Below are 142,627 nucleotides of genomic sequence, written 5' to 3'. Positions count from 1 at the left end.
GATCACTTATCAGAGGCTTGATAATGAAAAATATTCTCTTGTTCAGTGACTTCTCTGATGAATAAAACTTGTACCCACTTCCCATAAATTCATTGTGTGTGTGTATGTGTGTGTGTGTGTGTGCAAGCCATTACATCCAAACTGTTAAACAAAGGATTTCCTAAGAACAAGCAGCAGATTAACTCACCTGCAGCTCTGACATTCATTAATTCAGGGTCAGCGCTGCACTAATGGAGAGGCCTTTGTTTAAAGGCTGCGAGTTTATCTTCATTTATTTTCTTAAGAAACACACAATGGGTTCTCAAACTTTTATCCGGCCATTAGAAAATGTAGTCTCTCACCCTGAGACCCGTATTTATCAATATTGTAACTCGTGTGTTGTGGAGGCCAGAAATTAAATGACATCCAGACAACATAACATTAAAGCCCTGTTAACAGAGAGAAGCTTTTGAAATTAGGTATAATGTTTTTTCCATTAATTGTCATACAGTTTTCATGCATGGATAATAGTTGGATAATGGATCATTGATATGGATAATGAAAAGTTAGTTTACAAAAAAATAAGATCTTTGTTTCTAATGTCAGAAAATAAATATTAACACAAAAAATCAAAAAGCATCGGGACCTGACCAATAATATCAGTTAAATTGAAAATGGGGGTGAAAATGAAGCACGTCAAATAAATAAATAAATAAATTAATAAATGAATGAATGAATGAATGAATGAATGAATGAGATAAGAAAATACAGAAAAACAAAAAATACAATACAACACAATGAAATATTTAGCAATATGTAAATGACCTAAAAGAATGATCTTCACACTGGAAAGAAATAGCTTTTTGTTATAAAACACTACAAAAAAAGGGTCTAATCCACACAAACTACATTTGATTGATTGATTGATTGATTAACTTGTCTTTCTTTATCTTATATACAATATTTATAAAGCAATAATCATATAAACCATATAAATCATATAAAGTTGCATCTGGGGGTAATTCTGTTCTGCAGAATAATTGGACTGAACGCCTTATTTAACAGCTACAAAACAGGTTTTATTGTTATAACTGTGAATTAAACATCAGTATCACACAAATGTTGCTAAACCCACCATTTGCAGCCATGTGTTCCTCTCCCTGCACTTGAACAAGGCAGAGCAATTAGCTCAGGAGGCTCGAGAGGTTTTGATATCACAGCTGCTGGGAAATGAACCATGAACATGCCAGCAATTTGGTATTTAGTCTCAGCATTTTGACAGCGTTAGCTCCGTGGGGTTTGTCCCAAAGGTTCACGGTTCAACATCTCAACATTTTGCACAGCAGCTAAAAAGCACTACTTCTTTTGGACGTCGTGCCAAATCTTTTTGATTCCTCTTTAAAGTTTAAAGTGTGCGGCCTCTTGCAGCTGCATCATAGTCCGCAGCTTCGGGGACTGGCAGCTTTTAATGTCCCGGAGTGGAAACAATTCCACCCACTTAGTGAAGTAATCCACTACAACCAGTAGGTACCCGTGTCCTTTCTTGCTCCTGGGAAATGGCCCTGTGAAGTCTAGGCCCACCATGAATCCTGGTTCCTCCACCACCATAGACTGTAGTTGTCCTGCAGACTTTGTGTTGCTTGGTTTGTACTGTTGGCAAATGCTGCTTTGACATGGGCTTTCAAGTCCCCCAAAACCACCTCCAGGTTAACTCAATGGACTCTAACACTGCCAGTCCCTAGGGTTCATATATGGTCATGTCTGTGTTGACTGGTGATGCCACAAACACATTTATGCAGATGTGTGATGATGATAACTCGGTGGACATTGTGCATGAATTTGTGGGCATGGCCTTTAAGGTGTGGTGCAAGTGCACATTTGAGCTGCTGGGGAATGTAAATTTTTCTATTTTAAGAGTATTCTGTTCATACTGAGGGGTGTAGCTGTTGCTCAAAATAACACCCTGATTCTTGTTGTTTTGTGTGTTTTACATGTCAGATAAAACAGAAGGAGGACAAATGGATGCACAGATTAAGGTTTATTAATTTAAATGAGCAAATGCTTCACTTAATTTCATTTGAACCCAGTCATAAATCAGAAGAGCATTTTCCAGGATCTGTTTTCTCATATTCATACACCACTGACACACCATAGGAACTATTTACACCAGTGTCATGGACATTTGTACATTAACCTGAGTCTTGGTGATACCAAGGCTTTTATTTGTAGTTATTCATCCGATGCTCCAGTCCAGTTAAAGATAAGTCAGGTATAAACAGATCAATGGCATAACACATGTCCACATTAATCCGGTGTCAGAACTGGGGGCTATATACAGAAAATGTTTGAGGATGTGTTGTGGTCAGAAAAAATAAAAAAGCATTATATTGGTCACTTGGCCTCGTCTCACTGACCCTCCTGTCCGTCTCATCTCACCTGGAAGAGAAAACAATAATTGTAGTTTGAATTAAGCATCAGCAAAATTTTAATTTCTTGCACAAACAAAAAATCCAATGTAACGTTAATGCAGTCCATAAAGCTGACTGTATGCTGTGCTACAAAGTGACCGGGCAGGTGTCTATCTTAACATAAAGTGTGGGTGTACCGTGGGAGTTTTCCTGATGCCAGGTGCTCCAACAAAAGGCCAGCTGGTCCCAGTCTGTTTGCTCTGATAAGGGGCGACCTGCAGGGCAGCGGGTTTAGGGACACCGGGCTGCAAAAGACAAAATGAGAGTATATATAAGCATTATTCCACATGAGTTCCACAGTGTGGTCAGATTGTGCGTACACCTACTCAAACACAGTGGCGTGCATTTATTCCAAAGGATTTTGAAAAAGGCATTTTGTGAACTTGTGACTCCTGGGAAAAAAAAAAAAAAGTTTCTGGCTGTTTCCTCCTGTTATCTGGTCTGTCCATCCCTTCCTGCTGCTGCCCTCAGATTCCTCTTTTCTGCTGACTCCACGTGCAGTTCCTTATTTCTGTCGATGCAATCAATTGGGGTAAATCTCTTTTCCATGTCACGTTAGGCTCGCTGCAAACTGACAGTCAGTCTCATAAGCGCAGAGATAACCTGTAGATAAGACAGGTGAGCTCTCTGTGGATCCACACTGGCTTGGAAAGTAACAGTGGAGGGAATGAGTCTCATCTCCCTCAACAAGAATCATCGAAACCAGCGAATGAAACGCTTTCACAAACATTTAGTAAACACAAGAAATCTGATGTCCATCCCACATCACTGATCTCAAGAGTATAGCATTTTCATAATTACAAATACAGCTTTCATGTCATTTTTAAAAATAGTTTTGCAATTTTTTGCTATTTTTGGGGTAATATTCTTATAAATGTTTTTTTTTTTTTTTTTTTTTTTAAATAATGTTATGGGATTATTTTGGTTTTGTTTTGTTAATTTTGTTAATCACATTTTCCCCATGTTTCTGCTCAGGATTCAAAAGGTTAATTTGAATGTAATTTAATTCAGCACTTTAAATCTATTTGTCAGTGTTCAATACAACATTAGAACAATTTAATATTAAACACAAACCAAAGCATCTTTTTTTATTTCAAATGGGGCTCCGAGGCTTCATAAAAATTTTTTTTTTTTTAAACTAGCCTACTGGTAGGATTAAAGACATGCTTCAAAACTGTCCACAAACCAAAATGACAATCTGCCCCCAACTGACTGAGGTTCAAAGCCACTGAGAGACAGCCTCCTTTCCCCTCCTTTTGTGCAAAATAATAAACCAGCCATCACCTTACAGCTGGCCTGAGCAGTGAGCGTTTGGATCTTGGCCTTGAGGTTCTGAAGTTCACTCTCTCTCACAGCCAGACGGTCTGACTGCAGCTTCTTCTCCTCCCTTAGTCGGTTCTGCACCCTCAACAAATCCTCCATCTGAACAGACGATGAGAATATCTCATTTTAAGGGAAAACCATGTTAAATAAAATCAGTAAAAGGTCTGTGTTGAATCAGAGGACGCCTTCTGGAATAATGCAGGCTGGAGTCAAAACAAGTAGTAATAATGTTTTTGGCTGCAGTCACACCCAGGTAGATGCATTTAATTACATCCATCCACCCACAAACACAACAAAAACTTATCTACCTGGTTGTCATGTTTCTGTTGTTTCAGCTGTAGCTGCCTGCTGGCCTCGGCGACTGTCAGGCTGCTGTTGAGGCGACACTGCTTCAGGTCGGCGGTCAGGTGCGAGGTCTGCACCTCCAGGCGACTGGACTGGGCTTGGATGTCGGCCACCTGGAGGATAGAAGGAATATATATATATATATATGTGTGTGTGTGTATATATATATATATATATATATATATATGTATATATATATATTTTTTTTTACTTGATGCTTGGACAAAACAGAAGATACAGCCCACAGTGGAAAGTTAGAGGCATGATGGGATATATGGAGAGAGATTTATATATACAGAGTGAGATATATATAGAGCGGAAAGAGACCAACACTTGACATGACTGACAGGGTTGAAAGCACGCAACATCACTGAACCAAAATGTGTTTCCAGATGGTGCGTTTTATACCATAGTTCCTGTTTGTTGTTTACTAGGTGTCTATTTATGTCTACCTGAATGTTTACTGTAAGAACAATGTTCCGAGTTTGTTCACTTTCCTCAGCGTCACTGAATGAAGGGTGTGCTGCAGGCCTGATATAAAGATGATTTATAGAATAAGGGCTCCCTGAGGGACAGTAGCGACCCATGATGCTGAATGATTGCTAATTATGTTTTACGATGTATGATGCTAAATCGGTGGGCTATAGCCAGATAAGTGACAGGACAGAGAGACAGGAAAGGCAGGAGAGAGAGGCAGGCAGTAAAGGGTTTTTGACTGAAACTGAACCCGGGCCGCTGCAGCGAGGACTCAGCCTTGATAAGTGGAACACGCTTTATCATGTGAGCCACCGGGGCGCCCCCGAGCTATGCAAGCTTTTTTGGTGCTATTTGCAATTTCCAGGTGATTTCCCTGCATGTTAATTACTGATAAATAAAGTTAGAAAAGAAAAGGGTGAGCACCCATGGTGAATACACACTCCAGAGGCAGCGAAAGTTAGCGCTTACTTAATGGAGCCTGTTCATGTCAAGGTGAGTGTTGTATAAAAATTAAAAATAAAAAAACGTGCTGAGGATTTGTGGCCGAGCTGTCCTGCACTGTGCTGTATCAGCAGTGCCACACACACATTTTGCCCCTGCTCTGACCCTGCCTTTGCCTCAGGGGTCATCTGTCTCTTTAGCAAGATTTATCACCAACAATGAGGAGCGCCGGTTTCTGCCCCTAAAAAAAAGGGTTTCCCGCCCCGTCTGTTTTCTGGCATATTTCATCAACTCTGAAAGTGGGCTTGGCTAGATAGGAACCTCATACACTGAGCTTTGGGGGATCCAGGGACCCTCAGGTGTCCTTGGAGAAATCCAGAGGGTTCCCCAAAAAAATTGAGCAACAATTTAATTTCATTATAATTTTTGCTCTGGGAAAATAAGTATAGTAAGAGCATGTATCAGGATGACATTTTGCTCAGAGCTTTCAACCCTCACTCTGTTGTTATCCGCTAACCCAGCAGTTTTCAAAGTTGGCTCTGGGGACCCCCAGGAGACCTTGAGGGGCTTCTAAGGGTCCTACAGCAAAATGAGAAATAGTTTAAGTTTGCCATAATTTAGTTAAGCAGGCATTTTTACAACACAAAAAAACGGATAAGAGCCTATTTTAATATTATGTTTAATCCCACCACTTAAAATATATTTGTCCATGTGACAAAATATGACAAATAAACTTTTTAATGTATACACAAAATACCAAATTATCTTTTCATATCAGGGTCCTAAAGGCAAAATCGCTCTGAATGGGGATTCGCGGCTTATTGAAAATCAACTTCAGGAGTCTGAAACATTTGAAACACTTGAAAACCGTTCTAATCTACAGTAGACACATTTAAAATTCTGTACTATATCTTACAACAAAAATGTTTTCAGATAAGGTTTTACAGGGCAAAATATTAATTTTTAATAAGCGAGGTCTGTAATTTAATGCAGAACTAATTTGGTGGATCCTTGATAGAATAAAGTCTAGTCTAGTCTATTCTAGTTCTATCTACACAAGCTGCTCAGCCAAGCTATTTCATTCACTTATAGACTTTATCTATCACTTCATCCTTTGCGGGATATTGTGCGGCTAGCATGCACTGGATGGAAGGATCACACACACACACACACACACACACACACACACATACCTACAAACAAAAAGCAGAAAACACACCATGTGCACGCTCACCTTGTTGCCCACATTGTCTAAGTACTTCTGGAACTTATCCTCCACGTCTTTGGACAGGTTGGTGCAGCTGGTCCTTATCTTGTCCATTTGCTCCTGCTGTTTCTCACAGGTGAGGTGAAAGGTCAGCTGGTGGGGAAACAGGCTGTTGATCCTCGTCAGGAAACTGCTCGTCACCGTCTGGATGCCCTCCAGAGAGCGGGCAAAGTCCTCCTTGCACTTTCTGGTCAGGAATCGAACAAAGATTTTCTATCTTCTTCCATCTATTTGTCATTTCCCCCGCCCAAAATTCACAGAGATAAACAGACAGAGGCTGTACAGACCTGGTGTAGGTGGTCAGCTGCTCGTTCAGGACGCTGTTGTCCCTGCGCAGCGTGATGGCGTCCTGGTGGTGCGCGTCTCGGTCCTTGAGGGCGTTGTCCCTCTCCTGGCTCAGATAATGAACCGTCTGGGTGAAGTTCGCTTCAATGAGGCTGATCATGGCTCTTTGCTGGGCGTTGAGGCTCTGCAAAGTCTTTATTTCACCTGGAGAAAACGGTGTCATCACAGGAAAATTTAAATAGACAACTGCACTATTATTAAGACCCTTATTCTATTTTGTATTAATAGTCTTCTCATTTTGCTGTGTCCTGTTGCTGCAACAACGCCCATTTCTCATCCGCCTAGAAACTGTAATCTCTGTATGCAAATTTATTTTCTCTAAATGTAAAATTAATTACATAATGAAACATGTCCATCATAAAAACAAAAATCCAATTCTCTTGTAGTAGTAACACAGCATTAGGTCTAAAGTCTGCCCAGAAAATGTACGTACTGCCAGTGGTGACAACAACAGGGGGCTGGATGGGAGTGGTGGGACAGTGGACCACTGGTGTGGAGCGTGTCAGTGCCAACCTTTTATCTGCCTCACACTGGATCTGAGAAGGGAGGAAAACATCCACATTTACAAGTGAAATTAACTGCCTGTTACTGCAAGTTGGTGGATCATTTCACTCATTAGCAGTTGAAAACAACAGACTGTCTGATTAACGATTTCTGGGTTTTACTTAAATAATATAATAATCAAGGCAACATAATCTTGTATAATTTACACAATTTCCCCTAATTAATTAAGCATTTCTGATTCTGATTCTGATCAAAACTCTAAATATAGTACATTTAACTTACATTAATTTTATTGTAGCAAAAAAACAATTTTACAAAGATAATGAAGAGTCGGGGTAAACTGCATGAGAGCTCCTCTTTCCAAACATCTTGGCAAATACCTGCTGCTCACTTTTCCAAAACAGACCATTCAATAATCCATAATGAATCAATATTCACGTCAGTTATGTAAACCCAGTAATATGCGCTCACTATTTTCTGCTGAAGCTGAGTGACTGTGGTGTTGGCTTCAGTCTTCACTTTCTCCAGCTCTTTCTCCAGAGCAGCTTTCTCTGCTGTGCGCGCTCCCAGCTGAGCTCCCAGCTCGCCTTTCTCCTTCCTCAGTTTGATGTTGTTCTCACTCAGCTTGTTGAAGTTCAGCTCCAGCTCCTTCGAAAAAAAAATACTAATTAATATTCATTCATCGTAGCCATTGTATCTGTATAGCGCTTACAGTGTTTAGAAAATGCTGTCAGAGGAAAGACAAAGAAATAACAGACTATGGCAGTAAAGCAATGTTATTTGTCATGAGGGCATCAACGAACCTCATGATGATTGATGCTGCCTTAACAAACAGACTGAGGCCAAGAGTGAGATCAAAGGCCATCGCACAAATGAGTCTCTCGATAACTGACATACCAAACAAAACACAAAGTATTTGGATCTGTGGGAAAGTCTTATCTTTTTAGGCTTTTTAAGATGGGCAAAGTCACATGGGGTACAGTTTATCACTAATGACAAGATCTGACTTTTGCAAGAAAAGGTTCAATTTGCTGTTTTTTAAGATGCTGTAAACAAGCCCAAAAGACTGACCTTGACCCTCTTCTCCTCAGCAGTCTTCTCTGGTTGGCCGTAGATCAGGAACAACACCAGGCTGATTATGATCAGAGACTGGATCAAGGAGGAGAAGAAGAAGACGATCCTCATGTAGTAGCCGCAGCTCTTCCCTTTGGGCTTGTGAAGAGGCTCCCTCGCGTCCAGGCCAAACTTGGCCCGGGAGTAGCTGGAGCTGTACATGGCTGTTGGAGGCGAAATGTTGGCAGAGGGTTTACAAAATCTGAACAAGAATCGCTTGGTGGTTTTAAATCCCTGAGGTTTCCCTCCAACGTGTTTCTCCTCTACCAAACAGGTGCTGAAGCCTCAAGACGATCACTGTCAAGCTGAAGTGGGGAAAAAAGTCTGAGATGTGTTTATTTCCCCTTCTTCTATAGACTGTCAGACTGCAGAAATATAGAGGAAAAATGTCATGTATGGATGGATGTAAACAATGACCCTTAGGTGTGCAAGGGGCCATGTTTATAAATGCTGCTGGAGGCACACTTCCACTCCATCCTGGCTCACCCCTCCCAGTCAATCCCTCTCTCCCCTCCCTCCCTGTGAATCACCGGCTCCCGCTGCAGCGCTGCTAAAGTCATCACGACCTCACCTTGTGGTTACACAGGGCATCTGGCATCACCTCCAAATCACAAGCCGCTGTGATTCCTGCTCAGCTGGAGGGTGCTGAGAGTGGAGGATTTATAACACAAACAAGGCATGCAATTTTAGGTAATGAAAAAATAGATTAAAATAGATTAATAGATTAAAAAAAAGATAGTTATAATTGCAAAATCATAGCGTATACACAGCCTATCAGCCTATTTCCCAGGTGTATTGGCATATAAAGTATGCTTGATCAAGACTTGATGTCAAAATGTTACACAGGCTGTATGTAAAATAAAAAAAATTGGGCACATTGATCCAGTGTGCGAGCATCTTTCCTCAAAAACTGGAATAACTGCACTCAAACATATTATTGCTAGAAATCTAATTACCTGTGTGGACTAGTCCTCAGTCTCACAGTGGGGAAAACCATAACATCTATCACACTTGTGTTTCATGTGCTGCACAGTAGACAAACAGGGCAAATAATCATCTATCTTTGCTTGTGAGGTGCCATTAGTTACCAGTGTCGGGTAATAAAGATCAAAGACGTGGTATGACCGAATGGAAAAACGGACTGACACACTTTTTTAACTGCATACTCTGCACGTGATATAAAAGACACCAGGAAAGATCGCTCCTCAGTGCCAGGTACAAATATAGCTGCTGCAGAATGTCACACAATTCTTGATCACATTCCACTGGCCGTGGGTGAACAATATAAACCATGTATGAAAACACAAAAACCCAAAACAAACAGAACCCCCCACACCATATCCTGTCCCAAGCAAGCACGGAAAGGAGGCATGGCAGTGGAGGAGTGAAAAAATGAAAACAATAGGGACCTGTCATTCTTTAGGCATGAGGGAATAACAAATATTCCCTGCAGTACAGGCGGCTGTGGACACATTTGACCCCCCCACGCTGTTATCTGCAGTGATGACGTGAGGAGCAGTCAGGTCGGTCTGGGAGGAGTGTGAAAGGGGAAGAGTCCTCTGAGCCTGGGGTTTTCCTGCTCCCCATTGTCTCCCTGACAACCTGTCCTCACCGGAAAACCTAATTTATGAAGGTAAGTTAGGAGTGACAGAAAATGGGTGAGTGTCAGGAGTTGGGACAGAGATCTGATAAACCTTTGAGCAAAAACAGGAAGCCTATTGCTCGAAAACCAAGATAAAAACACCTATTAAGATAACAGCAGATTAAAACCCTTGAAAAAACAGGTTTTGATTGGAGATATTGTTTACAACTATGATGGTAATACTCATTTTCATGCTATGATTTAAGGTGTATAACTTTCTGCTTTTGAGGAATTTTCAAAGGATTGACACAGGCACAACTAACATAGATCCTGAAAGTGATGACAGCTTGTGTAGTTTCTGAAGAAAGAAAGGTGAGGAAGAAAATGCCAGCATACAAATTATTCATCTACATTGTCAGTTTGGAATAAAGCTCTATATATATAAATATGAGACAGAGGATGTTCCTCTCTAACCTCAAACACCACGGTGGGTCTTTGACAAGATCTTTGAATTCAAAGTTAGACATCCAGCCGGCACACTCCATCTCAAGAAGGCATGTGCTGCCATCACCTGATGAAAACGTAGAAAGCACAAACACAACATGCATCGAGCATCGAATCCAGAAGAACATGTATGGGATTAAACATGTGTCTTTTAATCTTGAGAATCAACTTTAAAATGGACATCTGTACAGTGCGTTTCAAGTGCAGTTGGATTGGCAGGTGCCATTTTCATAGTTCAACCCATCAATGATTGGAAAAAAAAAAGACAAATGTAGTAAGGCCACACCTCACACCTACATCTCTATACATTCTTTCGTTGTGTCACTAATAAACAAGAGTAAGCAGTGAACAAATGACTAAAACGAATTTTCATAAAATAAAAAAATGATAAAACAGGCAAGGGAGGTGGAAACAAAGTACAGTGAAAAGACAAAGCCATAGAAGGTGTAGGTACAGATTATACAGCAACCTTTATGTGACAGTATATCACACGAGTCTAAAAAGGCCAAGCATGGAAAAGGTCACAGGTACTGCAGTTTTGTTTTTGGGGATTTCATCCTTTAAGACTTGTGACAAGATCAGCGTGACCAGATTTGACAGAAAACACAAATGGTTAGGGACTTAGTTAAATAAAGTCATCTTTCACCACTGTTTTTCCTTTTTCATGCTGTTCTCGCCTCTCTCCTTCTTGTTTCCCACTCCTCAGTCGTCCAGCTCTAAAGTCCCATCAACAGACACTCTGTGGTTTTACAGCTCACGACAGGAGGCCCAGAATCTTTTTCATAGCCTGGATCAACTAATCAAAAATCACTCAATCGTCCTCTTAGTTAACCACAATAGCTGTATTAAGCCACTTTTCCACCACCTGGCACGGCTCAACCTGACTTGACTCTCCTTGCTTTTGATTCCAGGTACTTCTCTGGACTTTGGTTTCCTCTGCAGAGTCGCACGAAGCAGCCGTGAGGTCATCTGCAATGCAACACACACAGGAACGATGGGGGAAATTGAAGGGCTAGCGCTCTGGATTCTTGTTATGTGGCTGTTTGTCACAGCAAGGAGACGATTTTTGTTTCAGAAGAGGCTGACGGCAGGGAGACAAGAGACCGCTGGAAAAAAAAAAAGGAGGAGAGTTTGGGAAATCCTACATCAGAGCTCAGCCGCACAATGATGACGCGGCGATAATTCTAGTTGATGATTCACTGTGACCAATCAGTGGTCTGCAGTGTTTTCACATCACCTTTTAGTGTTGGCTCAGCTACCTTGGGACCTTGATGGAGGTGATGCCAAATAAAGAACCGGGTACTATCCACAACTTTTGCCCCAATGGAAACAAACAAACAGACAAAAACGAGCAACGTTGAGTCAAGTTGAGCTGTACCACACGGTGAGAGAGCGGCTTTAGTGCTTGGCAGGAAGAAAGGCCAGGATGTAAACCCTTGCCTTTCATTTTTTAAGTTAACGGGAAACAAAAACATTCAGAAGAAAGATGTACTTGGGAAACAGTAGGATTTGCTGATGAACCAGCATGTATGTTCATTTCCCAGAGAGCCAGGGCTTTATGACGGGGCCTGTGTTAGACAGTAGCCTCAATGTCCTGGGGGTCGTCCCCCTCCAGGAGGCTGTAGGATGCGTGGCTCTGGAAAGGCCTCTGTAAGGGGTGGGACAGAAGTTTGGCCATGCAGTTGTGCAGCTCGATGGCAGGTCCGCTCAGAGAAACCTCGAAGCGGTAGCACATTCCCTTGGAGTCAAGGTTGCAGAACGAGGTGTAGTTTTCCTGGACAAAACACAAATACAGTGAACGCAGGAGAATTGGACACTGTTCACTATTTCCCCCAGATTATTTTTCAGGCCACACACACACGCACACACACGCACGCACACGCACGCACACACACAAACCTGATCTGACACAGCATACAGGAAGACATTAGTGTGACTGGCTTCAGCTGAAGGGCAAAGTGGGCACTATGCAGTTTTTAATTACATTTATTTGCAAATTGTTGTGTGCTCTATATTCAAGTTAAGTAAACAGGTTGTAACAAGTAAATAAGATAACATTTCTCTGACCTTGCACTACATGAATTTGGTGTGCATGATTTATTGCAGAACTTTATTTTCCTGAGCTTGGACTAAAATATCAGTGTGGCATCATGACTGTGAATTTTTAGGCCTATTATTTTAAATCTTCATGCAGGCTTCCAAGGGCTCTCCTATTGTAAGAGCCTGTTCCTGAGGTTTCACCTACATTATATTAAAACTTCATTTAGTAAATTCTTGCATTAAGCTGAAGAGTAGGTTTCTATTGCCATTAAAAGCAGAAAAATATTGCTATCAAAACAATTATGAATTTCTTTAGCCTGATGTGGCAGCTCATTGACCTGGTGATCCGTCAAGTAGGAGAAACGACATTTACATGTTGCGATGCAGCATTTGAACATCCCATATGCATTACATGACATTTCACTGTGCTCTGAAGAGCTGAAATATTGCACTGAAAGTGTTTTGACATGTAACCCCATGCTCACTCTGATTAGCATAAGACAGTAGTAGTACCAGCAGTAGCTAATAAAAATAAGAAATTACATCTAAATCTATGAGCGCTCTCAAGTAAACAACAGACAGTCCGCTACTGACAGCAGATGCTTATCTGATGTTTTCTGGTGCTGCTGTAGATCTCTAATAATACACCAGGGCAGACCAGAGAAACTTGTTCCAACTACAGCAGACTGTATGTTATGCAACGGTACATCATCTGAATTGCCTGTCCGCCCTTCATCCGCTTCTCCACTCACCCTCCAGCTGCTCTCATCCCCCTGCTCCTCCGCCCCGTTGTGGAGGTAGACCACATCAAAGAAGAAGTATGGAGACTGCAGCATTTTCTGTAGGAGGGCACAAGAGTGGCAAGGTCTTCAGTTCACTGCAAATATGTTATATATGGTGAGCTGTTCAAAACAGACATCTGACATCCCCTCCAACCAGTCTCACTCAAGTTGGAAACAATCCATGATATTTAATGAAAGGAAATAAAAACAAGATATTTTTGCAGTGCTGTCCTTACACTAACGGCCTCAGAGGGGTTGAACTGCAGCTGTCCTGCATGTCGACTGTAAATTAGCAAGGTCCGCACCACATATGGAGGAGGGATGGTCTGAACATTCTCCATCATTGGAAGCTCAATCTTCTGACGGCTGTGAAGGCAGCAGAGCAAGGCATCAGGTGAGCTCAAGCGCTTTCATGTTACTTGTTTTTTTTTGTTTTTTTTTTTAGCCCAAAATGGAAACTGTTTCCCAAGTGACAGCATTATAGTAGAGATTTTTAAAGACTGTAGTTGGGCAGCACTTACATTACATTAAGAAGATCTTCCAGATCTAAAAAGAAAGTTAAGGAAAAACCACAGCCGTCACAAATTTATCATCAAAAGTGGATGGAGGTCATGCTGATGAGGTCATCAAAAGCTAATGGAGGGATTTGAATCCAACTTCATGGGCAGAGTGGTAATAAGTGAAGGATAAGCTGTTTAAATTTTTCTAGGTGTCTAGGTCAAAGACCAAGGCCAAGGTCACCCAGAGGTCAAAATTCACATTTTGGGCAATATCAAAGCTTCATGGAAAGATGCAGGTGTGTTATGTTGACGTAAGGGATTATACAGCTTGGCCGAGGTTTCTGTCTCTGTGTGCTGATTTGATTTTTTTTTTTTTTAATAATGGAAAGAAATATTTTATATTCAGAAAGATGACAGGCGACAGTGTTTAAGAATCAGTTTTAAGTAAAAGGATACTGAATGACTCGCATACGTTGGTCTCCAGGTCATACAGACAACTGCACAACTCCCGTGGGTCCGAGGTAAAACCTGACAGCTGACACACACACACACACACACACACACACACACACACACACAAATGAGAGAAGAGGATAATATTAAATTGAAGTGTGAACTATACTACACAGATGGAAGAGTTTCTGCCTGACATTGTGTGCAGATTAAAAAGCTCCTGGACTCACCCAGAGAGCGTCGTCATTCACCACAACCAAAGCAAACTCGTGCCGCTTGTCAATCTTGTGTTTTGTTCTGACAAACATCTCGATCATCTTCTGAGATATGTTCAGGGCGTTGGTTTTAGATCTGGATAGAAAGACAAAGAAATTGGCCACATAACCATCAAATCAAACTCAAAACTACACAGTGGGGCTGGGGGATAAAATCAACACAATATCGTTGGCTATTTTTGAATAAAGTTATTGTAGGGATAATTACCGGTGGTGCCATGAGACAGCTACAACATTATTCATAAAGAATCATTGGTGATGCGGCTGTGATGGCCAAGCAGGCAATTAAAAGAGGAGCTACAGCGATCTAACAGGTTCAGAAAACTGCACCCCTTTATTGTAATGCAGTGTTTAAAACCAGTAAAAAACAAAAACCTGCCATATTACTATTACAATATTAGGAATCCCAGATGATGTCTAAACTTCTCTTAGATTCTTCTCTGTGATTCACAACAGGTATGACAGACTACTTAACAAAAACCAAAGTAACTGCAGCTTACCCATTAAAAGACTCCAACTTCTGTAAAGACATCTCTTCTGAGAGGTCTAAGCAGATGATCTGACGTGAGGAACATCAGAGGGTTACTGAAAACACCTGTATTTCACACCTGCAGACACAGCATGATCCATATCGGCTGCAACTGCAACTGCACAAATGAGTCTTAAATTACATGCAAGATATCAAGCATCAAAACTGTCATGCAGGTTTACCACTTTCTCCGGGCAGTTGACGCGGGGGGCTCTGAGGTGGTACTCTGGAGGGGGGATGGGAGTCGTGAGCGGGGGCTGCTGTGTGGGCTTCGGCCTCTCTTTAGCTGCAACAGCGGCAGTCGAAAGTGGCACCGAGGCATTGGCTGCAGTCCCCCCCGCCGCGGCCGGGGCAGCGGTCTGGGCTGTGGCCGCCGAGACAGTCGTGGTGGTGGAGCTAGGGGGACTGTCGCTGGTCGAGGCCTCCCCTTCGCCCTCGACGCGGCTGCCCACCGCAGGCTGAGGGGTGTTGGGGTTACTGTTGCCTCCGAGGCTGCCGGTGCTGCTGCGACGGTCCTCAGCACCTTCAGGGTTGGAGCGTGTCCGTGGTCGCAGCTCCACCATGCGCTCCTCTCCGTCTGCTGGGCCGGGCTCTGGGGTCTCCATGGATACACAGGTCGCTAGGGAAATGGAGATTGTGAATTTCATTGGCTGGCTGGGTCATCGGGTTTCTTTACATACATATAGATGTTTTAGTCCAACGCAAATAAACAGAAAAGAGTAACAACAATGAAGATGCACCATCTGGTCTCTGGTAGAGTCATTTACAACTAACCATTGAAACTGAATGGGCACAGGAGAGCAGCTCAGAAGTGTGCAGTCTACACCCCACATACAAACATACGCTGACTTTATCATTGCAAGTCTACATTTAGATCCCAACCCTAATCCTAAACGATTACAAGCTGCTTCAAAACAGCGCATAATTAAGTTTTGGCTGTACCTAACTCGAGCAGAAATCACTGTATGTAACTGAGACAGCCTGAGTTTATCATATCAGTGATGCTTTACAGCTTGGATAATTAAAGGAAAAACACTGGTTCCCTGCTGTAAACTATGTGTCGAGCAGACTAATGTAAATACAGGCTGTTCTTTGGACAATGTGATGTCTAATAGATGACAACGCAGTAGCAGTCTTAGCTTTTAGCATTAGCGACTTCCAACAAAAAACAGATTAAAACTACCAGCTCTCCAGGTGTTAAATGTTTAATGTTAAAACGAACAACCAGACTTACGTTCTTAATAAGAGCAGCGCTTCTATATTTTGAAACAGCGCATAACTCACTGAAAGTTGAAAAATATCTTATGAACGAGCTAACATTTGTTTTGAACGGGACAAACTTCCTCCCCGGAAGTAGACGAATGAGGAACGGCAATGACCCATAGCATTATGGGTAATGTAGTTCAAGTCCCATGTTCTTTCTTATAACCTTGTTACTAAACATAATAATCTCCATCAGTTACTATAATTTCTGAGCAGAAACGGAGTGAAAAATATGAAACATGCTGTGTTTAACTGAACATATAAACCCTTTATTAGTGAAGTGGTACTTTTAGTAGCACTAAAAGTAGTTAGTAGTAAAGGTAATAGTAGTATTTTTTATTAGTGATAGTAGATGAGGTGTAGTAGTGTGTAGCTTAGTATTAGTAGGAGTAGTGGTAAAAAAAAAAAAAAAAAAAGGAAACATACTGAATGATGCAGACCTCACCATTCAGTCGCAAGGGTCTCTCTGTTTCCACAGCGCCCCCTTTGGGTCAGTCAGTATAATTTTGAGATTTGTCAAATAAGTGTTTTGAGAAAATTTCCTGCACATTTAACATATTTAAAGTCCCTCATCCTGTTCCACCATCCTATACAAATGCAGATAATTTGTATAGAGCAGACTTTTCTTAACATTTGTCATTCCTCCTGTCTCTTTCTTGTGTATGTATGTAAAGGTTCAATATGGCTTCAGGTTAATGGACAATCAGCTACTGATACTGGAAATAACAAATAATAATAATAACAATATATAGCTGCATAGAGAAGAATAGAGAAGAATCAGAAATTTTATCTCATTTGTTTGGATGAAAGGACAAGGGGACATTAATATCATAATATTAATTGAATTACAGTCCAAAACATAAATACTGTATGTTATTATAGCTGAGTGGTGTGTGAGATTTCCAATGTAACTGCAAAGTTTGGTCACTCATGGTTTATCACACATTTACCATAAATATTATCAATATTAAGCCAAGCAAATTAACTGCAACTACATATATGTATATCTAAAAGTACATTTCATGTTATATATTTCAATTATTTTTAGCCTGAGGATACAGATTACACCAGTGGTGGTATGCGTGTTAGGTAACAATCCCTGGACAAAACAGGAAGGGATACAATGTGACAGGGAATGGGTGGGGATGACTATGTGAAAGTTTTCCACTTGCTTCATTCACCACACTAAACACTATCTGTCTCAGAGATATCCTGAACAGAACACAAAGCCTCCACAACACAGTAACGTGGTCAGAGAGAGACCAAGGGGAGGGAGAGAGAAAGAGACTGTGGACGGGACAGGCGAACAGGACAGTAAAGCTGCAGTCACACAACAGGACAGCAGCGACCTTACAGCTGTGCACGTTTTCACATGTTTGTGGACAGGAAACAGCAGGAACGGGCACTGAATCACTGCTGCTGACACCGAGATCTGAAATATGGAGGTAGGTTATCATCAAGTGTTATTATGATTGGCTTAGAAATGTGTGACTTCATGTGCTGAGTGTTGCATCACCTGGAAAGTAAACCTGTCAGATCCATTGAGAACAGTGGGCATACCTCATCAAGTATAAGCTGAACACACGTCTAAGACTCACAGTGTGTAAAATATATTATCTGGAAAATGTTAGAACTATAAGAAATTGTGTGATTCTTGGTGTGAGATAGTGCCGCGACAGCTGTGTGATAGCAATATCTGTCACTGAGGCAAATTCTCGTGTGTTTAATGTGATTTTTGAATTTTATCCTGATCTGACCAATCATTTGATCAGGTGGTTGTCTGCAATTTTTGTGATAAAAATATTTAAGTTAAAAACTTTTTTTTTTTTGCATATTTGCAGGCTATTGATCTAGGTTACAGCAGAATTAAAGAATGTGACATTTATTCTCAGCTCACATTGTAGATCTGGGGCACTTAGCCGACAGTTTCAGAATGCAACAAAAGACGGTTTGTGCCGCAAATGCTTTCTGAGCAGGAAGTTTAGTTTCAGGATGTTTTAGTTTCCTCAGTTTCCGCTGCTCAGAACAATAGCTGTTAAAAAGCCCAACAATAATCTCCGTTTCAAAAGCATAACAGACTTCTTGCATATGAATACACTCTGATGGATCATTCAGCTAAGTTTATCCATGACAAACGACTAAATGCTGCTAAAATAATGACTTGAATCAGTCTCATTTTGACAATTCAAGCTCTGAGGGTGCAGCAACCCCAGGATCCAAATCATCCAAGCACATCCCTGTCTCTCTGCAGGATACTGAACTTGTCAGGTGTGCAAGCCTGGACTCTGGGTCCAGCCGTGGCAGAGAGGTAACAGCCCCACTTGACCATATAACCTTTGACCCTGTGGGCTTTGACGCTGCGGCAAACCCTGAACCTTCTCCAGCGGAGGTGGCCCAGTGTGAGGCCGAAGTGGCCACTTTGCTCAGCATCATCGCTGACCTGAACAAGAAAATGGGGGCACTAAAGGCACCAAGGTAAAATCATTGAGCTGTATGAGATGTGTGGATTTATTTATATGTGGAACACACACCACTGTGGCTTCACTAAGATGCATATGACTGTGAAAGGTTCCTTCAACCAGAACAGTGCTTTGGTGGCAACTGAGAAACCTACATTGTTTGCTCTCATGTAGTCCTCCACCATAGTTCATTTTTAAAAGAATGAATAAATGATGCTGTTGTTCCTCAGTGATCCAGGGGACCTTAAACCACGAGGCCCATCCAGACCTGTGGTTCCTGACCTCCTGTCCCACAGGCTGGTCTCCTCTGGTCCAGAGAGAAAAACTGCTTCTGCTGCCACATCCAAACCTCCAGGAACAAAAAGAGGTTGGCACAGGTTTCACACTTCTGCATTCAGTCATCCCTTATGAATCTTGATACTGTGCACTTTTTTTCTTTACCAGGCAAAACCAAAAAGTACTTTATTTTACTTTCCAAAAGGGCAACTCCTGTATTATTCAACAGATTTGTTCTTGATCTGTAAAAGACAACAAGTCAAAGTATGCCTAGGCGTTGATGAACAACAAGCTGAAAACAGCAAAAGTAACTTCTCACACTTAATCTATCTCCATATCCATTTTTTAAAATTATTGTTGTGATGGTAAAACTATTTTGGTGGCTGTATACTACTGTAAATGACATCCTCCTGTATGTAAGGTCACTGAGTAAGAACTGCCTTATTGCCTAAATCAAAGACTTCCTCACAGATCTTGTAATTTTTTGTGCCGCACCATCCATGATGCATGTGCTCAGCTGTGCTGAACTGTGCTGCAGTTAAGATGAACCAAAACAAATATGATTCAACAATCACAAATTAAAAACTGTTTGCACCTCTACTTTTCTCCCTCTAGGGGGCAGTGGCGCAACATGGTCAAAACTGCAGGAGGTGCTGTCAGCAGTGGAGGACTCAATCAGCTGTAGAAGGTCCTGGGCCATTCCCATCACGGCATCTGATCGGGAAAAGCAGACGGAGCATCTCGTAGCAGCCCATGAGACCTGGGTTAAGGCCACCCAGGTCAGAAAACAGTAACACACACTTCATAATTAATTCACGTGCTGCACCATCAGCATCTTAACCCCTTGTTCCCTCACTCTGTTGAGATTTTGATATAAATCACAATTGCAGATTTTCACAGTTACCAATTATTTGCTCTCCAGTAAAGATACTATAGGCCCCGAGAATGCCGTGAATATTTCTCCTGGTACAGTTGTCAAGCAAAGTTGTGTTTGGCATAGTTTTGAAAGATTTTTGTTCCCTTTCATTAAATGTTGCACACTGGTTTCAGATACTGGAGGAGATGGAGAGAGAGTTTGGGATTTCATGCCCAAAAGACTTGCCAAATGAGGAGCGTCAGCAGAACCAGAGGGATATCCTGGATCTGGATCTGCACAGGCACCGAGATCGCAGGAGATCCTCGCAGAGCCACCGGAGGGAGCTAGATGGAGCACAAAGTGGGGGAGAAGAGAAGAGCAGACAGCAGGAGAAGGTAAGATTAACACAGGGTTAATTAATAGTGCTATCACTGATACTGCGGGATTGGGAAAACTAAAGAAGCCAGAAGGGTAAACTGATTTAAGAGGTGTAAGCTATTTAACTCCGCTGACACACTCTGGCTAGTCTTATAACAATTATGCTTTACATCTTGTCTTTGTTTATTGGTCCCTGGCAAGTGAGTCATAGTGAGTCATAGAATTGTGACTAATCAATACCAGAAAATGCTTTGGCTCATGTTGCATGGTCAACTTTGGAAGGAAATTCGCCCATAAGTTTACATACCTTCAGTTTAGCCGAAACAATTGAATTTCTAGACTGAAATACTGCAAGATTGTAGTAATGCAGCAATAACCTTAATGTGTATGAGTGTCATGATTCATGAGATCAGAGGCTTCCTTTGTGTCCCAGCCGGTGAGTCTCCATAAGGCCTGGAGATCCGGCAGTCTCTCTCCCTCCTACAGCCCCTCAGCTAGTGCCACTGGTGGGGCTCTGAGTCCAGGCTGGGCCTCTTCCCCCTTCCCTGGTTCCCCGCTGATCCTCAGAAGGGCCACCAGAGCTTTGCCTCCTCTATCTGCTGGTGGGGACCCCTTTCCATTTCCATCAGCCCCCAGCAGCTCAGGCAGTGCCTCCGGCGGCAGCCCCTGTTCGAGCCCCGTCGGCCTTGAGAGTGAGACAGAAAGACTAAACACGTGAGTTTGAGGCCCAGTTCAGGATATTAAACATCTGTGTATTCACATAACTGGATACATGTATGTGAAACACTGTAAGGTTATTTCTTTATGTCTATAAGGGGATCATTTATACCACGACACAGTTCAAATGGCAGCATGTCTGGATGATCACCAAAATACTACAGTATGTCCACAAGATTGTGAGCTATGCAAATGAGGATTTTACCTACGCAAACATTTCTTGGGGGCAGGTACCTGCAAGGAAGAAGTAATTTCATTGGGTGAGATAAACCTTGATGGGTAGGGCCTAGGTCCCACCCATCACCCATCTCTTAACTCTGCCTGAAGTGCAGTGAAGAAGACAAGGGGTATACAGGAGGTACTTCCTATTGTGAAGTCTGGCCAACCCATACTAAGTTATTTAGCTTATCTAATTAGCCTAGCTGAACCTCCAGTTTCAACTAATCATTCTTGCACATAGCCATCTAAGTAGGAGGATGTTAGTTATTAGCCTGCTGACTTTTGAACGTCACCATCATTTTTGTATTTTTTATTTTGACCAGGGTTTCATTTTGGTATTCAAGTTTCCCAGTTATCTGATTTTCATTCCATAAAGATGGGAACATAGAAATATATGGCAATGATTTCTTCATTATTTGTAGTATATTTATTGTATTATGTATTCATTCATTTAGTCACGTAGGCCCATTTAATTAAGCTTGAGGCCAGTATGGCTGGATTGAATTTGGAAGGAGACCTAGCTTACATCATATTATGTTAGTTACCTCCTCTCTTAACCTTGTAGCCACTATCAGTTTCATTGGGCTTCAGTTCAACATTACTTAGCCAAAAAAGTGGTGGTTCTTCTACTCCGTAAACTTCATTTGAGCTCAACCATTTTTTCCAGCTTCTGGAGGGGCTCTGCTTTCAGGAAACATTTGGATAATTAAAATGGCAATGTTAGTTATGAGTGCTCCCTCCAGTTCTGTCTCCTGACCCCCCATCCTCCTCGCTGTGTCCCAGGTGCATCGAGAGGCTGAAGGCTAAGAACGAACGTCTGACTGCAGCTCTAGAGCGAAGGAAGGGGGAGTCAGAGCAGATCAGTTTGGCCTTGAGCAGATATGAGGCTGATTGCTCTGCCCTGCAGATGGCCCTCAGATACTGGTACACGCAGAAAACACACGTCACACCAGCATAAAGCCATATGTCCACATACAACATGCACTGTACACACATAAACACACTCTCTGACAACAGTATTCACTTGACTTTATAAATTAAAGAACGGCAGAAAAGAATAACATACCAGCAGTCTAGCATTATCAGTTTGTATTCCTATCATGTGGTTTGTCTGAGTTTTGTGTTTTGTGGTTTTGACTGACAGTGAGGAATGTGAGGATGCCTACAGTGAGCTGCTGTCGCTTTATGAGGCTAAGAAGCAGCAGGGAGCTCCACTTCGGACAGACTCAGCAGGTGTTTAAATACCACTCATCTACAACTGTTTACATCTCAGCATATGCACACATTCACATGCAAGGATGCACACACACACACACACACACACACACACACACACACACACACACACACACACATACACACACTCCAAACATAGACTCACAGTGAGTTTTCATCTTCTCAGAGCCAGACGCCGACAGGCTGCAGCCCGGCAGTCCAGCAGCCCAGCTCAGGAACCTGGGAGCTGAGGAGCTGTCGACTTCCTTCTCAGCAGCAGGGGGCACAGAGGAGATTGAGCCACAGAGTCACACAGGGCAGAGGTAGTTTAAAATAGTGTGCATAGATAGATAATTTGGTGAAACTGCAAAAACAATAAAGGAAGGGAAAAGATTACAAAGATGACAGAGCAGCTAAACTTTGAATTCACACATTTTTCTCCACTTTTTTTGACTAGTAACTCACCCCCTACTATCATACAGGCCGTCTGAGATGGTCGAACGAGAAGCTGCTCTTCATCAGCAAATTGAGCGTCTGAAAAAGGACCGGGCAGCTATTTGCCTGCCTAAACGAGGTCCACGTGGAGAGGCCAAACTGAGTCCCGACACCGGCAATGTGCCCGGGACGAGAGGGGGTCACGGGGCTGCAGACAACGACAGCCCTCCTGACTCAAAGAAGGAGAAGGCTGCCCTGCTTTTTCAGCTCATCAGTGTCAGGGTGAGATCTTTTATATTTCATAATAAATGGGAACTGTTGCAGCTTCATGTTTAGAACCTGTGTTTTAACATCTCGGTTGGTGCAATGAAAACCTCAAAAAATCACTACTCTGCAGACAAATAAACAAAGAGAAGGCTACCCTTAGCTCACTATCCCAACACATACAGCTTTGCCTGTATATATTGCATTAGAATGAGACTGTTCTGGAAGATCCCCGCCTCATCTACTGAGATCAGTGAGCAATGACCTTTTGTGGGACAGGACTGAAACAGAGGACACTGGTAAAGCATGGTTTCAATGGGTCTTAATTAGCAGATTAATTACTGGGTCCTGTGGGCCAGAAATGAGCAAAAATATATTTCCCAAATCATTTGAAATATTTGAATTACTTTTGGGATGCTTCATTTGACATCCCATGTGTTTAAGCAGCCTCAAAAGAGGTGGTGACACTTTGGGATATGTATGTCTTGCGCCTTTTTTCACTTGTTTGAAATGTGTTCCACAAAAGTTTCGCTGACTTTGGAAGTGTGCATAACTGCCTGTGTCCAGGAGGAGATGTCAGAGCTGCGAGGTCTCATCCGCCTCATGGAGAAGGAGCGGCGGCGGCTGGAGTGGAGTTTAATGTCCCAGAAGGCGCAGGATGCAGCTGGAGCTCTCGTTTCAGAGAGCCTGAGAGAGGAGCGGGAGGACCGCAAGGCTGAGCGACGGGTGGGGCGGGTTCCTACAGAAATATAGACGTCTGTCATTTCCAAATAATACAGAATCAAGGTGAACTGAGCATGAGGGAGCAGGAGGTTGGTCTAGTGTGACAGACCAGATTCAAATCTGGCTGTCCCACATGGGAAATCAAACATCTACCAAAGCAGAATCCCTCCAGGCCAAGGGAGATATTTTGGTTCCACAAGGTCTTCTGCTGGGCTGTTCTGCTGCTGCAGCACAGATTTAGACAGCGCTTCACACCTCTGTCATTATCAAACAATGCAGATTCAGAACAAACTCAGGTAGATAAGTGAGGGCTGAGAATTGAGAAAGAGCTATTTTAGGTTAGTAAAGCCTTCTGTGAAGTGTTGAGGACCTCCTGGGCGTCCTGAGTGCACAGGCCATTACGAAACATCTTGTGCACATTTTTTTGCATAATCCGTCCCATTTGTCTCAGTGGTTGAAAATCCTGCTAAACCTGTCCTCTCCCCCTCATCAACATTTCTCCTTTGTGGCTGAAGTGGATTTAAAAGGTCAAATCAGGAAGCTTCTACCTGGATTCACTTGGTCAGACTACGAGTCTCTCATGTCTTGCACACTCAGCGGCCTCTATCAAGTTTGTCCTGTAAGCTGTTTAATCGAAATCACAGTTTCTTCCCAGGTGGCTTAATAAACGCCACTCTGTTCTCCTCAGTCCTTTCCCTTTAGATTAAAAAAAAAAAAAAAAAAACTTTGTCTGTGGAGCAGCCAAATGAATATGAAATAGATGGGGAGGTTTTCTCTCAAGCTCAAAGCTAATCCTAATTGAATGTTATGTTTCAGAGGCTCTGTGAGAATGCAGCTAAACTGGGTGCTGATGGGGATGTGCCTGGTCCACGCAGCAAGGCCACGCTGAGAGAGCTGCAGGCTGTTCTGCACAGGTAAAGAACTGCTTTGTGCTCAGGCTGACCAAAATCTCATCTTTACAAATTAGGCTGTGTCTGTGTTTGTTGACTGCTTTGTGTTAACGCTTCACAAAGAACCAAATTTCTGGTGCATCAGCTGATAAGAAACAACATGGGGCTGTAAAGTAATCCGGCCAAATCTGTGGTTTTACAGTGAATGCACCTGAAGGTAACTGATGGTTGTCAGTGTGTTCTTAATGGCATCTGTTGCCTGGTTTTGGACTGTTGCTTAGGAACGCTATCAGCAGAAATGCAGACTTTGGACATACATGGCTTCTAGTTCTCTCCTATGGCTCATTACGAGTGCGGGGGTCTATCAAATACTCTGTGACAGTCTTTCAGATCTATGTAAGGGAGGGTGAGTAATCATTTATTTCTGGCATTTTTGAGAGAGCATCCTCTCTCTTTTTCACTAATCTCAAATCCTGAGCGGGGAAAAGAAAAGATTACTGTTAATATCCACATCAGGGTCATTCAGAGGACAAGGACACACCCTGAAGACATACATCTGAGCACAAATATTTGACCCAGGCCTACATAAAAATAGACTGCTATGACAGTCTGCACTTATTGACACATCAAGGATCCTTACAGCTCCATGTGAGCAGGCTCCCTGAGTATCATTATGTTGTCTACTTGATTGTTTGTTTGTTTTTTTGCTCAGGGAACAAGCTCTGAAGAAGAGGCTGGCTCTGGTGCGTGAGTCGATGAACACGTGCCTCCCTGACAGCGCCTCCCACAGGAGGCAGAGTAAAGAGCAGATCGCTCGGCTCATGCAGGCTCACAGGTACACATTGCAAAGACAGTTTCATTCACAAAACCTGAATTGAAGTAGGATGGACTCTCCCTTTCACATCATCTCAGCAGGACGGTTGGCCATTGATTGTACCGGGCTAACTTCCATTTAAACCGAATTGTAGTGAGTTGCTGACTTGCTGAGGTTTTACAGCATCGATCCAACAAGCAGCGGAGTCTCATCTCTGCTGCCTTGCAGATGGAGGGGAATTGAGGAATTTTTAACCAATCAGTGGTTGCTTTTATCAAGTAGCCAACATGTCCTCTCAGTTTTCAAGCCAGTGTGACACACTTTATAGCTCTACAGACATGTGTTGTCTCCGTAGCAACGACCCACAATCGCTGTTTCATTCTGTTCCAGCCAAATGACCACGGCAAACCGTTCCATAACTGTTCTGCTCCATTCATCTTCTGTGCTTCTGCTTCATCTTGGTTCACCGTCATCTCACAGCACACCCAACGAAAGAGTGAAAAACTCAAAAGCATCAGTGTCTCTGCAGTGTTATCACAGTAAAGCGAATTATGTGTTTGTGGTATACTATATCTCGCGGTGTTTCGTTTCCAGTAAAGCGGTGGGGTTGTACCGGAACGCTCGCAGGAAGTACCGGGAGCAGGTGTGGAGGCTGGAGCAGAAGGTGGCGGCCGGGTCGGAGAGAGAGAGCCAGCAGAGCCAGATCGAGGCGCTGAAGGCCACGCTGGAGGCCATGGAGCCGAAGAGGGAGGAGACAGTTCTGTGAGATGCAATCACTTTAATAACCGCCTAGAGGATCCACATCAATCAATCAGCTGCAATCTGCATCTCTGTTGAATTTCAGCTGCAAAATTATGCTAATTTAAATATACTAATCACTGCTGAATACATACGGAAAATTATCTACAGTACGTGGAGTTACAGCCCGGCACCATACTGATTGCTGTTTCATCACAACCACATTCAACTGTTGCGTTGTACAAATGTCTTTAATTGTGTTTTTAATTATAATTTTCTGTTTATGAGGATTAAGTAGCTTGAAAATGATTTCTTGCTGTGTTGCTTTTTTATCTGCCGGGATAAAATAAAACATGTATATACGGTATGTATGTATACATGCATCTATCTGTCACATTTACCTCCTAATAACTGGGAGGTTAATATGTAGAGGAAATAAGAGAGAGGACTGTCAATTATGACTTTTCAGCTCTTACAACAGTGACTTACGACCTGAACCCAAACCAATAAATTCTGTAAAGAAGAGGATCCAAAGCATGGCTCGTTCAACGGGATCCACTCACCACATGCCACGTTTCTCCCCCTCGTATTTCACTCAGAGAAATAGCTGTCATGAATGTGTAGGCTGACTCAAGGACTGAGCACACTGAGGACCTCGAGGCTGACCTCCTGAGTGCACATGCCCTTTTTTCCCGCACAAGCCAACTCTATAAATCCGTTCCTGGCCACGTTGTTGTGACAATGCTCAGAGAGAAGGGGGATGGGGCCGGGACAATGGCTGATGTACGCACAAAATGGACGGCCTGCCCATTTGTCCTCTTTGCACTTTCACACTTTTCCTTGCCATCTCTCTCTCTGTACTCCAGCTTCTCTCTCTCACACATAAAACACTGATTATCTCCAATCATATCTCCCCATCTACTCTTTTTATCCTTCGCCCCTGCCTCCATCTCTCCATCGTCACCCTTTCATGTCCTCTCTTGCATCTTTCCCCCCTCTCCTCACTGATCTCTCCATCATCCCCATCCCTTCCTCCCCCTTTCAGCCTCCCCCCTCTGCCCTGACCTGCCCTAGCCGGTCAGCTGCAGCTGTGACCGGCGGTCAGGAGGTTAAGGCAAAGGTTGAGTGTCACACCCACAGGGTCACAGCGATGCCTGGCTGTTGTGTTAGCCTGTGAATGGAGGGTTCAGGAGGCCAGACGAGGTGGTGAGCCCCTGACGCCCTGACTCTTGCCTGAGCTTGCCCTTTCCCGAGCAGAGGTCATCCGAGAGGGCCTGCCTGCCTCGCCCCCCCCCCATCGCTTCAGGTCACCATCGCTATTGTTGTAATAGCTGCCATTAGAGCAGATGATACAATTATCATTCCATTTTGCTCTTTCTCTCTCTTTCTCTCTCTCTCTCTATGTGCTGTGTTTAGCCACCGAGTTCATCAAAGCTTTTTTAGACTGGAACATGATTGTTATAACCCCTGGCGGACACTCATATCCAAGAGGCTGAGAAGATATTTTGCAGTTTATCATGTAAGGCTCACTCTATAGACATCCAGATTAATATTACAGCCTTGAGCTTGTGTTCATGTGTGACTGCTCTGGCCGTGATTGCTTTAAGGTGTAATACCTCTTCGCCGTTTTTGCTGGTGTGATTGGGTCATGATGAGAAATCACTGAACCAAAGGATCTTATCTTTTATAATGGTTTTCTCTTGACGATTACACTTCAAACTTGCTTCAGAATTTTATAAGTCGCAGTTATTAAACCCTTGCTTTAACCTTGATCCAACATCTAAAGAAAAGGTCTGTGTGAAAGCTCTTATCTAATCTCAGCGGTGAAAATGTGATTGCAGATATGTTTGTTATGAAATATGCATTGAAACACATTTGCCTTGTGAAGGCACGCTGATGGAGTAATAGAAGAGCGATAAGGAAGTCAAACACGGTGTAATGCACGATTGCTTCTGGAATTTTAATAGTCACTTTTTTGGAAGTATAAAGAGCCTCTACCAATCTCTGCTGTTGACATTTTAGCATATTTTAAGACTTTGAGTATTAGTTTTCTCTTTGAGAGAGGATCAGCTAATAGCCAACAGCCAATACATACCCAAGCTTGTGGAGAGGGGAGTTTTTCAGTGCCTGGGAAAAATACCCAAACCATTATTAGACAATGACAGAGGCTGTCAATCAGTGTGGGGGTGGATGCGATGATACACACATACACACACACTCTACGCACACATACACACACAGGGGGCAGTGACCCAGGGGTTTCAGGTCAACTCATTTACTCCCTGCATCCGTTTCTCATTTGAATAAGTTGTCCCGCTCTAAGCTGTATAAAGAGATCACAGCCTGCGCCCTCGTCAACGTGCCTTTCTTTCTCAAAGCCATTAGCTCACCCGTCACAGCCACTCCATATCCCTTCTCATCCCCGGCTCTCTACATCTCTCTATTCTCTCCCTCTGTTCTGGGACGCTGCCAAGCTGACCTGACACCTCTCTCCTGAGCTTTCTGACACCAGTTGGCCTACAGAGAGGTCAGGAGGATGGGATGTTATTGGCGTAGGAGAGCAAAGAAGAGGTTTGACCTCAATCAAATGGCCTATCACATCCACTTTGTGCTCTCACCCACTCACTTAATGACGGCACAATCCACCATCACTGACTTTAGATTAGGGGTGAAGCCCTTGTTACATATTGTCATCGTTGGGTGAAAAATGGCACACCGCTGCATAATATTTTCCTCTAGGAGTTGAGAATGTTCTGCAAACTTTTGGCCTTGTGAAATCCTGTGTGACCGTTTTTTTCTGAGCTTGTGAAAAGAAGACTTCTTGGAGCTGCAAAGCTTTCACACAGCTATATTACATTAAAGGTGCACTATGCAAAATTTGAAAAGGGTCAATTTAAGCGATGACGTTAAGACTCGGCTGACAAAAGTTTGTGGAAGATGTGCAAACGCTTAGATGTGTCTCATCATGAGGCCAGCTCACATAAATGTTGTGCTTATTTATTTATTTATATATTAAATCAACCCTCATAGTACCTCATAGTGCTTTTCGGTAACTTAAGTTAAAGATTTATATGTTTCTGTGCCACTTCTTGGATTGATGAGCCCCTTCAAAACACCATTGTACACTGAAATTTTTTTTGAAGATACAAGGTGGATACAACAGAAAACGTTACTATGAAATGGCTATTGCAAGACATTTCACATAAAGTTCATTGACACAGGCTACACAAAGGTGGCTTCCTTTGAACTCAGCAGGTTGAATGCCAACCCGAAGGAAGCTTAATGCTGTCCTGTATTGTAGCTTGCATAATTACAGTAAGCCTCCCGGTCGTAGAGCAGCCATGGGTCTGGGCATCTTTTTTCAGATCATGATGGGCTGCAGGATTACAGAAACTTGGAACGCAACTCAGCTAATGAGGTCACTTAGCTTGTCAGCTTGTGGACAGTAGATTAGAGCAATAAGGTGTTTAGAGGGGAAAGATGGCAGGGGGAGTGGCCACGGTCTAATCCTGTTAGCATTTGAGAGGTCTCTATTGAGCTTATTAGGTTAATTTTCTGTCCTCCTAAGCACCTTAGTTGACCTGTAGGCAGTGTGTCTGGTCGATGGCAGAGGGCACAACTCGGGAGCAACAGCTTGGGCACAGATTTGACTGAAGATGACCGGGAAAAGAGCCAAATTGTTGTGGCTGCCAAGAGTGTTATGCTAATGCCTTGTCTGAAAATGTTGGACTTCTTGGATAGTTATACGCTAAGACAGAAGCAATAATGATAAGTCTCTCAAATCTGCTACTGTTAACATCCTTATATTGGTCAAAAACAATCATTTATGCATGTGGAACAAAAAGTGACCTTTCATCATACTAGTTGGCAGGTATTGCAAACCAAGGCTTTCTTGCAGCTCACAAATTATTTTTATTATTTTCAAAACAGTCACATGGGGAAATAGCCCCACCATAATTAAATAGCTCTATTAACTCCTCTACAAACAATTGGCTTATGCCTTGTTCTTAGTGACTGTAAGATTTGAATGACAACAGCACACACACCAAATGGGAAGTTTCCCACCACCTCCAGCAGGTCCGGGGCGGGGAGCGGGACAAATATTGATTGGAGACCGTGTGTTCCTCTGCAGTCACCCCAGCAGATGTTTTCCTTTGGCAGGTTCCACTGCCCTGTTTATTTTATATTGCTCCATCATTCGGCAGAGGTCAAAGGCCTAGGGATGGGCACACACACACACACACACACACACACACACACACATGCGTGAAGCCAGAGCAAAAACAGAGGAGAGAGTCATGAGATAGAGTGAGTGAGTGTGGGGGAGTAAGAGAGAGAGAGAATGATGGAGAGAGAGAGAGGAAGAGAGAGAGGGAGAGAGAGAGCTACTTTTCCTTTGGCCTCTGGGCCAAAGGGCAGCGGGGCTAATGAGGAAGGAACAGGGTGTCATGTGCTCCTGCGTGGTCACCCAGGGACTTCTCCTCAACACGCTTAACGTTTAACCACAGTTGTCAGATTCTTCCACTAATAAAGTTAACACAGTTTACATTGGGAGTAAGTCAGTGAGCAATTTATCATGCCAAATTATTATCCAAGCCGGTTGACTCGAGGGCAACTGGAGGAGATGAAATGAATCTAAAGTATCTACAACCAAGTCCAGTTGCCCTCCGCTCAACCCTTCTCGGATAACCAGGACCTGGACGACTGAAAATCTTCACAGACATTCCACTCAATCATCAAATGCTACAAAAAAAGGCATAACATAAACAACTCTCAGTGTGCAAGCTCTCTTAACTCTATTTCTTTTATTTTCATTTGTTATAGCAATCTAGGTTTATTATTATGTCAAAGGCACAAAGTGCACTCTTTTTTTATTTTACTGGTTTCATGGCTTTATCTCAGCAGGGTGCAGCAAAAGAGTGAAATGCTTTACCTTGTGGAACACTGTGCACTTTGGATATCATGTTGTGATACTTTGACAGTATAGCCCCTTCTGTTCAGGTGAGGGGATTATGGAAGTAGAAATCTAATTCTCCTCTAAGCAGATGGTGTCCATGCATCCAACAGGTCCTGACCGCCTGCACGGCTTCAGCTGTCAAGATTTGAACTGTATGCGCATTTCATTGAAGTATGTACAGATGTATGTGGTGCAGTGTGCCTTGTGTTTTGGTTGCCGTGTTTACAGAAGCGGCTGACAACAAAACCGACTTTTCAGGAAAGCGGCGTGGTTCATCCCTTTCCTCTGGCATTCAAATGCAAAATATTATAATGCATTTTGTGTGTCCCTCCCTGACACTGCTTACCCATATTTTTCTATAATTGAGTAGCTCAGAGATGTTTTCCTTTTAGAGATAGGAGCAATACTTTCTCAACAAAATGCTCAAACACAACTGGCTGGAGGCAGCTAGAGGCCAAGAGTGAACGTGTGGAGCAGCACTGCAAAAAAAAATAAATAAATAAATAAAAAAATAAAAAAATAAATCACCTTACCTAGTCATTTAATCTCATATTCATTGTTTACATTTTTCAAACAAGTGGAAATAAATCTGCCAGTGGGATGAGATAATCCCAATTGTTTCCACAATATTGTCAACTGTCGACTTGATATCAGTATTGATACGATATTGTACTGATGACTTATGGTGCTTTCATCAGATATTTACACACCAGAGATTTTTGATAAATAATCATTAGTAATGTGGATATGATGACCAAGCAGGTAGAAGCAATAATACACCAGCTAGAAGTAGACTGGACCAATAAGTTCAGAAAATTGCATGTTTATACTGTAATGCAGTCTTTAAAACCACGACAAGACAATATTGTGCCATATCATAATATTATTATATTAAAAATTCCAGGTATTAATATATTGCTCAGCCCCAATTTCAATGTATGTATACCTCCCTGAAAAAAAATCCTTAAGACATGGAAACTACACTGGAAATAAGTGGGATTACCTCATCTGCAAGATTTTCTCTCATGTTTTACAGAACATAAAGCGAGATTTTCACACTGCATACGAGAAATGACCCGATGAGATGGAGATTTTCTGCAGTGGGAATGTGCCAGATGGGTGAAGAGAAGAATGGAAACACCTTGCGAAGAATGGAAAAAAAAAAAAAAAAATCAGGTCCATTAGCACATAGAAAAGCTGCCAAGAGGGCAACTGACAGACAAAACCTACAAAACATGCAGCCTTTGGCCTATTCAACCCACTATGACATAGTAGTCTTCTTAAATTAGAGGTGTGTGCGTGTGTGTGTGTGTGTGTGTGTGTGTGTGTGTGTGTGTGTGTGTGTGTGTGTGTGTGGTAGTCAGTTTAGTGTTGGTGGGGAGCAGCAAGAGCACAGTGGAGTCTTCTTTGCTACACTCGGATGGCTGTGGACTCCTGACTGTGTTGAGAATGCACAGACTCCGCCACAGTTGACTTCATGCTGAGAGCAGCTGCATTCCTGACCTGCAGTTCAAAGAGCAGAGCACACACACACACACACACACACACACACACACCTACACACATGTGCATGCTCTCACACAGGCATGCAAACATGCTCACGCACACAAACAAACAGAATCCCATTTCCACAACTGTCCCAACACACACACACACACACACACACACACACACACACTCACACTCACAGAGACATTCATTCAAAGAGATGCACATGCACAACAGTATCCTGACCATGTTTTACCTCGCCTACACACACACTGGGACATCAGCTGTAAACAACAGCATTCCTGTTCCAATCTTTCACACATCAAATCTCCTGAGAAGCAGAAGAACAAAGACGGAAAGGTCATCAGCAGCCCGACCTCTTGGAAGCGAGGCAGTCTGTAAAAGTGCTTCCGTCACACTGTGCGTATCAACACACATGAACTAATGCGCCCAATTTGTTTGAAAAAATATTGTGATCACAGTAAATCACATTTATTTCTCTCTATTAGCGCACTTTTGTTTCAATGTAAATTATTTTCAGTGCAGCACTTCTCAGAGTTGCTGTGTTCTGTCTTATTCCTGGTCTTATTACAGTTTTTTTTTTTTTTTTTTCAATTGTTTACACACAATTTTGAAAACAGGGCTCCTTTTTTCTAAACACCTCATCCAATTAACCAAACACCGCACCCAATTTGCAGAACACCCCAGTTTGTTTGCAAAATGAAATATATCAGCCAAAACCATAAACAAATTGATAAAAATCTTATTTTGTTCTCATGTCACAAAAACTGTCTTTCAATGATCGTACACTGTTTCAACACTACTGTAATAAATTCAAAACACATTTGTAAAAACCCTTTTTTAAGAAATTGTGATGGAATTCATTCAGAAATATTGTTTGAGAGCATGGCTATGGGATAATTTAGATGACAAAAAATATACTGACAAACCCAATGCATTCTTCATGATTACTTTGAGGTATACGTATATGAGGTATAAGTATAAGTACACAAATACTCTAAACATTCCAAGCACTGCACAACACTGATGCTGCAGACTGAAAATATTTATTTCTTACCATATACTCAGTTATAGTAACATGTCAATCAACAAAGAAAATCAGAACAAAATAGTAGTTTTCTTATCTGTAGACAAATACAACGCTGAGGGAAGCTGAACTGAGAGTTCAGCCAAATCTCAGCAGAAATACAGCAGCGACAGTAATTCTTCTTTGTTCAGGTGCTATCACTTCTTCAGGTCCCTCTCTACCTCTTCCTCTACCTCCTTCTCCTCTTTGAGCTCCTCCTCTCATTCTCACTCTTCTTCTTCTAACTCCTTCCATTTTGTTGAAGACAGGTGAACTCACCTGCTGGCTTTTATACCTACCTGAGTGCTGTATTTTCAGTTAAGCACATGTGTGTTTCCACATCACGTCGATGTGCTTATCCAGTTTGTTCATTAGTGTGGTCACTGGCAAGCCGAGGCTTTGTAATGAGAAGGAAATAGCCTCACAATCCTTATAGGTGTGAAAATGTGTGTAGAGTTTTGCAAATCACTGTGTGTAATGTTTTGCAGTGTGTGAAGAAGTGTGAAGCTGAGTCTGTGCTTATTGTGCAACTCTGGACAGGTGTTTTGCTTCTTGCGTGTAAAGATTTGTTAATTGTGTGAAAACTGTCATTTTAGTGTGTAAACTGTAATGAAATTCAAATAATAGACAGTAATTAATTTCTACTTTCAGCATTTAATGCAAACTTGCACAGAATATAGACTTTCTAGTATTTCCAAATGACAGACAAAGATTGAATTGTGTTTTCTCATTTAGACACTAAAGCGCTCAGACAATTCACTCTTTCCCTAATTCATTTCCTTCCTTCCTTTTCTTCATCGGTTTTGTCTGTTCACTTGTCTTCCAAAAGTTGTCTCTGCCTCTGTAAGGATTCTCCTCTTGCTTCTCCAGGTTACTGTAATTCCAGTTTTGGTTGTATAGGTGCACATGGGTACCAGGACTCTCAGGAGAATTTAAAGTATAACAAACATAACAGTATTTTCTAATTATGTCTATAATATACAGGGTGTCCATAAAGTCTCTTTACAATTTAACAAATTTATTAAAAAAGCAAATGAATAGACAAATCTGTGGAAATTATTATAAAATGAGGAGTAGATATTGAAGTTTTTTTTTTTTTTTTTTTTTGCCTCATTTAATCCACCTCTATATGGGCACCATTAGTTGCACGAAGCACATCAAGACGGCACTCGATTTCTTGCCATGTTCGCTGTAGCAGAGCCTCATCAATGGTGGCAATGGCATCAGTGATCTTTTGCTGAAATACACAAAGGCAATGTGATTAAAAACTTTGATAACCACTGAGTACATAGAACAAATCTGATTAGCATATCTCATCAATTGCTTTTGTAATAGATTTTTTTAAATTATAAAGAGACTTTGTGGACACCCTGTACTTATCTACAACCACTGTAAGTGTGTAGCCCAAACAGGAGAGATGACTTTTCGTGATTTACCCTAAAGTCTTAAAGTAGATCATACATAATTTAATTCTCAGATAGCTAGATAGATAGAAAGATAGATAGATAGACAGAACTGTGAGGTTTAGCGCAAAGAAACTTTTAGTTGCCACAAACCCGAGGCTGTTATTTTTCTTCCCAGGATAATACAAATTGTGCTCATTAGCCACAATACGAATTGGAGCTACTGGAAACATAACAGATGACAATCAGGCAGACTAATAGGCCAATTATCAAAGATTCTTCAGCTCCACTTTCCTTAGAGCACATAACCGCAATGTAAAAATATCCAACATTGAATGCCTCGCAGGTTGTAGTTTGATGAGTTAGTCTCAAGCACTCTTCCACATCGCGTAACCTCTGCTAATAAACATATACAGTGGCTTAAAGGAAAGGACTAATTCAGCTTACAGCAGCTTAGCGTGGCCTCTGATAACCCCTTAGCCAAACAAAAGGGCTATCCATGCACAATGAGTCTCGCTGTGACGGATGTGGGTTAAAGTTATCTTATGCTCACATTTAAAAGGCTGAAAAAGTTTCACTTCAGTTACAAAATTGAGCTTAAAAAAAAAAAAAAAATCCCTCACTCCTTTGGCTGCCTTTTAGTCATTTTGCTCCTCCAACTTTAGCACAATTTCTGAGAGACAAAACGCTCTTTTGATTAACCAAGGCCAGGATTGTTTGTCACGGTGGGGGAATTCCTTTTAAAACCATGTGATGAGCAAACAATTTTTTGGTACATAGAAGCTCTTTGATACAGGCTTGCTGGAGGCAGCAGTGAATGCCTCCTCTGTGGGATTTTTTTTCCACTGAGTTTGGAGGCTGTTATTGGAAACCTTGCTTGCAGGCTGCGATTGTTTATTTTGTCCTCCCTTTTCGAGGAGACCTTCACATGACAATGCTGTTGGTGTGACACAGACAAAGCAGTGCAGGCATTCCACAGGACTTACAGCCTGCCACCAAGACATGCTGGAGACCGACGAGTTACACACACACGAGTCTGCTCTCACAAACACAGATCTCCAGTGCAGTTGTGTTCATTTCTGTAAACCATGTCTTGTTTCCAGATACCAGTCAATAACCATGGTAGTTGACTAATGCATAAACAATACTGGCTTTTGCAACAAATGTTAGAATTTCAGAAATCATGTTATGTGTCACATTAAATACATCAATAAGTTCCTTTTTTAAGGATTGGGATTTATGTATCTTGGCGCTTATGTAATTATACAAATAATATAATGCTATTGTTCATCGCCCATATTCTCATGAGATCCTATTACAGTTAATCCCATTTCAGCGCTGTATACAAAGCTGCAACCCATGCCACCCAAAATCCAATTTTTGAGCAGGATCCCTGGCATCTTTATGCAGACCTGCGAGTGTGTGCAGCAAGTGTGAACAGGAGGCAGCGGAGGATCATATAACCTTCTGACAAGTTGCTCAACAACAACAGGCCCTCCCTGTTATTATTGGGTCAACAAAGTCAGAGGAAGTCTTTTGGATTAGAGCGGAGTGGAGAACATGAGACCGGGGTTAGGGAGCGAGAGCGAGCCCTGCCATGCGCTCCGTTTGTCGGCCTGAGGCCCCCTCTTTGTCTTACGGCAGTGTTGGGGTTAATTCGCCTCTGGTCCCGGGCTGGCCTGGGGTCAGAGCTTACAGGGGGAGCGAGCAGGCAGCCAGGCATTCTTTCTTTCTGTGTGTGTGTGTGTGTGTGTGTGTGTGTGTGTGTGTGTGTGTGTGGCTGTAGCCCACTCTGTGCTCTTTGACTTCACTGGCCTTATAAGGCAGTCAGTGCCATGGCAACCAGAGGGCTTGAATAGCAGTGTCAAATCCCTGAGCACACAGACACACGCTCACTCTCTCTAGGCTAAAGAAGGGAGAGAGCGGCAGAGACAGAGAGAGAGAGAGGGAGAGAGAGAGAGAGAGGGAGGGAGAGAGAGAGAAAGAGAGAGAGAGAGAGAAAGAGGGAGTGAAGAGGAGCAGAAGAGGCTATCTAGGCTGCTCTCCACAGCAGCGTCTGGCTTTCACTAAGGTCTGTGACTGTGTTTTTCCTGTGCTTGTTTGCCTAATTTATTCCTGCAGGGGCCAGGAGAAAAGCGGAAAAAAGGACAGGCAGAATAGTAAAGAGTGCAATACAACACCCTGACTCGCTGACAGGGAATGCAGAGAGGCTTAGGCCTCTGGTCGTTACTGCTGGATGGACAAGCACTGACAAAACAAGAGAAGGAGAGAGAGAGACACACACACACACACTTTGTGACGCTTTCAGAGAGGTGCTGCAATTTGGGCCAAGGGGCACAGGAGTCACTTTCTCAACTCTGCTTTTGTTTTGGCTTTTTTTTTTTTTTTTTTTTTAACATTTGTGTCACAGACTCCACCAGCTCTGAGAGCGCTGCAGGAAGTACAACTAGATATCGCTTCACATCTGACAACAAGAGGACGTGTTTGATGAACTTTGATCCTGCAGAGACCTCAGAGACACCACAACACGACTGAAGGGAATGTCTTCTGCGCTCTCTGTGGCTTAAAATCAAGTCTGGAATCAGTTTTTAGCGTACTATGGAAATTCTTTTTTGTGGTTATTGACAGCGCACCGAGGCGTCCCCGGATCCAAATACTTTATTGTATGTAAAAGTTCAAGCTGTAGACGAGAGCGCGATTCATAATTTGGTGGTGGTCTCCTTGCATAACACCAAAGACAAACAGAATCTGGTGGTAAGAAGGAGCGAGGTCCCGTTTACCGCAGCCCTCCAGAGGTCTTTGCTTGTGGCACATACATATCAGAGATTCCAGAGAGAAATATTAGCTGCTTCTTCTTCACTATAACCCCTGTTGCTGTAACAGCCTCAACAAGTCAAGAGTGAGTCTGGGCTAGAACAGCCTCAGATCAGCAGATAACACTTCTGCACAGCAGGAACAGGTTGGACTAGTTTATAAGTTGGGGAAGAGGGCAGGGCAGTTTAACCCTGCCTGAAGGAGAGCTGTGAGTTTTTTTTTCTCCTCCTGCTTGTCCTTTTGGGAGAAAGTAGTGTGCTGAGAGAAGGGAGTGAGCAGGCTGAGCTTTTCATTGTGACCCTCTTCACTATGCTTAGCGTTAGATGAGGTGTTTTTTCTTCTTCCAGGGGAGAGAAGGAGAAAAAGAGAGAGAGAGAGAGAGTGAGACAGGGAGAGAGAGAGAGAGAGAGAGGGAGTCAAAGTGTAATTTATTGTTTCCTGTGAAAGGGCAGGCTGCACCCTTTTCTCCTGCCTGAACTCTGAACTGCTCGGTGTGCGTCTGAAGTTTTCTCAGACCTCAGGAGCCACTCGTTTGAGGTCACAGGAGAAAACACAAAGGTGAAAGACGAGAAAAGAGAGTTAAAGAAGAGAGCACCGGCAGAGCAAACACAGCGTTTGCAAGGACCTCCAGGACACGAGACGGCAAGGCGAGAGAGGTCAACGCAGAGTCCGGGACGACTTTTCATCACACACTCACACTTTTTTCATCTCCTTCTTGTGGACAAAACCTGCTGTGAATATCAACCTGGAGTCCTAGTATTTAGTCTGAGACTTCAAAGGGCGGTTGAAAGCGGGGCTGGACAGACTGTGTCTGCGTGTTTGTGTATGTTTCCCTCACTGGGCTGTGTGTGTCAGATAATATGGCCATGGTGAGCGGGGGATGGGGCAACCCCAACGGGGACACCAGTGGACTCGGGGAGAAGGCGTACCTGAGGAGGGAGGAAGAGGACGGCTCTCCCCAGGCTGGAAGCAGCGATGTGGACGTAGGGGACGAGGACAAGGCCTGCGTGGTGGACTGTGTGGTGTGCGGGGACAAGTCCAGCGGGAAGCACTACGGCGTGTTCACCTGTGAGGGCTGCAAGAGCTTTTTCAAAAGGAGCATCAGGCGAAACCTCAACTACTCCTGCAGGTAGGGGAAAGAGCATCCGGTTCAGACCGACCGCTTACTGCTGACTTGGCTCTCTATAATTTTGTCACAAACATTAAAACAGAGCAGACACATTCAGTTTTCTTTTTCTTATTACATTTGTCATATATGGGTTTTGTGTCTCATGAGGATGTAGAAACATGAGTGGGCTGTAGCTGTTCAACTGTATGAGGAGGAGAACAAATCACTCCATTTCTCGCTCCAGAATGACACGTGCCAACCTTAGATATGTCTCGCAAACAGCCCTGAGAAGAAAACTGAAAGCCCTGAAAGGTCAGTCATGTGAAGATGCTTTTCCTCAGAAGGTCAACATTCCTATTATTTCTGACCAGAGGAATGAAATGTTACAACTCCATTATGTGCCCTTATACAGTATAAGGACTGAGCTACTGAATGTTTTGTATTATTATAATACTATGGTAGCACTGAACAGTGTATGTGTTTTTTTTTTTTTTGTTAGGGTGTCACTTCCAGGGCTGAAAAGGGCTCTCTCTAAAATGTTAGCCAACCTCCCCTGCTGTAAAAGGCAACAAGGGCGTGTAGGGCTGATGATTTACAAAGGTCACAGCCTTGATAGCTTTTCAGCCATGCCAGCTCACACAGTTCACTCATCATAGGGGTCACAGAGAGAGAGAGAGAGAGAGAGAGAGAGAGAGAGAGAGAGAGAAAGAGAAGGGGGGAGTGATGTTGCATGAATACACTTCTTTTCTTAATAAAAACTCCTATTATGTTAAAGAAAAAGTGACTGTGAAGACTCTGTGGTCGCTCCTTTGAAGTATTTATTTTTGCACTCATCACAGACTCTTTGTTCTGTTTCTTCTTCATCTTCTTCTTCTGTGCAGATCGAATCGAGAATGCCAAATAGACCAGCATCACCGCAACCAATGCCAGTACTGCCGCCTGAAGAAATGCTTCCGCGTCGGCATGCGCAAAGAAGGTACTAAACTTATCCTACCTGAAGCTGTGTGTGTGTGTGTTTCTGGTGCACACTGCGTTAAAGGTATTTGTAGTAGAAACAAAGTGAACCCATGCACTTTTCCACACTCAGAGAAACAATTCAAGCACCTGAGGCCTTCGTCAGGTCTAAACAGCCTCGGTGACCCGAAACCTTGTTTTATAATAAATAATTGCCCTACATGTGGAAAACCGTGTGGTTTTTCCTTGTTTTTACTGCTTCTGTTTTTTTTTTTCAGCCCAGCACAACCCTGATGTGTGTGGGCAAGCTCAAAAAACTTTGAAAGGTATTTGGAGGGAGTTTACACTCCTAGACCTGGAAAAAAAAAATCCTCATACAGAAAGAGTGAACGCTGCAGTGATGTCATATGGGTGTCTTTCCTTGGCTGCTATTTCAGGTCATGGTATGAAATAATATAACTATGCAAGACACTCCTTTACATACCTGCAAACAGACTACAAACACACATGCAAACATTCTCTCTCTCTCCCTCTCTCTCTCTCTCTCTCTCACACACACACACTGAAGTAAAACAAACTCACATGTACAGACACACACAAATAGCAGAAATAGATAATTCACTGAGCGTGTTTTTTCTCCAGTCGGAGCAGCAGTGACATTTCCCACTGATCCACACAAAATATTTATACTGTCAACCAGAGCATGTTTTCACACTGCAGCTCAAACCCCTGCAGCTGCTGTGTTTTCAGGCTGGGGGCAGCTACAGGCAAACATACCGATTTGCATAACAGCAGAACAACTGCGAGTTTACAAGTTCACAGCGCTGAAACTCTGTGTGTGCTGTGTGTGTATTTATGCTATATATTTACTGTATTTATTTATTTATGTACTGATTCATTTAGTAGGCCCTACAATGGCGTCATCATTTTAATTTCTGCAATCATGCCCTGATTAGTGAGAAGAGTTTGTCTTCACCATTGTTATTTACCAGTCGTGCCATTTTATTTTATTTATTCATTTTGCAGTAGGATGTATTATTTTGTGTCGTGATGTAATGTTTACTTGCGTGGACCCCACGAAGAGTAGCTGCTGCATCGGTAGTGACTAATGGGGATCCGAATAAATACATTTATAAATGTTCAGCTTGAATTGTGGCATGGAAATTAGCTGACGAAAGCCTATCTGTTATCAGATTCCAGTGTAACTTCACCCCAGTTGCCCCCTCTTTGCCTCACGCTGGTGTACGCCTTCAGTCTGTGGCCTCTGCTCTCCCACAGTGCCCGTGGCATTTCCCTCTGTGTGTCAATGGATACCACAAGCACAAGTTCTTCCATACATAATCTACACTGAGCTGACAGCGAGCCAGGGGTTATATTGAGCTCGGTTATTAATGCAGCAAGGCTGACCATAGTGACGCAGGCTGCAGTGTTTCCACATTACCTGGAAATATCTGGGTCACCTTTAACCCAGTCTGGGAAGGAGCCTTTAAGACTTCCTAAGTTTTTGCACTCAAATTGCGTCTCTCTCGGCTTGCACGTTAACACTTATTGTAACACTTTACAATAAGAGTACAACAATTAATGTTAGTTCACGTTAGTTAATGCCATAATGGTTAATTAACTGTTAGTTAATGATTATTATGGCATTTACTAATGTTAATAATATCTACAATAACCCTTTAATACCTTAGCATGGACAGCATTAGTACATGAGTCTTAGACACATTAGTTAACGGTTAGTTAACTGTTATTTGATGTTTATTACCTGTTACTTAATGTTTATTACGGCATTAACTAACGTTAATTGTTGTACTCTTATTGTAAAGTGTTACCAAATTTTGACTAGCTAGGGAAATAATGCATTAACCATGGTCAAAAAACTAGCACCTAGATACTGGGATAAAATTATGACCACTAAGTACCGGTGGAGTATTGACCATTCTGTGCACTGAACTGTTTCTGCATTTGGTCACATCATGTAAGAGTCTCACTTTTACATGTTTCTATTTAGTGTATATAAATATTACAAATGTAAATCCACCACTTCAAATTAATAGTTACCCTCACGTCCATCTGTGAAACACTGCGAGTGTCTCCTGTTCAGTAATTCATAAAGTGGCATCATAATGCAATTATGCATTGGGATTTTGAGTGTAAGATATTATGATAGCACTTCAGCAGTCGAGTAAGCCATTGGATGTGACAAAGGCAGCAAAGAAAGCCTCTGTGCTGTAAAAATCCCTCATCCAAACGTCTGACCAGCCGAATCCTACCAGCAGCATTTTAACTATATATGACTTGTCCTCATATCCTGGGATGTTTGATTTGAAAGAAAATTAATTTTAATTGTAATTTTAAGTATTCTAATGATCTGTCAACTCCCCCTTCTGTTTCATGTGTTTCTATCTGTGGATGTCTGCTGTGTTTCTATGACTCACTCTGCATTGAGTGTTTTGTCAGAGTGATTATTTGGGGCGCTTCAACTGTGCACTGTTGGTGCATGGAGAGCTGTTTTAATAATTTAATCATTATTCAAGATTTTATACAGCTTATGCATGGTGAAAGAAAGGTATGAGTCAAGTCAAGTCAAGTCAGTCCTACTTAAACACAAAATGATCTGAAGTGATATCTAAAAGCAGCTGCAGTCAATGAGTGGAACCGCTGTGATGATTCGTTTTGAAAAAGTCAGTCAGAGATTTTGTCGTTTGTGGGGCTCTCCCCGCCGTGCGGTCCAGACAGATAGCTGGATTGTTACCATTGCTGTGTCTGTATTTCTAAACTCTGTATTCTCATCTGTGTTAGTCAGCACGTCCTCACTGTCTCTCTCTTCCCTCTTCACTTTTTCACCCCCTGTAGCAGTCCAGCGGGGCCGCATCCCTCCATCTCACTCAGGTATCAGTCCCAACTCCCTGGCCGGCGGTGGGGGTGCTGTGGGCCCCGGCCACGTTGGGGGAGACTACTTCAACGGCCAGCCGGTGTCAGAGCTCATCTCCCAGCTTCTCCGCGCTGAGCCCTATCCCAGCAGCCGCTATGGGGCCCCGTATGGCCAGGCCCAGATGCAGACCTCTGCCACCGGGGCCTCCGTTATGGGTATCGACAACATCTGCGAGCTGGCGGCCCGGCTCCTCTTCAGCACCATCGAATGGGCCAGGAACATCCCATATTTCCCAGAGCTGCCTGTGTCAGAGCAGGTCGGTCAATCAGCGATCACAGCTACATTTTTCAGTGCTGCACTTTTGACAATTCAGCCCCAGAGAGTTTAGTTCAAGCTTCACCAGTTACACCTGTCTTGCAAGGCATAATCAGTAGCCGCAGTCAAACAGAGTGTCCCGTTCCACCAACTGAGGGGTTCCAGCAGTTATCTGATGCACCCAGGTGTCCCTATTTACCCAAATTAAATCCTACTGTCACTGATACTTCTCTGCCCACAGGAAGTGATTTTATTTTTTATTCATACTTCATTTATCCAAGAAGGTCCCATTGAGCTACAGTATCCCTTCTTCCAGTCCTAGTCATGGTGATGAACCAAAACTAAACAGGAATACAGAGCAAAAATGCTTTGAAAACCAGTTGTTTTCAAACATTTCCATGTTCTGGACCCCTAGTTGATTTTTAATAAGTTTTGAAGTCCATTCAAGGGGATTTTGCCCAAGGGACCCATGTATGGCAATATATGTCGGTTTGTTTTAAATATTAATTTTCTTAGATGAAACACTGACAAAATAAATTGACAAAAGACTGTGGAATTTAAACATACTGTCAAAATAATCACTCATACATTTTTCTGTATTTCAACACCTTCTGGTGCACTAAACTACAGTGAATTTAACCTCTCATTTGACTGAGGACCCTCAGGAAGCTCTTTTACCTCTTTGGTGATTTTGGTATCCTTTGGTGTAAAAAGCTCACAGAGCAGCCAGATTGAGAAACATAAGTGTGTTGTGTGCAGTTTGCTCATGTCATGTTATTTAGGCGCATCATTTTCAACTATCTATCTATATATAAAGCTGTGGCTTTAAAAATGATCCCATGTAGCAAGGGGCACTAAATCTCTGTCTTAATGATGTGAAGATATGCTCCTGAAGGTGACCAGCTTCCTAATTTCTAACACACATTTCCATCTGTCAGGTGGCTCTGCTGCGGCTGAGCTGGAGCGAGTTGTTCATCCTCAACGCGGCTCAGTCCGCCCTGCCTCTGCACATGGCTCCCCTGCTGGCAGCAGCCGGCTTCCACTCCTCTCCCATGTCTGCGGAGCGGGTGGTGTCCTTCATGGACCAGGTCAGGGTGTTCCAGGACCAGGTGGACAAGCTGACCAGGCTGCAGGTGGACTCGGCCGAGTACAGCTGCCTCAAGGCCATCGCGCTCTTTTCACCAGGTGAGTTTGGTGGTGATACACACTTCTGTGTCTGGACTGAGTTTGGTAGTGATACCTGCCTTTCCAGGTTAGCTAAATGATAAGTCACTTTTTAGAAATGTCAGCTTGAACAGTTTTGCTGTAAATACAACCTGAGCTTCTTTGAATATGATCAAAAGAGAGACGCCTTAAAAATAGTGGTGGAAAAGTGCACAGATCCTTAACTTCAGTAAACGTAGCTATACCATTCTACACAAAAATACTTCAGTAAAAAAAGTAATATATAGAAGTAATAGGAGTAAAATGTACTTATATTTCAAAAGTAAAATTACCCAGTGTGAAAAATTGTCCCTGATGCATTATCTTGTGTATATTTTAAGACAAAGTAGGCCTACACAATATATTGTTGGCTATAGTTTAATCGTTGAACCTATTTTTATGAATTTATTTTATGTTGTGTTTATAAAACCTTATTTTGTGAAGTAACCAGTGTGATAATATAGTGGAAGAAAAAGTACAATATTTCCCTCTGAAATATAGTGAAGTAAAAGGGTAACACTTTACAATAAGAGTACAACAATTAACGTTAGTTAATGCCGTAATGGTTAATTAACTGTTAGTTAATGATTATTATGGCATTTACTAATGTTAATAATATCTACGACAACCCTTAAATAACATCTAAATTAATACCTTAGCATGAACAGCATTAGTACATGATTCTTAGACACATTAGTTAACAGTTAGTTAACTGTTACTTAATGTTTATTACAGCATTAACTAACGTTAATTGTTGTAGTCTTATTGTAAAGTGTTACCAGTAAAATTATAAAGGGAAATACTCATACTGGCACCTCAAAAGTGTACAGTATTTGAGTAAACACACTTAGATACATGCCACCTCTGCTTAAACGTATTAGACTTAGGGAGAATAAGAGGGCTAATCTGAGGACCGGAGCTCAAGACCCCCGTCAACAAGTAACTGTCCTGTGAGTGTCCTTGAGTAAAACACTAAGTCCCTATCAGCGTCAGAGCTGCTGGTTTGTGTTTGGCCCTGACCTCTGACCTCCCTGTGGAAAGTGGCAAATGATAAGAGAAGTTTCTCTTGGAGATCAATGAAGCACAACACTGAATCAGCAGCAATATTCACATATGTATGACCCAAAGATTGCACAGTGTAGAGGTAATTTACACAGGAGCATGGAGACCACAAGTGAAAAGACACACCAACAGAACAATTATCTGTGGATCACTGTGAGCATCAGTGTCCCAAGTTTCAGCTCCTGTGGTAATCCAAATTTTCTGTAACACCTTCCCTGTTCCCCTCACCTACAGATGCGTGTGGTCTGACCGACCCGGCCCATGTGGAGTCCCTGCAGGAAAAGGCCCAGGTGGCTCTGACGGAGTACGAGAGGTTGCAGTACCCTAACCAGCCTCAGCGCTTCGGCCGCCTGCTGCTCCGCCTCCCCGCCCTGCGTGCCGTTCCAGCCAACCTCATCTCGCAGCTCTTCTTCATGCGGCTGGTGGGCAAGACGCCCATCGAGACGCTGATCCGAGACATGCAACTATCAGGGAGCTCAATCAGCTGGCCCTACGCACCAGGACAGTAGACCTGAGCACCGGAGTGAGACGGAAAGAGATCAGACAGGGAGGAGGCACTGCCCACAGTAATTAGATAAAAGTCAAACTGATAGAATAAATAAGGTTTTGGTGGACGTCCCACTGAAGCCTCCTCCCAGGGAATGGAAAAGAATGAAATGTATAAAGCAATGGTGATAATTGTGTTATCTTTATATGTGTTTGCAGCACTTCTCAGTTTAGGTCTGACCTCTCTGATCTCTTTCTGTCTCATTCCGGCCAAGAAAAAACAGGGCTTTGAAAATTCAGACTCTAACATGAGGCTGTGTGCCTATACTACCTCCTCCCACTTCGCCCCTTATGTGACTCGGTTTGAGCCCAGGCTCTGCGTGTTCCCTCTCTGCTTTATTTTTTAGGGAAATGAATGCCACAGCAGCGCCACTTTTGAAGCAAAGTAGCCCTACATCCAGGCATCTTTTCAGATCATACCATTGTTGTATTATGTTTAATGTCTGATGTACCCCTTAGCAGAGTGAACTGGTACCAAGTGTATTTGTGCAGACAATTCTAGAGATAACCGTTATGTGAAATATCACCTTGCACAGTGGTAATGCAAAATAGAGGCGTGGACATTATATTGTATATTATTATGTGTAATGTTACGCCTGAAAAATTAAGTACATTACGTACTTAATGTTGTGTTGTTGATAACTGTGCAAATAATCAGAGAGGAAGTGAAGGTGAATGTATGACGCAACAACCTCTCACACACACCCTGGCTCCTCAGACAGTCACATCCCTGTCTTACATTATTACCTCATGTTTTATACATCGAAGACAAAGATTGTATAGTGAACTCTATGTGCTAAAGATGAATACAAAAGGGATCAAGGCATTGCTATCACCAAACTCATCCATAAAGAGACGTGTCTCTCCAGCAGACCTGCAGGCAGAACCCATTTGAAAACTTTAAAAAGTAAAGTTTAATTTAAAAGGACACCCAACAGCTGAGACATCATCTGCAGCACAGGGGTTGCTGCAACAAGCAAACCCTCATGCTTTATTCCCACAAACAGCTGATGCATATTCATTTATTTCTTTCCCCCCTGCTCTGCTAATCATAGACTATTTCCTTGCCTTTATTTGGGTTAGAGGTTTTTCTTCTCTTACATCTATGGTCCCTTTAAAAGCTTTGTAAACCAGTGAGTTAAAAGATAGCCTAATGGACAGAGCTCATTTTAAATTAATTGATATTATTAAGATTATGCAAGGTACTCGAGCCTTTGAGGTACAAAGGTTATGGAGGTGTAAAGGTTTTGCTGGTGCGGTTATAAAGGCTGCTAGTAAAGAGCGTAACCTTTATACCTGAAGACACAATGCTGTTTGATGGTACTGTGAGAGAGGGTACTAGGTTACTGTGTTCCTGAGTGCCATCGCCACGGACTGCAGCTCAGCGTGACAAGTGTGTGTCCTGCCAAATTACTTACTTGAAAATATAAAACTGTGTGGGGACAGACATGTTTTGGTATACATTTTTGTATTTCCTGTCATGATATTCTGTTGTAAAAAAAAAAAAAAAAAAAAAAAAGAAAGAAAGAAAGAAAGAAAAAGAAAAAGAAAAAAGAAAAAGAAAGATAAAACAAAAAATGACAATGATCAAAAGCATGTCATTATCAAAGAAGTTCATAAACAGCTCGTAATGCTGCCCTTGAATCACTTTGTTGTATTTGCTGGAATTGAAGCTATAGTGACTGGACTGTGTAGTTTTATGTTTTAAAGAACCTTGTCTTTATTACCATGCCAAACCAAAATGTAAAGACATTTCATATTGCTGACCGGTTATTTTTGCATTGCTAGAAATAAAAGTACGCACATTCCTTCTGTGGGTGACTCGAGTGTCTCAGAGCAGAAATTAAAGCCATTAGCAGACACTTTGCAGATTATTTCAACATTTCAAGCTGTAGCAGTGTGCAGATACATTTGCATTAAACATAAATATCAACTCACATTTTTATTACTTCTCAATTAAATTCCCGTGTCTTCCAAATTGCCATTGTTATGTCATGTTAGTCAGATCTCATTGACTGGAAAAAACAGATTTAGGCCAGAGGTTTTCAAAGTGGGAGGCGGGCCTCCCTGGTGGGATGGAGCGCCAAACAGTTTCAGGCGAGGCTCAGAGACAAAGGCTATTAAAAAAAAAAAAAAAAAAAAAAAAAAAAAAAAATCATGAATTACTTTGAATAATTATTTTTATTAGGTGTCAGAGGGGACCTTGCTGCACCAAAGCCTAAATACCTGTCATGTAGTTACAGTCAAGAGGTAGTTCACAGATTGCTCTGGGAAATTTGACAAACCCAGAGGCCCTTTCATGCATTTGTCTGCAGTTTGAAGTTAAATAAAACAGAAATATTAGGCTGTCGTAGCCCAGCCATCCACTGATGTAAGCTAAGGGGCATTTATTCCCTCAGTGTTGTCCGAGCTGGGGTCATAAATAAGATTTAGCACTTGTACTCAGCACAGACTGCAGTGGATATAAGGAGCTAGTGCTTGCTTGCCATGTTTAGTTCCAGTAAAAGGCTTTCACAGCATTTGACCAGCAAGGGGCAGCAGCAGCATGGATTAGGCCGACTTGCGGCTGCACTTCCTGCCCTGCAGATGAACACAGAGAACAGGACCAACAGTGTCCCGGAGAAGTCAACAAGAGGCTGATCTCAGTCCTCCTGCCCTCCCTGCTGGACACACACAGCAGCTGCATGAACAGACGCCTCCAGAACACAGCATCCACAGAGACAACACCAAACAACAACAACAGCAACAATGAGAGAGAAGTGAGAGAAAAAGAAAAAACAGGCTTAAGTCAGTGGTAACATTTTTAGAGAATTAGGAATGTTTATTACTCATTGAATATCAATACCTTTATTTTAGACATCATACCCTCTGGAAGTACTCAGTTACAAAAAAATGTTGCCTTTTACAACAGCATCAAAGAAAATAAATTCATATAAAAATAAATGGCTCGCAAAAAGGTTTGTAAAATGACAACAATGTTCTTCATAAACTCACCAGTTCTTCATAAAAAATACAAACGCATGACAAATCAACATAGGTCTAAACAATTTTCTAACTCGCTAGATAGTAACACTTTGCACATGGAGTGGGATTAATACAAATATTACCACACGTGTAATCAACAGGTGATCATTTTCAGCGGAGGGAATAATCAAAGGAAAAGAGGAGCTCGGTTTAAACGAACAGCGAGACACAGACAGGAAATGGTTCCCAGTTTGCTGAAGGTGCGTCAGACGAAAACGTTTTACGAAAATTACTCGGTTACTCTCTGATTTGCATAGGATCAGTGCATTATGAGGGATCACTGAGAAAAAAAAATAAACACCACAGGAACCACTGTAGGCCTTTAGTATTTACAAATGACGTCATTGCTAATATTCATAGACTTAAGAAAAAAAACAAAAACGGACACATATATTTTGTTCCTCTGTATCCAGTGACACATAAGGCAAAAATCAACCTCTGTCCCACCCGAAAGCATGAACAGGGCATCCAGCTCCGACACGGACTTCCTTAAAATTTCTACACAACAATACAATTCATATCTCAGTGACCAAATTGTCCCGTTTTTGGTTTCACTACAACTATGATAATCAGTATAAAACCCTTAGTTTGACAAAATGCTGGTACAGTGGAAATGATATAGGTGGTACACAGTGCCTGGATTACATAACCGATGTAAAATTTGTGTATGAACAATGATGCAAAGGTGAGAAAAGAAAAACACAGGAACACAGGAAGTTCATTTGTGGCTGAGATAATGCCGTGGGTTAAAACAAACTGCGTAATTGCATGCAAACAAACCCAGCACCCCGTCCCGCCCATCGCTGAATTCTCTGCGATACTGTTTCAGCTCTTATCAGGGGCAGATAAAACAAAGAAAAGCAGCGTATTTGGAGAGCAAACACAACCTCTCACTGCAGATCCTAGTAGTTATCACAGGTGGCTGAAGGTCAGATGACTTTCACGCAACCTTTCTTCCACCGCACCCTACGATTCTTGCAAGCGGGTGCGCGCTACAATAAGCCGGCCCTTTTAGAGAAATGGCAGTGTCGTCGTGGAGGAAAGCTACAGCCGAGGATCCACGCGTTTCCTCCGGGTTTCCGTTTTCGTCCAGGTCGTGGAAAAATAGTCAGATACAGTCGTGAACGCAGGGAAGGGAAACCCAAGTCTGAATCATTATTATCAACATGTATTTGAGTGCGGGTGTGTGTGTGTGTGTGTCCATCTGTGTCCAGTGTGTACGTGCTGCACAGATAACTTTGGTCTCAGCATTTGTTTTTGTTGCAGTTTGAAGTACAGTCTTCGGGGCATGTCGTCCAGGAGTCTTTGAGCGTCTGTGTGTGTGTTTGTGTGTGTGTGTGTGTGTGTGTGTGTGTTGCGGAGGGTGGAGTGAGTGGCGTCGGGGCTCGGCGAATTTGTTAGTGGCTCTTGTCGTAGTCCTTCACCATGCGTTTGATGTGGAACAGTTTGTGCCTCAGCCTGCGACACTCCTGCTTCTTGAACTGGTAGTCTGGCGTCTGCAGAGCGGGGAGAGCAGGGATTAGTCATCCAACACTGCAAAGCATCCCAGAGCTCATACAGGAAAAAAAAAAAAAAGATTTGATGGCTTGTGTTTTCTGCAGATTCTGAATGATAAAAGCTCTACACTGGATTAAGGTCTAGGGAAAGGTTAGAGGACACACACACACACACACATACAAAGAAATTACAGTATCTATAAGTGCAGAAGAGTACGAGGACAAATGAATTCTGATTTGACCTGTTATGGATGTTTTGCAACAAAGCCTTGAATGCAACGTGGAAATAATTAAAATGCAGTGATGATGCCACACTGTAATTATTTAGTAAAAGAAACGTCCCCTCACCCGCTTTAGGTCCTTCAGTCGATTATATTCCTCCGCCACAGCCTGAGAGAGAATGAGAAAAAAAAATGCAGTTAACATGCTGATGTTTTCTTTATCAAACGGGATGATTAAGCCTGCGTACAGTTATGCATATTAAGATGCACATTTTGGACCACTCATTGTGTGCACTGAGGATCTGGGGCATTTTCACCTTTCCTTGTACACAGATTTATTCAAAACTCTGCTTGCTATGACTTTCCCATAGGTATGATGGGAAATCAGGCCAAGGACTTTCATTTTAATTCATGAGAAAGCTGTGAAAAATGTTTGAGTGTCAAAAATAAGTTTCACATCAAAAGATACATCTATAATGTCCAAATTATGGGATGATTCTCTGTTGTATCCCCATTTTGTGATTCAGGATGATTTTCTGTAAAATAAATCCTGGCTTCAGACAGTTAAACATCTTAGGCTTTTTAATTGTCTCAATAATAATAACTGCTGGTCATTTCACATCTTGTTTCACCGCTTTTTGGGGAGGAGGATACGTGGATTTGACCTGGTATTTGGGAGAGCTGTCGTCTAGCGTGTCCAGCTGTCGGCTGAGTTTGTTCAGCTGATCGTTGATGTCGTCCATGTCGGCGCACAGGTGCTTGTACTCCCTGAGGTCAGCGTCGAACTCCCTCTTGTACTCGTGGCGCTGCTCGTCGGACGTTATCTCCGGGTAGATACTGACGGAGGAGAGGGAGGCAAAGAAGGAGAGGCGAGAGAAAGTGACAGAAACACAGAGAAACCAAAGACGAGTAGAGAGAGACAGAAGGAAATCAGGGTCAGAGACAAATGTGCATCGGTCAGACTGAAAGCATCAGCTCTGGCACAAAAACAGACTAAGATAGATGACCACAGTGGAAATAAGCCACTGACTTTACAGTGTTTTTATCCTAAATCCTTGTTATTTGATTGTAGGTATGTGCTGGGTTTCTTCCGGAGTGAAATGTGCATGTAACTATTTTGACTTTCAAATAAATCCAATCCCGTATCACATCAGGGCTGCTAATGAACCACAGGAATACAGAGCACAAATCAAGAGGATTGGTTTGCATGAGATGGACGATGGTCTTCAGACTGCGAATGTCTCCTGCTTGGTTGGAGTCTGGGTGGATCAAAACAAGGCAAACATAGTTAATTGCTCACAAACTGGAGTGACTGCAACGCTTCATACCTTTGGCCCAATTCTCTCATTAATTCAGAGTACAGACCCATGTGGAATGGCATGCCTCAGGGGATTAGTTACTCTACTGGACTGAGTGAGGCGAATACAGCCCATTACCTGCCGCTGTGGATGTCAACCCAGTTGTGTGTGTGTGTGTGTGTGTGTGTGTGTGTGTGTGTGTGAGAGAGAGAGAGATAGAGAGAGTGAATGAGTGAGCTACCTGCTTCACCGTCTGTGCAGCTACTTGTTCACGACTACTTGTATCCATGCAAGATATTCCAGACACATTTTTCTGTAAATCAAGCCACTCTCTCATGAGCGTTGAGTATTTAATCAAATCGGGCACATTAGGCAAAAGCCTGAGGGAGCTGCAGTATTTGGCCGCGATCAACATACCTTGCGCTTGGCTAATGAAATTTCCGTCCCTAATCCAGATAGTGTACAAGTAGCGTTCGCATACAGAAGTAGTGGCAGCTTAATTCTCACCTCTCCCACTCCTCTGGGTCGAGCTCGTTGCCCGTCTCTCCCCCTGTGGTGTACTCGGTCTCGTACTGAGACTCATCCAGCTCCGGGTTACGTCTGCGTCTCTTCCCCCTGTTGGCCGAGGGCTTGCGGCCCCCTCCCGTCTCCTCCGAGGGGCTGGAGCTCGTCCCCCCGCCGTGAGAGAGCACCTCTGATGGTCGACTGGTGGGCCGCTCCGAGTACCTGCCGTGCAGCAACACGAGGCCATGAGAAAATTAGAATTAAAATAAAATGTAAAATGGATCTTCTACATGGGAAAAATCTTCTATGCAAAATGCAGATTTGTTGAATTGGCAGGCTTTGTCTGTGAGGTCCTGTTGACCTTTGACCTTATAGATGAACTATTTTTACAACCATTATTATCATACTGTGGATTACATATTTAAGCACATTTTGTGTTTTGAACATTTGGTGCCATGCCTTAGCTCCACTGGCGCCACCACTCCCTTCAACTGCTGTGTATTTTTCCACCTTATGACTTTATTTTTTTATATTTATTGTATTTTATTATGGTGTTATTGCCTTACTTTTTTATATGATCTTGTATTTATACTCTATTTACTGATACTGTTTCCCCTTGAATGATAAAAGTTCATCTGAATATACTACAATGAGAAAGATTGTTTTAAATTTCTTGATTCTGGTCAAATGTAAAGCTGAACTGGAAGTTTTTCAGTGCTCAGTGGAGTGTACGTGAACTAATGTCACAGCCATCAAACAAAATCTATTTTTCTAAGCTTGTCATTTTGTTTGATTTGTCAATATAAAGACATTCACAGTGAAGTTCTACCTATAAAGTGAAGTTCTTGGAGGGCAGATTATGTGTATTTCCCTAGACAGATTATGAAACAGCGAAACAAGTTAAACAATGAAGCAGATTTACTCAAATTACATCATGACCCAAACATGGCTGGGAGCATTAGGAACGGTCTAGTACGAGACAATGACTCAACAAAACAAGGGTTTCTGAACATGGCCTAGTTACATGCCATGTTCAGGAGCCACTAATAACACTGCAGCTCCCAACCCTGCAGTTTGATAAACAAATTAAGGTCAGTGTAAGGTTATATTAAAGTACTCCGCCATGCCTAAAAAATCACCAGGGGCCAGGTTCTTTTTCTTAATGAAACATGTTCAGTTCGGTTCATTTGCAGAGATTTAAAGAGGAATCCAAACCACTGGCCCAGATATTACACGTCCTTACAAAAAGGCCACGCCATGTCAGCAACAGCGCACACTGTTAGGTCTTCGGGCCAAAATACCTCTGCTTTATGAAAAATGTTGTTTTGTTGATTTTCCGTGAGAGAACAAAAGGCCTGTGACCTCCCTGCTCCTACTACAGGGAGGCAATACACACAAAAACAATCATCTGGACTACCCTCCTCTCGGTTTAAAACCAAACTCTTATTGATAAGCACAAGCAACACAAATCTGATTTTAGAAGTACGCACGTAAACTGATTTTTCACCCAAAAAGGCAACTGTGTTCTTAGAAATTTCTTTATTTAAAGTAAAACTCTTATTGGGATAAATAAACAATGACCTGATTATAACCAGATTTTTTTTTTTTTTTTTTTTTTTTAATCTCATTGTGAGTCTCTGAACATTGCCAGGGAGCTCCTAAAAATCTCTACTTTGATATTTCTGACACAAACTGGACTTGTGCTTCAAAGGTTTTGAGATGCTGGGAATTAACAAAGGTGCAGTGACAGGGCTTTATTCATTCACACACACACACACACACACACACTGTGACCCACCACAGTGTGACGCATTGAATAAAATAAAAGCAAACAAAAACAAGGTACTTGAGGTACTTGAGAAATCCCTTCTTTCTTCACTTTACTCTAACATCCTCCCCTTTTCCTTTCTCACAGCAATTAAGAAACACGAGAAAGAGGGAGGGGAAAGTTAATCCGAGAGTACTCAAAGGTCACACTGCTCTTTTCGTAGGTAGGGCAGCATGTATTCATGGGGTTTTTAAACAGCACTGATTAGATATGCTTTGTTTGAGTCACATGTTCTCAGCATCGTATCGTCCAAGATTACGGACTGTGGCCTGGCACAGACACTTTCTTTGGCATATCTCAAGTGAAAATTTCATTATCTATGTACGTATGTATGTATTTCTTTATTGTCTTGGCAGGATTTGATTCACAAAGAAGTGTGGGACAAAAACACAAAATCATAGCATAATAACGCTGCTGGAATTCCAACATATCGCTCCAAAAACCTATCCTCACAGTGTTTTAGTTCAAATTCAGTGTTAGAAGCTTTTTCTTAACACAAGTGGGATGAGATAATCCCACTTGTTTCCAATCCAATTGCACTTGCTTCATGATTTTTTAAGGGAAGAAAATCCAGGACACAAGTTAATAAGACCTTAATCCTGAATATGAGATTAAATGATTTGTTAAGACGGAGAGTTTTTGCTGTGACTCTACAGATTGTGCTTTTCTACCTCCGGAGGTAATGTGCAGCATCTAAACTCACGAGCCACGATAACATGGTCACCCACTCGTTGTTGTTGTAGGTGTCCCCGTTGATGGAGCTGCTGTCCATCTTGGGCGGCGGGTAGGAGATGACACTGTTGGCCGAGGCGTTGAGCGGCCCGCCCCCCTTCTCGGACAGCACCAGGGTCGGGGCGTCCTGCGTACTGTGACTTTCCTCCACATTGTTCACCTACAGCAGCCAGGAAACACGGAGGGAACAGAGTCAGCAAACACAAACAAACAAGCTAAACAGTAACAATAACAAAGATAGAGACACGCTGGAGGCCAGATTTCTGACTGGCATCCTGTTCAAGAGGCTGTTTTTCTCCTCCTCCCTCCCTAACTTCTTAAGCCAAAATTTTGAAATGAGCTAACAGCTTTCCTTTTGGTTCTGTCTTTTTGAAGGTTTGGTAAAGTAGCAGCGAAAGGGAAAACTTTGCATCTTTAAATCAACAGCAAAAACAGAAATGAAAAGCATGAAATTGGTTTGTATTAGCTTTGGCAATGGCTCTTAAAAGAGAAAGGAATGTTATTTCCACACCAGAGAAGAAAATATGCCAATTACTGGCCAAAGTTTGAGGAAGCAGTGGGGCGTGTAATTGGACGGCACAGTTCAGCTCCTTAATGAAAGGTGAGTTATCTGGTTGGCTCACCATGCTGTGAAGGGTCCCACAGAGCATAAAAACATATAATAAACACACAAAAATCATAAAATAACCTTGAGCAAACCTTAACAACCCAAATCATTTGGGGCTCTACTTTCATACCTTTGACGGTTGCTTGTTTATTACATTTGGTTGTGTTTTCCCCTCTGAGCCTGTTTCCCTTGTAATCTAATAAGATTGTTTGTACTGCTGTAATAGTTCCATAAAAAGATATTTCACAATAATCTGATTTGGCTTTCACTTTTCTGTGTTGTCTTACATCTTCACACACACCTGCAGCGGATATGCTTCTCCTTCCTTTCCGTAAAACAAAAGGAAACAGTTCCTCCAATGTAAATAAGGCCCCCTTAATCCATATTTCAAAGTCTTTCCTGTGTGAACAGAACAGCTGTGTGAAGGCCTTTCCTCACAATGAGGGCCTCAGGGTGGGTCGTCGTGTCCTCCAGTAAATTTGTCACTGTATAACCACCATAAGGTCAGTGACTGGAGCAACACATGAGAAACATGCAGGAAGGGGAAAGGGTGGTAACTTTTATCTTATCTATTGTGGAAAGTTGAAGAAGCACTTTACATCAAATGAGAACCAAATGGTGGTACAATTTGTCTTGCAGATAAATCAGAAAGGGTCACCCACCACAGTGGACTAACATGAATTACATCAACCTTTGGTCTTCACCTGTTCTGACATTTTGTTGCTGACTGCCACTGTTCACACTGTCTGACTGTGAGCCAATCACATTTAAGCAGCTCTCTGTCACACAGGTGCCTGAAGCACTGGCTCTGCACAAAGCAGCAGTGTCAAAGATGCTCCATTAAAAGAAGATGATGTATTACAAGTTGTACTGGTGGTATGAAAATGGCAAACACTTTTGTCCCCTGAGTGGAAGTTTAATTTTTTTTTTTTGACATCCCTGCGGCAGGGAGCACCAACAGATAGCGATCAGCTGAACAAAAACACATTTATCCTGATTTGTTACACAAATTTTGTGTCAGAATGTTTGTGGCTTGTGAAAAAATGGCTCCAATATTTACTTCAGGGACACAAGAGTAGATCACACTGTTTACTCAGGTGCGTCTTCTTCCACTGGAATCAAGGTAATAGACTCAGGACCTGGCATTTATCTGCCACGGTGGGGGGCAGCAGTGTTGCATGTGACACAAATCCAGGAAATGACTCAAAATTTGTCTGTCTCAACCTGGGATCGCATCTAAACTTAACATTATTCCAATATGGCAACAAAAAGTAGATATGAAGCTACTAAAAAAGCAAAAACATATGAATAAATCTACTCAAAAGACTGATACTGTTCACAAAATAGCAGGTTATCAGTTTCCTCAGTTAGTCAGCCCTCGATGGGTGAGTTAAAGGTGAGAATTCACTATTACATTAATATACTAACGCTGGAATGTACCATCAGTTCTCCCGACTACTTCAGAGTTGCACTGCTGACCAATCTCCTTAAATCCCTTGCAGAGCATGAGCGGAGCTAAACAGCAGCCAGGCCCCCCAAAAACAACAATCAAAGAGGGTGGAGTGGCTGCGGTTGGGGGAGCATTTCCCTCCTTGCAGCTGCAGGAGAACCACGTTTCAAGAGCGCAAGTCATCCAAGAATTTCAACAATGCCCTCCCTGCATGCAGCACAGTGGCCGTTGGGGCCGTACGCAGACAAAGTAAGCAGCGTAAGAATGTCTGAGGCTCCTGGACCTCAAGAGGAGAGGCAGGTATGAACGAGGGCAGAGAGAGAGAGAGAGGAGGGGTGATGATGATTCAAGCAGGGGGAACAGAGGGAAGCAGAAGTGTGGAAAAGGAAGATGTGCACATGTGACCAAAGAGGAAAGGGAGGCAGAGAAGAATGGAAGGAAAGAAGCAAAGGGGGACATGATATGGAAAAAGCAGAGATCAAAGAGTGATTAATATTTAGCAAGGAAAGGGTAGGACAATAGGAAGAGTGAGGTAACGTTGGAGGAAAGTATCAGGAAAGTGAGGGCATGAAGTGTGTCAGCTACAAGATGTCTGCTGGACTAATAAAAACGACTCAGTGATGCAAATTACACTGCTGGCGTCGAGCTCACAGAGAATGCAACTTGAATGCGGAGATACAAGTGAGAAAACATAACAACTAGTTTTATTTTGGGTGGCAGATTTAAAAAGGTGCAGCAAAACTAATGGAAATAGGCCGGCACTATTCATGCTTGGGGCAATGTCATCCACACCATCCCCTTCAGAAAACCACAACAATCACAGCAACTGCCACTTAGAAGACAGAATAAAAACATTTGTGTGAAAGGCTCAGCAATATTTTTTAAACTTTATTAATGCCCAGACAATGCCACACTATATGATCTCAGGTTGCCTAGATTTATGTCTTGATTCATGTGAAACCAGCCCCAGATGCTCTAATCCTACATTTGTGCAATTCCTCAACACTTTGGGCGCCCAGTCAGCCCTGCAGAAACAGACTGTGATGACCTCATGCAGCAGACACAATGCAGCCAGCCTGGCCCAAGCTGAAAGAGACCAGTGTGTGAGGTCATCAGAGAGAGCCAGGACTCCCAGAGGTCAGCGGCAGAGCTGGGTACAATCTCAAACCAACCTCTCTGCCTCAGATTGGTACTAGCCATGTGATTAAAGAGCCGCACAAGTGCCATGACTCAATTTCTCAGCACTAAAGCCCAGCAGTGTGGCACAGACACTGCAGGTAGTGCAGCAACACGGGGACAATCAGTGTGTTTCTGTTTGAGATGGAAAACCATTACAAAGATGAAAGTGCAGATACAGACCGTCTAACAGGCAATACATGCACTCTTAAAGCACATGTTTCTAGTCAGCCTTCAGGCAGTAGGCATTTTCATCTTTTGTGATTGTTAGAAACTGGACTGACTCTCTTCTCCACATCATTCCAATATTTTCTCTCCTTGGAAAGTGTTTGCCCTTCTCCACAGCCTTTATAATGCAAAGCACATTACTTGCCCTTTTCACACCAGCAATATGTGAAGAAAAAAAGTGAAAAGTCTTCAGCACACTCTGATCACCACGCCACACTGGCAATATAAAACATTCAACATGAAAAACCCCAGATTGGTGAGAGTGCTGAACGCAGCAGCCCTGTGGGCTTCATTATCTGAGTCTGATGACATCAGTGAGCATGGCTCCATTATTACAGCCTGGTGCTAGTCATCGCATTCACTCTGGACTTGCCTCATCTTGCGTCCTCTTCTCCTCTGACTCCACATCTCTGTCTGCATGATGCCATGCAGTGAGCACTGACAATCACTTCCAAAAATAAACAGCTCAATGCAGCATGACTCTTACACTCCAAAATAACAGCACGGTTGTTTATGGCTATGTTTGGCATTTATCTCAGTCAGTACAAGACATGTATGTCGATTCACAGCAATTTTGCATCCTTGTTGATATCAAAAATATGCCAGTTCCAATCCTTTTAATGCATACTGCATGTTGTGTTACAAAAGCAGCTTTTTATTGTGGCTTCTCTTTTTTGCTGTTTGAAAACATGAACAGCATCTGCTTATTCTCATTGGTTACTCTCATGCTGTTTATGGCTGTAAATTAACTTCCCACACCTGAGGCTATAATGTTTGTGCTTGTGCTTGTGTGAAGCATTGCCAAATCGTTGCAACCCATTGCTGGTCACAGCATAACAGAGGCATCATTTGAATTGAGGTGGGTCAAATCAATAATCAACTAGGATCCCAGGTTACAGTCCCTCACAGCTGGCATGTTGTTGATGTTTAAATCCCCAGGCACCTCTCTAGAAACCACCGGCTTACTTGCTATCCTCTTAGCTGGTTAATGATTACTCAGAGTGAAACCAGGTAGTAGACAATGAACAAACAACCACTCACTGCTATCAGCCCTGACCCCGAACAAAGTGACTGAGTCGAGGGAATCACTGACTCAGAAGTGTGACTCTATGGATGCTATAAACTGCTATAAGTCTCTACAGGCCTGATGTGGGCTGATTACAGAAGGATAAGACAAACAATGGGCTTCAGGTTCAGGTTGTGTCTGAAGGATTCAGATATTCCCACAACTGATGATGCACGGGCAATAATATAGAAAATAAAACTAATGTCAAGTCAATGAAAATACAACTAGACAAACTCAAGGTGTTTATAAGTGTCTGAGTAACGCTACTGAAAAATGCTGCCCATGTATCATGTTGCATCATAAGGAAGCCGTTTCAGCAGAGGCGCCAGAAACGGTGAAGCTGTCAAGAGGGGAGATAACCGCAGGTTAATCCTCAGACCTACATGACCCAGGAAAACATCATTTGCATGGACAGTATAGTCACATGCTGCATGGGGTCTGTTATCATGCAGTAATGGATACGTGCACACAGAAACACACAGCATTACACCTTGTCCTGTGTTCCATACTGCTTCCTCAACATCCACTGTCATAAAACTATTGGCAGATGACACTCCTTTTGGACTTTGAACTCATAAAAACAAACATGGAAAACTTATGAGTGAATGAAACGGCTCAAGAACATTCCAAAGTCCATTTGTGAATGTACTAATTTGTCAAAAAATGTGTTAGATTTGTAAAGGTGGGGAAAACAACAGCCTTGGCATTGTGCCACAAGTCCCTGCTCCCATTATGAGTTGTGTATCTGTATCATCATAATCACCAAACCTATATTTATGACTGTTTAGTAAGGCTAGTACTTCTCGTTGTCAAAACAGGTGGAACCAAACACAGCCACAAGTCACAACCCTTCTGACTGCCATCAGTCTGGCTGAACCTCGTGTGCAGTAAAACCACCGTGGTAAAACATTTCATCATCTCATCAAATCAGTCAGTGGACACTGTATTCCATCTACTTCTCTTAGTCTGGATTTAAAAAAAAATTACAAAACATTTGAAATCTCTGTGACCCTGATTGTTTCAGTGCCAGCTTAGCATGGAAAAAAAAATGGGTCATCTAGGGTCAGATACTGATTTTTCTTGTTTCCATCGGATTTGTAAATCCGATGGAAATCCAGTCTTGCTTAACTGTGACCCCATCCTGCTGTCTCTTACCCATTCTTCTACATCTCTGCCTTCGGGAGCCAGCCCACCAGTGAGCGGCTCTTCCCAGTAGATGTTGGGCTTCCCATAGCGCCAGATCTTGCCTCGTGTTTTGTGTGCGAAAAAAGCGGCGACAGCCAAGGCAATGACAAGCAGGAATCCACAAACCATGGCAACACCCTAAAAAAAGGAAAAACATAGAAATTAAAGTTTTGGGACGCAGATAAGACAGGAAAACGGTGCCACAATAACCCCGGTTTATCTCGGTATAAAATTACAGTGTGTGACAACAGTGCAAAAAATAGATCACAATGTGCAGAATGGTGTAACCCAAACGTAACACATCCTCAGTACCAGATAATAGTACAGGACAATGCAAGGTCAATGATATGTGAGGATGTGCTATGCTGTGTGTGTCCAGCAGGCAAGAAGATATTACAGGATACAGATTATTAATCTATCCACATTCATGACAAGTTTCTACATGTCACTGCGAAATAACAACAGATGCATGATACATAAACAAACCCAGTATTTCCATTTCATATATTTAGCTTTAGACTCCCTAGTTTACAAAGTAACCTCACAGTTAAAACAGTATGCAAATATAGATTCTCTGTGTGCGCACAATAAATTCTCTAAATTTGCATTCTTGATAATCCCGCATCAGCACTATATTACAGTTTTCCCTTTTACAATGACTCTTTTTTACTCTGTTGATAGTCTGGAATGTCTGTCTTGTTGCACCAAGCTGCAAGCCAAATACTTTGGTGCATTTTCCCTGCTGGAAATTACCCATGTCTTTTTGTTTTTTAATTTAGTTTTATTCCGTTCATTGTTTGGTGAGTGTGGTGCGAGCCAAAGTTCCCACATGACAATAAAGAACTGAACTGAAATGAATTGGCCTCATTGCTCACCTAGTTCAAAACAACAAGTAAACAAACAGCTGCAACTTCAATTACAGCCACATCATCATTATTCTGAATGGTGACCTGGACTCGGTCTAAGAGCAAACGTGGGTTTTCAAACCAAAAAGTGTTGCCTCCTCATGATGTCTCCAAAATAAAACAACAACAACAACAACAACAACAAGAGGAAACAGTACAAACCTCTTGTGGGTCCACAAAGCAGTAGTGGTAGAGGTACTGGTTGTACATGGGGAAGCCTCCCACTCCTCCCATCTGGGAGTAGCTGGTCTGGTAGAGGCTCTGACACATCATGAGCATGGGGTTGTACATCATGCTAGAGGAGCTCTGGGCCATGGGGTTCACACCCACGATGTACACAATGTTTATGATGCCCTACGAGAGAAATGGAGTTAGTGTTGTGTTTATTATCCTACTTATAATCCCCTTTGATTTAACACTTCCTCTCTTGTTACCCTGCACAGAAACCCCCAATCCCTCTGGTGACTTAAATCATCCCAACACCATTGTCATGTTTTTCCTTCCCTCCGAACAAAGTGCAGGGGGACTCCTTAACCAAACACACAAGTGGAATGGTGTGAGCATGAGACGGCCACACAAAACGAATCAGATTTCTCTCTGTTTCATACCTGCAGGACGGCCATGATGATGCTAGTTATCAGGATGACCAGGAAGAACTTCCTGCTGCGGAACATGTTGGTTTTTGAGAAGCTGGCGATGAAAAATCCCAGTGACACGATGAAGTTAATGGCCGCCATGGCGATCATGGCAGTTTTGGCTGAATATGGTGTCGGGTAGGAGCTGTAGTAGCCACCATAGCCGCCGTAGCCCCCATATCCACCGTATCCTGACCCATAGCTGCCCCCGATGAATCCACTGCCATAGCCCATCCCGGTGCCAAAGCCTCCCATGCCCATCCCGTACTGGATGTCCCACATCAGGGTGGAGGCCACACAGGCGAATATCCCCACACACAGAACGATCACCACCGCCATCATGGCCTTGACGATCCCAGGAGGTGACAGCCACTTGTAGAAATGCTGAGGTTTGTCCTCGATGTAGTAAGAGCCGGGCGGAGGCGGGTAAGGGTCGTACTCACTCCGGGGCGCCTGGAAGCTGCCTGGTGGGCCGTAGCCATTGTTGGATGGCGCGCCGTAGGGAGGACTGTAGACAGGTGGGCTGTCATAGCGCTGCTTCTCAAACATCGCTCACTACTGTCAGGGAGCTGGGGAAGAAAAACAAAAACACCAAAACAGAGAGAGTTGTTGACAGTTTCTGGATAAAAGATCTGAGAGCAAAGCGCACAGTACAAAACGAGAGAGGAGTAGCTGTCCAGCTCTGTTTGTCAGCAGCACTGATATGAGTAATGTTATGAGGTGAGATATGGAGAAGTAAGGTGTGACTGCCTTGGGTGTAGCAATAATAGTGTAAATGTTTTACTATTCCCATGGAGGCATGATTTAAAGCATAACCCCATGATATACCAGCTAGGTCCGTGCAATCTCCTCTTTTTGTGAGATACTGAAAAATAGGTTACACAGATATGAATAACTTCAGAGCTTATCGTTTCATACAGTAGACCGGGCCTTTTTTCACATGTTGGCAGAAACCAGACCTTAACCCTGAATTCTCAAAGGAAAGTCAGAGGCTGCGTGGAGACAGCGGTACCAAGAGCCAGAGTGCAGCCAAATAACAATACTGCCATTCTTGCTGCTTCACAGGCTGCGGTGTCTCTCTCCCGCCTCCAAAACTGTCCACCCAGACTATGAACCTTTCACATCCCGCCCTCCAGCTGAACAATTAGTTTTGGTTTTGTTACAAATCTCACAGAGATATCTAAGGCTACAATGTAAACTGCTTGACAATGCCCATTCTTCTGTACGGTGCCCTACGGGGGCAGGGCTGCCAACGGGTTGGAGTGAAAAAGGCATGTAAACAGCAGGGCCAAGAGGCTGTGCTGAGAGCAGAAAAGCAGAATGAAAACATCAAACTGGATGACAAGTGGAATTACAGGCCATACCAAGCTATACCAGGGCTAGTATACCAATACCAATACTTTGTTGTATACATCAAAACATAAATCTGTGCAATTTCATCAGTGAAACCAGGTAAGTGCATGCATCAACAATGACATTTGAAAGCATTTGCATTAGTATTAAATAACTTGTTAAACACCAAATGTTGTTTTCTGTCTAATTTTGCTCAAATCAACAATTTTGGCAAATCAAACAACCCTGAATAAAATCAACAGGATCATACAACTTCTTGCAAAAATAAACAGCTTTTGGCTGCTCCGGCTTGTAGGAAAACACCAATTTAGTTTTATCTTTTACCGCACCAGGGAGTAGGCTACTGAGGTCAACACTTGTGTAGATCAAGTCATTATCATATTTAAACTCCACTGTCAGACCTTCTACGTGCCTGTGGGAATGAGGAATGAAAGAAGAGGCCAGAGGGAGAAGTAGTTCCTTTCCTAGCCAATTGCTACAGCCAACAATTTTTTTCCTTCACTTTTTCAGCATCAGATACACATTCAGTCTCATAACAAGTAAACATTATTATGTGAGGGCTGTCTCTCAGTGGGAAATTAAGTATGGATACTTTATTATCGATCTGCCAGTCACTAATGCATTACTGTGAGTTACCAAACTGGCAAGAGACTGTAACACACCTTGTGTTCATGCACTGCATAACAACAGAAGAAATAGTCCATTATCAAAGGCTCTGTGTGCTGAGCTGTGACTCCCAGTGGCACCATTGCCCGGCTTTTGATTATACTTTTCCCCACCCAATTAATAGATAAACCACTGATTTTAATAACAAAATACCTCTCTATTCTACTTCTATAATCTTGGTCGTGCCCAGGCATTTTGGTTGGATTGTGAGGGAAGTAATGACAGAGGTCCCCAGCCTTCCAGGGGCCTCCACAGACAGACAGTCCCTGGCACTGCCCGCTGTCTACAGTCTGGGGTAATAAGTCTCCTCTCTTTATGGCCCTCTTGCACACACTGCAGAAAGGGTCTCGCCTCAGAGCCTCCATCTCAGACACCTTCCCTTCATCCCCTCATATCCTTCATCCGCCCCCCTCCTAAAACAACCCCCGTCCCTAACTCTCCCCTCCCTCGATAACTTCATGCCTTTGTTTTGGGAGCAGGAGGGGCAAAAGGCAAGGCTGCTCGTCGCGGGAACACTGTTGCCATGGAATCAGGCAGCATAAAAAAAAAAAAGAAAGAAATTGGGGCACTGTCCAGAAAAGATCACACAAGAGCCCCTCTGTGTTGATCCCAAGTGGAGTGAGAGATGAAGAAAGGGAGAGAGATAGAGCGAGAAAGAGGGAGAGAGAGAGAGAGAGAGTGGGACAGGTGGAGAGGTATGTTTAGTGCGGGGGTGTCAGGTGTCTTCTGAGAGGTGAGTCCTTCATTGTTCAACAACAGCCCATCCCAGCTTAGTGGAGACAGAGCTGGGGTTGAAAACAGCTGTCCAGGTGGCTCAGCAGCCTTACGGTCCCACATCTGAGGAACTGCTCTACCTGCATTCATCCAATTAAAAGTACCAACTTAATCCAAAAAGTCCAGTGTCGATACTCAGCCTGCTTTCAGTTTGCTACGGTGTCACTACAGAGTAAGGTAAATGTCAGGTGAAACTCAATTTTGTGCTAGACTGGGGTTAAGCTGAGGTCAGAGTTGGGGTTTCTATATGTACTGAGATGCAGAAAATACGCAAGTGACACTGAACTTACACTTTTTGTCACCTGATACTTTATTGAGTATCAAGATGGAAGAATGCACATGAAGTGATACCCAAATTTCTGGTACAAAATCAAATAAAAAAAAAAAAAAAAAAAAAAAAAAAAAAATTATATATATATATATATATATATATATATATATATATATATTGATTCTGATTCTGACAGAGACCTGTGTGTGAAATTGTGGGCTCAAATGTGTCCTATGACTTTGATATTTGCCATCCCTTTTTTCTTCTCTCTCTCTCTTTTTTTTTTAAACTTTCACTTATTTATCCAAGTGAAGTGTCGCTGATATTCAGAATATCATTTTGAAGAGGTGACCTGGCCAGGACAGTGGCAAGAGACAAAATTGGGCCTGGGACAATGCATACAACACACATCTTATAGAGTAAAACCATTAAAAGGAGAGAAAGGTGTAAAAAAGAAAATGAAGGACAGAAGGTGGGGAAGCAAGGAGACAGGAGAGCTGGATGAGACAGAGACAGGCAGACAGAGAGCAGCGGTGAGAGAACAGAAAAGGTGATACTTTCCTAATGTAAAATTTCACCTCTTATTCCATTTCTATAAAATCACACCGAGGGGTTAATTTGTGGACCATTTAAGAGCAAAGTACACCCTGTGTATTTTCTTTCTTTCAACACCTGAAATCACTTGTCGCAGTAGCATCAACACCATTAATTCAAGCAATAGCAGCAGCAGTAATAGTAATGGTAGTAGCAGCAGTAATAGTAATAGTAGTAGTAGTAACTCTGGAGGCAGTGGAGAGGTTGCTTTCTGAAATCTGGCAGTGAGACCCCATTCTGGCTCTGTGGCCTCTCCCGGGTCAGATCAGACACCCACCGGTCTTCGTCTTGTCCTCCACCACAACACAGAGACTCTGTCATCTGCTGTTTGTAACTGAATTCCAGCCTCACAGTCACATGTCTTACATCTGTCAAAAACAATTAAAGCCATGCCAAATGTAGGCAGGGACTGTAGGCACAGCCCCTGCAGCCAGCCAAGAAAAACAACCCGCTGCAGACTATCCTGCACGGCAAAACAATGATTTATCTATTAAAATATCACTCTTAATAAGCAATCACACTCAGATATGCATCTATGCACAGTATATATATGTGTGTGTAGACTATATATACATGTATTCAATAGCCTATGCCAAGATTCAGCTGCACTGCAATAACAGTAATGGCACCCTGTGGAGGAAATGGAAGAAAAAAACTTTCTTATCAAAAGGGCAACCCAGCAACAGTGTAGAAGGCACTGCGGATTTTTATTATCAGTTAAATTTGTAAGCTATTTCAACCCGAAACATAAAGTTATTAATTTTGTAGCTGACAAGTGTAAGTGCAGTGCAATGTAATGCACAAGGCAATTTCTGAAATTAGTCGCATATTTTTAAACATTAATTTTCCTAAATTAAATAATTATCCACCACCTGACTCATTAAATATACACAGTCTGGTTGGAAAACAGATGAGGAGTCCCACCTGAGGATAGGCTATAGCCCATATGAGGGTTAATCAGCTAATGTTACTGCCTCTCACGCGCACGTACACACCTTACACAATAACAGGTACTTCATGAACTTTATGAAAAAACACACAGCCGCGGCCAAACTTTCTCGCAAATGTATCAGGGGAAACTCTCTACATTCTGTTTTCTAAAGTGGATTAATTCACTTAGTCGAGGAGTTGCCCGGTTCTCTTACCTGCGAGCAGACTGAAGAGGAGAAATAACAACTCCAATCCCCGTCCCGCTGTCCCGTCGACCAGGATTCAGCTCGGAGGAATTAAAAGCAACAAAATATCTCTAACTATGTCTCAGGGAATGATAATCTTTTCTCCAGTTATTTGTGATCAACTTGAAAAATGTAACTCCACTTTCAAGTCCTGTCCCACGCAGAGAGAGAGAGAGGGGGGAAGAGAGAGAGAGAGGGAGAGAGAGAGAGGGACAGCGGTGTTCACTGAGAGGCTCTGGCTGAACAAGTGCTTTGTTCCGCGGTCCAAAGTCATGGGGGCACGGCGGCCCCCACCGGCCCCCGGGGGTGTAGCACTGCTCTGTTTAACCACCAGAGGGCGTGCTCCACCCTGCTTTTAAACATGAATCCTGCCATCCACATTCAACCTATGGTTCTCACCTTCCTGTTACCTTCAGATTTACTATATATGTATTTTTTTTTTTTATCTATCAGGATCAGTTTGACCTGAGTGACTTAAACCACCAGGAAATTATTATAATAAAAATTAGGGCCCAAGTGTGTGTGTCAGGTACTTTATGTTTCTTGTTGACTATCTAAACAGCTCTTTAAAAACATAATCTCCTCCTTATACATCAAAGTTAATGTGGGAATCATGTTTTTTTTTCCCCTCCCAAATGTCACATTAACCATCACTGGCTCTCTCACTGCTACAGGTGTGGTTATGTTAGGTGAGGGCCCGAAACCAGAGGGAAGTTTTTTTGAAGATCATAAATGGCATGTTGTAGTTCCTCAGTGTCATCCAAAACAGCTAAAACAAATTTGTGTATTGATGTTTATATTGATGTTTATTATATGTTTTACACAGCAAGCAAAAAAAAAAAGAAGAGCCTAGAGTCAAACAGAACCCAAAGAAACACTGATGCGAACAAAATATATTCAGGACGTTGAAAACATATCATTATGTTGATTTCATGTTCGCCCACTTGTCCCCATTAAATTAGGAGAAGTCATTAAATATGAAGCAAAAACAAGGCACTAAGTGGGGTCAAATTGACTCCAGAGATAATAGGAGGGTCAGAGCAGCTAAGAGGCTGTAAACATGGTCATTTATTTGAAAACGGACACTCAGAGCAGGAATCATCACTCTTCTTCTTCTTGTCCTCCGCTAAGCAAAGTAGTTCCTCAACATAAACGTGTTTGCTGATGTGATGTGTGGTTACTCATTTGAGACTTAAAACAAACAAGAAAAATGTGATGCTTTTAAATTACATAAGAATATATTTAACCTTGCGTGCAACTTCCAGCATCAAGTTTTTTTTTAATTGAGACATTTGCCAGTAAATTTTATGCTCTGCTTCTCTCTCTACAGTCATTTCAGTTAATGCAAATATGTGCACTTAAAATATGATAGTGACTTTACAAATTAAAATAACTTTCATCCTCTATTTTTATTGGGTTATGTACTCTCTTAAATGCTGGTTCATGTAGTAATTGCTATGTAAATAAATAAACATTATATTCTGTAGCTAAAACGTGTAAGCTCAGTGTACAAACTTCCCCAGCTTTTGAGCTATAGCAATAATATACTGTTCCAAAATGAATGACATTTTCATTATGATCAGACTGCATTATGAATTTGAGGTCATACATTTATAAAACAAATATTGTTAATAAGTCTTAATTAGAAATACAACGTTGAAGCTACCAGTCCTGTTTGTCTACTGCTGTTGTGCCACTGTCTCAAAATTAATCTGGTAATGATTTACTGGTGTGAAAATGCCTCATAGCACCTTAAATTAACTAATTTGTGATTTTAATAAATTGGCTTGGTGGGTTGTAATTGACACAAACCCAGCTGCACAGAAATACTGGCCTTTTTTTTTGCTATGGGATTGTAAAAATCTTAATCTTAAAACCATTACTCATTAACAGCTAAACAATAACAACATCAAGAATATTATTTCATGAGGCAGTATTATTCTTGATGAGTAGCTAATGGCTGCTGGGTTGCTGGTAAATGTGTTGGTGTTTGGTTTGTGTGTTAATATTTAAATTAACTGTTACATGGTGACAGGCGTGTGTTTATTACCAGTTCCCAGCTTTTTTAAACTCATTTAAATCATCATCATGACTGGACTGCCTGTTCTGTAAATATTCACAATGACATTCCTCTTGATAAAAGACAAAGCAATAAAAATGTACACAAAGAGTAACACTAGTACATGCACATGTTGGGTTTATTTGACAATGTTTTGACATAGAGTGCCCTCAACTGGTGTGTGTCAGTCCACTCACACCAAACACCTGGAAATACACACACCATAAAGCAGAAATATTCTCTTCAGAGCCTATGATCCTTAAATAACTTAAATAACTAAAAACTGCTCTTTAAAGAGGCTGCAGAAAGCATTCAGGTCATTTCTTTCCTAAGGGTTCCCGCAACCGGAGGTCCTGGAGAGGCTTCAGCCCAGCTTCATGAGGAACTGTTTGATTTAACTTCCTAGAAATTAGTGCAGTGAGAGCAAATGTAAAGTTGGGTAAGTTTAACTGTCCGTATAACTTCCTGACGTGCAGCATAAAGTCATATCTAAAAATTAAAATGCTCTCAGGGACATTCCCAGGGTCTAAATTTTATTAAATGGGGTTTTGTGGTCCAGTTTGTACATATTTAAGGACCACTGATATTAAAAAAAAAAAAAAAAAACAAGAAAAAACAATCTGAGATCATATGGTGTACTTTTGTTAAGCTCCCAATAAATAATTTTATTCTCTTTTTTTGAAGCAATGTTTCAATCTGTAAGAAGGGCCTGAGGAAGATCTCACACATTGAAACAGTTTAAAAAAATAGGAATAGAGTAAAATGATTTATAGGGAGCTTAACAGTGTGCAGACCTCAAATCTCATGATTTGCAGAATGATCTAAAATGTGGGATAATTGTAGTAAATGGGCCAAAAGTCAGACTGCAAAAACAAATGTCCCATGTCCCTAATAACTGATTGTGATTGATTCAAATTCAAACTCCAGAAAACTAAAAATCAAATTCAGGTGACTCTGAAATGACTGCAGTGATGCATTAAAAAAAAAAAAAAAAAAATCATTCCAACTGCCCTCGCATAGACAAACTAGATCTACACTCCCAGGACAAAAAACAAAAATACATACTAATACACACAGTGAGTACAATTTATCAGACGATGGTAGATAATATTAAGACAAAAATGAAAGAGGTCAGAAATGAATAAACTAAAAATCTCTCTCGTTACTGTGCAAATCCAATTCAATATTCCCTTCAGAATAGATAGTGGTGTTTCATTTTCATGTAGTTTTCCATCTACTGGTACAATGTTTGGTTTTTTAATTTTTTTTCTTTTATTGTCCCACAGATGAAAACTTGGTCAGTGAAGTCAGGGGTGTTTTACTTCTCACTCATCTGGGTCCATTCAGAGCAGAAACGGGACGTAGAGCTGTAAAGGAATTACATTTTTAATCAATATGATCAATATGCTTTATACTTTCAAACAAACATTTTTGCACATGAGGAAAATTTCTTAACTAATTCCATCTTCTTTTTTTGTGACTAGAATTAGGACACAAGTACAGTGTGAACCCTCCAGGAGGGCAGTGCAGTTTAGTATTCACACACTAGATGGCAGTGTGGCTGCATTCTGTCCACCTCAAAAAGCTCAATAAGCTCAATCCTAAAAACTTTAAAACCCTAAAACGCTTTCTTTTCCTTTCCTTCCTTTTCCAGAGATTAGTGGGTACAGAAGGAGCCTTGTGGAGGTTAATTCTGTGAGCTGGGCTCTTCATCCTGGTGAAAACTTGGCAATTTTACACATAAAAGGGGAAAATGTGTGAAAATTTTAGTAACATTTACTGCAAATCCTATATGATGTAACTCTATATGATCTACACCACCACACACTCCTCCAACACAGTGGATGGTTGTGTGTACTTTGTGTGTGTGTGTGTGTGTGCTTGTTTTGCTATTGAGAAACCACTGTGCCTGTGAGGGCATTTGGGGTTGTGTGTGTGTGCACGTGTGAGCGTGTGCATGTGTGTGAGCATGTGTGTAATGTGCATGTGCTGTATGTGACCATGAAAAAGTCAAAAGTCAGATTTCAAACCTCGATTTTGACGAATCCTGATTGGCCAGATGAGGATTGTGACGAGGGAGACAGCTGCTGCTGCAGCCACACCCCCGGTTACCGTCACCATGACGTCACGGTAGAACCAAACACAGGATGGACAGCATGCCTCAGTGCTTTAGAGGAGGAAAACACACAAAGGAAAGAGAGAGAGAGAGCTGAGCAACTTTTATTGAACTCTAACAGAAAAAAGTACAAGAATTATGACTTTTGAGAGATGAGAGGCAAACTCAAATAAAAAGTTTTAACTTGTACAAACTTTTTCTCAAATTGTGGTGCATATTTGGGTCAGGATAATCAACTACACAAAAAGTATAAAGCCTCTGCAAACACAGGTCACCAGGGGAATCACTGAAAAATATGAATAAATAAGACGTTTCTGCCTTGCATTCTGACCAAACAGAAAAACGTCTGCAGGAAGTGAAAACAGAGAGTGTCTGCTGTTGATGTGGCTTAAGGAGCAGCGGCTGCATTTCACAGCCTCCTCTAAACTTTTGATTTAAGGGAGAAAGAAAAAGAAAGAAAGACACGAGCCCGGTGGAATGGAAGCCGGCTGTCAGTCAGTCTCACCTGCACGGTCGGAGGCTCTGGATCAGCATGACTGCCAAACCATTAGCCACTTTGTCTGTGAGGCTCATTGATCCATAGACAAAGGCTCCACTTTGCTGCCGAACAAAGGAGAATTTGAATGGCAGATAAAAGATTATTACAGTTATTACATCGATGCACAATGGGATGAAACCCGTCTGGAAAACATACAGTTTTTCACAGCACTGTTTGTGAAGAGGAGGGTCAACTTTTCAGTGTTTTTTTTTTTTTTCTCTCCAGACAGTAGGACAGGGGAGAGATGGGAACGAGAAAAGACACAGAAACAGATGCCAAAGGAACAAAGCATGAGCTGTGATTCACACACACCGCTACAAGCCCTCCTGTTTAATTAGTGTGACATCTAACATCGACGTGGACCAGGGCCAACACTTTCTGTAAAGCATCTTTAGTGATTCAGTGGCGCAAAAACACCTTACTGATGTGATGATCTTACATAAAGTACAATGAATGACAACACACACGCACACCACTACCAGACCTTTAAATATGACAAGCATGGGAGTTGCCATTGAGAGCTCACCAAAAGAAAACACTTGCAGATTTTCAAGAAGCCCTTTTACGACCAAACAGCTGATCCTGATGTGGGCCTTTAAAGTAAAATGCAGCCTTTTTCTAAATCCATATTGCATCTGATCTTTTGTCTTGACACTCATTAAAAGACTGAAACCTCACCTTAACAAACTGACTGCACTTTTTTTCTTTCATTTCCAAAATACGGCGATTTTAAGTGGCAGGTGACATCGAGGAAATGTACGGAATAAAATTTGAGTCAAATGTGTTGAAGCTGTGTATCGCCATATCTGAATGTGTGAAAGCAGTTTGTGTGAATACATTCAAATGTGTGAATGTGTGAAAAAAAAAAAAAAAAAACATAAGTTAGGCTGGAAATATTTGTCATGATGCTCATTTTCATGGCTGTTCCCGTGGAAGCTGTGGTGCCTTGCTGGAGGTTGAACACACCATATACGTCACATTGGACTGCTGTAATATATTATTTGCCCCCTCTATTAGTATCATAACAGTGGCTGCCTGCTAAGCCCTAATAGTACAGCCCTGCAGTCTAATGCGCCCAGCTGCCTGCATTAGTCTGTTTATCAGGAGTTTATCTGAGTTGACTGACTCATGATCTTTATTTGTGTATCTGGCCCACAGGCTTTGTAGTCCAGGACAAACTGCTAGAAAGGCCCGCCACGCTCGCTCTGTGATTGGATAGTCAAATATGTTAATCTCATATGTTAATCTCACTGGCTTTCCAGTCAAATGTGGAACAAAAGTACTTGTAGATTTGGTCTGCGGCTGTTAACTTGGAGTTTTGCGTGAATTTTTTTTTTCCAGCAACAAAGAGATAGATGTGCAGCTGTAAACCTTTTTGTAACTGAAATCTTTGATGTGCAGCTGCAGTCCTTTGTGCAAACCTTCTTTATGCACTCTCACATTGGAAATGATCATTTCTCATTTGTTCACACAATGTCACGCACAGCTACAGATCTCGTTACGGATTCAAAAATCGAATCTATTGATTCAGATTTTAACATCTGAATTCACTTGATCCAAACTTTTTTTTTTTTTTTTTACACATTCAGATATTTGAATGGATTCATACAAAATGTTTTCACACATTCAGATATGGTGGGACAGAGCTACAAAACATTTGACCTCAGCTTTACTCCACAGATTTGTGTGCTTGGCTTTTTTTTTTTTTCTTTTTTGCACTGGTTCCCCACTGAGCAGGTTTTTGGCAGGAGAGGAAACTTCTGTGTTGGAACCAACAACTTGGCTGTGAGATCCCCCCGTTGAGCAGACTGGACACCAACTGTCACACTCTGCAGACTCACATTCCTCCTGGCTAAATCTTTCTGTAAGGACCATCCAGAGCATTCAGTCCAGCCAATCCTCCACCTACCGTCTGCTCCCCGATCACCTGGGCCGTCATGGACAGAGACATGACCAGGATGGTTGCAGAACCTGCTCCCAGCAGCACCGTGGCTCCATAGATGCGCTCAGCACCCATGTTCACATCCAAACCCACCCAGGAGGCGAAAGCGACCACCAAGAGCAGGCCCACCAAATAGGTCATCTGACAACAGACAAATACATGTCGTCTTTGAACAGTGCAATTTATTAATCACGTGGTGCGGTCATGTGTTTAATAAGAATGGAAGAATCTTGTTGAGTGAATATATGACATTATCTCAAGGTGCTTATAGCAGTGATAATCTAATAGCATTAATCCATTAATTTGGTTTGTTTAAAGACCAGAACAGTTTACCAAAATGACTCTGGAGCTTGTTTTTTAGCCACTGCTTACGTTTAAGCTTGTGCTAGACACCAAACCAAATGGAAATTGTGAAAACTGAGAGACTCACACTGATGCCTATGAGTTTGCTGATTGGTTTCATAGCCAGCGAACACACAAAGCCACTGACATACATCACCAGCGGTATGACGGCAATGTAGTTCTGAGGAGAGAAGGAAATTAAATATTACATTGCAATAGGGCTGTTTTGAAGAGGCTGCCTAAAAACTTTATAAATTTGTGTGTGAATACAAAGTCTTACTTTTGGTAACAATAGGGAGTTGGTGAGGTACAGAGAGATGTAGGTTTGAGACATGTTGACTATCAGTCTGGTGCACATATACAGAAAAGCCACCTGCAGCAAAGAAAAGTTTAACTTGTTAGTGACAGCATCACAGTTTTACCAGACAATATAACTTCATTAACAACAGTATTCAAAGTTGCATTGCTTTGAAAGTCATTAGGGGAATGTGTCTGAATCGGTTCAGATTTAGGAGTCACCTGATAGAAGGAGGGCTCCTTCAGCCAGTGTTTCCACTGGAGGACAGACTGCGATTCACAAAAGACCAGGGGCTGCACCTCACTGTCTGAGTCCGACATCTCCTCCTGCCTACGAGGAGCCTTCTCTTTTGTGCCCACATGAAATATCAGGGAGAATAACGCCCCAATACCCAGCACAATCAGAACCAGGGTCTATGGACAGCGAGGGAGAGCTCAGATGAAAGCTCATCATATTGTATCAGTGTGATCACCTCTGAACAAACCAACATCAGCTGCTTCACACTTTGATCCAGTGCAGAGACTCTTCAGGAGTCCTTACCCGAAACAGAGGGATGTCCACCTGGCCCAAATCATCTGTGATGGAGGGGTCGAGGCTGTCCTGAGCTTGAAGGTGAAAGAGCAGCCATGCCACGGCGTACACGGTGATGTTGGCCGCTACAGTGCATGCGTACCTGCACAGGGAGGAAAATCCTTCAACCACTTTTCACATAAAGACCAAAGAGGACACTGAATACTTTTGGGTTTACTACTATAATGTCCACTCTTCCTGTCATATCACAGACATAAACTGTGTGTTACCGTACTACCACATTACACAAAAGCAAGTTGCTTCACTTTTCTGTGGGAGATGACTTCCTCTGTTGTGTCTCTCATAGGTAAAAATAACAGCCCATAACTGATGCTAAGTCTGCTGCTTTGTCTAGCTGAGGACAACCAGTCCAGTCATTCTGTATCGAGGTTCAGTCCCTTAGTTTGGACCACAATTTAATGGGTGTTTAGATCAATTTTAGGAATGGGAGAGAAGCAAAGGGGGAGATCCTGGAAAAATAGCAAGATCAGATAAAGAAAGTGACTAAGGTGACTCTTCCACTGGCTCCTTCTATTCAGGCTGAACATTGCACTGATCTCTGTTGCCTCAAAAAGTTCATAAGGATCAACTTTTCTAAAAAACTGAAGAGAATAAGTTCATCTTTGTTCAGCTGTAATTGCACAGATCAAAGATGAACTCGCTTTAGTAATGCTTTTGGGAAGAAGCCTAGAGTCGTCAATACAAAGAGATGGACCAGCGGGCTGCTCTGTGGGTGAACTTTGTCAAGGAGATTGACTGGAAACGTGTGCTGGTGCTTTCCATAGCATCACCATGGTGAAAGACACAAACATCTACCATAGAGAATCACCATGAAAAGAAATTACTTCTGGTAATTTCTCCTGCAATGCCAAAGCATTCGTACAAGTGTTGCCAAGAGGTAAAATCAACAGTCATCTTATATTGCTGCTGAATCCACAGAATAATCTAACACCTGAAGCGCATACAAACAATGAATAATCAGGATTCAGGAAGATAAGAAATTAAAATGTGGATTGCCCTTTGGGTGGTATATGAGGCCACCGATATATAAAATAGAATAACCCAACTGTACTTAAAAAAAAAAAAAAAAAAGTGTTGTTTCTACTTAACAAGGCCTTTAGCAGTTTGAAACAGCTCACTCTGATACTTAGGAATTTATGTTTAATACTAGCCTTTAAAAATGAGGAAACCCCATTCTGAAAATAACAAGGTCGAATCTTTTATTATTGCCCACCTGTAGGGCTTGATAGTTGGCCTTGATGGCCTCACCTGTAGGCCGTGAGCTCCACCTTGGCACTCTCACTGGACACCAGCTCTGGGATGAGGGATAGGTGAGAGATCTGGGTGGCGGCCCAGCCAAACTGGAAGATGATGATGAAGGGGCAGGAATAAATGAACTGGGCCCACTGGGGCGGACTGGCATTACAGGCCAGGCACGGGTTGAAGATGAAGGGGAAAGACACTAGCACACAAACAGTCCCTGGAGAAGAGGAAGGGGAGGGGAAAAAAGGATGGAGGGAGAAACAGTGGCTGGAGATGTGTGTATTTCCTGATAGAGAGGTGAAATTACGTGGGGGCGGCAGGAGTAATGACAAGAATGACTAACTCTCAGTGGCCAAACATAGTTAAGAATTGAAGTTAAAAATATGCTCATGTTACCCTGTGATTAAACTCAGGGCACACTCAGAAACAATGACATCAGAAGGCAAAGTCCCTTTAATATTCATAGAATATTCTATACCTAGAGACTTGTGCGATTATAGTAGACAGAGTCACTGGTGTGTGCAGAATTTTTGTCATACTTTTTGGTGTTGGTAACCTATGGGATCATGGTAATGTTTAAGTGTCACTGTGGTAATTAATAGTTGGTTTATATTGTCCTTGCAGTTTATGGTAGAATGCCAGTTCAATATTCCTGTCAGTAATTCAGGTTTAGTTGTATCTGCATATATTTCCTCTGTTGTGTAGGACAAGAGATCACAATACTTACCCAATAAATGCCAGGTTTTTCTCTTGCCATATCCCAAGAAGCCCGATGTTTTGTCGGATTCATATCCAATCAGAGGTGTAGACACTCCATCTGCCACTTGACCAATAAGCAACAACACCCCTGCGTAGGTGCTGTCAAAGCTCAGCACGGAGTGGTAGTAGACCAAAAAATAGGTAAGCCACAAAGATGCGCAGATGTCGTTTAGGAAATGTCCTACTGCGTAACATAACCGCCTGTGGACTGGCAAAGACCGGTCGGTGGACACAGACTGCTCCATGACTGATTAAATTCCTGTGATAAAACTTTTATTCACAATTAGAGATCTGTCGTTTTCATATTTACAAATACATAATGCAAATGGTTACACTAACAGACGTTAAGCAAACACAGTTCAACCTTGGTCTTATAGCATCTCCAACTCAACGATGTCCAAAATAAAGCCCAATTAATGAACCTATAGTACACGTAATGTAATGGATTACGCCAAGCTGGGTCCCCACGCTGGTCAGCTGAACCGGTTTAGTATTTAAGGGGTAGTTTAATACTCCAACATAAGTCAGGATGCCAAATCTAATTCTCTGAAATTTCAGCGGCCATTTGGATGCGCTGGCGACCTCGCGCGTAAAAGCGCACTTGCGCAGCTCCAGGTCTTCGGGATGTCTGGAGATAGGATGTCTCTGCAGAAACAGGTTATGATGATGCGCCCAGCATGAAGCTTTGCATTGTACACGCCTCATTTATAATGTAATGGGGCGACTAACCAAGCCGTGGGCATGAGCAGATTTGAAAACTCGTGAGTTTCGACGCGGTTACCCAAGAAGTTTGTTCCTCTTTCTGTTGTTCACATGGTGGGTGATTCAAACATGGAACCCACTTTTCTCCCCCCCCATCCAGTTCATGCTGCACCTTTATAAACGTTCACCTCTCCACCACAACTTAAAATGAAGTTTCTTGACAGCTGTGAAACTATAACATCAAGTTCACAAATCGCTGATCAAACTTGTGGCACGTTATCTGCTTCGAATATGTAAACATTCCCAGATCACACGATTAAAAAGTTAACACATTTTGTTAGCTTTTCTTAATACAGTAAGGTTACTACTCTTGAGACCTGCAGTGTGTAGGTGTTGAGCGATGACACAGCACTATCATAAATTCTCAACAACTTTTTCAGAGGCTCAATAGCTATCCTGTCTCTGATGTCAAATGTGTTGCCATTCCATTCCTGTTTGAGTCATATATCTGAAATATTGCTGCTTTCAAACACTAGCCCAATCTTATTTTTGCACGGGAAACATACCCAGCTTCTCCAAATGACTTCATATGTCACATACATTGCGGTTTCACATGGCCATTACTCATTTCACTCACTGTTGTCATATAGTGGAAGGGCAGTCCTGCGTGACAGTTCAATCTAAAATTAATATTATTTACAATGGAGTCACAAACGTTATGAGGCTCAGTGGGGACTCCTAATAACTCAAGGCTGAAAGAATTATGATCTCTAATGTTGAAACTGTACAAGAGACTCCAACTGGATGTACACAATGCAGGAGGCAAACAGAGCACCAAGTTGTCAGACATACATCTCATCTTGGCCAAGGAAAAATAAATGACATTAATGATCAAAGAAATACACATGACTACCGTTGTTAGCAGCAGCAAGGAACTGACCGGGAAACAAACAAATAAAACAGTTGTTTTTCCAATCTGGTACACTTGGATCTGGGTGGCTTCTTTCGTTCAGGCCCAGTAACAGCAGCCCTTTAATTCCAGAGACACCGTACCATGTAAACAACAGGTCAACGTCACTAAGCTGCAAGTCGAGCTGTCATCTCCTCATCAGAAAACAAAAGTACAAACAGATTTGGTTTGTTTCCTTGGGCTGGCACCATGCACACTCTGTCCTAACATCTTTCCATGGTAGTTTGCAGCAGGCTTTGGGGAAACCAAACATTGCCACTGTATGGATGTTTTGATTGTCAAAGTAGGAAGGGTGTGGGGAAGAGCTGTGTGCTGCATACAGGTGAGAAGAAGGGATCTCTACACGTGTCCTGTTACACACTTTAACTTATACTACTTCCAGGAATACAAACATTCACTCACACACAGGCGCACACACACACACACACACACAGTAATCCAGTGAGCATTTGGGACAGAGCAGATAAAATTTCATTGCGGGACACTCACTTGAGCTTTAAACATTTTACTTGGAAAGGCACAAACTATGATTTCCTGGTAAATTATTTTGATGTAAGAAATAAAATCGAAAGACATATCTTGTTTCATGTAAATTGACAACATTTTCTGTCCGTAACTCAGATATAACCCTTGTGAAGGACTCTTCCTAGATCAGTCTTTATTAAGTTGTTTTCTTAATTGTTAATTTCAAACCTAAAATTCCACTGTACTTGTTTTTTTTTCCCCAAAAGTGCAATAAGAGAGCTTAATATCTGTTTCTCTCAATCTTCCACAGTACCTGAGGCCAGTGACTGTGCTACAAAGTCCACGTTGACAGACAAAAAAAAAAAAAAAAAAAAAAAAAAGAAGACAGTGAGGAAAAAAAAAAATTCCAGAACACTACAACATAAAAGTAAGTTTGTTTTCAATGCAGGGATTCGAACTTTGAAAACTGAGGATTCAATTACAAAAAAAAAAGAGGGAAAAAAATTACATAAAAATCCTCCAAATTCTGCTTTATAGATGAAATGCTTCCTGTGTCTCTCAGTGATTGCAGATTTAACATTAATATAGTTCATGTTTGTCTCTTACCTTGATCCCACAAAAGAAGAACTATATTTTCTAAGGAGCAGGTTTCTTTCACTCGACCCACTGAACAAGTTCCCCCAGACCAATGGCTGACTGCTGGAACAATACATGTTCTTTATGGAATCTAGAATACAACAACTGTTTCAAACAGTATCTTTTTTTCATATTCACGTCACGGTATTCGCATTTCATTGTTACAGCTTTTTACTTTGTCTCAAGCCCCCTTTATAATGCAAGTACTTTATTTTTCTTTGATAAAGGAACCAGAGTCTGTTGTGGAGTCAGTAGGACTACAACATTCCTTTACTCGCCAGTAGCAGGGGAGCACTGAGAACGAGAAAGAGAGCGCGGGTGACAGGAGGGGAACTAATGTGAGGGGGGTATAAAGAGAGATGGGAAGGGAGGGGAGCTGGAAAGAGATAGAGATGGGGATCTGTGTAGTTGCTTCCATTTAAAACTTGACAGTGACCAGAATGTTTCAAGTTCTCTCCTTTATCTTCTCTTTCACTTGTGCCTCTGGAGGGCTTTCCTCTTTCTCCTTTTGAAGAAACAACAGCACCTGAAGAAAAAAACAGGAACAGATTATTTGAAAGGACTTGGAGGAGGCATGCCAAAACATTTTGAAACAATGGTATGACCAGATTCTGTTTTTGTGCATCTCAACAGTCATTTCATACTTGGTTTCGTCAGCCACTTCAACCTCGGTGGGAGCGGTGATGGGAGCATTGGAGTGTCCAGCGGTGGGATCGTCAGTGTTCAGCTCGCCATTTGTTGAGCTCATCACCTGCACATGTGCAAAAGAAAGGATGCAAGGACTTCACTCACACATCATGTCGCTGAGTGGGGAACTGCATATTCACATCCAAAAAACAATTTCCAGCTTTCTCAGATAATGAGAGCAGTTCAGCATTAAAACCTGATATGTCTTAATTATACTGACTAGACCTGAAGTCTGCAGTTCTATTAGCAAACACTAGGTGGCATATTTACATCACAAAATTTATGACAATGGCCTCTTGTGGTCATGAACAAATGGCAATTTTATAAGATATAAAATGAGTGAAACTTTCATTTACAGACTACATTATTCTTGTGTATCCTTATTGATTTAGAAACTGAAAAAAATCTACAAAGCTGCAGTTCTATGCAGAGCTCATATAACTTTCTAATAATATGGGAATCCCGTTTTCATGGGGCTTTTGCATGACAGCAGCCGCTGTGCAAGCTGTCTCTGCATTGCCCATCCTGTGATTAGCCTAGGGCAGAGGAGGCGAGCGCGGCAGCGAGAGCAGACAGAACGGGGACAGGATCAGTTTGGTGCAGATGCACAGAGTAAGTGAGACAGACCACCTGGCAGACAGGCAGTGTGGGGAGAGTCAGACACACAGAGAGCCATGCGGCTTCATGCACTAGCTAGCCGAGCAGCAGCAGCAGCAGCAGCAGTACCTGAACAGAGCCCCCCAGCCGCTCAGCTGTAAGGTGGGACCCCAGAGTCTCCTTATTGGTCACGGGAGTGGGTTGAGACTCACTTCCTTTGGGCTCAGGCGACTGACGCAAAGAGCAAAAGGGTGGAGGCAGGAGGTGGTGGAGTGTAGAGGAGGGAGGGAGGGGTTGGCGGAGTGGAGTGGAGGTCAGAGGGTGGGGTGAGGTAATGTGGTGGGAGGAGTGAGGGTAAAGGTGAGGGGATGGGAGGGATGAGGAGGAGGGGGTAGTGAATAGAAAAAACAAGAAAAAAGAAACAAAAACAAACAAAAAAATTATAGAAGACATCTCCCAAGCAGAAGCAGGCTTGTTAAGACAAACTATGTTAATAGAAGGGTGTGGGGAAGCAAAAATTTATGAAAAGCACAGATCAACACACTGATAGTCATGCAGGAGTAAAAGAAAAAAACAACAACTGAAAAACAGCCTTGATCAGACAGATATAACCTCAGCTATCATTGTGGAATCCATAAAGTACACAAAACAATATTAAGGTACCAGGATTACTACAACTGGAGGTTTTATTTATCTATAATTATTGCTGTTTTTCAATATAGAAGTTTAAAGTGCATCTGTATGCATATATTGCATACAGTGCATGTATTTTTTTCTTTTTACATTGTTCTTTTAATTGCAGAGCCAATTTGAAAAGGAAATTCCCTTTAAGAGATTCCTTATTTTTATTTTGCTAGTGAAGACCAGGAACAATGACCAGTTCACATTCAGCCTTTTGGATATAGCGAGTGCTGTTTAAAGGGCCATTTTTCCCATTTTTGAACAACATTATGTGCACTACTATATAGTCCAGAACAAAAAAAAAAAAAAAAGAAGACTGACAGATGGTATCAGCTAATCAATAAAATATTGTAGGTGAGAAGATTACATTTCTAACTTTATAGATTACTGATTTTCTGTTGGAGATTTCTTTAGTCACAAACATGGTGCAGTAGGTGGTGCTTTGCAGGCCTCAAAAGCTGTCACGCCATCACCAAGCCAATCACATTAAATGGAGGGTAATAAATACAGGCTAGGGTCCACAGTAATAAGTCAATCATAAAATCTAATGCACCGCTTATATGGCTCGACAGGAAATGGTGAGTCAGGCACATTACGTACAACAACCTGATTTGTACCTCGTTTTGTATGAATCAGCAATATTTTAACATCAGACTGTTATATACTATTTAATATCTGGCAACCTACAAACTATGTGAGTTACTATCATTGATGTCCCACTGGTAAAAATCACAAGATCAAGGCTCGGATTGCATGCTCATAAAATAATTAAAAGAAACAGTCAGGTATACACTTTGTCACACACTAAGCATACAGCTTGTCATTACTGGTATGAATAATGCACTTTGCATTTTCAACTCATGCATGCAATGACTGGAGCTTAGAGTGGCAGGTTGTGGAGGATAAACTCTGAAGCAAAAACTGAGCTTTGTTTCCCAGGTAGAGTGGCAGAGCCCCCTCACACTGGAGAGCATCATTTAATTTAACAGCAAACCAATGTTTTTAAAAAGCCTAATTGCTGTAAGACGGTTTCACAGCAAAATCATGAGAGAGAGAGAGTGAAACAGAGAGGGAGGGGGAAGTGGAATTGAACGGCAAACATTTTTTTTTTTTTTTTCCAGGAAGTTGCTCACAGTTGGGCGCAACAGTAGGCTGACAGGGGAACTTGAATGACAGGGTTGGTTGGTTGCTTGGTTGGTTAGTAGGCTGGTGGGTGGGTGGGTGTGGTCTTATGTAATGACAGTGATGACCTCACCTGGTTTTTGGTCTGCTGTTGTGCTTTGTCTCGGCTGCTGGGCTGCAGGGGCGTGTCACTGGGGATAGGGCCTATAGGTGTGGGCTGAGGAAAACAGAAAGAAAGGAGATCACTGTCAAAATGTCAAAACAAAACAAAACAAAACAAAAAAACAACAACAGAAAAGAGGAACTTAAACAGAGAACAAGAGAAAAGGAAGATAAGTGCAGAATTCACAGCAGGGTAGGAAAATTTAGTGAGTATGTGAAGACTTATGAATCATTATGGACACACCTGTCACAACTTGACTGGATAATTGGATAATGGATTGTTTCTGCATATATACCATGTCAACATGCAGTGACAAAAGTAGAATGACATATTCATATAACTAAAACGGTAAGAGCAACCAAAACAGTGATCACATCAACCCATTCCTGGAAATAGATATTTAGGGGTGAGGTTTGATGTGATCCCTGATAAAAATCCATTATCCAACTATCCAATCACATTGTCACAGGTGTGACCATGATGACATGCAATGGTACATTCATGTGATCATTTAGCTGGCGAAGGTCATTTGTTTGGTCAAAACATTGCATGCTCACTATAGAAAAATCAAAAATCAAACTACAAATAAAGCAATGAGCATGCACAAGTAAGCATCAACTAAGTATCAAACACTAATCTACATGTATATAACACCTTTTTAAGTGTTATATACTTACTTGTGAATGCTGGTGGCTTTATTTTATAATTTTGTGCTTTTTGGGTGAGAAACCAGTGCAGTCATAAGAATTTTGGAATTGAGCACACCAGTTCTCCTGTTTGTGCAAAATAAAAATAACTCACATTTGGGAAGGCAAAGAGCGGTTTGTGGGAATATGTTTTTCCAGGAATATTTAGCACCCACGGTAAGAAGGATTTTAGATAAAAGTAATTGCAAAGAACCTCTGATATGCTCCTAATACTAATAACTACTATGGAGCTTGATGGTTCAATCAACAGGTTTGAACAGGGAGGGAGGAGGAAAAGAATGGATGAGAGGTACTCACAAGTGGCTTGCCAACCCAGTCGTATTCATAATCAAAGACATAGCCGTTTCTGTCAAATAGATCAGTGAAGAGTTTCCTTAAGTAGTCGTAATCAGGCTTCTCAAAGAAGTCCAGCCTCCTCACGTAGCGCAGGTAGGTGGCCATCTCTTCTGTAGCAAAACAGAATAAATATCCACATTTGAATAAACTGCCATTTGGATGAATAATGATGAAATCTTGAAAAAAATATGACACAAAGCAAGACACTAAAAGGGAAATGGCAGATTCTACTGACCGGGGAAGGTTTCACAAAGCACTTCAATTGGTGTCGCTCGTTTGGTGTCCCCGATTTTTTGATACCTCTCCTTCAAAGTGTCCGCCTAGAAGGAAGAGATATGGTGAAGCAGCAGCCCATCAATTATCCTCCTCCCACATCAACCCAAACAGTGAAAAGCACAGATTCAACAAACTAAAACTTTGCAATATGCACAACATACACAACATTTGGGTCAAAGCATTGCTGGGGGCCATGTAAATGAATAGGTGTAATATGTAAATCTGTTATATCCTGAACACTTTTGTTACAGGCACATGCAAATCCTCTTGTAAGCCATTTCTAAATATTGAGTCATTCAGAATCACATGCACCAATTTTATAATGAGAAACTGCTTTGCCTTTGCCACTACAGACTTATCACTTCATGGCCGACCCCTGGAATGAGTTCTATCACAAACGTGAAAAAGCAATGACTGGTGCATGGCCCACATGCATGCTGACAATGGCAACCTGTTACTTAAAACAACCAAGAGAAATTTATGCATTTACAAACAACAGATGATATTGGGGTTGGATTATGCAACAGCACGTAAAACAATTTCAGAGGTGTGAATAGTTTCTGTGTGATGACATTAAGTGCAGAGATGGAAGCTGGTGTACTCTTCTCTCTCACCCAAGCAGACTTCATGTTCACATTAAGAAAACACACACACACACACACACACACACACACACACACACACACACACACACACAGTCCAGTGAAGAGATATTCCAGTTTTGCCATTGTGAAGATGGTGTTATTTTCTAACACCAGGCTCTGTGTGCATGAGGTCATGTGGACATGTATGAAACAGAATACTGTAAGAGGAAAGGATATAAATCTCTCTGCACAACATTAAAGGGGATTACAGCAGTCTGGTCTGTGTCTGTACGTGCCAACATGAGGGTAATATTAACCAATACAACACAGTACCTTTAGGCCCTGCCAAGGGAGGCTACCTCGTAGGAAGTACATGAACATGTGACCCAGTGCTTCCAAATCATCCCTTCTGCTTTGCTCTGCAACAGACAGGACAGGAGGGGCAGTTTAGCCATATGACCAGAATGAACAACAAATTCATAATCAACTAGCAAAGTTAACAAGGGCAGTTTGAGATATATAACAACTACAATTCTGTAATAATGAACAAGTTATCTACTTTGATAACTATAGACAACTGAGAAGTAAATCAGTTCGAATAAATGTGTAATGTCATGCAACTGCAATCACGATTTCATTCCCAATTTAGTGGGAATGATCATTTTGTACACCAATATGTTTTTTTTTTTGTTTTTTTTTTGTACATCTGGAGACTACAATATGTAAGCCATGGCATCTGTGTAGCACCACAACATTTCATTTATATTGTATTTTGTTACACATTTAGCTTTATCAATTACAGCTTCTGTGATTTGGACAGTACACTCTGCCCCACTGAGATTTCAGTAAAACTTTAACAATTGTTCAGCCCTCCCTTCAAAATACCTGAGCCACATACAAAAAAACATAATTTAGAGGACATAACAGAAGTGGTAAGATAAAAAAAAAAAAAAAAAAATGCTTGTACCTTATCAACCTTGGACACAATAAAGGGTTGGTTGTTGTAGCCCTTAATAATCTGCTGGTCACAAGGTACATCCTTAAAATAATTTCAAAGCTTAAATATTAACTGCCTGGATCTTTCTGTTTTGTAAACATGTCTAATATCATCAGAGAGTTCAGGATCTCTACTTTACTTAGAACTGAATGCTAATTTGAGCAAAGCTTAGTTATGTCAATTTAAAGTGCAAATCACACCACTGCCCTGGTCTGCACATCCTCTCACCTTTTCCCAGGTGTGTGTTGATGCTCATGTAGCGTGCCGTCCCAGTCAGACTCTTGTGCTCCCGATATGGGATGTGTTTTTTGGTCTCAGGGTCTATGTACTCTTTGGCTAGACCAAAGTCAATGATGTGGATGGTGTGCTGCCGCTTGCTTCCTGGCCGCCCAACCAGAAAGTTTTCTGGCTTTACGTCTCTGTATATCAAACTCTTGGTGTGGACATACTCCATCCGTGTTATCTGGCAGAATAGAAAGTGTTGTGACAAGATTATAATCTTGAATTTCACTGAACCAAGTAGTTCAAGACTCCAAATAATGTGAACACAAGGATGTAAACAAAGGTAATATAGCAAGATTTTATTGTCAGTGCCAAAAATTATGATTTTCCACACAAACAAATGAACTGTTAGCATTTTTAGAAAATGTTCAAAATATTGCGGTGACTTCCCAGAAACACTCCTGTGGTAACTAGTGTGTTTTTATGTATGCAATGTAACATCAAAATCAAGCTGTGAACTTGTGAATGTTTTATCAATTCTTATGTTATCCTTAACATTTAAGATAACACACTACGCCTCACCATGCAACATATTGGCATTTCCCCACCTATCTTAAATGTTTTGCTGGTCTATGTATTCAAACTAGAAAATGTATAGCCATGGAAGCAGGCTGATCTAACTGTAAAGCCACTCCCACCCTCCTCCAGGCCTTACCAGCTGTATGGCTATCATGAGGACGGTCTTGAGGGAGAAGGTGCGGTCACAGAGGTCAAACAGGTCCTCTAGACTGGGCCCAAGCAGCTCCAGCACCATGGCGTTGTATTTCCCACAGGGACCAAAGTAGTACACCTGAGGAATTCCCTCTGTGGAAAGAAAGAAAAACACAAACAAAAGGGTTAGTGGACTGTTTGACTTTTTTAAAAATCACAATTCAATTATGATGTCTTAAAGAACAAGACAGCATATGCTATTTGAAAGACAATTTTATCCATCTTGCATGAAAATACCATAAGTCCATTCATTGTTAAAATCAATTTCCTGGTGTAAAATAATTCCTGTCCACAGTGTTAGTGCCACAATAAGATTTCCCTTTCCTCTATCTCTTCTTTGTGCTCTCTGTCTCAACAACACAATTGGCCTACACACATAAACCAAATCTAATAGAGAAACTCATTCTATTGGCAATGCCATATTAATGAAGCTGATCAGGCAACCCTTTAATTTCAAAACATTATCTCAAATACAACAATTTGCTGCAGCATTGAACTGAGTCTGTTATGTTGATGGTAAGTAAACCTGCGTGGGAGTGAAGCCTCTGATGACACTACAGCAGCAATGGCAACCTACAGCTCAAAACACTCTGCCTCCATCATCAGCTTTGTCATAAAAACAATGGTGGTTTGCTGTCACCTTCCCTCTACAGCAGCAATCAACTTTAGTGCGTTCAGAAGAAAACCCATATCATGATAACAAGAAAAATAACAACAATCAAGTCTGTGGTAACCACAGAAGTGGGGGAAAATGGTAGCTAGTAGACTGTCCTTTGACAGAGGAAAACCAGTGAGGGTGAGTAACACACATCCACACCTGCCATGCTTACAATACCACTGCTACTAGAAAACCACCACACCCTGTTTCACCTGTTTGACTCCAGAAGAATGTGGATGAATCAAAATCACAGCATGCACTATTTTAAGATAAGGCTGGACAATAAAACAACAACTATCGGAAATATAAATACAAAAATAACAGGAATAGATAAGTTTTGATTTTATGTAGGGTTACAAGCAAGGGGGCACACACCACACACAGGGAACTGCACCTCTGAATGGTGTAGGGAGGCTAAAGCACATCAGGACCTCTAGTATCTTTCAGAGGCTAAAAGTAGCCTTTACATATTACATAAATAATTATTGGATATATACTTAAGTACTTATTAAGATTGATTGATATAAGGTGATAAATCAAATTTTATTTTCAATAATGGCAATAAATATTGTGTAACTGTAGAAAAACGTCTACTGTCCCAAGTTTTGCTCTATTGTTTATTTTGTTGCATCACAAATCAACTCATTCTGGTAGTGTATTACAGCAGTTCTGTAGTTTGGACAATACTTAGCATTCCTCTGCACCACACCGATGAGTGTAAGGCAACATAAACTAACTGAATAAAATACATAATAACATGCTTAAGTTAAATCTTGTGTGGAAGTGTAGCAGGAGCTACACCATAATGGTCTACAGTGGTGTGAGCGTTTGCTCTGAGTGTCACACTTCACCAATCACTAAAACTCTGACAGCTCTGTCATTTTATTAACTGCGCTAATGAAGCTCAGATAAAAACAGCAGAAGTCATGGCTGCATTCAATGAAACAAAATGTTCTCTTCAAAGCAATGTTTTGATTTATTTCTCACCGTGAATTTAATAGCACCTTGCAGTCTACAGAATTAGGGGATGAACTGGAAATATTACAACAGATAGGCAAACCTCCTCAGTTCCAGCCGGTTGATAAGACATGAAAACTGACATCATGTTGTTTTCATCAAGTGACACAAAACACGGAAGTCACACAAAAACATCTAGCAGACATACGTGGCCTCGCGTCACCTATGTGCAGTTACAGTTTTGGAGATGTGGAGGAAGCCCTGGCAGCAGCCTCTACAGCAGCTAGCTATATACACCTGCAGTGGAAGTATAGCAGTGTTTTGACAGAGAAGTAAATGGTCTCAGTAACTGATTGAAGTGTCACTCCATATAGCACATTCAGGGCACGATTGCAGCCTGGAAAAGAATTGTGCCAGCATTGCGAAGCATGTACAGATCACCGATAGCCTTCTTTCATCATTCCACTTCCATTTTACATATTTTATATTTTGTTTACTGCTGAATTGAAAAATTGCACAAAGGTTCCAAATAAAAGGACAAAAATAAAAAATATGATTAAGTGCCTTTTATTTGTAGAATTCAAATGTAATAAGAAATAGGCCTCTATGTGTGGTCATTTTATATAAACTGTAATTTACTAAAAATGTGCTGTATCATGATATACACTACTCACAAAAAGTTAGGGATATTTGGTTTTTGGGTGAAATTTATGGAAAATGTAAAATGTTCACGCTACAGTGATATTATATCATGAAAGTAGGGCATTTAAAGTAGAAGCATACACTGGTGATTTCCTCATCTCAAACAATTTCTTGAAACAAAAGCCAATAACAGTGGTGGATATACCACAACAAAAAATGTCAGTGTCAATAACTTGTCATGTGCCCATGAGCATCAATTACAGCCTGACAACGACGTCTCATGCTGTTCACAAGTCGACTTATTGTCTGCTGAGGCATGGCATCCCACTCTTCTTGAAGGGCGGCCCTCAGGACATTGAGGTTCTGGGGTACAGAGCTCCGAGCCTCTACACGGCGACTCAGCTGATCCCATAGGTTTTCTATGGGATTCAGGTCTGGAGAAAGTGCAGGCCACTCCATCTGAGGTACCCCAGTCTCCAGCAGCCGTTCCCTAATGATACGACCTCGATGAGCTGGAGCATCAAACACCTGATGTGAATTTTGCCGTTAAACTCCTTGTTAGAGAACAGCAACTTGTGCAAAAAGTACTGAAACATTGAACAGTTGGACATGTGCATTCAAAAGTTTACAGAAGGTCACATTAAGTTCACCTGTAAAGGTTATAATGCATTTTAGGTTCATCCTGAAATTTCACCCGAAAGCCGAATATCCCTAACTTTTTGTGAGTAGTGTATATTGTTATCAGGATCTCATATTGGGATATGAGATGAAGGTCATATTGCACAGGCCTACTTCAAATGATTATGAAAACAAGATAATTGAGCAAAACAGTTACTGTGCCACGCTCATAATGCTGCTCTCGTATCCAGTGCAACACTTTGGTTTGCAGTGGTGCGCTTTTGCTTTTCCCTAAAAACCCAAACTCACACCAGGATGTGGCTTTTCAAGATCAGATCAAGCCAAGGTAACCGTCGAAAACAAAGTTAAAATAAATTCAGTTGTTTGGAACTACTTTGGTTTCAAGTCCGATGAGGAACAACAATAAATACTAGGTAAGGTTTGTAGTCCTGGGGAGTTGCAAAACTACCAGCTTAGCTACAATTTTCAGTAACTTTGCTTCTTTTAAAACTTAGCTTTCCCAGTAGCATGCTACTACTCAGATCCCGAGGATGAATGAATGTGACATGGAAGGCAACTCCCAGCAACTCCCAACTCGCCAGCTCATGGTACATTTTTGCATCAAAATTGGTCTGAAGGCAACACGTTGTTGCTTTCCTGGTCAATGCTTTCCAACTGTGGTTGAGATAGCACAGTTAATAGTAGACAGATTTACAATTTGCTTCATGCATAAACAAGACTCGAGATAATGTCTTCACGACTGCTCTCTTAATTGTAGTGAACAAACACATTTTTATACTTCTTGCTGTTACCCATTAACTGCTCTGCTATCACACCACACACTCTGCTGCCAACACACAACTCATCTGCCCAGAGACACACACACACACACACACACACACACACACACACACACACACACACACACACACACACACACACACACACACACACACACACACACACACCTCTCAAGATGACATGAGCAGTTTGACAAAGTTTAAACCACTCAAAAGTCTGAGTCACTGTCAAACCCCACTAAGGATACACACATTCACGATACACAAGACCCCTCCAGTGGTTATTTGTTTCAACACAAATGAATTTATAATTAACTGCAGGAAAATTCAATTTAAATAAATTCAACCACACCATCAGTTCAATCTTGAAAGGTTATATTAGAGGGAAAAAAAGTCAAAAGGCTTTCACCAACTCACGGTTACTATGTGAGTGTTTATTAAGCTGTTGTTGAGTGTCCGGAGACGTTTAGCTGTTGGCTCATCAACAGATTCCTTGGGATGATGAGGAGATGATTTGATACAGGGACACAAGCGAATATGGAACAAACACAGCGTAGCCACTGCAAATGCATGGGTAGGCTGACAAAGTGGAGGTGTATCTTCTCCCTGCTACTTACTCACTAGCATCAGTCTCCTGATTTGTGCGACTCATTATAAAGGGACATTGAAGGGCTGGTCTTCCCAAAAGCAGGTAAATCAGAGCCATATCACTGGTTGACAGGATTGGTGTGTGTGTGGAGGTGAGTGAAAATAGCTGGAAACATATTTCTTATTATTTATAACAACACAATTTGGGGGATCGCCACAACCCGTAGCTACCAACACTCCAATGATCTTAAAAATGTAACAGGTAATTCCTGTTTACAGGCCTGCTGTGTTGCTGCCCAGTGTAAAGTGACGGCTTCAACTACTTTATAAATGACTGCTCGTTTTAAACAATTGATAAAAGGTAACATATTTAACAAACCTACCCAAATTCCCTCCTAGGAAAAAAAAAAAAAACACACAGCACATATCAATATACTCAAATATCCATTAAATGGAACTAGTGAACTGTGAATTTCCCAGTCTGGGATCAATAAAGTATACCTATCTATCTATCTATCTATCTATCTATCTATCTAGAATGCAAACAAGTTCAAACACAAGCCTTGTGACAATAAGCCACCCCAGTTAAACATACAATGTCTATGCAAACCTGCGATATTATAAATTGCACACTTGTTTTCAATAAACAATTTGCCACTGAACATTTTATTGCAATCATCCCCATTCACTATGACACACAAGTTAATTTCAGGTGGTGTGAGACTGTTCAATGATACTGTAAAACCCGATATAATTTGAGGACACTCTAACGGTGATAAAATTTGGATACTACCCAACTCTAATGGTAAGCACTGTATCATTTGAGCCACAAAGGTGCTATTATCTGGCATTTTTGTTGCCACTGTCGCACTGTAATTCGAAAAGCTCTTTATAACTTTACTGGTTGTTTTTGCCCAAGCCCACATTTGTTTCTGACCCACATGCTCAAAGATACTAAAAAGTGCCACAACCTTGAAGCCCCAGTTCCAAGGTTACAGAGCCTTGGGCTAAGTTGGGCCTTGTAGAGCTGGTTCTGTCACCAGCTACCCATCCAGGGACTTTCATTCCAGTTCTTACTGCCAAAGCCAGAGTATCGTCATACCGGCTGTCTCCCTGAGGGCACGCTATCCCGGAGATGCCACAGCAGGGTGTGTGTGAGTGTGTGTGTGTGTGTGTGTGTGTGTGGAACAGAGAAAGAGACAGTGCTTGAGTGAAAAAGACAGCCAGGTGACTGTTGGGTGAAAGAGATTAAGTGAATGGGTGATAATGTGTCTTTATCTGCGGAAAAACAGAAATTAATGTGTGTAAGATAGTGAAAATATGCACAGCACAGTATGCGGAAATGCTCGCTGAGGACCTTGGGTATATGTTGGCAGCTAGCCAGGGGGCTGAGGGATTAAAGCCAGATTTACCTGATCACCCCTCAACGTAAGTCCCAGAGGGAAACAAGACAAACTGCGCATGCACGCAAGCAAGCATACACACACACGCACCTGCCTGCGCTTTTGGCTTCAGGATTTACCTGGTAATGATGCCCATGACAGATGAGGCAGTGACAAGAGATCACTGGGAGTCTGACTCATCAACACTAGGCCTAAAACTGGAAGGCATTCAAAGCCAATGTAGTCATTAGAAAAGGAAAGCATACAGTCCCCTGCTGGAGAATATGAGAAGAGGGAGGTGAAACAGTTAGCAACTATAAGCTACTAGCATTATATAAAGGATAATAGCTGGTGTAGCACTGTTGTTGAGCTGATTTCTGGTTCAAATTTTAAACAGATTGTGACAGGGTCCCATGGAGGTGTCTAGCAAACAAATACTACAAAAGTAGGTTTCTAGGTGATAATTCAACCATGACAACAAAAGAAGCAGTGGAATTATTCTTCCATGCAACAAGCATGTGCTTTCCTTTTAAACATTAAACAATAAACACTTGAAACAGAACTGAGCCTGACTGCCAATCATCATAATGAGCAAACAGCAATTATGTTGTATGAGAGGCTAATCAGCCTGAACCATTACTGCACAATTTTTACCTCTATGAAATACAAACTAACCAAATGGCATCTGTAATAAAACCCTTGTGAGACCTCTGTTTCCTTTCCACAAAAACTCTATTTTATATTATTATTTATAGCAACAAATCCATCCAGTAATTGTGTGCTCAGCATTATGGGCCAGCAAACAGCAAAGCTGTAAATTCAGCCAGCTTTCACTTCAAGCTAACCTCAGCAGTGCTCTGAACCCACTCTCTCGAGACAAGAGGGGAATGTATCAGAGACAATCCAACCTATTGTATCTCCAGGCAGGCCTTCTCAGGCGACAGAATAAGAGGGAGGGCTGCATCATGGCAGCTGAAGACAATGTTGCCCTACAATGAAATGTCAGAGTTAAGGGCAAGCCGGAGAGGAGAGCAGAAGAAAAGAGGTGGTGTGTATTAAAGATTTAGAGTGTGCAGCGGAGAGCTCTGGGAGAAGAGGAGGAGGAGAAGTGGCTTCCATTAGGCCAGTGCTCTGGAGATGTTCTATCAGGGCTGAAATGTGATCATCATTCAGGCTTGCATTGACTGAGCCTGAAGCTATAGATGAAACCTAGCTTGCAAGGGAAACAATCCTACACGATGTTATAGCAACATGCAGGCTTAAAATTTCAGTCAAGCACCTATAGAATGCCAATTATAATTTGTCAGTGGTTCCTTTGGGTGCCTTGCTGCTTGTACCCCTCCACAGAGCAAAGATGTTCCTCTGCTAGCATGTACTGTTGAGGCAAAATGGGTAATCTCAGGATATCAGAGTTGTGTCATTTAGCAAAAGAAATGTTACAAATTTGTGGCACAAACATACATACAAAAATACAAGATTTCTAATCTCTAGGAGTGTTCAAAAATGTTAAACTATACTGTACTGATGTCAATTTGTGAATTAGGTACCTTTCAGTTAATACCAATATGAATAAGTCAATTTCATGAGTTTCATTATCTTAAAGGCAGGGGAAAACTGTACTCGACTTAGACTTATTTCCCTCTGATTTTACAGTAAAGTATCTTTTTGAAATCCGCCAAGGTTTAAAACACCCGAGACTATTTACTAGATAAGAACCAAAGTAGCTAAACGTTTTTTTGTGGTACCTGTGATTGATGATTTGCAGGGGTTTGAAAGCCCTTATTTGGACATATACTAGGATACACTGTATCAGCAATTCTCTATATACATTAAGAGTGAACATTTTTTTGGCGTGATCTGACATTGACACATTGGGTCCTTGAAGACCCACCTTGAACAATGAGGACATGTAGCAATGAAAAAAAAAAAAAAAAACTGATCATCATTCAGATGAGCACACAGTCATAGCTGTCGTAACTGTCCACACTGGCAATATGAAAATCTTCCAATATAAAAAATATTTTTCTGATTCACCTAGAGCAGCAACATCCATGGCTTTTCCTCAGTCGTCCATTGTCACTTGTTTACTCAGCTGTCCAGAGTGTTGACAATAACATGTTTGTTGCCACTGGCTGACAGTTTTCCCTTCCATTGAAATGGTTTTAACCTTTGTTGCTGCTATGAAATTAAATGGTAAAATGTTAAGTGGATTGAATTTCAATAGTACAATTTCTGGTCAAACCAGAAATTGACCTATTACCAGAGGATCACTCTACCTCCTGAGCCACACCACGCTGGGCTCAAGAGGCAAAGTGGTGGAGGTGGTGCACCGGCACATCTTAAACTAATGGGGAGCTCCACACAACATGAGTGAATGATAATGTCGAGACCGTAAATAAAGAATCCAATTTAGATGCTACTGGCATTGGCTAATATTGTGATCCAATTGTGTAGCATACCATGTTCAAACAACCACAATGGCGAACGGCAGAGAGGACAACCTCCCTCAAAACACTATAACAACATACACCTGAAAGAAGAGCAGCCTAGCCCCTTGCTAATGTGGACAAGCCATGTAAGTACACAGACTAAGCTCAAAAAAACAAAGGAAAAAAGAAAAAGGAGGAGCAGAAAAGGTGCCTCTCAAGAAAAAAAAGAAGACACTAGAAGCAGCCAAGACAGCAGGAGACAGAAGGACTGCTCAGCCCACAAACCAAATACAGATGATGTTTAATTTATACATTTATTATACATGGCCTCCCAACCAGTCACCCAGCCAAACACTTAATGCAGAGCACTGGGAATCCTCCCGATTCTCCTAAGTAGCCGCTCCAGCACTGAGCCCAGCCCCACATAACCTCACAGATCTGTGTGCCTTAATGCTTCGTTTTCACTGATTCAAATTCTTTCATGTGCCGTAACCATTACAACCATTTACCCACATTCTCTGTGTAAAACAAGACAAAATACATTTTTTAAGGATGGGTAACATTTCATTGATCAAGTGTGTGTTTTCTATAGAGAAAAGACTAACTGGCTCTTTTTTTTCTTGCCCAGTGAGGGTTCATCTCTGGTGTGCACCTATGAATTTATGTGCAACTTATCCACACAGAAACGTATACATATTGTGAAGCAGTTTCAAACATGCCCATTGAAAATGTTTGTGTTTTTTGTCAGCACTTAATACATTTTATTTTATGCTACTGATGACACCTTACTTTATCCCAGGACTAATTAAGCACTATTATCCATCTGGGTAACATCAAGACATAGAATCCTCTTTTAGGAGTAGCCAGGCCTATACATAAAAACACTTGAATTATCTCCTAAATAATCCACACTGCACAGATTTGGTAACATACATTAAGAGTGAGCCAGATGAAATAGCATGGAACAGACACATCTTATGTCACTGTGTCAACAAATTGTGACACTAAAATCCTTGGTGGGGCTGTGGGGCCCATAACTATTCACAGGTACACTGATACAAATAACTGACATTTTTACCTTTCTCAAAAGTGTAACACTGCATATGTGACAGGAGTCACGAGACCCTGTATATCCCTGATTGCATGAGCCAAGTAACATGTTAAATAATTGATAGCAAGTCCATAAAAACTGGATGATGTCAGAATGAAGTCGCTCCACCAACCACACTAGTAATGACTGAAGAAGAGAGACTCAGCTTGATTGGTAGAAGGTTTGTTTGGCATGAGTAGTTTATTACACGGACATTATTGGTAGTGCTACATGGACCCTGTGGGAGGCTGACCATTTATGAACTTCTATGAAAGTACAGTATATATGCTAAGAAGTGAGCAAAAGTGAAATATTAATTTTAGTCATCCTATGTGAATCTTTTAAATGAGATAAACTTAAAAAAATACTTCAAATGAGATCTGCCGAGAACTGATTTGCAGACGGCATTAAAATTTCAGTTGTGTTGAGTTGAAAAGATAAATCTAAATTGTGCCTTTACAAAGCGGCCGGTCATATTTAAACAAAACGTTATTGCAAATGTACTTATGAAGGCAGTGTGTGATTCCAATTCTTTTAACTGCATCTACAACATTTCTTCAATGCAGAGTTGTGTCCTGCCTAGAACAGCTTGAGATGTCTATGTGCTTTGGAAGTGAAGTACGAGGTGCAGACAGGGACTGTGTAAGAAGTGACTGGATATTTACCAAGTAAGTGAACTGCGAAGAAGGAATCCCAACAGCTGGGATCTGTCTATGACTGGAGAGAATTACACTGTGTAGATAAGCACCTCTTGGGTGTTAAACGCTGATACATATTTGAGGCTCTTGGGTTCCGTAGGACTAACAGGGTTACACAGTCCCAGACAATTTAAGTGGATTTAATCTATTGCCTTGATGCCTCCCATGCTACATTGTCTAGTGAGTCACATCATCATGTAGTAGCCAGGCTCCAATTAGAGACAAGTCATCTCTACCTCACTGTATGACAGTTCCATTTGGTTCCATTTTAGCTACCTAAGCTAATGAAATTGCCTCTATCTTGGGCTCAGCTAATGAATGTGGTCTAATCTTGACCTCAGCCAATAACTGTAAAGCTGAAGGCCTGTAGTGGTCAAGGCAGTGAGAAAAAGACTGGACTGGAAGAATCTATTGCTGGAATCATGGGAGATAGCAGAGGAGAAGACCATCACTGCAGTCTTCGCATTTCTGTACGTGTGTGCTTATTGTGGAAGACTCTTAACTCATAGCCCAGAACAACAGATCAAAACAAGAACAGCCAAAAAGGAGAGGCAGGCCACCCCCCTTTAGTAATGCATGCCAGAAGAGTTTCCCTTGGCTTCCTGCTGGCAGCACACAGTCCATCAGGGAGGCAGAAGGCACTGTGGCTGAGGAAGCAATCCAAGTAGATATACGATAATGGCCCAACTGCTTGGAGAGGGTTGTCTATAAATAGTCCAGGGCAACCCTAATACCCTAGCTCCCTATCAACAGTGGAGGACTTTTGCTCTGGCACTACCAGCCAGGAAATGGACAGGTAATCACTACATGAGACCACCACACATACTTGCCCCCCCCCCCCCCCCTAAAAAAAGTGGAGGAATAGCAAGCACTGCCAGTACTCTGATAGTGTCTTTCACACCCATACATGTATCATGTAGTCTTGTGTTTTCCCTTCTGCTACTGTGATCAAAGGTTTCTTGAAACTTAACCTCTGGTTGTAAAAATGGGAATGTTTAACATAGTTTACTAGCCAGGTGTTAAAGGTGATTTCAGCCAGCATTCAGGTCATCTTTGACTTGGCACAAGCCCAGCACAGCCGGGATTTGTGTTTCCATTACCACAGGGCTACCCGCACAAAGGTGTGTCTTTTACATGGCAAAGCCCCGCCGATTGCCTGTGGGAGTGTTGATTAGTTTCAGGCCTTCTCTACCAGTGGCCCATACAAGAATTTTATTAAAAAATAAATAAAATAAAATAAAATAATTAATTAATTAATTAATCAATGAATTAAAAAAATTCAAATGGCTGCTTTTCAGGAACAATATTAGTGTAATTAACATTCGCTGAATTTTTTTTTGACATTGTTAGATTACAAACTACGGCACAACTTCCACATGTGTCCTTATAGGGACTTCGTGGTTGTAGGCAGCTATGTTTCAGGGCTGTTCAGATTCTCTCTGACTAATGAATGATGAGAAAGACCTCTGATGTCAGCAGCCTGAGATGAAAAATTGCCCTAAAATTTTAGAATATCTCAATAACATCAAAATTCATAGGAGTCTGACCTGTTTACAGAAAAAAAACTTTACAGCATTCTGTAATTGTATACATGCAAATATTTACTGACTTTCAAGACACACAACATCATGAATGTTTCACTTGACGTGGCTTTGATTGTCTACAACAGGGGTGTCAAACTCGTGCCATGGAGGGCCAAGAGGCTGCAGGTTTTCATTCCAACTAAAAACTCCACCAGGTGATTTCACTGATCACCCTACCTCCAAACAGAGAGGTGGGACTAATCAGTGAAATCACCTGGTGGAGTTGTTGGTTGGAATGAAAACCTGCAGCCTCTTGGCCCTCCATGGCACAAGTTTGACACCTGTGGTCTACAAGGTCATAACAAGAGCCTGTGCTATTCACAAATGTGACAGAGTATGGTTGGATGGCACTTGGATAAACTGCCCCCAGTTTCCACCTTCACCAATTCACTGACTATATTACTGTTGCATTGCTTGAGGATACCTTCTTGCAAATGCAGTTTGTGATTGTAATAGAGTATTAGATTTTGATTTGGGCATATTTTAGGACACAGTTTCAATCTCTTGCTCCTGTCACTTTGACTGAGCAGTGGTCACTTGCCTGCCAATGATTTTGTAATAAATAATGAAGCAAAGTTGTTGTGAGAGAGCCAAATCCACACATGTGCACCTACACACACAAGCATGATGGATAATCCTTTCCAGTCAGCCAGCTAAGCAGGCAGGCAGTGTGGTGCAGCTTTCCAAGTCCCTGTCCCTCCCAACCATCTGACTCTGCCACCCGAATCTCTCCCCTCTGTAACCAGCCGGCCAACCAGACCAGATCAAAGGGCTGCCGGCCTAGAGCCACCAAGTCACAGCTATGCAGCACATTACCACAGGCTGGGCTGGGCCGGGCTGGGCTGCAGGGGGAGGGAAGACTCTGGGTAATGTAGTGGTGGTATTGGAAAAGAGGTAAGAAGGCTTTCATTGGCTTTCACAGGTGTGGAAAGATGAACAAACTCATTCTGAGAAATGCAGCACAAGCCCTTGGAGTGGAGTGTGTGTGAGTGTTTGTCCATCTACCTGACAGCGTATGTACCTCTGGGATTCATACCCAGACCCATCTAGTGTGAAAAGTACAATTCAAATTCATTTATCTTAATTGTCTTCAATAACAATGACTGATAATATACAGCTGGCATCCACCTTACCTGAATTTCCCAACTGTTTGTAAAATCTATACTCCAAATGGAGCTGTGGCGCCCTGGACTTTATAGGTTCCTGAAACAGAAGAGAGAGAGAAAAAAGGAAGGAACACATTAGAAACAAGATGCTTAGTTTACAGTTCAGTGTTAATCTTGTTTATCTACAGTGACATGGACCTCAGCACTGAAATTGCCTTTTAAACCTTAAACTTCAGTTGTTTGACTCACTCATCTCTGCCTGGACCCATAAGTGCAAAAAAAGAGACTCAAAGACTAGACAACTACAAAAGCACAAATGAGTATTGAAAGACTTAACCAAGGCAGAAAAATGACTTGACAGCCTTGCATTAAGCTTGGGTGAGTGGACAAATATATTGGTTATTGGGGACTGGCAACTGGAGTCCGCTGTTTTTTTTTTTTTTTTTTTTTTTTTTTTTTTTTTAATTTGGTTTGTTTTTTTAAAGATTTTTTTGCACAATACAAGCAGAGTAGCTCCTTCAATTGATAGCGCAGTACATAGGTTGTGTATATGGCGAGTGTGTGGTTGAGACAGAGAGAGACCAAGACAGTGAGTGTGGTGACCAGAGCAGAGAGGATGAAGTTAGCAGTATAGCTGTGAACAAAGCAGGGCAATATGTGTACAGTTAAGGCTATTTGTCAGTGAATAAATGCTACATCTCATCAAGCTAAGTTCCTGTGTCTCTTAGCCCTGACGTTAGCGACAATTGGGTTAGCCTAACCTGACCAGGCTCACTTAAGGTGCACTGACCTTTAAGGTGGACCAGCTATTCTCATTTAGGTGACAATCTAAGCTGCTCCTGAACAGAGAACTGTCTGGCTGCTGGTGGGCAGTAGGAAAATTTTGATATATCAAAATTTATCGCCCAACGCTACCTTGCATGCATTCCACCATGATTATATTGATCTGCAATTACCTTAAATAACCACAATGTTTTCCTTATTTCATGCCTACTAGAACTTTAATTAAGTCTCAGGTCAGACTTGTGGGATGTGAGAGGATAAAGAGCACTTCCAGCTGGTGAACAACAGGCTTTTGTGATGACATGGCTGATAATCAACCCACTAGGCCATATTGTTCATTATATTGCTATCTCCAGCCATACAACCAAAAATGTAATCTGATTAACCCCACTCCCATGATGACAAGAGCATTATAGACAACGTGATGAGGACAGAACCATTTTACAGGCCTAACTTAATTCCTTTCCTTAATCTTCAATAGCTGTACCACAGCTAACATTTAAGCCCTGATCCATAAGGGTGGTATTCTACCCATTTTTGAAACGCTGCCACCCCAGTACTAACTTTATTTATATTATGATTCAATGAACTAAATATATGACTGCTTTTGTTGCTAAAACTGTTAAAACTGATGTATTTGACAGCCAAGCATGACACTGACATCTGCTTCAAGTCTGTAAAATGTTTGTGTTGGTAATGCTCACAAATGTGTCTTTTAAACAAAGGAATAATAAGTTGGGTTAATGCTTGCTCTATCTCTGTGAGAGAAACTCCTCAAGAATGTGAAATACCTAAAATGTATTTGGCCTAATAACTTTGGAAAGGAGGCTTAAAAGAGACACACAAGATTTAATCTCAGCAGTTGTTACTCATGTGCATCTAATTCCAAATCTTTCCCCATTATAAATTATATAAACTGAAAAGTGAAATGCTGTTAAACTGCCATATTCACTCCATTAGGCCTTTATCAAATCAGGAGCATTTTCTCTACTAGTGCGCCGATGGCACGTAGGAGTACAAACTCACACAAGTATGATCCGTACTCAGCACAGCGAGGGACATCCTATCCATTTCCCATGACCGGTCTCAATCTGACTGCCTGTGTTCTGTGCTGTCAGCTAACCCTGCTGCCCCCACAGCCCGGCACATGCTCCTCCCTGCCTTGTTTTCCTGCTACTGGGAGCGGTAATAGCAGCAGTGGCACTGGGCCAGCTCATGTATAAATAGAGTGCAGGTTTTGAAGAGTTTCCCGGATGTAAAATGGCTTGTGATTGTGGAGGGAAAGCACAACCCGACAGATGTGTGAATACAAAACATGCAAGTGGTGGCCATGGCTCAATCAGTGGCTTATCACTTCACTCCATGACCAGATTATCATCTGTGCCGGCCTGGGAAGCATTTGAACATCATTCATGTAGGCCTAGTCAGTTCTATCTGTGCTGCTCTACTACACTCCTACTCGCATCCCATCTTGGGGGAGGGGGTGTACAGCAAGTGACAAGGAGAGAGAGCAAGAAATGGAGAGGAAAAAGAAAGAAGACTGGAGTAGAGGACTGTAGGAGGAAGACACATGACCAGTCTGAGTGGCAGAGCAGGGAAACACTGAAAATGTTATCCACCTCCTGCATTCCTACGTGAACAGGAACAGGAACACAGAGCATATCTCACACAAGACATGCCATGCCAGAGATGCAGAGAAAATATAAAATGTATAAATAACAAATCAAAACAGATGGCACCAAACCACAGGACCCTCTAAAACAGCTTACAGTATGAAACAGAGGCTTATGGCAGCTTTACATACTTGATCTCTCAGTAGACGGGTTACAACAGCGTAAATGACCAAAGCCCGCCACGAAAGGTCTGATACATTATCTTTACTTATAACAAGGTTGCATCTAGTTCAGGCAAATCAAATATCAACTACGAAAAAATGCCCTCTCTGCAGCCAGTGTGTTTTACAATTACAACTATTCCCATGTCTCTCTTTTTTTAAGTCATAATAACCAACGTGCTAAAGCAGGTGGTCACTGGGGGGCTGACTCTACAGATGCTCTTCTTAACAACTTCAGAAATAAAGTGATGGGAAAGGAAAGAGTCAAAAATTATGCAAAAAATGTGCTAAAACAAAACATCAATACCTTACGTTTAAGAAAAAAATGGATGGAAATATATATAATTATGGCTGAAAACAAGTGGCAGTGCTTGATAATTTACATTACTAAGGTTGCCTAATTAGAAAATTAGAAAATCAGAAAAACACCAATTAGAAAATTTATCAGCTGCCTACATTTTACATTTTAGAGGAAGTTATCTTGTCTGTCTTCATCTTTGGTTAGAGACAGATGTAAATTAACATTTCTTGTCATTTCCTGTCCTATCTTTAAACACATTACAGATACAAAACAAGTTAAAATCTTATCATGAATCAACACAAAAATAATCGGGACTTTTGTGCCCACAGAACTATTTGGCCAGACCTTTTGGTTTATTTTATAACAATATTTTCTTTTCTTCTGTGACCATCACTTATACTACTTATTCATGACAAGTGGCACAAGCTGGAAGCAGAGCCCAAGATTTATATGCAGTTTTTCTACAGCTGATTACATACCACAACTAAATGTTAATGATGATGCACTAGGCTATGTATCACAGGCACCCCTGACCTTATCCTCTTTTGTTTACTTGTGAAGGTATCTGTTGCTGTCTCTGTAAAGACAATGATGAAACATTAGCAGGATGAAATGGAAGAAAAACAAGTTCGTGAGTCACATCCTTGGGGGGAGTGGACAAGGACAGAAACCACACTTATGGGAAAAAATGTTTGGCAACAGCAGTCATCTCTGGGGAACACACTGCCTTGACACTTGTCATTACACTACAATAGAGCAATAACTTTTATATACAACTGAGAGAATTTCTCAGCTCAGCTTATTAATAATACAGCAGGGCTTGTATTGTAATTTTTCACAAAATCTGAACTGAGCAGTAGAAAAAAAAACAAAAAACAAATGTAATGATATGAACAATATGCCTTTAATGTAAACTTGTTAATAGTACTTGGTCACTGTAGCAGCAGCAGTTGTGTTACCCTGTGTGGTGTCATGCACGGAGCAGCATTTTGCCGAGTGTGCTGGCCTGTGTCCAGGGCAGCTGACCCATAGGCCAGAAGGGCTCTTCACTGTCTGACCTGCTGCTGCTGCTCTCCACCTCAGCTGCTCCACACCACATCAGCGTTTCTCACAATACGGGTCGGGACTCAAGACACTAAATAGGACCTATTTTTGGTGAGTCTCAACAAGCCAACCCCACCAAGAAATGTTCTGATTCTAGGATAGTTTGGGTTTCTGCTGTGGATGTATACCACACTACGTATGGTGTGGGCAGGGGGTGCAATTTCTTTCAGTTTAGGGAGCCTCAAAGTAAGTGAGTCTTCTAATAAATGAACTTCCTCAGGGTACGATGCATGGGTTATTGCTCTCTATATGTAACACCCTCCCCAAATACTGACAGACAACACTGGAAGAAAAAAGGCAACACACTAACTTTTACCCATTAGCACACCAGTACTTCTGAAGTTAATTAGTACTGAAGCAAGTTAGTAGGACCACTTAAATTGATACTGGCAACAACATTTTCATATTCATATGTATTTGTTGTGATATTGATCAATGATCAACTCCAACCTCCACAGAAAAAGGGTTTTGGTTAAAACTGACAAAAACCTGTGGGCATGCAACGAAAACCAAAGTGTTGCATTAGCCACTGAGGGCTACCTGTTGCTTGATAAAAGTTTGTCCAAATCTAAATTTGTGCATTTTTCCCCATTCTTTTCTGTGAACAGTCTGTGATCAGTCTGGAACACTGCAAGGGAGGGAGGGACTTCATTACAGCTCCAGGAAGAGGATCAGAAAACAGCAATGCCACCATCTGTTAAATGAATACTAAGCTCAGTAATGTAGTGGTAAAACAAAATTCCAAATATCAGTGACCCCTATGTTACACAGGATCTAAGCCATGAGCTAACTCTTCCCACTCTCTCACACATACACTTTTATAGCCTGTAGCTTTAGCAGCCTGGGGCTGGGTGTGAGGTGAAATGTTTGATGCCATTTCAAGCATCCCTCATTCTAACTCCAAGAGAAAAACACTTAATGCTTGTACAGATACATATGGTTACGTCATAGCAGATTAAATGGTGATTTCTATATTTTAGCCTGTATTTGAGTCCATGCACTTGTGTGAATGCAGCAAGCCATCAACTCAACACAAAGTCCTCTGCCTGGGATTAACCAACTCTACATCTGATGTCATCTAGGCTAAATCTGATCTCTGTTCCACCACATCTGAGAAAGATCAGAACTGACCTCAGTGAATGAATGAACAAACAAATGAAGAGGGGGAAAGGGGAAAAGAATTAGGGATATAATCAGAATAACACAAAGAAGGCAGGAAATAACAGACATGCAAGACAACAGGAAGCAAAATGGTTTGCACTGAAAAACACAAAGTATGCAGTCTAAGAAGATGCAGTCTAAAAAAAAAAACTCAAAAATATACATGTCTAGTGATAAAAGTGCATTCAAGGAGAGCTCAAATCCTGGGCAGACTACACACACAGACACACACACAGACACACAACTATGTCAATTTCAAAACTGCAAGAGGCAGCTTTTTTGTTTTATTTGAGGGAAAGACATTTGACACAGCTTCCTACACAATCTATTATGGTGCCATGGAGAATCCTCAGCTCAGTCAAACTGTAAATCAGAAAAACAAAATGTTTTATTCACATTTAAAGTGTAGTGTATGTAGGAGAAGGTCAAGAATGTGTATACACTCATGGCCACTTTATTAGGTACATCTGCACTATCTAATACAATCCAATACAAATGTTCTGCCATCAAGTTTATTTTAATGGTGACTGTAACGCTCAGATTTATTTTATCACAGTAATAGAGGTGTTCATTCAATTACATATAAATGTTTGGCACTGAGGTCATAGTTTATGGTGCTATTGTACTGGACTGCATTTTATTAAAGTGTTTCTAATATTCTGTCCTCCTCATGTTTATTGATATGGAGGACAAAAAATTGGAATGTAGTCCAGTAAAAGACCTCTACAAACTACAACCTCAATAATAAACATAAAATTAAATCTACACATTTGACAATGTCACCAAAAACAGAACATTATAAAATTTCTTAAAAGGCAAAATTTATGGCAGAGCTGTTACACTGAACTGCATTAGACTGTACAGGTGTACCTAATAAAGTGGCAACTAAGTATATATGCCTGTGTATATTAAGTATAGACCTAGTATTATGCATTAGGCCCAAAATAAGTCACAACCTTTGCCTGTTTCCCTGTAAATCATTTCACAATATGCAACTGGCAATGTGACTCATCTCATGTTAGACACAGGAGTTCAAATGTCCACACAATGCATCTCTGCCCAGTGCCACCTGCATATGGCCATTAATAATACTGGCTGCTAACTGTAAGGATCAAACAAATGGAGAAGGTCTGGCTGCGTTTGTGTGGTGTGTGTGCTTCCCTCTCTCTCTGCAAGCAGTCTTTATGACCAGAAGTGTATATGGTCAGGAAGTGGTGTTGAGTAGTGAGCAGTGTGAGAGAGCAGCTGGCTGGTGTTCAGCCCTTCTCCTGTTTCAGCTCAGATTTAAAGTACCCAGAAAGACAGACAGAGCAGTCAGCCCCCCCCCCCCCAAAAAAAATCTGGTGTGCGTTGTGGAACCTCATGATGGCTCCGATAATCATTTCTAAAATTCATTTTGATATGAATTTGTGAACATATAATTAGATAATAGTGTACCAACGAGAGTTGGCACACTGGAACTACCTACTGTAAACTACCTGCTTCCAATTTTATATCTGGATAAAAGGGGTTGTTTCTCCACAGCAGGGGGCTGGCGTTGACTGACTACAAAACAAAAGGAATAAACCAATGAGTGTTCCTACAGTAGGAGTTGCAAACTAGAAGGGGTTTTGGAGGGAAATTCAAATTGAGACAATGGAAGGGGGCAGAAGGGGGTGGACAGGTAGCCACAGATGGAGGAAGGCAGAGCCATTTTGAGCTCTGAAATAACTTCTACCTCCATGTGTGATAACAGGCAGCTACAGAGTTAGAATAGACAGAAAAGTCAATTCAGTGTTTTCTGTAGATTTTTAGCAGACTTGAGTGTAACTTCAGTTTTGGGAGCTAGATCACTCCTTAGTCAATTCAGGTTGCACTTCAAGACAAGCTCCTGTTAGAGTTATTGTCTTAATTTAGGCCAGACAACCAATCTTCTGTAATTTCTTTACATTTTTCTATAGTTAAATGAGTGCAAAGGTAACGCTGGCACAATTCATTAAGTGTCATGTTATCTGATTGGTTACAGCCAAGAAAGCATTTAAAAAAGCACTTCCTGATGCCACATCACACCTTGAGTAGATCCAGGACATCTGCCATGGAATTATTACTCTTAAAGATAAATAAAGCAGTTCTTCAAATAAATCAACTTTGTTACAAAAATTGTGTGGCAGCCATCTTAAGTCTGTTAGCAAAATTTAACAAATCAACATTTCAAGATTTCTCTCCACTGGAAAGAAAATAATTCAGCTACACTTGAGGAGCTGTTGTATTTTTTCTATTCAAATTCTATGCCTGGTCTGGCTTGGCAAAAGTGGCCAATTCAGCTGCTATAGTGAGAAGAGGGAGAACATAACACACAGTGGTGCCACTGAGTGACACAGGCATGGGTAACCCCAGTCTCACATGAACACAAGGGGCAAGTCTCCTTTGTCAGTCAATAGAGGAATAAAGCATTTCTATCAATACAATGCAGTGCATTCTTTACTCCCTGGTTCCTCAAAAGTTTGGTCGGTGCCCAATATAACTTGTGCTGCTGGGTTCCTACATAATGAGCATGATAATATGCCCTACCCAGCCTTGATCCCAAGGCAACAAATTTAATTTCTTATGTGGTATGAAGCTGTAAAGTTTACAAACCCCAGCTTTAGCCCTAACCTCAGTTACTAACTACAAGATTCACACTGTCAATTGTAGGTCATTTCATCTTACAAAGCAAAATGTCAAAAATAGCCGTGGTCAATTTGGCTTTTTGGGTGCTTTTTTAAAATTGCCATAATTTGATTCTGGTTTGGTTATTTTGGCTCTAGGTGGGAATTTCAAATATGAGTCTATACAGAACATAAGAGAGAAAGGTACAGAGTATATCATTTACAGCATCAAGATCAAATGACTGACACAAAAAATCTAAGAAACTGGTGACCTGTTGCCTATATAACAGGAATACAGTGTCAGTGTCAGTAAGTATAACTCCTAAAAAAACTCTATGGAGAATATGACTAGCAGTTTGCCATGAACCAGGATGTACGCTCAGTCGAGGCTACAATTATACAGCACTCATTGCCCTAGAGGCCCACACCCTGCACCACACTGAAACAATCCCTCATGTGCAAAGTCACAATTTACGCACAACAAATTCTATATAAAACTTGTTGTTTTTGTTGCTATCTTCAAGTCTACAACACCTTGACTCTCCCTAGCAGGTTTTATGAATGTTACTAAATCAGTGCCAAAGCAACCATGTGTGTCTGTGTGTGTTAGGTGCTGTGCTGCTCCTGGATACTGATTCATTAGAGGAATAGCTTGTTGACTAAAAGGAGGCTTTTACATGGTGTTGACATTAAGGATTTATTCATTCAGCCTGCCCGGCATGCTCACTAGAACCCAAGCAGGGTAAGAAAGAACTTAAATCGTCAAAATGTCACTTTAATTCCAGCCAAATACGCTGATAGAGCTTTTGTGCCTTCACACTTCGACAACGACCTCATGGCGAGCCTTTGTAAGCTGCTGAGCTAGCTTGCAACAGGAGCTGCTTATCATGCTTCAGTGGGAGGAAGAGGAAGGAGGATACAACAACTCAGATTTCTTTCAGTCAGGCCATCATGACTGACCACAAAGTGAGTGTCCTCCCTCACATATGCTGCCATATAGGCTGAAACACTGCTCTGAATGTACACAGCTGGCACACAATGCAAAGTAGGCCTCTGTCTTCATATTTCCTGTGTATCTACTTAGTTATGAGCCACAAGGTCATTCCAATATCAGCCCCCTGCCCCCTGAGCTGTGGGAGGCCCTGTGGAGGAAGTCTCAACACTTGTGTGATTTACTTGTCACTCTGCTCCCATGTCTTGGAGGTATTATGGCCATCTGGTCATTACCAAAGTTGTCCACTGTCACAGACCGTTACCAGCCCAGCCACTTACAACCACTTTATTATTTATTACTAATAATACCAACTACGCAGGCAGCACACATCACAGTCACCCTTCTATCTGTCTTTGTCAGTGAATGACTGACTGCACAAAAGGGCGCTATGATAAAATACAAGCTGCAGTCATTGTAACTCCGCCTCCATTTAGAGAGTGGATTGGGAAATGTCAGTGAAACAGATTCAATAAGCTCTCTAAGCCCCAACGCTGGATTAGGTGGGTGTGTGCATGTGTTCTACACCTCAGGTAAACACAATGATAGGGTTAAGAGAATGCTGATGACCTTGATAAGCCAATACCTACAAGACAGAGACAGAGAGAGAGAGGGAAACGCACTAGACCAAGATAAGAAGGGTGCTGAAAAGAATAAAGTCTTGGGAGGAGAAACGACTCTGGATATTATGGTCATTTTCTCATTGGACATGATGTTATGTCACTATGCAGAGGGAGGGTGAGAGTGGTGGTGGTGGGGGGTAAGAATAGCAAACACCCAAATCCCTTTAAATGAGCCCGATGGGTGGTGGTTTTTACAGTAAGCTGCGACAGTGAGCAGACGCTGTACGCTGGTGTTTCTTTAAGACACTGGGATCTCCCTCTGGGAGTAAAGCCTGCAGTGTACTTACAGCAGCGGCTATCCGGGCCTGCCTCCATCACACAGGCGTTTGTCAGAGTGAGAAAGCATCCAGCTGAAGGAAAGACTGAACCACTGTGTGTCGATGAGGCCTGGTAACAAAGACGACCTTTCAGCACTCAGCAGTTTCTCCCCTCTCTCTCTTGCTTTTTGCAGGAATGTGCACTGCAGTTTCAGATCCACTGACAGAAGGCTGTGCATTGGCCTACTATACATCCCTGTCTCTGTTGTCACATAGTGGAGCAGGGTGACACAGGCATTCACCTTTGTCCCAGGTGCAGGTAGGCACCGCCCAAATGCCAAACTCTGCAAGCTGGTGTGACACAGACAAAGTACATAAGACGTTCTCAGCACTTAAGGAAGCAGCTCTACACTGAATAGTCACAAAAGCCTTCAACCAGTCAGGAAAACAATACTACAGACTACCTTAGAGTTTTACTGAGACAATCTTGTTTTTTTAATCAGGAAAGAACACATATTGGCCAAACCTGACTTTAGTTCATGCCAAGTACAAGCCTATGTGTCTTTCAAGATGCTAGATACCATTCTGGCTAATGGCCTACTTTATTCTACAGAAATTCTCTACAAAGAATTGTACAGTCTGACATTCGTACTGTATGTGTTAACTTTTATCAAACTTCATAATGTGCTTCATAATGTAAAATGAGTATTGAGCTAGCACTCAATGAATATTTTGGGCAGGTATCTATAAGTGAACTTTCATCCCTAAAGTGATCAGCAAACACAAGGAGGAGGAGACACTACTCGTGTCAGGCATGTGTGAACAGGTGTTCTCAGATAACAGGCCTGCTATTTGTTTTAGTCCATAGGAAGAGCTCAGTAGCAGCCTTTTACAAAACAGAAGCCTTACTGGACAGGCAGTGACATTCACTGGGCTACCCCTGGGAGCTGTGAGATCAGGGACAGACCGAAACATGTGGACAGACAGCTGCACTAAACTGGAGGTTAGCCCAGGGATTGACAGAAAGGTCTTTCCCAGGTCAGCAAACAACATCAATGTCCAGACGCCCAAAATAAATATAAATAAAAATCAGTGGAGCAGGTGACACAATTCAAAAAGAAAAAAAAAAACCAGTAGATAACACATGGCCTGAGGTACAGCTTATTTAGAGAGAACATAAAGCTAAAGCTAAAGCTAAATGTGTGAGTGCCCAACAGGTCTACAACTATTTATTGACACCATATTTACACTTTACTGAGAGGCTCCTTGTTAACATTTAACTGAAAGTGCAAGCGCCCAAGGCAGAGTCCAATTTCTCTAATTTGTGCTGAAAATACAGGCCTAACAGAGACAGATAGTCTGAAAATCAACTTAAGCAATCAAGGTCATCATGATAGCTTAAAAAAGGATAAAATGACAGCAGGAAAATATGAGCCTCCATTAGGAATGAACAGCAGCATTGTCCCAAAAATCCTTAAATCCTAAATAAACCTGAATCATCAGATTCATGAGTACTGGCATTGCCCCCCGCTGTTAGCTGGGCCTTGTTGAACTTGTGAACACCATTAGCACACTTCCTCCTCTTCTGACGGTTCATTCAGATAAACACTGGGTCGAGAGGGCCACAAGATCCATGTAGCACTGTTATGGTCCTAATGCCAGATCCAGATATAGCTGGACACCATGTGGATAAAAATACCCAAACAGATGGGAGGGTTCATGAGTGGGGCGGGGGTGGGGAGGAGCGGTGACAGCAAGCACAACTACAGATTTCAGAGGAAAAGAAAACTACAATTACAGCCATATATTAACTTCTGCCCTCTCTGTGGTTAGAAAAGCCTTCAGTGGATGCCCCGTCAGAGATAATGACCTCCCTGGGAGATACAAATGTAAGGGTAATCATACACAGAAAAGTGTGGCCGTGGAGATGACGCCAAGCCTTCACAGTACTGCCTGGAGTTGAGCAGATACTACCAGCTACAGAATGACTACTTAACTAGAGGCTAAGTCAGACCTGGCCTACGTCAAGGCCTTGTCCAAGGAAAAACATGAGGCTTTATTTAACCACCCTTGCGTAAAATATGATATATTTATAGGCCCTAGATATTTGTTTTAGATATAGTTATAATATATATAGTGTAACATTTTTACAACATTGTCTGGACTATCATGGTATCATGGTAATGATATACTGCCAAAACACAGTGGTAACAAAGATAAAAGATAAGTGAAAAGGAAAGCTGATGTGCAGAGGAAGCAAAGCAAGCAGCTCAGTCACTGGCTGGCCTCCATCCGCCAATCAGAAAACAAACAGGCCTTTCCATTTCATGTGGTTTCTCACAGCTTGCCTGAATGCTACTAAACCAGCAGCTCTAAAAAACTGTTCAAGCTGAAACCCAACGACAAAATTCCAATGGACAGTAAATTATTGATTGCACATTAAATAAGCTTAATGTCATCTTTTAGAGGGGAAAAAATGTATAGGCTAGTTATTTCTAGGATTTAACATGACACCAAAAGTACTTTCTCAGAGGAAAAGGTAGGATTATTAGCCCATAAAATTTAACTTTAACAAAGTCAGTATTAAGAAATATGCTTGCCATTAACGGCATTATTTCATAAAAACTTAAAAGCCCTACCACAGCTTCACGTGACAGCACAGACAGTCTAGCCACAGTAAGAACAACTTTATGAAACTGCCAAAAATTAATAAATAAAATTGTGGCATACTGAAGAAGTGTGCCAGAAATTAAAACTCATGTTAGTGTACTTTCAATTTGTTCCTTCACATCAATTATTCTAAGAAACATGAAATGAAATATTATCCAGTCCAGTCTCAGTTTATTCTTCTTCCCCTCTTTGATAAACACAAGCAGAACGTGGTTGACTCATTAACAGTACATGGGACCAAGCTGAAGACAAGCTAATATTTGCCTGTGGGAGCAGGAGGGGGAGGGGGAGTTTTCAGTTACTTCCTGTGTCTGTCTCTCTTAGGTCAGGGAGTCAACTGCAGTAAGAGGCTCTGCTGCTTTGCACAGAAACCAGATTGAATGTGCATACAACCCTTTGGTTATTTATTGTTTGCAAAATGCAATACTGCATGCAAATAAGTTTCATGAAATCAGCTAAGCCATGTATGTGATGTGCAAGATTGATACTGACAATGTCGTAGAACAGGTATTTGATTGAGAGGAATGGTACATTGATTTTCCAACATGATGTTATTTCATCAACCCTGCAATTTCATATAGCAAGTTGCACTTACCAATTTGATGGCCACATATTCATTAGTGTAGAGGTTCTTTCCCAGCCGCAGCTCTCCAAAATTGCCACAGCCAATCTTTTTACCAACACGGAAGTTTGGGCCAACCATAAGAACCCCAGAGTTGGTCCCTGAACTCCGGCCCGCATGTCCAGTCCGGCTGCCTGCTGCCTTAGACATCTTTTTCCCTTCCTCTGTCTCTCCCTTACCCCCTCTCTTGTCAAAATCCATAAGCTTGTGATACCCTGGCCTCTCCACGATTATTCCCCGGCCATGCAAACCATAGAAACTCCAAAACAACAGCCAGAGGACACTTTAGGGAGGGGGAGGGATACAAGTAATACAAGACAGAGGAAAGGTGTTGCTGTTAAAATGTGCACTGGATTAGAAGACACTTAAATGGGCTGTAACTGCAGCTTAAGTGCCCTGTGTGTCTATCAAACAGCCCTTTTGTTGAGTGCTTCCCTTTTCTTTCTTCTTGTTCCTTGTTTACCAAAGAGGTTCTTTTCTTGTGTGTTTCTCCAGCTCCACTCTCAGAGTAGCATGTCCCTGCCTGAGGTGGGCAGGTTGTGCTAGGATGCGCCCACGCACACACACAATACTAGTCATAGAAGAACACTCCAAAACCCAGCTACTGCATCCACGAGGCCACTTGGAAACAACCCCCGGAGTGCCTCATTCGTTCTGGTCAGCCTTTGGTGAGACAGAGGACATTCTCCATGTTGCAGGGCCACAGCAGAGGAGGCAATGGGAAGTTAGCAACAATGATGCCAAGATAAGTAATGGATGGGTCTTCGGTTGGCTGGATATCTGGAAAATCGAAACAAACATAAATCAAATTAGTACACTGGTTATGTTTTCAAAATTCCTGTACATATACACAAAACATTTGTCTGGGACAGACACTGAGAAAACTCATTACGTATTCTTATAATGTCTTGTGGCCTGTTACTAGCAGTGGTATAGTGCTGGTTGATGAAGTTGGTATACCATTAGGTAAATCACTAAAGAGGAAGTGCGTATACTCATCTATATATTTAAATGTCATTTTGGCTGATAGGTGGGTATCTTGTAAATCACCATAAAAAGAGGTGGGTATATGCCGTATATCCGTCACATAACCACTAGTTACTAGATTTAACATTTTAAGGGAAATGGATGCTGAATAGTTCATTTGAAAATGAGATTATGTCATCAGCAGATGTTCCAAACTACACTTAAAATGGGATTGTGCTTGCAGACCAACAAAAAGCAAATTCCGCAATAAACATAAGCCAAAATATTGAGAAACAAACTAAATCAATCTTTACCTATTCCCACAACACCTGATGGACTATTCAGAGATTGAAATTTTCAGAAAAAATTATCTTAAACCTTTTACTTGCAGATCAAATTATGTCTACTGTAGCTGTTCTTTACTACAGCTGAAATGAGATCTTGCTCACAGACCAGCACGAGGCAAACTCAATAAAGTAATCAATATGAGTGGAAATATTCCACAGCAGACATCTGACATGACTATAACAATTTCTTGTAGAATAAAACCTATTTTGAATGCCCAAAAACTGCATCCAGAAACACAGTAAAGCCAATGCCTTAACAAAGTGTGCAAAAATGACATTTTCATGGAGGTTTAAAGTATCACACTATATCAGCCTACTCATACAATATTATGCTGCATTAGCCTTGACAGACACAAAGAACGTGAATCATGACCATAATTTCAGTTTTCATGGGTAGTGGAATTTGACTCTCTCTGAATAGTTTTTAGCACACATTCACATAAAAGTTCCCAAGCAGCTCTGCTAACTCTCCTACCTCTGGGGGCTGTGATGTTGGTGATAGTAAGCAGGTAATGCAGGCATTATAAGCAGGCAGCTAACATTTCCAAAGGAAAGGCACTTAAACTGATCAATGACTGCTGCAATGCCTCATCTCATCATCACAGTCTGTGAAACATTTGCATCACATAGTAACATAATATTAAAAGATCTGGTTAAGGTCTATGGTTATATTTGGCTACATCTGATGGCCAAAAGACTCATGGATTCATTAGAGAAATCATTAAAATATAACCAAACAATAAGTATGAAAGCATGCTGATGAGAAGGAAGACTTGTTAAATGGATAATATTGAGTGAGAAATTTTTGTTGGTTTTTGTTGGACAGCAAATCCCTTTGTGATTTAAATCATAGCTATATAGCCTAACTTATGTCTATTCCATAAATTCCATTGGGGAAATCAACTTTGCACACAAACAAACAAAAAAAAATGTTTATTAAAATATGCTTGCTACTGAAAGTTGAAATGTGTTGAGAAACACATGAAAGTAAATAAACATTTACTTGGAAGAGAAAAACTCTCCTGCTCTCACTGAAAATGTTAAGTAAATCCATTATCCTTTGGATCTGCAGTTGGAAATCCACAAAGAAAAGAAACATGTGTTTATACCAGGTATGAAGTCAATCATTACATCACTGTGTCTTCCTTGGAGCACATCACATGTCTATCCTTAATGCACAAGTTGAAAATAGCCTTTCTCGTCTAGTCACAAGATAATGAGCACAGTATATGAGATCAAAAGGTCATTAGTGCCTACACACAAACTGATCATCACAATTGAAGAAATGGCAAAAGGCACCATGCCAAGCCAAAAATACTGAGAACTGTATTGAAAACGGGAGAAAGAGAAAGAAAGAGAGAGGGTGGGAGAGACAGAGAGAAAGTTTGAGGTGTCCCTGGAAAACACAGAAATACTGTCACAGCAACTTTTGGCTACTCTGGTCGACATGTTTGAACCGTCCCAGTTCAGGAAGTTGTGTATTTCTAAAGTCACTAGTTTTGCATAGCTTAGCTTACAAGTTAATAAAAGTACACGAGTGGTTTCCGTATAGTCCACCTATGTTGGACCACATTACACAAATACACAGACACTTAAAAAATAAAATCTATTATCGGTAATCTAATTAACAAATTTTTAGGTAGACAGGTAAATTATTGTTGACACCAGCTACGGTACATAAAACTAAAGTTATAGATAACACTACATGAATTGTAGCTTGCTACATGCTGACCACCTATTTGGTTCGTACGTAATTAATATTTAAATAAACAGTGCCCAGGCCAATTCGCTGAAGGCACAAAACATCGAATCTAACTATGTCTTTTGCTCCTAGCTTATGTTAGCTAGGAATTAACATAGCGCCCTAATGGTGCTTGGCAGCTGTCATTGAGTTTCGACTGATCCTACAGCAAGACTCGCCTGGTTTCACTAGTCATTAGCTCGAAATGTGTATTTCTTTACAAACGATGGCTAGAAGTGACGAAAATAAAATGAAATGGCTCAGGCGAAGCAGCATTGGGTGTCTGATGTTCACGTTGGTTGGTTCGGCGGACAAGGCCAGATGCTCCCAAGCGATCTAATGTTAACGATAGTTAGCGAGCTCACAAGTTAGCCTGATATCCATAATTCGTAGCTAACGTAACGTTAGCCAAACCGTTTCCATTGATCTGTTTTTTTCTCGTTAATCTGTATAACGTTCAAGCGTTGATATAATCTACTTGTGCGGTGGTAAAACGGATTTCACGTTAGATAGCGTTAGCAAACATAGCGTAACTATCAAAAACGCCATTCTTCTTGGCCTAACGCTTCATAAAACCAGACAACACTGACGTTAGCCTAACGTTAGTTAGCTGTTAGCAAGACATTAGCTTTATTCTCAACACATAGCATAGGCTGTAGCTGGCGTTGGCTAACGCTAGCGAGCTAACGCCGAAAGGAACAAGTTGGAATAGCACAGAACATGAAATATTCATTGATTGACATAACCTTAACTACGCTAATCTAGATAGTTAGTTGATACTTCGGAGTCTAGAAATAACATCGTTACAAGGAACGTCTTAACTATGGACCGGGATACTGTTTAAGAAAATGTTGGTTAGTTCACCTGAGAGGACTGCGTTTGTTTTCAGATTCCAGCTACAGCCATAACATCGACCGCTGCTGGGCAACTCCTTAATTCTAAACAACCGACTGCACACCGACGTTAGCCTGGGCTCCACTAGCCCGCTAGCTACATTACGCTAGCACTCTTAACATTAGCCATAACGTTAATTTACGGCGAGAGATAGCCATCAAACCAACCCTTAAAACTAAACTTCCACGACCAGAGAAAAGTATTTTACCTCTAAATGTAATTTATCGGAATGCGGTTGACCTCATGGTTCTTCCTTAGCACGTATTTTTCCACATTTAATGTCTCTTCTCCTTCGCTATGATTTTGCTGTTGTCTCTTTAAGCCTCCCCTGCCGATAAGCAAGCATAGCGTCACTCTCGGCCCCCACCACTATCCCATGCTGAAAAACCGGCGCAACCTGAGTGGAGAATACCACTATGCGTCGGGCGAGCGCAGTTGGTCTATGTCATTGATTTCTGCACATTTGCACTTCGATAGAATACAAGTCAAGCTGGAGTAGGGATATTTCAACTATTACATGCTTACATCACTACTGCTGTGTATTCCAATAACAATTCACAATTTAATTACAGGGGCTCACGTCCACATTGTCCTGTATGTGATATGCCTCAAGCATAGGTTTTAATGCCACAGGTGGTGATGACAGTGACTGTGGACACATTGTTTCTGTCACCTGTTGTAATGCAACTCATTTATGAAACCTACACATAAATTTGACATCCTACAGTAGCAAGTGTGGCACCTTGGATGCAAACCCAAAATATTCACCTGAAATCCTGTCCACTGACAGTTCACCCTCAAACATTTTTCTCTCTTTACAAGCAGCTGCAGTGAGTCCCACTGAACAAAATAAAGATGGTTAGAAGTAGATATCTAGAGAATAGCGACATGTCTTAATTTAAATTCTAATTTGATCAGATGATGAGCAAATTTTGATCCTGGATCTCTGGTTTGGGAGATCAACCATTTCCCACGGCCTTAAAAAGACAAAAACTCATATGATCACATGAGCCTGTTGGCCTTCACACTAAACCCTCTAACTGATAATGAAAATCATCAATTAGAAGGTTTAAAATTATCCCTCAATCCAGTATGTTTTTCCCCTATGTTTCAAATACCAAAATTGCATCTGTCATAATAATTAGTAGAAAACTAGTCTGATTGGTTAAACCATTTATTGCTGGTGAGTGTTTGCCAGCACCTAGTTTTTTCATCTTTTAAAGAAAATGGTATATTCATTATCTACTACAGATGTCATAGAAAATAGTTTGCACTGTTTTCTTGAAAGAGACCTCTGAATGAGTATAAAACGGTATCTTATCCTTACACAAAACTGTAGACACAAATAGTTTTGTTGTTTTTTTTTTGTTGTTTGTTTGTTTGTTTGTTTGCTTTTAATCAAAAAGCATGATCTCTTCATTGACACCTCCAAGTGAAATGCAGTCTGTTGGTGTACCTCACAAAGGGCCAGAGGAGACCTCAGTTTACAGAGAAAAACAATAGGATAAAAAAGATTATTAAAGAACAAATAATTTTATTTGACACTTTCAGCCTTTTTTAAATCATTCCACCAATGATACAGTGCTTTATTACATAAGGAGCTCCACTCAGGCCATTTTACCATCAGTGTTACTGTGTAGCTACACAGCAGAGTAGCCAGTTATATAAGTAATGATATACTGCTGTAATGCTGAGAGAGAAAACAATATTTTTAGATGTGATCTTTGCTCTGCTTGTCCTCAAATAAAATAACAGCCTCTTTCATGCAGAGTCATAATACTGACCCACTAAAACCGGCCTGTCAGGGCTGAGGGAGACAGACAGCATACCCAAACTAGCCTCCCTGTTATAAAACAAACCTCTGGAAGGATTTATCAGACTGCACCATTTTATGCCCCCTTTAGACAGAAAGGTGTACAATAAAACATACTGAATGGAAATGTCTACTCTGCACAGCATTTGTATAAAGGGATATACAGATGAAGCAGTAGGCGTTTCTTTGCCTCTGTCTTTTCTGCTGACACATACCACACAGTGCTGGTTCAGGTGTACCGGCTGTCCACAAGCAGGAGGAATGTGGGGCTGTATTTGTCAGGTGTGTAAGTCTGCAGTTACAGCCCCAGGTGAGAGTAAGGCACAGCTTTACTGGAACAAGCAGTCTGGAGGGACAGGCTACAGTTTTTAGCAAGTGATGAAGGAGGAAGCCCCAGGGGCAGGGCTGCGCTGCTGTACTATGGGCCAGAAGAGCGGGGGGAAGGAGAGCTCAGCGGACAGCATGCCTACAGGCTGCCGATGGGGCAGGCGGCTGTAGCGCTCCCCTGTCACAAAGGGGAAAAGTGGAGGAGAGTGTAGTCGAAGATGGTACTGAGAAACATCAGAGTCTATGAGGGCAGGATGAGTGTGAACATCCCTGCTTTCTTTCAGAGGAGGAGGTGGAGGAGGAGGCATGCTGTCAGTGCAAGGTTTGGTGACAGCGTCGTGTTTGTCCTTGGTCCTAGCCTCCTCCTGTCCTGCTTTGCTGTGCTGCGGCGTTTCTTCCCCACTCTGCTCTCTGGAAAGTGGGGAACAACGTTGACCTTTACGAAACTTTGCCCTCCTGTTCTTGAACCACACCTGTAAGAGAGAGAGCATCGCCTGAGCATTGACAGTGATTGATTTGTCATCAGAAAAGTTGTCAGAGGGCAAAGCATTATTCACGACAACAAATATTCACATCATAAAATTTTCCCAAGAGGCAGGTCATCTTCCTTCTCACCCATCAGAGAATTAATGTTTAGGATAAAAAGACTAATGATTGCATGGTTTTGTCATGCTACAAAGCTCACATTGCCAGAGATGAACAGCTGTATACATGCAGTAATCTCTCTTTGCTTTCAGGTGGCAGTCTGGTCTTGAGAAGAGTGCGTTCTGACCTGAATGCGAGCCTCAGGCAGGTTGATGCAGACGGCCAGCCTCTCCCTCATGCCGACATCTGGGTACTGTGTCTGTTGGAAGGCTTTCTCCAGAGCCTGCAGCTGGGACACTGTGAAGGCCGTGCGGCTGCGGCGCTGCTTCTGCTGGTTGCCATAGCGAGCTTCCAGAATAAGCTCTAGGAGGACGGACAGAAACAAAACCATGGCCAAAATACGCTGTGAGTCAGCAGTGGATTTGCTCCAAGTGAACAAAAAGGATGACAGGGAGACAAACTCCTGTTTTCATTAAGATTTACATTTTTTTTTCTGTGTTATCAGGGATGTAGTGGAAGGTCAACATAAATCGTTGAGCTATAGAGCCATAATATACAGCATGATAAGCTTTATAAAACTGACTTGGGTTAATCTATATGTAAATAGACACATTCTAAGACATCCCTTTCCCATAAATCAATACTTTTTTATAAGTGTAGTTGATTTGTTTGTTTATATTGCTGCTTATATGCTTTGTGGTAATAGATTTTGTAGTTTATCCTCCTTATTATTTACCACTGCATCATCTCTCTATACATTAAGGAGGTTAATTTAACATAGTAACATGTAAAATACCATGTTTTCTTATAAATGCACTGCCTTAAGGGACTGATGCACGCCCACCTGCAGGACACTTTGAATTTTGAGACGAACAAGTGTCTGAAAACTTGAGGAAAAGGGCAGACTACAATTTTAAACCTACGGTACTTTTTATTTTATAATATTTTATTTTTGGACTCTCGTTCTAATTTTTCAGTCTGTGACCTGGAGTGTCCCATGACCTACCTGCCAGTCTCTCAGCCACAGAGAGGGTGTGCACGGCGGGGCTGGCTGCAGAGTAAACGTGGTACTGCTCCGCCATCTGGTGGTGCAGGTCGAACAGCATGGAACTGGCGCTGTGCAGGGGGTAGACCCCGCTGCTGGGGGGCCCGCACAAATTCAACGAATTCATATTCAATCTACAGTTGCAGAGGAGCAAAGAAAGCCTTATATAAGCGACTGCTACTTTTTTAAAAACATTAATATTAGTGGGAGCTATTCTGCCAATAAATAAATAAAATAAAAATAGCCTAAGCCTACTCACACTCTCACGTTTAATGAGCCCGAAAATCAACTCCCCGCAATAAACATAACTTTACTCTAAAACTTATACATATTGTCTTAATTCATGGGTTAACAAGTAATTACACTAGGTTGACAAAATGATATTGTTTGGCCATTGTAATAAATTATTTGCACAGATTGAATGCACAAAGCTGAAAGGCACCAGTCGTCCTGAGTCTACGTCCACGATGTGAAGAAGATGGTCATGATAATAATGATGATGATTATATTTAATGTATTATTCTTAGACATAACGTCCAAAATACATTTCTGGAGACTGACTGGAAACTTGAGGGAAAAGGGAGAATGTAATTTTACACACGGAGCCGAAAGCCACCACTGGCCCTGATCACGATGTGATGACGACGGTGATGATGGTGGTGGTGGTGGTGATGATGATGATGATGATGATGATGATGATGATGATAATGTGTTATTCTTAGACATAACTTCCAAATAAGTTTATGACGAGGTTCGCTTGCTCTTCATTGAATGACAGACGATAAGATCAGACTGGCTGCTTGCTATTGCCACCCAGCTGGCACCTATGAGCTACCGTTACAGTATTTCTGTCTGTTTTTATGATGTTAGTTGAAGCATACGGCAAAATCAGTATGGAGAGTGTAGCTATTTTGTGGCAACGTAAATATCACAACGCCAGAATGAGACGTTTCAAGTAACTGGCGGGTTTCAAAAAGCAACTTTTCCCTTTGACTAAACCCTTAGCACAGCCTTACATGTGACGGAAGGACTGGTAAAGAAACATCTCTGTGCGCAGCTTTTGGTTTGCGGTTTACCTGAGATCCCAACTCTCCACAGGAACGCCAGGTCTTGTGCGCTTTTACGCATGGAAGTCCACTTGGTTAGTTGTAGTCCAAAATTTTCCCAGTTTAATTCGGGCCTTATCCTCTCACACCAATGCTCTTTGTCGTGGCATGGATCTAATTCTCCGAAACCATTCTCACCCACGACTATTTAAGAAGCATTTACCCCGGCTCCCCTTAGCCATTAGCCAATAGAAAGAAAGGTATTAGCTGGGATTAGGTGGGATGAGGGAAGAGAGGGGGGTTGCAAGGGGCTCAAGTTTTTGAAACTATTGAACTTGAGAGATTTACGCCAAGGATCCCCCTATAAGCGAGCGTTTCATTCCCTCCCGTTAAAACAATTAAAACAATGTGGTCGGCTAATCTCCGAGGCAGGACAGATTAAAATAACAGCCTTTGATTGTCCTCTCTTCTCAGCCCTCTTTCTCCCATACTCCTGGCTTTGACAGTCTCCCCTCGGAGGGGGTTTTCTCCAAGGGTTTGTTTTGCTAACAGGCACCATATTTTGCCCATAAACTGTCACCATGTGAAGTTTAATCTAGACACTGCGCATTGAGAGCAATTTATTAAGGTCCAGCTGAGCCAAATTCCAAGTCTTCCCAAAAAAGCACTATTATGGCCAACCAAGATGAGGAAAATAATCAAACAATGATCCCCCTGAATATCATTTTTGTACTTGAGCAAAACTCTCCCCCTCTCTCTCTGTCTTACACACACACACACACACACACACACACACACACACACACACACATGCACATTTCCCTCACCATCATATAAACTCTGGCCCTCTTCACAAGCCATAGTCAAGACTTTCCAGTGAAGCCATCTCGGTTACTGTAACTTTAGGCTGCGGGGTGTAAACATGTAAATTCCTCTAAGGTCTGACTGAGAGCCTGGGTGGAAAGCCAAAGCATTCAGACTGATGGACAGATTATGCTTCCCATGAGTATCAGTTGAGCCCATGAATCGGAGTGTTTTGCCCCATCAGAAAGTAACACAAGAATCCAGAATACCAGCCAAACGGACCTAAGGCGGTTGCTTTTGTATGGAGCATTCACTGTGCAGCGAGAAATGCAGCCTATGATAAATGGACATGCATATTACTAGAGCTTGATGGACTATAAAAATGAAACACTAAAAAGTTTGATTTGGCAACGATAATGAAGGCCTCTTACTCAAAATATGATTTGCAGGGCCTTATACCCTCACAGATAATAAAAAATCCTCATTACAGGAAACTGTCAGGTCTCCTTTTGAGAAATTGCCAATTAATTACTGCAGAGACATTTCAATACCTTGTGAAAGCAAAATCCACATCAAAAGATACTGATTCAGAACCAAAATAGCACAGTGCAGTGCTTAATGAGATGTTATAGGAACATTGCATCACCATATTGCTGCACATATACTGGAAACGAATTAAAGTTTGATCAATATTCACCGATAAACAAATGAACTCTTCTTTCTAGGGCTGTGTGCCATGGGAGCAGACCAACAACTACGGTTCACCTCTTTTACTCACACTTACTCGCACATAATCAACTGCTCAGACTTCCAAAATATGTGAAAATGTTTGTGTTCTTTTTCCCTTGGCTTTCTTCCTCCTCCTTTCACTGTTCTTGGCTGTCAAGCTATATTAGTGTCCGATAGAAATAAGTCATTTAGAAGAGGCTCTGTCGGCCAGCCCCTCAACCCCACTAAAAGCTCCAGGATTAGGTCCCAGAGGCCTTTGTCTACGCAGCCCGCAGGATTAGGGGAGATTTACTGCAAAGAGAGAAAAAAAGTAGTTATTTCATGGCACTTTCATGATGAAACCTGGCCAAAGCTGTGTTGGCTGGGGGGATTATAGGCACACAAAGAGTGTGGTTGTGTGTGACCCCCCTACCTCACCCGCCCCTCTCGTAGCCGCCACCCCGGACTCACTCGCCGCCCCCCTGGATCGTTTCACCCTCTGCGGGCCAGGCAGGCCTTGGCCAGTGTCACCTCTTCCCCAGCTTCACCATCAAGACAACCAGAGTCCACTGGAAATGAGTGACCGCCTCACTGATTATCTCTTTGGTTCCCAGTCATCCAAAACTTCTACTCTCTGATTGCATCATTGTCAACCCTACAGCACAGGGCAAACAAAATATAGGGAACAACAACAGGACGATGCTGATGTCCCATCCCAGTAAAATCTTGTGATGAAATTCTAATAAGTAGGACTCACATGCATTTCAGTAACCCAAATGTGAATATACCACATTAATGAACAGAGTGCAGAGGTAAATGAGAAGTTAGTGGATTTTAGTCCCTCCTGTAGTGTTGAAAACGGCTTAAGGGGAGTTATCCTCCTCTTAGAAGATCTACTTACACATGCATGGATTACAGTGAATAAAAGACAAAGACTGTCCCTGACTAAGTCACACCACTGACAAGAGTCTCACCGCTGAGCAGGTGAGAGCTCGCAGGTTTAATAGCTGTTGGTAAATAGCACAGGGAATTACAGGGACCTTACCACTCGGCTAGAAATAAGAAAAGGAAAATGTGAATAATCGCTGTCAAAACACTTTATATCCTCTATCCTGCTTGATGCGACATGTAAAGTTTTTAAAGTGTAGCTATTATTAGTCCAGTAACTAGGACTTGCATAACACAGCCATAGACATAGAAGTGTTGCTTTTGAATCAGTTCAATATCAGGAGGTTTATTACAAAGATAGAATGATGAAAAGGGGAATAATGTAAATGATTTCATGTGGATCCAGAAGGGATCATTTAAATTAACTCAAAATTACATAGTCAAAGAGCAAAACAAATAATGAAAAAGATCTCCAAGTCATTTAGTTTCATATTCAGTGTGAAAATCTTGTTGGGTTTTATATGTTTTTCCTCAACCACTGAAAAAAATCTGCCATTGGATGAGATAATCCCTCTTGCTTCCAGTGCGAGTGAACTGGTTTCCAGAGTTTTCTCAAATCAAACATCATTTACTCGATATTAGTGGGTTGATCTGCTTTAGCGTGCGTTGTTTCAATAAATTCATTTGTGTTCCCGGAAACATTCCTAAAACAATTGAAACGGTGCTGGAAACAAGTGGGATTATCTCATCCCACTGGCAGATTTTGTTTCACTTGTTTTAAGAAAAACAAGACTTTAACACTGAATATGAGCCAGAATTACTTGTTACTGTGAGAAGGGGATTTCATGCAGTGAACAAACTGTCCTTCACCACTCTTCATCTCATTTCAAGTTTTACTCATGCTTTAGGAAGTTTTTTTTTTTTTTTTTTTTTTTTTTTTTTTAAAGATGTTTGCTTCTTTTGAAACTGAGAGGCAGCTGAGGAGGGTGAAGTTGGAGGGGTAACTGATTTTTTTTCCTTTTGTCATGTGAAGAGTACTAGAGAGAGTTTTGTTAATGTCTCCTGTTTAACAGATGTTTTGGTTAGAGAGCAGAACCACGGCTTTCTTTAATTTCTTATCAATAGTGGAAATTTGTATTGACAAGGGCCTGTCAGGAGGGGAGCTTTGTAGTTGTCAGTTATCTGTGGGAGAGCCGCTCAAAAGAGGGCCCCCTCAGACACCAACTGGATCGATCGGCATGCAAAACACAAGTGAGAGGCCGTCAGGGCCACAGTGTTAGTAGTGGGGCATGTGGGCCAAAGGGGGAGCGCAGCCGAGCTAAAGTCTTCTTCACTGGGGGAAATCGATGAGGCTGGCTGGCCTTTGACCTTAGGGGGACAGGGAGAGCGGTTGGCGGGTCAGTGGCTCCTCTTAAGCCCCTCCGAGTGCCAGGATCATGCTGTGAGGCCTGACACTGGCTATGACACACTCACAGCTTAGACTGACATTGACCTGTGTGCAAACACACAAAGCACACACACGCAAAAATAAACTCATACGCAAATACGCATGAATGCATGCTCCCAACACACAAATGAAGCAATGAGCATCGTCTTTACGGTCCTGCTATGCTTGATGAAAGAATGGCTCTATTTCAGAAAGTAGGGTTGAGGTGAAACCATCAGAGGTCATTTTAAGACAGTTAGAAGCATGTAGGTATTTGATGAAGACATACGTTATCAAACCTATTCATTTCGCTGATTTTATTGACCTAAACTTGTCAAAAATGCATTGATTTCACTGACTGCACTCTAGTAATTCCTGTCTGGTGAGGCCTAGAGACTTATTGCCTTCCAATTAGCTTCCTATGATCTCCTGTCCACCCCTGGGGAGCTTGGTAATGGGTGACTCGACTGGCAAATCAATACGAGGGACTGAGTAAAGATCAATCACTTAATTGGGCAGCAGGAGAGAGTGAGATTAAAGATCAAGAAAGGGACAGGCGGCTGTGGGCGGCCCAGCTCAGCTTGGCCTGGCCCGGGGGTCAAGGGCACCAAAAGAGGGCCGGGGTGCAGGGGTGAGATCAGACCAGAGAACACACACAAGACCTTTCAAACCATCATGTCTTTAGAGGCCCGGCCATAATCCAAGCTCTAAGCAAAGGTTTTTGCCAGCTTGCAAGGAAAACTGATTCCAACCTAATGAACATCATGTATGTCATGTTTCTTACTTGTTCTCCTAAGTATACTGGATAATTACATGCATTTTCAACAATGTTTTGCTGTTCTGCTGTGACAGTAAGGTGGGAATTCCCTTCAGTGAAAAAAAGTCAAAGTCTCTCTGAACATGATAGGTTCTTCATGAGTGTGATTTTAACAGCCCAGTTGATGGTGCATGAGCTAGACATAAGAATGCAATCAGTGTCCCTCAATCACAACCCCATTTTCTACACAAAAGTGTTTGTATGGGAGCTAAATGACGGATATAGACAGTAAAAAGTTTCTTTCTTGTGGCTCTTAGAGAGATAATGCTGCTCTCCATCTCTCAGCATGGGGTCGGTTTGCGGTCCCTTGGAGCGGAGCCCCGGCCTTCAGCTTCCCCCTCGTGACCCCCACTAGTCAAAGGTGATCATGGGGAGAGAAAGAGAGGCACTGATCGAATTTGATAATGAAGAAGACCCCTCTAAGCTGCTTTGCTCCACATGTTCAAATCTCTCCAACACTCAATAAACACTAGGAAGCCCCCCTCCCTGTCACTGGAACATTGTGTAGGTATTGATCTCAGCAAACTGGGTCTTTAATACCTGGGGTTTGTGGCCCGGCCTGGGGAAATGCATACTGACATGTGACGAGAGGAGCTCAATAGGCAAACACACCGAAGAAAGGATGGGCCTCTCAGTTTAGCATTTCTCTCCCATTTTGTTTCCAAATTACACATCTGCTGAAGAAAGGAGAATTATGGCCTCTGCACCTGCCGTTAAAAGGACATATAGACTGGACCAAGAGACAGAGTGCAAGAGGCCCAACACTGTACTTGAGGAAAGCTGTCACACTGTCAAAATGTGTTTGGACGCTGCAGGGACCGTTGAGCAAAGACAAGGCAACATCTTGTTTTAAGTAGTATTTTTATTAGAAAAGATGAACAACCAAAAATGAACAAATACAAAAGGGAACTACTTACAGCATATTTACAGCACTCAAGTATCTTTTTTCAGTCATGTATGTCGCTTTCAACATAAAACAGCACAGGTTAGCTGATATACATTAAATGATAATTGTCTGCAATTAATAACCAGGCCTAATCGTAACTAGAGTTATCAGAGTACTGAATACGTTTTTGTCTTTATGGAGGAGTAATATTGTCCTAACTGCTATTACACCGGTTCCCATAACTTCCTTTCATGCAGTACACAGGACACAAAGAAAAACAGTGGCGGATATGGTCAATATCTTGTTTGTACTATAAAATACAGTGAACATCCCATCAACTATACCAAATAAAAAGTAGCAGAGACTTTAGATATCTGCTAAGGGTCTTTTGATCAAGTATTATAGGATTAATAAGGTTTGAGTTAACAAAGAGTTAACAAAATGATCTTGCTATAAACCACGTTAAACCAGATGTTGGTGAAAAAAAAAAAATAAACGAGGTGCAAAGTGAAAAACAGAAGTGCATTTAGGTAGCAAATGGTCAATAGCCTCTAAGACATCAATGCACTAAAATGTACTTAGGAACATTTGTTGTTATTCATTAGAAATGTATGCATTATTACACAGATGAGGTACTCTTTGGCCCTGTATAACGAGGGCATTTCTATAGTGCAAGTCGGACTGAGAACACAGCCCTGGCATCAATAGCATATTAATCACCATAGTTTAGCAGACAATGCCCTGGCATTTTAAGTAGTACTTCTGTGGAGCAGTTTTATTAATGAATCTCTGAAGAGACCTCCGGCCTTGAGAGACACTCCTCAAGCAGAGAAAGAGTGCTAAACAGAAATGCATCGTAACATAACAGAACCGAAATACTATTAAGCAAATGAAAAACACTGTTAATTTCATCTCCTATTGCTCTGAAGGGAAGTGGCTGACTGACAGTTCTCTTCTCAAGTACGCAGGCACCAGTGTGAGTGCGCTCTTCCTTATTTCTGCTGGAGACCTCCTCCTTTGGTGAACTCTCCATCTCTCTTTTCCTTCTTACTCTGTGTCTGCCTCTTTTTCTAATCCATCAAGTTACTGTTGGGGTGAAACTCCGGTTCTGGGCTCCCGGCCCCTTTGCACTTGCTCTGGTGTTTCTTCCTGCAGCAGTCAGCCAGCATGAAGGCAGGAAGTTATAATCAGTGGAATGGCCTGGAGGGGTCGGAGGTCATCTCTTAACCTTTGCGTCCTCCTTGACCTTCCACATCATGAGCTCCATGCAGGCACTGGCATCCTCGCTCGAGTCGTGGCCCTCCACTGGCAACACACAAGCACAAATAAGAGTCCATTCTTTTTACTGAATAACTTAATATTTGGAAAATTATTATAAACAAAGGGTGCATGTCTTCTCTTTGTCTACAGCTCAAAACATTGCAAACAGATGGTAAGCCTGTACTAATCTTGTAACTGCAGAATATGAATTAATTAAGCGGAGTGTTGTCTTGTTTTTTTCTCCTTTCAGTATTGTCTTACAAATTCAATCACTTTTTCTGCTGAGAATATTTAGAATGACAATTAAATTTTGCTCACATTCTTGACTTTGTTCTTTGTTCCTATGAGCCAAGTAAGCAGCCCCCCCCCCATTTTTTTTTAACAGCTAAAAATTGCGGAGAGGGGAGAAGTGCAATGCAGACAAACTTTTTGTGTTTCATTCATCTATGAGAATATTTCATGCTGAGATTGCACATCATGACATCGGCCATTTGTTTAACACATCTATGTGATGTGCTCATACACAGGCTTGTAGGCACTAATAACATGCTGTACTGTTTGTCAGTAATTTTATCATTTTGTTGGACAAACTGAAATGCAAACAGATGTGCAGCTAAAAAATGAATGGATGATAAAACAGAATGAAGGCAAATGTTAAATCTAAACTCTTTCAAAGTATGAACACAACTGCTGCTAGCTTTGCATGATTTTCTCACCGTTGTCCTGGATGATGCGTTTCAGGTGCTCCGCCATAAGGTTCCTCAAGGCACGTTTGTAGGGCAAGCCAAGGCGGTGAGGGAATATGATAGCTGTGTCTATCACTGTACTGTGGATTAGCTAGAAGCAGGAGAAACAGAAACAGGAAGAGACAGACAGACAGCATGTTACATCCAGGATTTTCAGTCCAGGCCCAAAAACAGAGACTCTCTCCCTGGAAGTCAGACGAGGATCAGAAGTAGCCCCTGCTTACAATTTAACACGCGCACTTTTTAATTGTTGTTGTTATACTATATGTCTATTTATTATACTTTAACTCTTTTTACTGTAAAGTGTCTTTGAGTACTAAGAAAAGCACTATACAAATAAACTGTATAACTCTTCTTCTTATCATTATTATTATTATTATTATTGTTATTACTTGGCCATTTCACAAATTTGTGGCTTCCTGTGACACCGAGAGGTAATAATTTGAAAAATTTCAACTTCAGTAGCCAGACATCATGTTTTGTAGTGTGAATAAATAGCACACTGCATGCTCATGTTTATCAAGTTGAATAGACAGAGTGCTCAGTCACTGCTGTTTAGACATTTTTATATTTCACTCAAATTTAGGTTTTCCATTTCCTGTGGGTGGAGAAACATCTTACCCAGTGCCAAATGTTTTTGCGGGTAAACAAAAAGAGTCTTCACAGTCTCATTTATTGGGGACAGGATACTCCAAATGTGCAGCCACACTTTGTGATTCACACTGGAATGAGCGTGTTTTTCCTCGAAAATTTTCCTAGTTCAGCTTTAAATGAAAAGCGTGTTTTTATCAGCAAGGCACATACCTCATACATTTATCAGTTATTCAGGGCAGCTCAGAAAAGCCAAAATAGTGGTGGTAGAAGTGGTGAGAGGGGAATAGCAGGGAATCTGATATCATCTAGCAAAGTCATCATGTGAAATCCTGAAAAGTCATGAGCCCCATGTTCAGTACCTTGAGGGCCAGTAAGTCGCTCTCCAGACTGTGTCCTATAAGGATGGATTCAGCGCTGAACATGCTGAGCAGCACGGCCTGAACGTCTCTCAACGTGATGGTGGTGTTCTCCAGGTCCTCCTCCGTCACCCCCGAAAACCTGTAAATTAGATGCAAGATACACTGCCTTTACAATGATGTATGTTTATTTAAAATATTTTAATGACAAACACGGAACGCTCATTGGTTTCTTCTGTTACAGTATTCATTGATGGACAGTGAAAGGAAGGAAAGAAGACGGGATGACAAGCAACATAGGTTGTGAGACAGATACTGTTTTATTAAGCACATGGAACATGGAGTGCACCAAATCCTTCTGGGCCACAAGAATGCAGTAGTGTGTGTGTGTATTCATCTAAGCATTCATATCAAGCTGCAGGGGACAAACAGAGAGCAGCCTCACCGTGTGTTGTAGTCAACCACTTTGCTGTCAGGTTTGACAAATGTGTCGTAGATGACTTTCAGCTCAGAGTTGATGACGGTCACCCTGGTCAGCTCAAGGCCCTGCTTTGTGTAACACTGTTTCCAAGGAAAAAAAAACAAAAAGGACGTACGATTGAATGGAGGAAACAGAACTAAACTGGTGCTGGGCTGCTGTGCTTAGGACATACACAGCTACATAGTAACTGTGCGAATCCTTGTTTCCAGTTTCTTAATCTAATGGGCTTCTTAAAGGAAACCCCAAAGAAGTGAAAAACAGCTTCAATTTGCTCATTAGCATAACAATATATTGTGCAGTGCAGTGCAGTATTAAACCATTCTACATTAAATCAAAGCTAAAATTCAGACTATTTTCTGTGCTATTTGGAAATTTTTCATATGCAAACATTTTGGAGACGTCTGTCTGACTCACCATCTCACAGTCCAAGGCGTACACCCCTCCATTGCCATCTGGTGGTAGAGGCTTGCTGAAGGTCTTAACATAGCCATCTGATGACTCTTTTCGCCCATCCTGAACATGTTGCTATAAAAATACAACAAATTAAAATCTGAGCCCTGGGATTTTATCTGTAGTACAAAAGGCATGTGGAGAGTAATGTGGAAACGAGTAAAACAAAAGCTCTATTTATATTTGAAGTCCTTAATTATCAACATAAGATTTCTGGACAGGATGGATAGGGACAAAGGTAATACACTGACCCCTAGTGGTTCATTGGTAAGTTGTCAAAAGTTCAAAGGAAAGTGAACAATTTACACAAGTTGAATCTCTAAACTCAAAACTAAACAGGGTTTCAAAAAGATGGTAGTGATCAATAGCATAATTCTAGACAATAACAGCATAAAATATGTAAAAACCTTGCTCAGTGCTTCTTGAATCAAATCTGATCAATTCAATGACAAATGTAATTGTTACACATTGTTCTATAATGTTCTCACATTCTGCAATAAAATTACAGTGTCATAAAGGTAATGTCTGCTTTTAATTACATTATTATACTTTTTTTTTTGTTTTTAACTTTTGTCCTGTATTATCTGATTTTGTCATGCTCTGTTTTATGCATGGGGGATGCTTTTATTTCAGACTCACTCAAGTGCATAGTGTCCAGCCTCACCCACAGAATCACTGAGACTGCCCATTTTAAGTTTATGAAAAACAAAATTCATAGCCATAGGGCCAAGGATTGTTACCTTGCTGACTTGGCAACCTGGAGAGCCAACAGCTCCAGAGCAGCAGTTGTAGCTCGTCTCCCAGCCTCCAGCCACTAAAGTGGGAGAGAGATGTGGACAGAGAGAGAGAGATGTGAACAAAGAAAAAACAAACAGGTGAACAAAGGAGAAAAGAGGGAAATGGAGAGAGAGATACAGACTGATTCAGAACTGTCAAAGATAAGTCAGATGAGGAAGAATAATATTCATGTTAAAAATACTTATGCTTATAATATTATCATCAAAAACATTAAGACATACAAAGTTACCTTTATGTCTGCGTACACGACCCCAGTGAAAGCTGCATTCCTCCTTGCGTACACAGTTGCCATTGGCGTTGATCTTATACTCGGCCCCACACCGACAGCAGATCTTTGAGAATGCTGGAGGCACATTAAAAAGTGCAAACAAACATAAGAAAAAAATCCACATAAAATGCTGACACTGTATTATGAAAAACTAAATACTTACTTCTTCCCGGTTCTTAATTCAATCTCATATTAGCTATTGGAAATGTGCAATGCTGGGAAACATAGTTGCTCACGGTCTGTGATGATCTTTTTCTCTGGCAGGTTGTGTATCACGGCCCGGCCGGCAGCCTCAGGGTTCGCTCTGGGGTAGCCGTGCTCCTGCAGCTGCTCCTCGGTCATCAGGTACGGTTTCAGCTTCCTATACAGTGTGGCTCCTACACAGAGAGACAGAGCAGTCAGGCCAACAAGCTTTCCATCTAAAGGACGCATGAGAATGAACTGCGTGTCATTTTAAATTCCTTCAACTGATCGCTTGGTTACACAGCCATTTAGATTCATGTCGAAGAGGAGGTATTTTGTTGTTAGCAGCATCATGGAGAAATATCATGGTCCAAGCTCACCTCATCATTTTGTCAGAGAATGGCACTCAATGAAGGAATGAGAGTGAAAAGAAATACATATATATGTATATAAGAAAATATTGTTGCATTTGAGGGAACTGGCTGATGATGCTGACCAATTCTGAGGAAAAATAAAGTCATGTAGGTTTTAAAAACATGTAGGCTCAATGAATGTGTAACCATTACTTGCTTTGTTAAATCTGCTGAGTTATCTTTTTTTCTGGCCTCGCTACATGTGTTACTGTTTCAACTGAAATCAGCTGAAACAAAAATGATAACTTGAGCTGGCTAGAGGTACAAACTCTTTCTCGTGTGGAGCCATGTGCTCCGACCACTGTGCAGCTCCACTGAAACAGCGGGAGTTATGCACCTTGCTGACTGGCCCTTCAACGGGCTGTTTTTATGGATACTGAACCTTTGACATTCCAGACATGGGACGGTCTGAAACATCAGGCCATCCCCTTCTAGTGTGACATGCTCAAGACATGCACTGTCAAAGTCACTGAAGTATGAGCTACTGCATTCTTGTTTACATGTTCCCATGAATGTCAGGTCATGGGGGCTGGCAGATTGTTGTAAATAGGACCAAGGACAGCTTCTCCTTGGAGCAAGTCACATGGATGGTTGAATAAGCTCACTGTCAATGCAAAGCCTTACTCATCACTGAATGAACAAGATGACCTAGAGGTGGTAAGGTGTTAAAAGCATCTTTTTGAAACATTAATGCCTTGCTACTTGAGTTTCTTTTCAAGCTCTTTGCCTTCATCTTGAAATCATCAGGTCACATTTAACCTGACCAATTGAAAAAGATAAAGCAAAAGATTTGAAGAAGAAACTCAAAAATCCTTTGCCTTTACAAGGACAGCAATCAAGCCATTAAAATAAAAACATAAAAAAATATATACACAATGACAGAAAAACAGGAACCACAGAAATTGACAAAAGAAAAAAGTGAAATGTATCCACAACAAATCTGACATTACATGTCATCATGGCTGCAGCATTCTGGAAGTGTCCAAATATATGTGAGAACAAAATGCAAGGAAAATCTGACTGCATCTCCCCCTGCTCCTCCTCACCAGTGAGTTTCTCCTCCTGCGGTTTACCCATCCTGTTGACAGTGAAGCTGGTGGTGGCAGCCAGGCGACCCCCCAGAACCTCCTCATGGGACAGGACCCTCTTGCTTGTAGCCAACACCGGGGCCTCTGTGGAGGAAAAAAATAAAATGCCATCGTAACACTGGATACTGCCACACATGCCAACTTAACATAATGGCCATGCGACTGAAAGAAATATACTGCACAGCTTGACTCTGGAAGGAAGGGTTATGATTGGATTTGGTTGACATACTGGTGGCCTGTGAGGAAGAGCAGCCACCCTTGCTGCGGAGCTTCTTGAGAGTGTTGACAGCTACGTTGAGGTAGATGTTCTTGCTGCTACTGCGCTCATACACCAACCTCTCCTCATCAAGGGCCTAAAATGACAACTTCTGTCACCATCCAAACCGCAGTTTATCAGACTGGAGCACTTACTGAAAGATAAGACTCCTAACACAGGTCTGAAATGTATAGTATCAAAACTGAAAAAAAAAAAACAGTCACAACTTCCAAATTTAGAAATATTTAGCATCATGCACACCGTATAAACTATACAGTATATGTCTTAAGAAAGAATAAGTTTCTTAAAAAACACTGTGTCACTCTGTTATGCCAGGACAGACAGTTGTGGGTGTGGGTGTTGCCCATACCATCTGGAAGGCAGCTTCCTCTGATGGGCAGAATTTGACACATTCATCTATGAAGGTGTTGAGGTAGCGCTGGCGGATGTTGGTGGGCACTTTGGCCCCAAACTCAGTAGGGATGACTGGGCGCTTCATCGAAGTGCTCTGACAGTGTGAAAAAATATACAGAAAGAAAGAGGATATTAATAATAAATTACTTTCTGCAGATTTAACAAAACTATTTTTTTCTAGAGCTTTACTGATCACAATCAAAGTTATGCAAGGACATGCAAACAAGACTCAAAGCAAGCCACCCCAGAAAAGAGTGGGCAAAAAGCTGGAAAAATTAGAATGTCCATTGATAATGATCTATCCAAGAAGCTGGACATTTTGAAAAAAATGTGTAAGAAACAGAGCTGCTGTTCAGAAATTGAGTTAGGGATTTAGTCTGCAAGTACCTTCATGGTGGGCATGTGCGCCACCCTCTTCTGCATGACAGTGGATGAGGTCTTGGACAAGATACCAGCGGAGGTGTGAGCCTTGACAGACAGATGGGCTGTAAGGGTCTTGCTAGGGGACAACACTCGGCTTGCAGACGGTTTGGCATCTGCAGAACATAGTCACACACACACACACACACACTTTTTATTTTAGACACCAATTGTCAGAGGTCTACTGCTACCCCACAGAGAAGAGGAAGAAAGGGCGTGAAAATCCTACCAGACTCTAGAGTGGATGTATTCATACCGAGCTTGGGGGATGATGATGCCAGCGGGTTGGGACGGTGCGCTATTCTCTTCTTCTCTCCAGAGAAGCCCGGACTGGAGCTTGACGAGGTAGCGCCAGCCTTGACTGCGGCAGCAAGCTGAGCAGCCTGCTGCTGCGCAATCTGCATGCGCTGGTAGCAGACTTCCTGGGCAGTGGGTCTCCTGTATGGTCGCACCACAGCCTTGGGGGTCGCGTCGGTCTGAAAAAACAGGCATTTTACCCAAACCTGCGTTGTATGCTATCTTTGTGTAGTTTAATGTGGAAATCTTTATGTTGAAAATAAAAGGATTAGGTCAATTCATTCTTTGGCTACCCACCCTAAAAATGAAGGCACCAACTGTATGCCAATACCACAACTGATATGCCCTTCAAGAGCCCTTGAGCAAGGCATTTAACCCCCAGCTGCTCTAGTGGAGCTGCTCAGAGTGAAGACTGTGATTGTACCGGGCAGCTCCCAGGTGAGAATGCGTGTGAGTGTGCAGGGTGTTGCTGAAAAAGAGCATGCATGCTCACTTGCTCAATGAACCTACCCTAGATAAATAAAGGTTTATAAAATTAATGAATTAATAATAATATGGTATTTCCATCTGTGAATCTGGTAATGATTATGTAAATTGCTTCTAATGCATATTTGCATATCAACACACATTTCTTTATATTTGTCCTTCTATCTTTAGTTATGTTCACAAGCTCATATATTACATCCTCTAACTCTTTCAGTGTATGCTGTGATTTTCTGTCTCTGACTATTTATTTGGCATTTAATGCATTTTTTGCTGCAGTATTTTTTTATTACTTGATGATTGTTTTGCATTTTTTGCATTTTTCTGTTTTTGTTGATGTCATTATTCACCTGTCTTTTTTTTTTTTCTATCATAACTATATGCTAATTCAAATACTCATTGTGGATCATTTAGGCCAACATGTAAACTACTCAAATCCAACACAGTTTTTCATTGTAGAACCCCCAGTTCTAAAATGATTGCTGCCCTGCTCTAGCATTATTGCGTTGGAGAATTCAACTCATCTAACACAGGACAGAGTTTGAAAAAGTCCCAACTCTGCATAGTTGCATGGTCAAGATGTATGATTCTTTCTAAACAAAATAAGAGTTTTGTTTAAACATTCACAGCAGAGGTCTAAAGATAAACTTTCATGGCTTTTACTTCCTTTTAATTATTAAATACTGCTGCATTAACAACAGACTTGATTTGCAGAAACGGATCTCTTTGGGTGCTGGGTCCTTTTAGGACATTTCACAGCATACTGGTATAATGTCCCAACCCAGGCTGACTGTCCTGAATTCACCTCTTGATAGCACTGTGGGAAGAAAGAGAGAATAGAGACGTGAGAATGACAAACTCACACTTCCTTTGGCAGCATAATGGGAGACCCTCTTCTTCTGACCAGGGAAGAGAGTTGTTAAAGTGCTCTCTGTGCCTTCCTCTTCCTCTGAATCCCTAGATGGCTGAGAGGGCAAAGCACAGTCATGTTCATCCATATCCCACCTATTGGCATTTAAAAAATAACTTGATAATTACAGAAACCCTTCTTGGAATTAAAGTTCCAAAGTGTAATGAAGATTTGTGTGTGTGTGGGCGGAGGGAGCTGATACCTGCTTGGCCTGCCTCCCCTTGTCCTCCCTCTTCACATCCCTGGATTCATTGAAGATCCGTAAACACTCCTCCATGGGATCCGAGTCGAAGTCCATGTCCACCTGGAGGCTGGCGAAGTCCACTCCACCGCTGTCTACCTCATCCCAGCCTGCCCTGCCGTCCTCCACACCAGGATCGCTGTCGTCATCCGAGGAAGACGGAGTCAACTCTGAAGCTTTCCTTTTGTTCACGCCTCTCCTCTTTAAAGCATCAGCCGCTTTCCTCACCAACACTTCCTCCTCCTCATCATCATCCATGTCCTCCATGGCCTCCATGGCCTCAGCCTCCTCAGGGCTCTCATCCCCAAACAGATCAGCATGGCTCAGACTCAGAGTTCGCCGTTTGTCCTTAACTGTTGTTTTTCCATCTGACGAGCTGCTGCTTTTCTTCGCCTTATCTTTGCTGCTCGCTGAATTCCCTTTACTTTGACTGCTACTGCTGTTGGAAGTGCCTTTGCTACTGCTGTTGGAACTGCTTTTACTACTTTTCCTAATGTCCTTTTCTTTTTTACCACTATCAAGTTTACCGTTTTTGTGTTGGTGGTCTTTATGTTTGCTGTGCTGCTTTTCCTTGTCTGATGTCTTGGGTTTTTTGCTTTCCGCACCACCATTTTCTGTGCTCTTCTCTCGTTTGCCTGAGTCACTTTTTAACTTTTCCACACTTTTTACCTTACCATCGCTTCTCTTCTCTTCTTTGCCTTTTTCAGTTTTATGAACTTTATCACTTGCCTTGTCCTTAACCTTGCTTTTCCCCTCCTCTTTCCTCCCATGACCCTTGCTGTCTTTCTTAACAGAGTCGTGGTTTGATTTCTTCTCTGAGCCTTTGTCCTTACTGTTGCTGTTGCTACTGCTTTTACTACTAGACAGTTTATTTACTTCCTTTTCAACTTGCTGCGCTTTCTCAGATTTGCCACTCTTCCCATGACTAGACTGAATGGTCACCCTCTCATTTTCTGGGCTGTACTTATGCCGATTGACTTCCTTGATGCCTGATTCCACTCCCACCTCTCTCTGATCTCTTAACACTTCTTTATTCCTCTGTGTCAGAGCATTCGTTGTTCCCTCGGGCCTCTCTTTTCTCCCCATCCCAACAGCTTCCTCAACTGATCCACTACTGCCTTTTCTCTGCTGGAGGCGACTAAGTGAAGTGGGTCGATACTCTGTTCCAGAGCTCTCCCCGTCAGAGTCAGAACAGGTGTATTTCTGTGTCTCCACCCCCTGCTGCCGAGGCTTTTTTGCCGTCGGCACATACTCCTCATCCGATCTCCGTGACCCTGGTTGTTTCTGTGTCTTGCTCCCATCCATTTTAACAGTTTGTACACTCTCGGCCCTCTTGCTCTGTCCTGCAATTCGCGCAGAATAGTTGGAGAGAGGGTCATACTCCATATCTGTGGATGGTTTGGTATTGTCCAGGGTGTATTTGCACTTGGAGGAGGGTGTGTTATTAGAATACTTAGGGCTGGGAGGAGGAGAGGGGAGCTGGGGTGTGTGTGTCCGAGGTGCAGGCTTTTTCACTGAGGTGGGGACATATTCCAAGGAGTTCGAGTGGTTCCCCTGGATGTCCGAATCCAAAGTGTACTTGCTGCTGCAAGGGGTGGGATTATACCCCTCTGATGCCATCTGATAACTCCCAGGGTCATAGGCCAAGTGGGAAGCCGCTGTTGCTGAGCTGGGTCTTTTGATAGCATCCGTTGTAGACAAACCGGTGTTGGAGCTGGGGTCGTACTCTTCATCCCCGATCCGAGACAGCTTCCGCTTCTCCCACTCAACCTCGCTGCGCACCTCCTCGATGGCCCTGTTGACCAGCTCCAGAGCACCACTAATGTCACTGGAGGCAGATGGATCTCCATTTTGCTGCTCCTGGGTCCTCACTACCTCGGGGTTGAATGGATCATACCCTTGCTCTGCAAAAACAAAACACAAACAACTCCTTAATGAAACACCAAAGAGTGAAAAAAATCCAGATTGTAGCAAACTCATAAGCTAAATGGAAGAGTTTTTTTTTTTGTTTGTTTGCTACTTCGGCTAGGCTAAACCACACTCATGTAGTCAGGAGAGGGTTACAACACAGCAGGTTCACCAAAATCACAGGATATGTTCAACATATGCGTCATTTGCTGGTTGTTCACACTGTGCAGCTAACAGGAAATCAGTTCAGATGGTTTCAAGCCTGTCGAAAGTGCAAATGAAGCCAGGCACAGTGTGCAGCCCTGGCTACGCAGCCGCCGCTGGTTACTCGGATGTCAGCCACATAAAAGTGAAACAATATGCACCCTTTTGGTTGGAGTTGACTTCTCTGTGCTTTTTAACATCGACGGCTGCTCCATAGGACGTCCGTCTGTGCTGGCTGTGTCTGAAGTGACAGTATGGTCTGTTGCACCCATTTTTGTCGGCTTTGCCTTCGGTGTACTCTTTGTCAAACGGACAGTCAATCCCTCGGAAGAAACCGGTGGATCTCAGCATGATCTCCGAATGGCTCTCTCATACCCGCAGGCACCCACTCGACCCAAATTCGCGGAGTTTAGGGCTGGAAATGACACCACTGCAAAAACCTTATACCGAGCGACGGAACAATAACAACGTCCCTACGGCGCCATGTTGGATGGTCGAGGAATAAAAAAAAGTCTCGCGGGAAGTCCCACGTGTCGCACTGGGCTGCGTCACCGAGGCGGAGCAGGAAACCACACTTAAAATAGTTTTTATCTTTAAAACCTTTTCTCTCTAATGCGTTTCTTTTAGTGCCCCAGCGAAAAAGCTACCCCGGTGCCAAAGCTCTTAAGAGTATATTAGAGAGGGATTCACGCACTGTGTTGTATCTTTCTCGTCTTCAAATATGGCATTTTTAGTCGATTATTTCCTAGACTTAAGCAAAAATAGTGATCGGGGGAAACACCTGAGAGTGCACTATGATCGGCTTCCTTTTCTGTGAATCATTAGACACATCAGTGAGGTGACGAGATGGGGAAAAACACACACACACATAAGACAAGTATTGCAATATTTTATTTCCTTGTCGGTGTAGTTGCGGTTTCCTCGGGTCAAATAATCTGTTGGAGGACGGGATTAAGAAATTGCATGTGTAGAAGCAGCTTTGCAGGGTCAGACTCATCCATTAGCTGAAGCAGATCCACACGAAGCCGTGGTCTGGAGCCTGCAGACAGCCGAGGCCCACGGCAGGTGGCTGCACCGCCTGGCTCCTGCTCTCAGGTGTCCCAGAAACCTTCACATGGTGTCAGACCCCCTGTGTCAAACACCTCGGACTAGTGGTCTCAATTGCTATAATGCATCAAGGGTATTTTTTTCAGGCTGTTACTTTTGCAGTCTTTATCCTGCAGTAAGTCCTTTAAGTTATATTGTTATGGATATAGGGAGCAAAGTCCTCCATAATCTATCAGGTGAGGCTTCTAAATCTAAATATCAGGACATATACACACAGGCACAAGTGGTATTTAACCTTTAAAACGCCTCATGAAGCGGACTACCGCTCCACGCCACCTACCTCCAGCTGAATTTCAAAGATCAAAGACTCACTTAAATGTCGCTCAAGCCATTTATGCAGCCCACTCAGACACGTGATCAAAAAATTAGCGTCTGATTGTCTTCATATCCAATAAGGAGAAGTCATCACGTCGCCCCCTGGTGAAACCTGTGCGAACTCTATTTTCTTCTTTATTTTGCGTTTCAAAGACAAGAATTTGAGAAATACATACATACACACCTTTATATGTGTGTGATTTATTTATTTGTTTATTTGTTCATAAATACATCATCAGAGAACCAGACAAACAAACAATACTTAAAAAGGGGCAAAGGACAACATTTTAAACAAGACAAGGTTACTTGTCTTTGTTTGGTTCAAAATATATTTTGAATGAACATTTGAACACAAATCACTTTTTTTTTTTTTTTTTTTTTAGTATTTTGAGACATATCTAAACACATTCTGAAGAATATATGAATTTATGCAGGTATGGCTGCGCATATTGAAGTATTTACCAGTAGGAGATACGTTGCGAGCTGAGAGCACCCAGATGTGAGCTTGCTTTAGTGCCACATTTTGCTTATCTTGTTAAATAAATGAAGGTCAAGACTAAAAGCTAACCATGAAGACATATTATTGTAAGTGTATAGTCATTTATCCAAAATAGCCACTGGTCAGATTTTTTTTTTTTTTTTTTTTTGGAAGGCACTAACCCCTCCTCTAATCTTGTTCCCAATCTTTCAACCCACAGTCAAAGCTCTACTCAAGGGAAGAAGTGAAGAAGTGAGGCATTCTGCTGTGACCAGGAGGTGGAGGAGTGGCTAAGAGACAGGTGTGCCTCAGCCTCACACACACCAACACCTGCTGGAAGACTGAACCACCTGCTGTGGCCAGACTGAACACTGGACTATGCACAGCAAAGATGATCAAGAAGCTCCTGTGCAGATCCAACATGAACAGTTGCTCAGACAGGTCAAAAATCTACTTACATCAAAGAAAGTCACAGTGTTGCCAGTTTATAATTTGCTAACTGTGTTTCTTTCTTTGAATTATTACTATGATTATCAATGTTTCCTGCCACTCAAGTGAAATCAGAATCTCTACTTTACTGGAATATTTAAAAAAGAAGAAAAAGGTTTATTTTAATTTACAGATGTGTGGTAACAAGATGAGCGCTGACCTGTGAAATGGCAGTTATTTTGACTTGAATTATGGTACCACTGACTTGCAGCTTTGAAATGTCATTGCTATACCCAGTTAGGTAATTTGTGTGACAGTTTTGATTGTGTTAAGAGGACATACATAACTGCTATCTACAGCAGAAACAAGACAGTGGAGTTTATACGCACGCTTAATCTGTCACATCACTGTAGCTCTGTACAGGAAATGTATCAGAGATGAGAAAAAAAAAAAAAAACTGTGAATTTGACTCTAACCAGGTGTGCAAAGTGGAATTTCCGGTTGAAGTGAATTGAATTTTGTCTTCTCTCCAATCAGAAGAGATGCATATTTTCCGATGACTGTCTTAGTGCGCACGGTGCAGCAGCAGGATTTAGTTGGCCCTTCTGAGACTTTGGACTTCAATCTCGTGACCTCAAATCTCATGAAATCCCATGACACACCTCGAGCAAAGCTTATTTGGTCGCTCTTTTTTCCTCGCATAATCTAATCACATCATATAAGTCTGTGCAAATGACATGTTTGACAAAGGATATCATCTGTCTCTGTGTAAAACGTTTGTTACAGTTGGACGAGGAAGATCCCCCAGCATTCCAGTGTGGTTCCCCAGACCTCTGCCAGCATTCAGAGACTGCGCCGACCTTCCACTAGGGGGAGACAGATGCTGATGGAGTTCACCACAGCTCACACATGTTCCCCGAGGCCTCCCATAGTACAGCAAACACACTGATGTTGCATCATTTGATTTCCTCCTTATGACGTTTGCACGACACTCAGATAGGTGTGTTATGCAATATGTGATGTTTTTCTTTTCTTTGTCTCCTTTTTTCTGTGAGAGCCTTGTACTTTGTTCAGTGCAATGACATTGAACTTAAGCAGGGGTGCCCATACACTAAGCCCTGACTTATGGCCAAGTCCCTGCGTGTAATATCCATTTACATCTTCCAACTGAACTTCTATTAAAATATGTGTTTGATCAGTGTGAAATTAATGGAGTCATAGGTCTCCAGCTCCAGAAGCACATTCATGCTGATTGCTTCCCTTATTAATAATATAATAATAATAATGGGTTACATTTATTTATTTGTTTATTTGTGAAATTTGCACAGAGATTTTGAGTTTTGTTGCTTGATCTTTGCTCACCATTATAGTTATAAAAGTTATGAGCTCTTCAAGTGCCACACCTTGCCTTACCCAGTTGCCACCTGTGAATGTAACAGTACCAGTAATGTAGCTCCACACCAAGATAGCTTACAGTATTTCTGTCAACCGCGTTGGTTTTAATTATAGTGCATGGCCAACACGAGATGCAATGCAGTGCAATCATGGTAAATCCTGACTGACCTCCTAAGATTAGTGGTGAAATGACATACTGGCATTTGGTGTGGGAGTTTATAGTGTGTCCAGCAGTAGTAATAATGTATTTCCAGGGAGAATGTGAGGTGGCACCCAGGAGGCAGCTCTTACAGCAGGTTGCATCAGTCTTGTCAGAGCGGGCCTGTGTGCTCTGTAGAG

General features: G+C 41.8%; 10 protein-coding genes across 17 annotated transcripts in view; 3 read left to right on the top strand and 7 right to left on the bottom strand.

Annotated features, from left to right (window-relative positions):
• The window catches only part of gtpbp3 (GTP binding protein 3, mitochondrial), a 21,893-nt gene extending 21,812 nt beyond the window's left edge, over positions 1–81 (top strand). For both annotated transcript variants that reach the window (XM_030049096.1, XM_030049095.1), the window contains exon 11: positions 1–81. This exon is cut by the window's left edge and continues 3,331 nt beyond it. The gene's annotated coding sequence lies outside the window, so the exon portion shown is untranslated.
• A 1,928-nt stretch (positions 82–2,009) lies between these two features.
• On the bottom strand, positions 2,010–8,679 carry plvapb (plasmalemma vesicle associated protein b). Its single transcript, XM_030049107.1, has 9 exons — positions 8,221–8,679; positions 7,621–7,797; positions 7,079–7,181; positions 6,588–6,789; positions 6,268–6,487; positions 4,079–4,228; positions 3,732–3,869; positions 2,585–2,692; positions 2,010–2,415 (listed from the first exon to the last, which is right to left on the bottom strand). Exons 1-9 carry the CDS (start codon positions 8,422–8,424, stop codon positions 2,407–2,409), a joined length of 1,311 nt encoding a protein of 436 aa, XP_029904967.1. The 5' UTR covers positions 8,425–8,679; the 3' UTR covers positions 2,010–2,406.
• A 1,798-nt stretch (positions 8,680–10,477) lies between these two features.
• babam1 (BRISC and BRCA1 A complex member 1) lies at positions 10,478–16,294 on the bottom strand. Its single transcript, XM_030049114.1, has 9 exons — positions 16,162–16,294; positions 15,110–15,546; positions 14,899–14,957; positions 14,354–14,474; positions 14,127–14,205; positions 13,692–13,716; positions 13,407–13,536; positions 13,141–13,227; positions 10,478–12,122 (listed from the first exon to the last, which is right to left on the bottom strand). The coding sequence occupies exons 2-9, from the start codon at positions 15,530–15,532 to the stop codon at positions 11,922–11,924; spliced, it is 1,125 nt and encodes a 374-aa protein (XP_029904974.1). The 5' UTR covers positions 15,533–15,546; positions 16,162–16,294; the 3' UTR covers positions 10,478–11,921.
• A 1,164-nt stretch (positions 16,295–17,458) lies between these two features.
• On the top strand, positions 17,459–26,507 carry ushbp1 (Usher syndrome 1C binding protein 1). Of its 2 annotated transcripts, XM_030049085.1 has the most exons (14): positions 17,459–17,635; positions 18,442–18,665; positions 18,880–19,016; positions 19,541–19,704; positions 19,976–20,176; positions 20,593–20,873; positions 21,879–22,019; positions 22,240–22,328; positions 22,498–22,633; positions 22,793–23,027; positions 23,577–23,735; positions 24,549–24,646; positions 25,335–25,457; positions 26,031–26,507. In XM_030049085.1, exons 1-14 carry the CDS (start codon positions 17,630–17,632, stop codon positions 26,200–26,202), a joined length of 2,166 nt encoding a protein of 721 aa, XP_029904945.1. In that variant the 5' UTR covers positions 17,459–17,629; the 3' UTR covers positions 26,203–26,507. The 2 variants fall into 2 exon arrangements, with proteins under 2 accessions (XP_029904945.1, XP_029904946.1); XM_030049086.1 differs by lacking the exon at positions 23,577–23,735.
• Positions 26,508–37,498: 10,991 nt separating this feature from the next.
• nr2f6b (nuclear receptor subfamily 2, group F, member 6b) lies at positions 37,499–47,460 on the top strand. 2 transcript variants are annotated; one of them, XM_030049109.1, is made up of 5 exons: positions 37,499–39,052; positions 39,913–40,007; positions 42,845–43,176; positions 44,114–44,360; positions 45,675–47,460. In XM_030049109.1, the coding sequence occupies exons 1-5, from the start codon at positions 38,784–38,786 to the stop codon at positions 45,947–45,949; spliced, it is 1,218 nt and encodes a 405-aa protein (XP_029904969.1). In that variant the 5' UTR covers positions 37,499–38,783; the 3' UTR covers positions 45,950–47,460. The 2 variants fall into 2 exon arrangements, with proteins under 2 accessions (XP_029904969.1, XP_029904968.1); XM_030049108.1 differs by having other exon boundaries at positions 37,500–39,052; positions 42,842–43,176.
• A 1,321-nt stretch (positions 47,461–48,781) lies between these two features.
• Positions 48,782–67,349, bottom strand: LOC115357568 (occludin). Its single transcript, XM_030049093.1, has 9 exons — positions 67,145–67,349; positions 62,315–62,910; positions 61,869–62,060; positions 60,772–60,939; positions 55,086–55,249; positions 52,533–52,751; positions 51,393–51,564; positions 50,855–50,896; positions 48,782–50,506 (listed from the first exon to the last, which is right to left on the bottom strand). The coding sequence occupies exons 2-9, from the start codon at positions 62,888–62,890 to the stop codon at positions 50,408–50,410; spliced, it is 1,632 nt and encodes a 543-aa protein (XP_029904953.1). The 5' UTR covers positions 62,891–62,910; positions 67,145–67,349; the 3' UTR covers positions 48,782–50,407.
• Positions 67,350–69,354: 2,005 nt separating this feature from the next.
• On the bottom strand, positions 69,355–77,335 carry mfsd12b (major facilitator superfamily domain containing 12b). Its single transcript, XM_030049099.1, has 10 exons — positions 77,030–77,335; positions 76,309–76,519; positions 75,010–75,142; positions 74,691–74,882; positions 74,452–74,544; positions 74,260–74,352; positions 73,797–73,970; positions 71,855–71,949; positions 71,264–71,400; positions 69,355–70,600 (listed from the first exon to the last, which is right to left on the bottom strand). The coding sequence occupies exons 1-10, from the start codon at positions 77,304–77,306 to the stop codon at positions 70,563–70,565; spliced, it is 1,443 nt and encodes a 480-aa protein (XP_029904959.1). The 5' UTR covers positions 77,307–77,335; the 3' UTR covers positions 69,355–70,562.
• A 1,887-nt stretch (positions 77,336–79,222) lies between these two features.
• csnk1g2b (casein kinase 1, gamma 2b) lies at positions 79,223–116,807 on the bottom strand. Of its 5 annotated transcripts, none has more exons than XM_030049101.1 (12): positions 116,658–116,807; positions 112,475–113,281; positions 99,556–99,625; positions 86,922–87,070; positions 86,213–86,447; positions 85,321–85,406; positions 84,363–84,447; positions 84,089–84,237; positions 83,055–83,138; positions 81,248–81,349; positions 80,479–80,585; positions 79,223–80,360 (listed from the first exon to the last, which is right to left on the bottom strand). In XM_030049101.1, the coding sequence occupies exons 2-12, from the start codon at positions 112,700–112,702 to the stop codon at positions 80,306–80,308; spliced, it is 1,350 nt and encodes a 449-aa protein (XP_029904961.1). In that variant the 5' UTR covers positions 112,703–113,281; positions 116,658–116,807; the 3' UTR covers positions 79,223–80,305. The 5 variants fall into 5 exon arrangements, with proteins under 5 accessions (XP_029904961.1, XP_029904964.1, XP_029904962.1 ...); XM_030049104.1 differs by having other exon boundaries at positions 84,089–84,234; XM_030049102.1 differs by lacking the exon at positions 116,658–116,807 and adding an exon at positions 116,420–116,573.
• A 1,231-nt stretch (positions 116,808–118,038) lies between these two features.
• On the bottom strand, positions 118,039–120,346 carry dmbx2 (diencephalon/mesencephalon homeobox 2). The gene is given in 4 exon segments (XM_030049754.1): positions 118,039–118,660; positions 118,662–119,062; positions 119,362–119,537; positions 120,181–120,346. Coding segments are annotated over 4 exon segments (843 nt in total). The 3' UTR covers positions 118,039–118,560.
• A 6,406-nt stretch (positions 120,347–126,752) lies between these two features.
• On the bottom strand, positions 126,753–139,048 carry rexo1 (REX1, RNA exonuclease 1 homolog). The gene is made up of 16 exons (XM_030049058.1): positions 138,726–139,048; positions 136,414–138,356; positions 136,165–136,266; positions 134,778–134,997; positions 134,489–134,637; positions 134,058–134,195; positions 133,661–133,784; positions 133,390–133,515; positions 131,984–132,124; positions 131,709–131,822; positions 131,422–131,495; positions 130,646–130,756; positions 130,196–130,311; positions 129,754–129,892; positions 128,771–128,891; positions 126,753–128,099 (listed from the first exon to the last, which is right to left on the bottom strand). Exons 1-16 carry the CDS (start codon positions 138,913–138,915, stop codon positions 128,011–128,013), a joined length of 3,897 nt encoding a protein of 1,298 aa, XP_029904918.1. The 5' UTR covers positions 138,916–139,048; the 3' UTR covers positions 126,753–128,010.
• Positions 139,049–142,627: the final 3,579 nt, after the last annotated feature.

Source organism: Myripristis murdjan, chromosome 4, assembly GCF_902150065.1.
Source record: "Myripristis murdjan chromosome 4, fMyrMur1.1, whole genome shotgun sequence".
In the NCBI taxonomy this organism is placed as follows: domain Eukaryota; kingdom Metazoa; phylum Chordata; class Actinopteri; order Holocentriformes; family Holocentridae; genus Myripristis; species Myripristis murdjan.
The sequence above is the reverse complement of the archived record's forward strand: the minus strand, read 5'-3'. Positions and strand labels throughout refer to the sequence as shown.

Coding starts and splice junctions, on each gene's coding strand:
- csnk1g2b (XM_030049101.1), bottom strand. CDS start 112,702: ATGGATTTTGACAAGAGAGGGGGTAAGGGAGAGACAGAGGAAGGGAAA. Junction 86,448..86,921: donor TCATGATAGCCATACAGCTG/GTAAGGCCTGGA, acceptor CTATTCTGCCAG/ATAACACGGATGGAGTATGT. Junction 84,238..84,362: donor GCTTTGTGAAACCTTCCCCG/GTCAGTAGAATC, acceptor GTTTTGCTACAG/AAGAGATGGCCACCTACCTG.
- ushbp1 (XM_030049085.1), top strand. Junction 20,874..21,878: donor GAGACAGAAAGACTAAACAC/GTGAGTTTGAGG, acceptor GCTGTGTCCCAG/GTGCATCGAGAGGCTGAAGG. Junction 23,736..24,548: donor ACCGCAAGGCTGAGCGACGG/GTGGGGCGGGTT, acceptor GTTATGTTTCAG/AGGCTCTGTGAGAATGCAGC.
- nr2f6b (XM_030049108.1), top strand. CDS start 38,784: ATGGCCATGGTGAGCGGGGGATGGGGCAACCCCAACGGGGACACCAGT. Junction 39,053..39,912: donor AACCTCAACTACTCCTGCAG/GTAGGGGAAAGA, acceptor TCTTCTGTGCAG/ATCGAATCGAGAATGCCAAA. Junction 40,008..42,841: donor CGTCGGCATGCGCAAAGAAG/GTACTAAACTTA, acceptor CACCCCCTGTAG/CAGTCCAGCGGGGCCGCATC.
- LOC115357568 (XM_030049093.1), bottom strand. CDS start 62,890: ATGTTTGAGAAGCAGCGCTATGACAGCCCACCTGTCTACAGTCCTCCC. Junction 55,250..60,771: donor GCAGAGATGTAGAAGAATGG/GTAAGAGACAGC, acceptor TGGCTGCTGTAG/GTGAACAATGTGGAGGAAAG. Junction 52,752..55,085: donor GACACCTACAACAACAACGA/GTGGGTGACCAT, acceptor GCTGCACGGCAG/GTACTCGGAGCGGCCCACCA.
- babam1 (XM_030049114.1), bottom strand. CDS start 15,532: ATGGAGACCCCAGAGCCCGGCCCAGCAGACGGAGAGGAGCGCATGGTG. Junction 14,958..15,109: donor TCAACTGCCCGGAGAAAGTG/GTAAACCTGCAT, acceptor TCCTCACGTCAG/ATCATCTGCTTAGACCTCTC. Junction 13,717..14,126: donor CAACGTATGCGAGTCATTCA/GTATCCTTTTAC, acceptor CTTTCTTTTTAG/ATCTGGAAGATCTTCTTAAT.
- plvapb (XM_030049107.1), bottom strand. CDS start 8,424: ATGTACAGCTCCAGCTACTCCCGGGCCAAGTTTGGCCTGGACGCGAGG. Junction 7,182..7,620: donor CTCAGCTTCAGCAGAAAATA/GTGAGCGCATAT, acceptor CTCCCTTCTCAG/ATCCAGTGTGAGGCAGATAA. Junction 4,229..6,267: donor TAGACAATGTGGGCAACAAG/GTGAGCGTGCAC, acceptor TCTATCCTCCAG/GTGGCCGACATCCAAGCCCA.
- rexo1 (XM_030049058.1), bottom strand. CDS start 138,915: ATGCTGAGATCCACCGGTTTCTTCCGAGGGATTGACTGTCCGTTTGAC. Junction 132,125..133,389: donor GCAGGAGGAGAAACTCACTG/GTGAGGAGGAGC, acceptor CTCTCTGTGTAG/GAGCCACACTGTATAGGAAG. Junction 131,823..131,983: donor GAAAAAGATCATCACAGACC/GTGAGCAACTAT, acceptor ATGTGCCTCCAG/CATTCTCAAAGATCTGCTGT.
- mfsd12b (XM_030049099.1), bottom strand. CDS start 77,306: ATGGAGCAGTCTGTGTCCACCGACCGGTCTTTGCCAGTCCACAGGCGG. Junction 74,883..75,009: donor TGGACATCCCTCTGTTTCGG/GTAAGGACTCCT, acceptor CGCTGTCCATAG/ACCCTGGTTCTGATTGTGCT. Junction 74,353..74,451: donor ACTCCCTATTGTTACCAAAA/GTAAGACTTTGT, acceptor TTCTCTCCTCAG/AACTACATTGCCGTCATACC.